Source organism: Bombina bombina, chromosome 6, assembly GCF_027579735.1.
Source record: "Bombina bombina isolate aBomBom1 chromosome 6, aBomBom1.pri, whole genome shotgun sequence".
Taxonomy (NCBI): domain Eukaryota; kingdom Metazoa; phylum Chordata; class Amphibia; order Anura; family Bombinatoridae; genus Bombina; species Bombina bombina.
Genome location: NC_069504.1, coordinates 859,240,638 through 859,384,816, shown reverse-complemented (window position 1 = coordinate 859,384,816; position 144,179 = coordinate 859,240,638). Strand labels below are relative to the sequence as shown.

The 144,179-nt window shown below is 37.0% G+C and overlaps 2 protein-coding genes and 1 long non-coding RNA gene across 3 annotated transcripts; all 3 read right to left on the bottom strand.

Moving 5' to 3' along the window:
- Positions 1-8,126: 8,126 nt before the first annotated feature.
- Positions 8,127-8,486, bottom strand: LOC128662323 (uncharacterized). Its single transcript, XR_008402750.1, has 2 exons — positions 8,315-8,486; positions 8,127-8,234 (listed from the first exon to the last, which is right to left on the bottom strand). It is a non-coding gene; the product is annotated as an uncharacterized LOC128662323 (long non-coding RNA).
- Positions 8,487-28,184: 19,698 nt separating this feature from the next.
- LOC128664688 (extracellular calcium-sensing receptor-like) lies at positions 28,185-54,367 on the bottom strand. Its single transcript, XM_053719496.1, has 6 exons — positions 54,267-54,367; positions 50,145-50,436; positions 40,204-41,022; positions 38,870-39,097; positions 38,159-38,282; positions 28,185-29,119 (listed from the first exon to the last, which is right to left on the bottom strand). The coding sequence occupies exons 1-6, from the start codon at positions 54,365-54,367 to the stop codon at positions 28,185-28,187; spliced, it is 2,499 nt and encodes an 832-aa protein (XP_053575471.1).
- Positions 54,368-74,260: 19,893 nt separating this feature from the next.
- Positions 74,261-129,684, bottom strand: LOC128664687 (extracellular calcium-sensing receptor-like). The gene is made up of 9 exons (XM_053719495.1): positions 129,523-129,684; positions 122,843-123,655; positions 121,647-121,880; positions 105,885-106,048; positions 102,691-102,982; positions 100,655-101,488; positions 94,700-94,924; positions 86,415-86,538; positions 74,261-75,165 (listed from the first exon to the last, which is right to left on the bottom strand). Exons 1-9 carry the CDS (start codon positions 129,682-129,684, stop codon positions 74,261-74,263), a joined length of 3,753 nt encoding a protein of 1,250 aa, XP_053575470.1.
- Between the last annotated feature and the right edge of the window lie 14,495 nt (positions 129,685-144,179).

The following is a 144,179-nucleotide window of genomic DNA, read 5'->3' as shown; positions in this document are numbered from 1 at the left end:
AAAGCTAGGTAAGGATTAAAATACTGAAACAATGCTGGAAGCTTCAGTTCTGTAATCTGGCTTAATAATAATGCGACTGAGTTAAGACAAACTCTCCTATTTAACAACTATGTGATGCAGGGGAAAATTCCCATTTTAAAAGAGCACTAAGCATGTAAAGGGTACATTTCATATTGTATTGTGACTGCAGCCGTTACTAGAGCTAATAAACATTATTAGGTATGTATCTGCATTTTATATTTTAACATGGTTCGGCAATGATATACATTATCAATTCAGTTACTAGGCAGATAGCTACATCAGAAGGGGTACTACCTACACATGCCAAAATATACTGTAGGGCTGTGTCTGTTAAAAGTGTGCAATGTAGGCTACTATATCACCTATATGAATCCTATTTAACTTCAAAAAGCATTGTAGCCTTGCTTATGTCTAAGTGTTCCCATAGTATTCTGTCTTGTTTGGATTTCAAAGATATATTAGGGAGCTAGATAAAATATAGGAAGGTTAGTATGTAGTCCTGGATGATTGTACTATCCACCCTGTGGCACATCAAAAACTACAGGAGCTACAGTTACAGTATATAGATATGGTGTTTGATGGGCATTGGCAAATAGTGCAATTTCAATGTACACACACATGTCATAGCAAGGGGGAAAAAAAAGAATAATAAAAAAAAAATTATGAACCAACATTCTCAGTAGTAAGAGTAATTATAATAGTGTGTGAACAAAAACTGGGGTAGAATAGCATAATATTTCAAAACTGGTGAGCAACAAAAATCGAATCTAATATAAGCCCTGTGTCTAATATAAGACACCATGTATTGGGAAGGGCTCACAACTTCTGATGATATCAAAGCTTTAAGTCTGAACCTCTCTGTTTTCTTTATAATTACTGTTACTACCAAAGCAAGGACATGTACTGTCCTGTGAGAGATTGTCCGTAATGCATTATTCAACCAATACCCCTTCTGCGTAGCTGATCCAGTCCGGAGGAATTATATAGTGGAGTCAGAGTTCCAGTATGTAAGAGTAACTCAGCGGGTCTCAGGTATCCATAGCACCCGTCGCTGGCAAACTATGGCCAAACTTGCAGAAGACGGTCCTCTGCAATCACTTCTCCAAGGGAAGCCGGCATTCTACAAAGTCGCAAAGAGTCCGCTCTAACAGGATCACGATCAATTCTGGACTGTGGCCATTTCCTAGTTGTTGATTGTGTTCTGCTATCCAGACGTGGCAACTCTCCGACCACCACCACAGGGGCTACGTCCACAGGGCAATCTACCTCTAAAATAGCATCTGGTGAGAGGCCAATTGCGGCCTGAGCAGCCGCTGCAGAGATGTCAGAGGCTTTAGCGGGTGAGTGGTCTGGAATTGCGCAAGGAAGCGTTTTAGGAGGTATGTCCCTGAACTCCGGTGACTGTGTCTCAAGATCTGCGTGACGCTTCTTGAGGTTAGACTGGGTTATTAAGGTGTCTCGGCCGGCAATCAGATTCCTGGGTCCAGAAGTCAGTGGCTTAGATGATTCCCGAGATGGCTGTCTGCTCTGTTTCAGGCCAATTTAGGCTTGTAGCTAAAGCTGCCAACTGGGAGTTCCGCTCTAGTGTGGAAATCTCCTTCTCAGAGTGATGCTTGGGAGTTATAAGTGCTGAAGGGTTCATAGATTTTATCTCCTGTCTAAGTTCTAGGAGTTGTTCTTCCATTCTAGACTGTAGGTTCACTAAGGCCAGTATGATCGCCGCCATGCTTGTGTAAGGGAGTCCACTGTTCTTGTGGCGTAGCTGCAAGAGATGGTCCTGTAGTGTGATCCCACGGTATAGCTCTGCGTTTCAATCTATGGTCTCATAGTTGCTGTGAACACTGGCCCTTAGATCAAGTTTGATAGCCCACAATCATCACTTTATTAGCAAAATCAAATCCTAAAGCCAGGAGCTGCTAAATAATGCGTCCGGTCTCAACGGCTGCTGGCTCCGCCTCCCCTTTGTTTAATCTTTATCTTTTTCCTCCCCATTGGGGAGTCCCCAATAAAAATAAAAATAACAATAAAAATAGTTTTTTTTTTAATGTATACTTCAGATATATAATTCTTTATTCATAAAAGAAAAAAGAAAAAAAGAAAAAAACAAAAAATATTTTAGATTCTTTTTTAATATTTATCTTCGAAGGGGTTATTTAACATAACTACAGAAATATATAATACTGGATTCCATATTGAACTTTCATTTTAAATGTATTTTTCATGGTTTCAGAGATATTGGTCGAAAAATATTATATATATGTTATATTCTATTTAATCCATTTATGTATAAGTTTTTAGACAAAGAGATTTTTTAAAGAAATGGGTTTGTCTAATTCTGCATTTAGACCCCCTGGAGTTAATGAGGCAAAATTAACAATTAGTTCTGCTTCAGTATGTAAAAGTTTTTGCGTGATATTACCGCCTCTTTTTGCAGTGATCTTTTTTGCTCCCTAATATAGTAGTCCCTTTGTTTCTTGATTATGTGCTTCTTTAAAATGTAGAGACAGTAAATGATCTTTGAATCCTTTTTCTATATTGTTCAGGTGCTGCCTAATTCTATCCTTCAGGTGTTGCCCCGTTTGGCCCAAATACTGCCGCTTACATGGACATTGTATGATGTACACTACGTTGCTGTCAGTGCATTTGATGACCTCCCTTATTCTTAACTTATAATCTGAATTAGTTGATTCAATGGTTTTACACCTATTGCTAAATTTACATGCCTTGCATTTCTAGCAAGGAAAAAAAAACTTCCAGGATATTTACTTGTACATCCTTATTTATCTTATTCCCTCCTTTGTTAAATTCACTCGGGGATAAAATGGATTTCAAATTTTTTTATTTACGGTAAACAATTTTAGGTTTTGATTAGATTATTTCACTTAGATAGGGATCTTTTAGAATGTAATGCCAATGTTTGTATAATACTTTTTTGATGAACTTAAAATCTGAATTATACTGGGTGATGAATGAGGTATCATAACTTTCTTTCTTCTTATGGGAAGTATTATTCTTTTTAGATAATAGTGTATTTCTATCACACGTTTTTGCATTATTAAATGCCTCAGAAATTAATTCTTTATCATAGCCTCTTTCAGCAAATCTGTCTTTTAGTGTGTCAGCTTGTATTTGGAAATCCTCTATATCTGAACAATTTTTTCTCAATCTTAAAAACTGTTTTTTTTGGTATATTTAGTTTCCATTGATCATAATGGCAGCTGTTGGAATGTATGTAGTTATTGGAATCCATCGATTTGAAAAAGGTTTTGGTCTTAATCTCATTGTTATCTATTTCTACTGTTATATCTAAATAGTTAAGTTTTTTAGTACTATGCTCATAGGTGAAAGAAAGACCCCATTCATTTTTATTTAAATCTTCCATATATAGGTTTAATAGTTCTATACCTTCAGCCCATATAAAAAACAGATCATCTATGTATCTCTTGAAGAGTACAAGGTTTGCGCTCCAGGGGGTATCCAAAATGATGTCTTGTTCAATGAATAAATTTGCGTAACTGGGCGCAAACCTCGTACCCATCGCAGTGCCTTTTCTTTGTAGGAAGAATTCTCCATTAAAATTAAAGTAACTGTTGTTCACTATAATGTATACATTGTAAAATAAAATCTGCCTGTGGGGTTGGTAGATTCTCATCATTATGTAGGAAATATTTAATGGCATTAAGTCCTAAAGTATGTTGTATGTTAGTGTAAAGTGAACTTACATCACATGTAACTAGTATAAGATTTTTGTTCCAAACTATGTCTTTTATGTTATTTAGGAACTCCGTTGAATCTTTTAAATATGTGGGTAGTTCCCTAACAAATGGTTGTAGAAACCTATCAACGTACTGAGAAAGGTTCGATGTGAGAGAGTTGATTCCAGAGATTATTGGTCTACCTGGTGGTTTGGTTAGGGATTTATGGATTTTAGGTAGGTAATAGAAAATAGGTGTTTGTCACACTGGTTTAGGAAATCTAAAATAAAGACACAGTATTTTGAACAGGTCAGGTGAATCACAACTGCTGAGATGGAAGGTGGCAACAATAGAGAGTGTATGTAGCAAGAAGATACTAAAAACCACAATAGTCACAGGATGTGTGAAGGCGGCTTTCCTGTATCAGCAGGCTGTAATTAATGTAAAGGAGGAGATTCGCTATGTTAACCCTATTGCAGGCTGAAAAGAGTGGCTACACTCTAGTCTGCAGTGAAAACATGAAACACAGTTCCTCCGGTAAGATGTTAAATCAGAATACCCAAATTTATAAGACATAAATGGTCAGAATGAACGATGAGTAATGATATGAAGTTTCACCAGGCTTTTGTAAGTAAAACATGGAGAATAACATATGAGAGTAGATATATGCGAAGGTTGGAACTATGTTAATAAACAAAAGAACACTGACAAGAAGACATATGCATTTTGAGGATATTATAATGGTAAGCGTTATAGTGCTGGCAGATATCAAGGCTGAGAGTCAGAAGTAGTAACACTTACAGCGTAGTCGGAAGAGCAGGCTAGAGCTGAGTAGTGAGAGAGAGAGCAGCTGGCGTGTGACGTCACCGCGGTAGTTGCGGAGCTCCGTGGAAGTGCTGAGACAGGAGACAGGAGCGTCCAAGGTAATTGTAAGAAAACAATTCAAGTGGAGGTTAGTAAATCACAGGAGTTTCAGAGGAAACTGAAGGTTGCAAGTAAAAAGCAACAGTAGCAAAGTTCGTGACAAAACTTGAATCCAAAGAAAAAAGTTGCTGGTAGCAAATTAGAGTGAGCAGAGTTCAGACAAAACTGGCTAGGCAATTGAAGTGTATATCAATACTAAGCAAAGAATGATTGAAACAGGTGTGCCTTAAATAGGGTGGAGACAGGTATGAGAAGCAGTGATCCTTAAAGGAACAGTACAACCAAGGATAGTGTATATGGCAGAGATGTATATCCTGACAGGATCCCCCCTTCTAAGAGCGACTCCGGAGCTCAGGGTCCAGGAGAGTCGGGATGCCGTTGATGAAAACGAGACACCAACCTGGGTGCGGAGATGTTAACAGAGGGTTCCCAGGAATCCTCATCAGGTGGGTAACCCTTCCAGCTTACGAGGTACTGTAAAACCCCATTCATCATGCGGGAATCTTTGATGGAGTGAACCTCATATTCGATATCAGGGTCGACAGAAACCAGAGGAAGAGAAGAAGATGAGGCGGAACCCCTTACTGCCCGGTAAGGTTTCAGAAGGGAGACATGAAATGTCGGGTGGATTTTCATAGTAGGAGGTAGGGTGAGACGAACAGCATTGGCATTGACGATATGAGCTATGGGATAAGGACCAACAAAGAGTGGAGATAACTTCCTGCATGGAGTGTTCATACGTAAATGTTTTGTAGAAAGCCATACCAAGTCACCTACTTCATATTTTGGAGGAGCAGTCCTGCGTCTGTCGTAGTACCGTTTATAGAGCCTTTTTGCGTTTTCAATGGAGGATTCAATACGAGTGAAATTTGAGGAAATGCTTTGGGAAAGCTCAGCGATTGAAGGAGAAGAAGAATCTTGAGTAGGATACAATTGGAATGTTGGATGAAATCCGTAATTCGAGTAGAATGGAGTTTGATTAGTGGTGGCATGTAAGGTGTTGTTATAGCAAAATTCAGCGTATGGTAGTAAGCCCGCCCAAAGATGTTGTTCAGAGGAACAAAAAGACCTTAGGAATTGTTCCAGCCATTGGTTACAGCGTTCGGTCTGTCCATTTGACTGGGGATGGTATGAGGTTGTAAACCGCCTGTCAATATGGAAGAGTTTGCAGAACTCTGACCAGAGTTTACTGGAGAATTGAGTGCCTCTGTCACTTAAAATGGTCTTTGGGAGGCCATGCAGCTTGATGACATTAGAAATAAGAAGCTGAACAGTTTCTATTGAGGTAGGTAGTTTATGGTACGGGATAAAATGACACATTTTTGTGAAAAGATCCACTACAACCATGATGGTGTTGTTCCTTGAGGAAAGAGGTAGGTCGACTATAAAATCGAGAGCAATTTCGGACCACGGTGTCTTAGGAGTAGGTAAAGGCAGTAAAAGTCCATATGGTGGTTGTTTATTCCTTTTTGATATGGTACAAATGCTGCAGGAGTGGACATGTTGGAATACATCGGCAGTCATATTTGGCCACCAATAACTCCTTTTCGCTAATTCCAGGGTCTTTTTTATACCAGGGTGACCAGCGAGTGGAGAGTCATGTAATGATTCCAGCAGAGGTAGACGGAGTATGGGAGGAATGTATAAACGGGAGCCATGATAATAACATCCATCGGACTTCAACTGCAGTTCCTGTAGTGGTTTTAAAGAATCCTTCTGTTGTTCGATATGAATAATAGGCCTGGTGTCGTATGTGAAACAGAGGAAATTTTCCGAAGGAATTATACTTTGTTGAGATGGTTGTGAGATGGACTCAGGTGGTATGCGAGAAAGTGCATCAGCTTTCTGATTTTTTGTTGAAGGTCGATAGGTAATAAGGAAATTAAAACGTGAGAAAAACAAATTCCATCTAACTTGACGGGAGGTGAGTGTTCGGGAGGTTTTTAAATATTGAAGGTTACGGTGATCAGTATAGATGAGAGTAGGGTAGGTAGTACCCTCTAAAAGATGTCGCCAATGTTCCAGGGATAGTTTAATTGCAAGTAGTTCTTTATCCCCGATAGGATAGTTTTGTTCAGAGATGTTTAAGGTCCTGGAATAAAAACCGACAGGATGGAGAGGTTTATCTAGATTCTCCCGTTGTGATAGTACTGCTCCAATTGCGAAGTTGGATGCATCAACCTCTAAAATGAACTGAAGTTTTGGGTCAGGAAAACGTAGAATGGGTGCACTGGTGAATTTCTGTTTGAGTGTATCAAAAGCTGATTGACAGTCTTGAGTCCACTTGAATGGAATCTTGACTTTTGTGAGTGTGGTTAGAGGAGTTGCCAGTTTAGAAAAATCTTTGATAAACTTACGGTAGAAGTTTGCGAATCCCATAAAGGATTGAACCTGGCGTCTGGTCTTTGGGGTAGGCCAGTTCAGTACTGCTTCAATTTTTTTATTCTCCATAAAAATTCCTGAAGGGGATATTTCATATCCAAGGAAAGATATGGTCTGGGAATTGAAAACACATTTTTCAGCTTTTGCATAGAGGAAATTGCTTCTAAGCCGGGAAAGAACTTGCCTCACATGTAGAATGTGCTGTTCTAAAGTTTTTGAGTAGATGAGAATATCATCTAGGTATATGACTATGTTGACATCAAGGAGGTCTCTAAAAAGATCATTTATTAAGTGCTGAAAAGCAGCAGGCGCATTACACAACCCGAATGGCATGACTACGTACTCGAATAAACCATAACGGGTTCGGAACGCAGTCAGCCATTCGTCTCCTGATCTTATTCGGAGAAGGTTGTATGCACCCCTTAAATCCAATTTTGTAAAAAACTTAGCTCCCTCTAGTCTCTCAATAAGCTCTGGTATGAGGGGTAAAGGGTAGCGGTTTTTTACCGTAATTTTATTTAGCTGACGGTAATCGACTATAGGTCTAAGAGTGCCGTCTTTGTTTTTAACAAAAAATATTCCGGCCCCAGCCGGCGAGGTCGAGGGTCTGATGAACCCTTTTCTAAGGTTCTCTTCTAAATATGTCTTTAGGTGTTTTAGCTCAGTATGAGATAAGGGAAATATGTGCCCAATAGGGATCTCTGACCCAGGGAGTATGTCTATGGGGCAGTCGTATTTTCTATGCGGAGGCAGACTCTCTGCCTCCTTTTTGCTAAAAACATCAGAAAAATCGCTATAAACCTCTGGTATGGGTGGTATGTCCGGAGTGTCAGAAATTTGTAATACTGTACTGGGGAGACAAGTACTTTGGCAGTATGATGAATTGTAATTAAGTGTGGAATTGGACCAGTCTATCTGTGGGTTGTGTGTATGCAACCATTGCATCCCCAAAACCACCTGAGAGACCGGGCAATTTATTACATCGAAAGAGACATATTCTCTATGCTGATCATGAGAGACCACAAGTAGGGGTATGGTATGAAATTCAACAGGCCCAGAAGAAATATTTTTTCCATCTATCCCTCTCAAATAAACAGGAGACTGTTTCTGCATCAGTGGTATTTTATTTACAGTGCAAAATTCCTTATCTATATAGGAAGCCGTGGCACCAGAATCAATTATCGCTGTGGCGTGAAGACGAAGTTGTTCCCACTGTAACAGAAGAGGAATTTTTATGTAAGTAACTGAACACTGTTGAGTAGTACAACAATAAAAGTCTGTTAAGGTCTTACCCTTGTTTTGTTTTAGGAGGGAAGGGCAGTCTTTCACAGTGTGTTCGTCAGAGGCACAGTACAGGCATAGATTATTGGAACGACGTCTGAGCTTCTCTTGAGGAGATAAAGGTCCTTTGATGAAGGCAATGTCCATGGGTTCAGGAGTGTTTTTGTGTAGGGAAGAGGCATGTGTGGGGTAGGAAGTTTTCCTAGGGTTAGAGTCATGCCCAGTCTTCTCTTGGTACCTTTCCCTGAGGCGCCTATCTATTGTAATACTAAGTGACATGAGCTCTTCTAAGGTATCTGGGATATCTGTGCGAGACAATTCGTCTTTTATTCCCTCAGAGAGGCCGAGTCTGAACTGGTTCCTAAGGGACAGATTGTTCCATTGAGAGTCCTTTGCCCATTTTTTAAATTCTGTGATGTAGTCTTCGACTACCCTCTTCTTTTGTTTAAGGCCACGCATGGCATTTTCAGCTGTAAGCTGTTTGTATGGATCCTCATACAATTGATCCATTGAGACAAAAAAATTATCCAAAGAATTCAATATCTCTTCATTATTCTCAAAGTAAGTGTTTGCCCATGTACGGGGTTCACCTCTAAGGTAAGATATGGTCGTGAGTACTCTAATCCTATCATTTGGGTAGGTATGAGGTCTTAAAGCAAACAATAACAGGCATGCATTTTTAAACTCTCTGTAGAGAGTCCTGTCTCCATGGAAACAATCTGGAGGACTAACCTGGGGTTCATATATAGGTGTTCTTTTGTCTACTACATCCCTAATGTATGCTTTAAGGTTATCATTCTCCACTTTTAATGCGTTTAAACCATTTGTTAACAAATCTACTCTTTGTGTTAATGCCTGCATGTGAGTGTTAATCTCAGCTGGATCCATAGGTTTTAAAAGGCTTAGTATTCTGTCACACTGGTTTAGGAAATCTAAAATAAAGACACAGTATTTTGAACAGGTCAGGTGAATCACAACTGCTGAGATGGAAGGTGGCAACAATAGAGAGTTTATGTAGCAAGAAGATACTAAAAACCACAATAGTCACAGGATGTGTGAAGGCGGCTTTCCTGTATCAGCAGGCTGTAATTAATGTAAAGGAGGAGATTCGCTATGTTAACCCTATTGCAGGCTGAAAAGAGTGGCTACACTCTAGTCTGCAGTGAAAACATGAAACACAGTTCCTCCGGTAAGATGTTAAATCAGAATACCCAAATTTATAAGACATAAATGGTCAGAATGAACGATGAGTAATGATATGAAGTTTCAGCAGGCTTTTGTAAGTAAAACATGGAGAATAACATATGAGAGTAGATATATGCGAAGGTTGGAACTATGTTAATAAACAAAAGAACACTGACAAGAAGACATATGCATTTTGAGGATATTATAATGGTAAGCGTTATAGTGCTGGCAGATATCAAGGCTGAGAGTCAGAAGTAGTAACACTTACAGCGTAGTCGGAAGAGCAGGCTAGAGCTGAGTAGCGAGAGAGAGAGCAGCTGGCGTGTGACGTCACCGCGGTAGTTGCGGAGCTCCGTGGAAGTGCTGAGACAGGAGACAGGAGCGTCCAAGGTAATTGTAAGAAAACAATTCAAGTGGAGGTTAGTAAATCACAGGAGTTTCAGAGGAAACTGAAGGTTGCAAGTAAAAAGCAACAGTAGCAAAGTTCGTGACAAAACTTGAATCCAAAGAAAAAAGTTGCTGGTAGCAAATTAGAGTGAGCAGAGTTCAGACAAAACTGGCTAGGCAATTGAAGTGTATATCAATACTAAGCAAAGAATGATTGAAACAGGTGTGCCTTAAATAGGGTGGAGACAGGTATGAGAAGCAGTGATCCTTAAAGGAACAGTACAACCAAGGATAGTGTATATGGCAGAGATGTATATCCTGACAGTGTTACAGGGGTAGTTTGCTTAATAAATTGTAGTTCCTTCTCATTAAGTATGTTTTCTTTTTTTGCTTCAAAGATTAAATCATCTAATGTCTTTGTCATTTCTTTGATTTGATTTGTCTTTAGTCTAATGTATGTTTCTTTGTCATCAAGAAGTCTGTAGGCTTCCTATAGATAATCTTTGTTAGATTATATTTCTGTTGGGTCTTAATTTGACATTTATAAACCTCTTCTTTCACTGCCTTCTCGAACATTTCTAAATATTTACCTTTTTCTTGAGTGGGGTAGAAGTTAGATTTTGCTTTTAATTCTGTATGCATATATATTTATCTTTGCTCATTTGGTGTTCCTTTTCTAAAACTATTCTGATTTTGACGTTTGATAGGATTTTTGAGAAAGTATCTTTTTAGGGTGAGCTTCCTCACATATTGGTTAATATTAATGAGAGTATTAAATTTATTAATTCTACTTGTGGGAGCGAAGGAAAGACCCTTGCTTAATACTGTTTCCTGTTCTTTATTTAAAGTGATTTTGCTCAAATTGAATATTCCTCCTGTATTGATCATTTCCACCTTTTTTGTCTCTTGTTTGTTTTCCTCTCCCTCTTTTACCTCTAGCCTTCTTTTGCCTTTTTGATAAAACTCTTAACTAAAGTGCTAAAAAGTACACTAACACCCATAAACTACCTATTAACCCCTAAACCAAGCCCCCCCCACATCGCAAACACTTAAATAAAAATTTTAACCCCTAATCTGCCGACCGGACATCGCCGCCACTGTAATAAATATATTAACCCCTAAACCACTGCACTCCCGCCTCGCAAACACTAGTTACATTTTATTAACCCCTAATCTGTCGTCCCTAACATCGCCGACACCTACCTGCATTTATTAATTTCTAATCTGCCGCCCCCAACGTCGCCGCTGCTATATTAAATGTATTAACCCCTAAACCTAAGTCTAACCCTAACCCTAACACCCCCTAACTTAAATCTAATTTAAAATAATCTAAATAAAATGACAACAATTAACTAAATTATTCCTATTTAAAACTAAATACTTACCTATAAAATAAACCCTAAGATAGCTACAATATAACTAATAGTTACATTGTATCTAGCTTAGGGTTTATTTTTATTTTACAGGCAACTTTGTATTTATTTTAACTAGGTAGAATAGTTATTAAATAGTTATTAACTATTTAATAGCTACCTACTTAAAATAAATACAAATTTACCTGTAAAATAAAAACTTACCTAAGTTACAATTACACCTAACACTACACTATAATTAAATTAATTCCCTAAACTAACTACAATTAAATACAATTTAAATAAATTATCTAAATTACGGAAAAGAAAACACACTAAATTACAGAAAATAATAAAATAATTACAATTACAATTTTTTTAAACTAATTACACCTAATCTAATCCCCCTAATAAAATAAAAAAGCCCCCCAAAATAATAAAAATCCCTACCCTATACTAAATTACAAATAGCCCTTAAAAGGGCTTTTTGCGGGGCATTGCCCCAAAGTAATCAGCTCTTTTACCTGTAAAAAAAAATACAATACCCCCCAACATTAAAACCCACCACCCACACACCCAACCCTACTCTAAAACCCACCCAATACCCCCTTAATAAAACCTAACACTAACCCCTTGAAGATCACCATACCTTGAGACGTCTTCACCCAACTGGGCAGAAGTTGCCAATCAGCCAATAGGATTTTTTCTACCTTAATTCCAATTGGCTGATAGAATTCTATCAGCCAATCGGAATTGAAGGGACGCCATCTTGGATGACGTCACTTAAAGGTACCGTCATTTAGTCATCGGCCGTCGGATGAAGAGGATGCTCCACGTCGGATGTCTTGAAGATGGACCCGCTCCGCTCCGGATGATTGAAAATTGAAGATGCCGCCTGGATGAAGACGTCTGCCCGTCTGGAGGTCCTCTTCTGCCCGGATAGGATGAAGACTTCTGCCCGTCTGGAGGACCACTTCTGCCCGGTTGGGTGAAGACGTCTCAAGGTAGGGTGATCTTCAAGGGGTTAGTGTTAGGTTTTATTAAGGGGGTATTGGGTGGGTTTTAGAGTAGGGTTGGGTGTGTGGGTGGTGGGTTTTAATGTTGGGGGGTATTGTATTTTTTACAGGTAAAAGAGCTGATAACTTTAGGGCAATGCCCCGCAAAAAGCCATTTTAAGGGCTATTTGTAATTTAGTATAGGGTAGGGCTTTTTATTATTTTTGGGGGCTTTTTTATTTTAATAGGGGGATTAGATTAGGTGTAATTAGTTTAAAAAAATTGCAATAATTTTATTATTTTCTGTAATTTGGAGGGGGGTTTCCCGTAATTTAGATAATTGTATTTAATTGTATTTAATTGTAGTTAGTTTAGGGAATTAATTTAATTATAGTGTAGTGTTAGGTGTAATTGTAACTTAGGTTAGGGTTTATTGTACAGGTAAATTTGTCTTTATTTTAGCAAGGTAGTTATTAAATAGTTAATAACTATTTAATAACTATTGTACCTAGTTAAAAATAAATACAAAGTTGCCTGTAAAATAAAAATAAACTCTAAGCTAGATACAATGTAACTATTAGTTATATTGTAGCTAGCTTAGGGTTTATTTTACAGGTAAGTATTTATATTTAAATAGGAATAATTTAATTAATTGTAGTAATTTTATTTAGATTATTTTAAATTATATTTAAGTTAGGGGGGTGTTAGGGTTAGGGGTAGTGATGTCGCGAACTTAAAATTACCGGACTCGAACTTCCGGTATTGTTCGCGAACCCGCGAACCGCGCGAACCGCCATTGAATTCAATAGGCAGGCGAACTTTAAAACCTACAAGGACTCTTTTTGGCCACAATAGTGATGGAAAAGTTGTTTCAAGGTTACTAACACCTGGACTGTGGCATGCTGGAGGGGGATCCCTGGCAAAACTCCCATGTAAAATTACATAGTTTATGCAGAGTCTGCTTTTAACCCATAAAGGGCCTAAATCACCTAACATTCCCAAATTGTTTGCAATACCGTGCTTTAAAACATCAGTAATGATGTCGTATCTATCAGGTAGTGTAAGGGTTATGGCCGCATCACAGTGACAGAGCAAACTCCAAGTGTAACGCACCGCAATCAACCGCAAACAGTCCACTTGCAGAACCACGAGATAGGTAGATTTGATAGATAGATACATAGATTACATAGCTCAATCGATGCAATATACATACGATCGATACACTGTACATAGCTCAATAGATGCAATATACATTTGATAGATACGAATTACATTGATCAATAGATGCAATATACATTTGATAGATACGAATGTTATCGAATCAAAGATGCAATATACATTTTATAGATACGAATGACATCAACCAAAATATGTAATATACATTTTATAGATACGAATTACATCGATCAAAAGATGCAATGTACATTTGATCGATACGTTTGTTAGTTCGATCGATTTGATATATAAATAAATGGATTTGAAATATATATAATTTCCCTGACAGAGTATAACAATAAGACATGTGGTCTGTGACCTGTGGTGTGTAAAGTAGTACTATTCTTAACATTTTACTACAACCTGTTACTCCCCCAATCGGTTGAGGTCTATATGGCCTTCATTTTTGGAACCGGGAGATGGAAGAAGATGATTGTTCTGTCCTCCTACTTCAAATTTGTCAGAAACACAAGTGGCTGTCTCCAAACAGTCCAGACAGAAGATAGATAGATAGATAGATAGATAGATAGATAGATATACATAGATTGATAGTTAGATAGAATCGACAGAAGAAAAATAGATCGATTTTTTAGATATATAATTATAATTTTTCAAGTAGGCCTGGCACACAGGCTGGCAGGCAGGAGAAAAGTGCAATTCAATGGCATGAGCAAACTGAGGATTAAGATCAACAATCAAAATTTTTTTAATTTTAATTAGTAACAATACTGTGACAACAATTATGATTGGTGTAAATAGTTGGCAAGACGACCTGGCACAAAAGGCTGGCAGGCAGGAGGTAAATGCAATTCAAGGACACTAGGAGACTGAATACTGACAGTCAAAACAGTGATGATTAACAATTTTTGCAATACTGTTAAAAGAAATATGATTGCTGGGAATAATTGGCTAGGTGGCCCTGGCACACAGGCTGCAAGGAAGGAGGAAAGTGCAATTCAATGGCACGAGCAAACTGAGGATTCAGAACAACAATTACCAAAAATTTTAATTTTTAATTATTAAGAATACTGTGACAACAAATATGATTGGTGTAAATATTTTTCAAGTAGGCATGGCACACAGGCTGGCAGGCAGGAGAAAAGTGCAATTCAATGGCACGAGCAAACTGAGGATTAAGATCAACAATCAAAATTTTTTGAATTTTAATTAGTAATAATACTGTGACAACAATTATGATAGGTGTAAATAGTTGGCAAGACGGCCTGGCACAAAAGGCTGGCAGGCAGGAGGTAAATGCAATTCAAGGACACTAGGAGACTGAATACTGACAGTCAAAACAGTGATGATTGACAATTTTTGCAATACTGTTAAAAGAAATATGATTGCTGGAAATAATTGGCTAGGTGGCCCTGGCACACAGGCTGCAAGGAAGGAGGAAAGTGCAATTCAATGGCACGAGCAAACTGAGGATTCAGAACAACAATTACCAAAAATTTTAATTTTTAATTATTAAGAATACTGTGACAACAAATATGATTGGTGTAAATATTTTTCAAGTAGGCCTGGCACACAGGCTGCCAGGCAGGAGTAAAATGCAATTCAATGGCACTAGGAGACTGAATATTTGCAGTCCAAAAAATTATGATTTTTATTTTTTTATATACTGTTACAAGAATTATGATTGGTTCCACTAATTGGCTAGTTGGGCCTGGAAAACACGCTGGCAGGCAGGAGGAAAGTGCAATTCAATGGCACGAGCAAACTGATGAATCACAAGAGATCAATTTGGAATTTTAAAGATTAACAATACATTTACAACAACTAGGATTGGTGGCACTAATTGGCTAGTTTGTGCCTGGCACACAGGCTGCCAGACAGGAGGAAACTGCAATTCAATGGCACTAGTAGACTGAATATTTGCAGTCCAAAAAATTATGATTTTTAATTTTTTTGATACTGTAACAAGAATTATGATTGGTGCCACTAATTGGCTAGTTGGGCCTGGAACACAGGCTGGCAGATATGAGTCGTGGATGGTAGGTAGGGCAGCAATTTAACACAGTATGCTGTGTAAGTGACAAAAACACAGGCCTGATAGAAAATTAAGTTAGATTACACTAGCAAAATATTTTAAAATTTTAGATTTTAATATTAAAATTATGTTAAGAAGTGCAATGCACATATGAGTGGTCACACTGGCTGGCTGCTACGTAGGGCAGCAATTAACAACAGTATGCTGTGTAAGTCAGATAGACAGTTAGACACAGGCCTGATAGAAAATAAAATTAGATTACACTAGCATAATGATTTAAAGACTTTTTTGGGGGAATTTAAAGAAAAAGGTTAAGCACATACATATGAGTCGTGGCTGATAGCCTTGGAAGGGCAGCTATTAAAAACAGTAGACTCTGTAAGTCACATACACACACGCCTGATAGAAAATACTATTAGATAGATTACACTAGAAAAATGATTTAAATTATTTTTTTGTAGGGGAAAATAAAAAAAGGTTAAACACATATGAGTCGTGGCTCATAGACTAGGGAGGGCAGCAAGTAAACACAGTAGGCTCTGTATGTCAGCAAAACACACAGGCCTGATAGAAAATTATATTAGATTACACTATCAAAAAATTTTAAACTTTTTTTTTTTTATATTTAAATTAAGGTGAAAATATGAGTGGTGGCTGCCTGGCACAGACCAATTAACCAAAAGACTGAAAAAAATGAGGTATATTAATGCTGAGTGAGCCTGGCAGACACAGGCCTGATAGAAAATGTAATTAGATTACACTAGCAAAATTATTATTATTTTTTTTTTTTAAATTTAAAATTATGTTATAAACGGATATTAACACTGGTGGCTGGCACAGAGCAATGAACCATATGCTGTGTGACACAGGCCTGATAGAAAATGAAAAAAAATTACACTAGCAAAATAATTAAAATTTTTGGTTAGTTAAATTTAAACTAATGTTGTTAGGGAGATATCAGTGGTGGCAGAAATCACAGCATATGCTGTGAGCCTTAAACACACAGGCTGAAAGCCAGGCAAATGCTAATAAAAATACAGGAAAAAAATAAATAAACGGCACGAAATATAGCCCTAAAAAGGGCTTTTTGGGGTGCTGTCCTTGCAGCAGAGATGAGTGGAGTCCTTCTGGACTGTAGTGGACACTAAATACACTAGCCTAGCCATGTATTTCCTATTAATGTCAGGAGCAAAAACACAACACGTCCTCTCATTAAGAAAGCAAGATCGTTATGAGTCTAAAATGGCGGATTCCGAGTAGCTGGGAGGGTCTGTGAGGGAGTGTCTGATGTTGATTGGCTCTAATGTGTCAGACGGCTGTGACATACAAGGTCAAATTTTCCTCAATGATGACACATAGGGGCGGATCGAACATCGCCATGTGTTCGCCCGCAGCAGCGAACGCAAACAAGCTATGTTCGCTGGGAACCGTTCGCGGGCGAACAGTTCGGGACATCACTAGTTAGGGGTTAATATATTTATTATAGTGGCGGTGACGTTGGCGGCTGCAGATTAGGGGTTAATAAGAGGAGCCAAAAAAGGGGCTACTACACGAAATATCAGTAATAAATAATGTTATTAACATCTCTGATTACACCTTAACTGACCTTGAAATCAAGGTCTTAAATAAAGGCCTTAGTTTTGTCCCCACGTCCAATTTCAACTTGTTTGCAACCCTTTTAGATGTAAACAAGTTGATTAGAAATCTGACATTAAGAAAATTTTATAAACAGATTGATGAAATTGATAGAGTCCCAAATGGGACAGCTATGACAACCACTACACCACATTTCACATTTGAGGAAGATTGTGACCTAATAGCCTTAGAAGAACTGCACTCTTTGGGAGCTGTGGGATCTACAGACACCTCAAGTTTACCTAAATTTAAAGGAAATTCCTCCTTTTACCCCATTCAGAGCAGGGGCCAAATTTTGGAAATTTTCCAAAAAAGGGTGGAAAATTATCTCACTGCTCTCTCAAATAATTGCAGTTCAAATTCTAACAGATCCAATATTTCCATGAAAGAAAAGGAAGCCCTCACAAGGCTCCAAAACAATGATAATTTAGTGATCAGAGCCGCGGATAAAGGCGGCTCTATAGTGGTCATGAGTAGGGACCAATTCCAAACTGAAGCAAGGCGACAGCTAATGGACGCTGAACAATATTTCTTGTTGAGCAAAGACCCCACTGACATTTTTGAGTCTGAACTTTTAGACTTATTAGATGAAGGAAGGGAGATAGGAATGTTTGATGAAGAAACGTACAAATACTTACAAGTTGAATTTCCAGTCAGACCAATCTTTAACCACTTGCCCAAGATACACAAACCAGGGACAGAAATCCATGGGAGACCCATTATTAGCGGCATTGGCTCTCTGACTGAGAGACTTTCACAATGGTTGGACGCAATATTGCAGCCTTATGCGCTAGCTTTACCAAGCCACCTATCTGACACAAAACATCTATTGGGTCTCTTAAGGGAAGTGTGTTGGAAAACAACAAACACTTGGGTTACAATTGACGTAAAAGCGCTCTATTCGTAAAGGCCATTAGACATTTCCTAATAAATTCAGGACAATTTGAGGATGAACAGTGCAGTTTTATTTTGCGGGTAACAAATTTCTTACTAACACATAACTATTTTTGTTTTGACAACAATTTCTATCTCCAGAGATGTGGGACTGCCATGGGGGCTAAATTTGCCCCCTCTTACGCCAACCTCTACATGGGTTGGTGGGAGCAGTCCCACATCTATGGAGATAGAAATGAATACAAACAACCCATCACATTTTACAAGAGGTTCATAGACAACCTCATTATAATTTGGCAAGGAGAAACAAATTTGATCCCCAGATTCATTCAAAGTCTAAACAATAACAACATAGGCCTCAGTTTTACTTTTGAAACTAACTCTAATACAATTAACTATTTGGATGTAAATTTAAGAGGCAATATCTCAGAAACTAAAGGTTTTATATCTACGAGTGTATTTCGCAAACCTACAGCAAAAAACACAATCTTACACGCCAAGAGCAATCATCCCAACAGAGTTTTTAAGGCCATTGCTAAAGGCCAATATGTCAGAACTCTTAGAAATTGCTCAGATAAACACACGTTCGAAACACAGGCTGATGAACTAACAAATAGATTAGTTTCTAGAGGCTATCCCAAGAAAATGTTATTAGGGATCAAGAAAGAAGTAAGCAAAAAGGATAGAAATGACTTACTTGATAAAAACAAAGATGATAAGTTAATTCAAAATCAATCGAAAGATAATTTAACTTTTTTGACTACATACAGTGACCAATACACGGATATCTGCAACATAATTTCCAAGCACTTTCCCTTGCTCTCAGCAGATGAGGTCCTAGCCGAGTTGTCCAGGAAAGGCTGTCGCTTTGCTTTCAGGAGATGAATTACCATAGGCAATAGGGTGGCACCGACAATGCTCAAAACCAAAACTGGTGACATATCCAGCTCCTGGTTAGCTACCAAAGGAGTCTACAGATGTCATTACACAGACTGTATAGCGTGTAACCATCTTGCTGTAGGAAATGGTTTTAGGAGCACAGTAACAGGTGAATCCTTTGAACATGAAAGATGTTTTAACTGCAGGGCCACTTATGTTATTTACCTTTTAACATGCTCAGTTTGCAATTTGCAATATGTAGGTATGACCTCAAGAGAGGTCAGAGCTAGAGTGCGTGAGCATGCAAATAACATAAAATTGGGCACCCTTACTACTCCTTTGATTACACACTTTTTGTGGTTTCACAACAAAAGTCCAGTAACATTGAACTGGACAATCATAAAATATGTCCCACGGCCCCTAAGGGGAGGAAATAGAGATCTTTTGTTGGCCAGAGAGGAGGTCTTCTGGATTCTAAAACTAAAGACCAGAAGACCATTGGGTCTTAACAGTGAATTTGACCTAATTAATTTCTGGCATTAACCAATGGTGGAAGATTAGGTTAATCACCACCCATTGGTATATGTACCTCTGTGTTTGAAAAATGTATATATATATAAAAATGGTTTATATGCTTGCATGTACATCTTAAGAATGCACATATATAATCATATTGCATTTATTCTTGGGGTTAATAATATAATGTAGGTGTCGGCGATGTCGGGGGCAGCAGATTAGGGGTTAATAAGTGTAAGATTAGGGTTGTTTAGACTCGGGGTTCATGTTAGGGTGTTAGGTGTAGACATAAAATGTATTTCCCCATACGAATCAATGGGGCTGCGTTAGGAGCTGAACGCTGCTTTTTTTTTTCCAGCCGATTCTGCCCCATTGATTCCTGTGGTGAAATCGTGCATGAGAATGTTCAGCCAGCTCACTGCTACCGTAAGCAGCACTGGTATTGAGGTGAGATGTGGAGCTAAATTTTGCTCTCCACTTACTTTTGGAGGTGAGCGGTGAGCATAAACTGAGCGTTAGCACCGCAAGCCTTACTGACAAAAACTCATAATCTAGCCGTATTTTATTAGCATATTTTCCTCAAATTATATATGCAGTGTAATTTGTCTGTGTTTATTGAGTGATTGTATGATATATACTTTATTTTTCACATTTTGTCCATGAGATAAAAAAAATACTTCTTAGAATTTTTTGGGATATGACCAAATGTTAAGAAGATAAAATAGAGAAAAAACGTTCCAATGCATATTTTGTATTTTATTCTTACCACAGAATTCTGGTTCAACAATAATAAAGCCGCCCTAACATATTCAAAATGGCTGCTGCCTCTGTAAGGCAGCAGCCATTTTGAATCACATGATTTTGATGCCCTAAGGTGGCTGTCTGAGCAACCTTAAGGAAGAGCTGGCCCTGCTGGAATGCACAGCTTTAAATGGAAGAAGTGTAATTTCTTTCAGCAATCACACTCCTGTCATGCTCAGCCAGCCTGTAAATGCTGGGATAGTGAGATCCCAGCATCTACAGGGCTATTACTGAATGTCTCTGTATAGTGGTGTTTAGTAATACCAGTAGCTGGCTGTGCAGGGCTTATAATGGCTTTGATAACAATTCACAGCCATTATAAACCCTGAGTGATAGCTGATCCCAGTGCACGTTAAACTGGGACATCCAGTAATAACCACAGATCAGGTAGTGATTATGACTAAATGCCATAATCACTACCTGATATGAATGGCAAGTCAATGTTAAAATACACTGGCTGTGCCAAATCCCATTCTCTCCCTGTCAGCACTAGCTGACAGAGAGAAAAGTTCAAATATAAAAAAAAAATGAAATAAATAAAAAAAAATACATACATTTACTAAAAAAATTAACCCCTTACAGTAAATATTTGCAACCCTAAGGGTTTATTTATTTTTTTGGGTGGGAGACGGCAAAACTCAGAGGCGACATACGAGTTAAGGAGCAGCAGTCTTAAAGGGACTCTGAACCCATATTTTTTCTTTAATGATTCCGATACAGCATGCAATTTTAAGCAACTTTCTAATTTACTCCTATTATCAATTTTTCATCATTTAAAAAGCAGGAATGTGATGCATAGGAGCCAGCCCATTTTTGGTTGAGACCCTGGGTTATGCTTGCTTATTCGTGGGTAAATGTTAGCCTCAAATAACCAAGCACTATCGTGGTGCTGACCCGGAAAATGGGCTGGCTGCTAAGATTTACATTCATGATTTTCAAATAAAGATAGCAAGAGAATGATGAAAAATTGATAATAGCAGTAAATTAGTAAGTTGCTTAAAATTGCATGCTCTAGCTAAATCATGAACGAAAAAAATTTGGGTTCAGTGTCCCTTTAAGACCACTGCTTATTAACTCCTGTTTCCAGAGAGCTTGAAGGCTTGCGCAGAAACAGATGTTTTTGGCCCAATTCGGGCAATGATAAGTCGGCCCCTATATCTTGCCATATATTATTGCAATTATTCACAAACCTTACTATAGTATCTGATTCCTTTTCTTTATTTTGGTATAGCAAATCATACCTGTTTGCTGCTTTTTACCTTTTGTAAGCCTTTTTTTAGGCACCCATTCGAGTATCCTCTTTCTTTAAATCTTGTATATAACTCAGTAACCTCTTTTTAAAAAAATAAATTTGAAGTGCAATTTCTTTTATGTCTAAGGTTGTCATATATTGACTCTCTCATGCCTGTACCTTTAATTGATTACTTAGCTCCCTTTATAAGGAGCCTTTGTTCAATCTCTCATTGCTTGTAATTGAGATTCACCTATTCTGTTTTGGGATTCTTACATGCCTCCTCCTTGTGGTCGTTACTGAATTCTGCAACCTGTCAGCTTACGCTGACACCTGACCGCACTACCTCAGCACCGCCTTCTTCTCAGAACGGACTTCGCGCTCAAACACACTAGTGCCGCAGCTGCAGCCTGAGGCTCCTCTCCCTCTCTCTCCTGCGAGTAAGTACTTACCGCTTTGGATATTTGAACTTACCATCTGATCTTGCTAAGACTTTCCTCGTATCATTATATATTTTTTTTTTCTCTAAAAGCATTTGGAGTTATTTCATACCGGATCATTTCTGGAGTCTGTAATATTTTTCATCTTGTCACTTGCTGTATCGTTTTTAACATACTACGATAATATTATCATATGGAAAGTTTCTATCAACCAGGAGTGTATTTAAAATCTGTTGCGTTGCATAACTATACACCTCTCAAATATAACATATATCTTAATAACATAACTAATATACCAATTTAGGTATATTAGTAAACCACATAGTAGTTGTGTGATTGTTAAAGATAAACATCATACAACTACAAGGTGGTAAATTAAATCCTAGATAAATCATAAGCCTAAACAGAATTTTAGAATAATGATTTATTCAGGTACAAACACTTTATTTTCTGAAAAAAGTATGATACACATAAATACTAAACTGCATATTTGATCCTTTTATTAAGCAGATTCAGGTTGAACTGTGACAGAATTACAAGCCATAAAAAATGGATCAAGCAGAATTACCTTCACATGTCTATAATTTATCCCAGAGGGTTGAACAGCTCTCACAAGGGTTAAGACAACTTCAATTAGAGAATCAGACTTTAAAAGACATTCTTAAAGATACAGTAACTCCTAAACAGCTTACTGTGGATTCTACTAATGAACCAAATGTATCACCACCAGAAAAATTCTTTGGTGACAGAAGTCAATTTAGAGACTTTAAGAACTCATGCTTATTGCTTTTCACTCTAAAACCTAAGACTTATACCACAGACAAACAGAGAGTTCTAACAGTAATATCATATCTAAGAGGAGAACCCAGAACATGGGCAAACTCCTATTTTGAGCTAAATGACCCCTTACTGGATAGTTTAGAGGAATTTTTTCAAGCCATGGCACTTCTTTATGATGATCCATGCAAACAGATAACATCTGAAAATGCTATGAGAGCTCTTAGACAAGGCAAAAGGCCCGTGGAGGATTACATAGCAGAATTTAAGAGAGTGTCTAAGGACTCACAATGGAACAATATTTCTTTGCGCAATCAATTCAGACTTGGGTTGTCAGATGCATTGAAGGATGAACTCTCACGAGTTGATATACCAGAAACTTTAGATAATCTTATGTCCCTATCCATCAATATTGATAGAAGGTTAAGGGAGAGAAAGAGAGAAAGGTTTAATCAGGAAACAGTATCAAAGAGAATAAGTAACCCTATTAGTTCTCAACAGTACAAAACACCAGATGAACCTATGGAAATAGGTGTGATTAGGGGTCCTCTATCCATGGATGAGAAAAGGAGAATGACAAGTAAATCATTATCATTTTCCTATTTTTTGGAAGATACAAAAATAACAGCTATAACAGGTTGGCCAAGACCAACCACAGTGAAGGAATTACAGAGTTTTTTGGGATTTTCAAACTTTTACCGAAAATTTATTAAAAAATTTTCACATATTGTCAAACCATTGACAAGACTTACAAGTAAACATATTCCTTTTAATTGGAGTACTGAAGCACAACAAGCATTTGATACTTTGAAACGTAGTTTTACTACGGCACCCATACTCCAATTTCCAGATCCTAATAAGCAGTTTATACTTGAGGTGGATGCCTCAGACTCTGCTCTAGGGGCTATTTTGTCTCAAAGGAAGAGTTTGTTAGATCCAATGCATCCTGTTGCATATTTTTCAAGATCTCTGTCTCCAGCAGAAATTAATTATCCTATTGGAGAAAAAGAGCTCTTATCCATAAAATCTGCTTTTGACAATTGGAGACATTTACTAGAAGGAACTGAGACACCAATTTTAGTTATTACTGACCATAAAAACTTGGAATATTTACAAACTAATCGCACTTTGTCGTCTAGACAGCTGAGATGGAGTTTGTTTTTTACCAGGTTCAATTTTCATATCCAATACCGACCTGGTTCAAGGAATGGTAAAGCAGACGCTTTATCAAGACAGAAGGTGGTACATAACAAAGAAACTTCACCAAGTACTATTTTACCACTAGGACATTTCATATCTTGTACTTTGACATCTGAACAAGAGAAAGAATATTCACAAGGAGGTAATTGCAACCCAGAAAGATACAACCTTACGAAAGGTTCAGATGGGTTGTATTACTTCGGGAAATTATTGTATATACCTCCATCGTTACAAGGAAGTATTTTAAAACAGAATCATGATTCGATTCTCAATGGTCACCCGGGTATCCAAAATACCTATCATTTATTAAAGAGGAAATACTGGTGGCCCAAAATGTGGAAATCAGTTGAGGACTATGTGAACACCTGTACAACTTGTATTCAACATAAAAAGGAACATAAAAGGCCATATGGTTATTTGATGTCTTTACCCATCCCGGAACGACCATGGAAGGAAGTCGCAATGGACTTCATTGTTGAATTACCAACATCAAATAGTTTCACTACAATTTTAGTGGTAATTGACCTTTTTACTAAAATGGCACATTTTCTACCTATACAAGCATTACCTACTGCCTCACAAACAGCTGAGTTATTTCTGAACCATATAGTGAGACTACACGGTCTTCCAACAAGTGTTTTAACTGACCGTGGTAGTCAATTTACTTCTAAATTCTGGCATTCACTATGCCAAAGGTTGAATATCACAAGAAAATTAACCACTTCTTATCATCCACAAACAAATGGACAGTGCGAACGTACCAATCAGGCATTAGAACAATATTTAAGAATTCATTGTTCTCAACAACAAGAGAAGTGGGCAGATTTTCTAGCAACTGCAGAATTTGCTTATAACAATACTAAGAATACCTCCACTCAGTTAACTCCATTTTACGCAAATTACGGATTCAATCCGGAATATGAATTTCATCAAAACATTCATGTGCCATCTCCTGTAGTAAACGACTTGGTCAACTCTATTGCACAAACCTTTAATCTTTTAAAAGAAAATATTCAAAAAGCTCAAACCCAACAACAACATTATTACAATTTACGACGGCGACCAGCACCTAACTATAAAGTTGGTGACTTAGTATGGTTGTCCACCCGTCATTTGAAAATTCCGACCACTAAGGCAAAATTTAACCAATTATATGTTGGTCCATTTCCAATTACTAAGATTATTAATTCTAATGCAGTAACTTTACAGTTGCCTGAGAAATTCCGTATTCATCCTTCATTTCACGTCTCACTGTTGAAACCTTACACACCTGTTCGGTCCCAACCGGCTCCTTTGACTGTGCCACCTGATACTTCATCATCAGAGGTAGATTATGAAGTCTCTGACATACTGGACTCAAGAGTATTTCGTGGGGATTTACAATATCTTATCCGCTGGTCGGGTTATTCACCTGATGAGGACTCTTGGGAATCTGCTTCACGGGTTTCTGCCCCCCGCTTGGTGAGACTTTTCCATAGACGATATCCGGATAGACCCTCTTTTTGAAAACCTGGAGGTTTTCTTTGGGTGGGGGACCTGTCATATATTGACTCTCTCATGCCTGTACCTTTAATTGATTACTTAGCTCCCTTTATAAGGAGCCTTTGTTCAATCTCTCATTGCTTGTAATTGAGATTCACCTATTCTGTTTTGGGATTCTTACATGCCTCCTCCTTGTGGTCGTTACTGAATTCTGCAACCTGTCAGCTTACGCTGACACCTGACCGCACTACCTCAGCACCGCCTTCTTCTCAGAACGGACTTCGCGCTCAAACACACTAGTGCCGCAGCTGCAGCCTGAGGCTCCTCTCCCTCTCTCTCCTGCGAGTAAGTACTTACCGCTTTGGATATTTGAACTTACCATCTGATCTTGCTAAGACTTTCCTCGTATCATTATATATTTTTTTTTTCTCTAAAAGCATTTGGAGTTATTTCATACCGGATCATTTCTGGAGTCTGTAATATTTTTCATCTTGTCACTTGCTGTATCGTTTTTAACATACTACGATAATATTATCATATGGAAAGTTTCTATCAACCAGGAGTGTATTTAAAATCTGTTGCGTTGCATAACTATACACCTCTCAAATATAACATATATCTTAATAACATAACTAATATACCAATTTAGGTATATTAGTAAACCACATAGTAGTTGTGTGATTGTTAAAGATAAACATCATACAACTACAAGGTGGTAAATTAAATCCTAGATAAATCATAAGCCTAAACAGAATTTTAGAATAATGATTTATTCAGGTACAAACACTTTATTTTCTGAAAAAAGTATGATACACATAAATACTAAACTGCATATTTGATCCTTTTATTAAGCAGATTCAGGTTGAACTGTGACAAAGGTATTGTCCTTGTGGTATATTGTGTATCAATTTCTGTTGATGATGGCTATCAGCTCTTAAAATAACATTTCCAGCTGTTGTTTTTCTATAAGTAGCCGGGCACCGTTTATTATTTTCTTTAATTATTCTTAGATCTACAAAGGCAATCTCCTTTTCACTCCATGTGTATGTAAAGTTTAGATTACTAGCATTATCATTTAATTTATTTATAGTTTTTTTATTTTTTTAAAAACGTTCCTCTGAGACATCCCATTAAGTAAGATGTCGTCAATAAATCTTAACCAGAGGGTAACTGACCCCTCAAATTCATTATCCATGCCTATAATATTATCTGCTTCCCACTTCCACAGGTATAAACAAGCATATGTAGGTGTACAGCATGTGCCCATTGCTGTTCTGAGTAATTGTTGGTAAAATTTACCATCAAATATAAAGTAGTTATGATTTAAAGTAAAAGAAAGCAAATCAATTACTAATTTAGTGTGTTCCTTATATTCTATACCTCTTTGGTTGAGAAAAAAATGACATGCTTCCAAACCAAGGTGGTGGGGAATAGAGTAATACAATGATTCCACATCTATTGTTACAAGTTTTGTAGTTTCATTAATGTGAATGCCATCAATTTTTTTAAGCACATCAAGAGAGTCTTTTACATAATATGGGAGTGTGATTAAAAACCGTCTTAAACAATAATCAATGTATTCCAATATTTTTTCTTTAAGGAAACCTATCCCTGCTATAATTGGTCTTTCCGGAGGAGGAATGCATTCCTTATGTAATTTTTGTAATGTATAAAAAGTTGCAATGTGAGCATGTTTTACCATCATAAATTCAAACTCTGATTTATTTATCAGGCCATTATAATGAGCATTTTATAGTAGACTGTAATTTATCAATATTTTCCAAAGTAGGATTAAACCTTAACACTCCTTATTGAGCTTTATCCCCAACTGTCGATTACATTCATCTATATATTCACTCTTGTCTAATACTACTACATTCCTGCACTTATCAGATGGGTTTATTATAATGGTAACATCATTCTGTAATTCTTTTAATGCCTTCCTTTCATATCCTTTTAGGATAAATATATGCCAGCATTATCAACAGTGCCTGTTGTCCATAATTATGTGAGACTTGTTGAAAAAGATATTGCTAATTTGGACAGTGATACAGGCTTTGAGCATAACCTAAAAGGATATGAAAAGGAAGGTATTAAAAGAATTACAGAATGACATAAGTGGTAATATGCATTTATAGAGCAGTCAGCAAAGTGTAGGTGAGCCACAAGGAAATGAATAGAACTGAATTTTGTCAGAATAATTGCAAAGCCACAACCCTAAGTGACGTCACCAGTAGACAGTAAAAAGAATGGCATGTAAGTTTGAGAACGATGCCAAGTCTTTTGGCTGAGGGAATATCCCTAGGTGTGCTCTGATATTGTTTACCTCATAATAGAGACAAATGTGGATATTCAATATAGACTGTTTATGGAACGGTATTGTATCATACTGTAAGCTACTATTGTGGTTTTATTTTTTTATGTTATTATTAAATAATGTTTTGTGCAATAGTTTATACAGTCTGTTTTACATATAACATCTAAGAACCCTAGTTGGCACTCAAAGATTAGTAACCCACACATTCACTTTTAATTCCTATAGGTATGCTCTAAAAATATTGAATAGGGGGAAAGTGGATTGTCTATAGGTGGCACAATACAAAAAAAATGAACTAATTATATAGTTTAGTAATGTTTTTATTTGTTGTTTATTGTTTTTATTTTGTTTTTATTTTATTTTTTTGCCAAACTGGAAACCAGTTAGAGACACATAAGTAATTTAAAAAAAAAAAAAAGAAAGAAAGAAAGAAAGAAAGAGAAAAATAAAGAAAGAAGGAATGAAAGAAAGAAAAAAATGTTTTGTTGTATGAAATATGTCAAACTCTGATACAATAATGGCCAATTACACACACCTCAACTAAATCAACCCATATTTATTTATTATACACATGGCTGGAAATTATATATAAATTATTTTGGTATTGACAGTCACAGTTCTAATTTTCCTCATTAGATGGCCTCTTGTGTTCATGTTGGGTCTGAGCAATATGACAAAACACTTTGGTGCAAACATGCAAATTAATAGGGCCCAGCTAGAAAATAAAATGGCAAAGACCTCCATTACCACTGTGTTCTTCCCACTCGAGCTAAGATAGGCTGCTATAAAAGACATCCAAACACAAAGAAAGGCAAACATACTAAAGGTGATACATTTGGCTTCATTAAAACTATCAGGAAGTTTTCTTGCAAAAAATGCAACAATAAAGCTTCCAGTGGCCAGAACACCTAGGTACCCCAACATGCTCCAGAAGGCTTCTGGTGATCCCTCATTGCATTGAATGATAATAAGTCTGGAAAAGGATTCGATTTTCAGCTCAGGGAATGAAGGGGAGAAAAATACCCAAGATACACAAATAATGAATTGTAAAAGGGAGCAAATAAAGATAACCATGTAGGACACAAAAGGACTAGCGCATTTCCTAAGGTTGCTCGCAGGTTTACTGGCCATGAAAGCAAGAACCACCATAATGGTTTTGGCCAAGATACAAGAGATACAGAGTGCAAAGACCATGCCAAATCCTATTTGGCGTAGTAGACAATTTTGTTTTTGGGGGTACCCAATAAAACTAAGGGTGCAGAGAAAACAGAGAGATATAGATACTAAGAGAAGACAGCTTAAATAGTAGTTGTTTGCTTTCACTATAGGGCTGGTTTTATACTGGATAAAAAGTCTCAAGATGATAACAGGAACCAAGGAAGATATAATGCTAGTTGAAGCTAATGTTGCTCCTAATGGATCATCAAAGGACAAGTACTCAATGGTCTTTGGAAGACATTCAGATTTTTGAAGATTTGGCCACTTGTCTGCAGGACATTTGATGCAGCCAAGAGCATCTGAAAGACATGAATATAAATGTTAACAATATCTATTATATAAATATAGATTATAATATTGATATAAATACATTTAAAATCTGAAACTATGTTTAGGAACAATCCTCAGTACATCACAAGCAGAAAACAGACAGACAAACATAAAGATAGATAGATAGATAGATAGACAGGAATATAGATAGATGATAGATAAATCATTTAAATGGATTACATTTTGTATGTTCATTAGCACATCTCAATATTTTTGTACATATTAATCAACTTTATATACAGTTTAAAGAGTTTTTTAAAAACATTTTCTAAATACATATTTTAGAATATGCACATGGCTAACAACAGTAATACAGTACACACGGCAGTACCATTTGTAAACTAATGAAGGTAGATTACTAAACACCTAGGGGCATATTTATCAAGCTCCGAATACGATCGGGTTGATTGACACCCCCTGCTAGTGGCCGATTGGCCGCGAATCTGCAGGTGGCAGCATTGCACAAGCAGTTCACAAGATGGGGAATATTTTACGACGAGAGAGGAAATATAGTTGGGAGTTAGACTGTTGAGTGCTTTGTAAGCTAGGGTTAATTCTTTAAATTGTATTCTGGAGATTATGGGGAGCCAGTGTAGAGACTGGAAGAGCGGAGCAGCTGATGAAGATCAGCGACTTAGGTGGATGAGTCTAGCAGAAGCATTCATAATAGATTGGAGGGAGGAGAGGCAGTGTTTTGGAAGGCCATTTAGAAGTAGATTGCAATTAACAATGCATGACAAAATGAGGGAATGAATAAGTATTTTTGTAGTTTTTTGACTAAGGAAGGGACTTATTCTGGAAATGTTGCGTAGGTATGAACGGCAGAATTTGGTAAGTGCTTCTATATGTGGGTTGAATGTGAGTTCTGAGTCAAATGTAACCCCAAGACAGCAGACCTGGGGGTGGTGTTGAGAATTGAGTCTCCAACTGTCAGAGAAATGTCAGGTATTGGATGTCTCGAAGAGGGGGGAATAAGAAGCAGCTCAGTTTTGGACAGATTCAGTTGGAGGTAGTGTGAAGACATCCAAGAGGAAATTGCGGAGAGGCAGTTGGAAATCTGGTTGAGTAAAGAAGGAGAGATATCAGGAGAGGAAAGGTAGATTTGGGTATCATCAGCATATAAGTGGTACTGGAATCCAAAGGAGGCTATACGTTTTACAAGGGAGGATGTATAGAGAGAGAAAAGCAAGGGACCCAAGACAGAGCCTTGCGGTACTCCTACTGAGAGGCGCATAGGATCACAATATATTTTGTTAAAGTAAACTGAAAACGCGTTTTGAGAGATATGAGGCAAACCAGGAGAGGGTTGTGTCTCGGATGCCAAATGAATGTAGTATTTTTGGGAGGAGAGGATGGTCAACTGTGTCAAAGGCAGTGAACAGGTCAATAAGAATTAGTAAGGAGTAGTGGCCTTTTGCTTTAGCTGATAACAGGTCATTTGTTACTTTAGTAAGAGCGGTTTCTGTTGAGTGTTTAGGACAGAAACCAGATTGTAGTGGATCAAGTAAGGAGTTAGTTGTGAGAAATTGAGTTAGCCAATTATAGACCAGTCGTTCCAATCATTTTAAAGCAAAGGGAAGTAAGGGGACCGGTCAATAGTTAGAAGGGGTGGAGGGGTCAACAAGGGCTTTTCTAGGATTGGTATGATTTATGCATGCTTGAATGTATCAGGAAATGTGCCAGCAATGAGAGATTGGTTAAAGAGATGAGTTAGGGTAGGGGTTAGTAAAGCAGAGAGAGAGGGAAGAAGTTGTGAAGGTATAGGGTCAAGTGGGCAGGTTGTGAGATGAGCCAAGGATAGGAGTACAGAAACTTCTTCCACTGTTACAGGAGGGAAATAGCATAACGTTTTGTTAATGGAAGGGGTGGGTAAGATTGCTGGGTTTGAGGGGTGTGAGGTACAGATATCTTTTCTAATGGTGTCAATTTTATTTTTTAAGTAATCAGCAATAATCTGAGCATTGAGGTTGGTAGTGGGCGGGGGTGCAGGCAGACGTAGAAGGGAGTTAAAGGTTGAGAACAGCTTTCTGGGGTTGGATGCATGAGATGATACAAGGGAGGAAAAACAGACTTGTTTGGCCAAGCTGAGCGCAGAGTTGTAGGACTTAAGGATGAATTTATAATGCCGGAAATCAGCACAGGTGCGTTATTTCCTCCACTGCCATTCAGCAGCCGTGAACATCGCTGAAGATATTTGGTCTGTTTGGTGTGCCACGGTTGCCATCGAGGGATTGATGTACGTCGAAGAATGGAGGGTGCAGCTTTGTCAAGTGTTGATTTTAGTGCTGAATTATACTGTAAAGTCACAAGGTTTGGACAAGAGAGGGAAGAAATGTCGGAGAGCAGAGGATTCAGTTGAGTGGAAAAGTCTGTGAGATCCAAGTCATTTAAATTCCTGCAAGGTAGCAGTTTTTTGGGGGCTTGCAAAGATGTTGTAGCTAGAGTAAGAGAGAAAGTTAGTAGCTGGTGGTCAGAGAGAGGAAAGGGGAAGTTAAGGAAGTTGGAAATGGCACAGAGATTAGTGAAGACTAGGTCTATGGAGTTGCCTTCGCAGTGGGTTGGAGATGGTGTCCACTGGGACAGGCCAAAAGAGGTGGTAAGGGAAAGAAGTTTAGAGGCAGCAGGCTTGTTAGGATTATCAACGGGTATGTTGAAGTCCCCTAAGATGAGAGAAGGAACGTTACAAGAGAGAAAATGTGGAACTACCCCCCTTTATTAGTGAAAATCAAATCAGATTTGATGAATTGGGCTAATATACCTTTGACGATTACTGCAAGAATTAATTTAATCAAGATGATTGTGTTACCTAAACTGTTGTATTTAATGCAAAATATTCCTATCCTTATAACAAACCCAGATCTCAAGTTTCTTGATAACTGTATTAGGACATTTATCTGTGGTTCTGGTAGAAATCGCATAGGTTTATATAAACTAGCTCAATTAAGACAATTTGGAGGTTTAGCACTTCCCATATTTTCTGTCTATAATAGAATTTGTCTTGCGAAGGTTGCTATGGATTGTCTCACTGGTGGGAATCATGTGGCTTTTTTAGAAGTGGAACAAAAGTTAGTCTATCCTTTTTCCTTAAGTGCCTTATTACACTACCCAAATAAATCTATTCCGAATAAGATAAAGAAAAAATACACTGTATTTCATATCATTAAAGCTTGGCAGTCTATTCAGTCTACCTTAAAATGTAATCTCTTCATTTCTGATTTACTACCCATTACTGGGAATCCTTGCTTTATACCTGGCCTCAATAATAAATTATTTAATAGATGGGTCTCTTTGGGTCTGTCTTACCTAATTCAATTTAAGGAGCCTGAAAACTTTAAGAAGATCTTAGAAAACGTTTTCAACTTAAAAACACAGACTTTTATGTATATTTACAAGTATGGCATTGGTATTTTGAAATAACCAAAGATTGCAATATGGAATGGATACATTTAGGCATAAACATGGGCCTATAACTCTATAAATTGGGTAAGCATTCTATTAGCTACTGGTACAAGATGGTTCTATAAGAATCGGGTGAGCTTAATGTGCTTGACATTTGTTCAAAATGGCGTGTAGCCCTTCCAATGCTTGATGTTCATAAAGTGAAACACAGTATAATAGCTGTTGAAAATGCTATCTGCATTGTGGCGGGAATCTCACTTTAAAATTTTAAATAGAGTATATATTTCTACTGCCAGAATTAATAAATTGTATCCCATTTCTCAAAATTTATGTCCCAGGTGTAGTTTTCCTGAGGCTGACCTGGTCCACATGTTTTGGAGCTGTCCGAAAATCCAACAATCTTGGAAATGTATACAATTTTGGCGAAACAAGGTGCTTACCTCTCATACCGTGTTGCAACTACAACACATTCTTTTCTTAATGGATGTAAGGGATAAGGCATATAATGTTGACTTTTTTAATACAACGATTTTAGGAACAATATTATCTTGAAGAATTGGAAGAGTAATAGGGAACCAACTATTAACAACATAGCTTTTCTATTACAATCTCAACTTATAATAGAACAGTTTGACAGTGTTAATAATTTAGAAACACAGCAAAATAGATTTGCCCTAAAATGGCTAGACTTTATTAAATTGTATAAAAGTAACGTACAAAGGCAGCTTCTGTCCCCTCTACAAAAATTAGAAATAAATGAATAGATGATAAGCTGAATAGGACCATCTGGGTTGTGTTTTTTTGTTTTTTTTGTTTTTTTGTCTTTCTCCCCTCGACTCGCTGGGATCTTTTATCCTTATTAAGAAGCAACCATTCGCCATCAGAGGTTTTTCTGTTTCCCTCCGATAAAACTTAAGGTCAAGCAAATTACAATTTACTATAATACAAATGTAATTGAAGCTAATATGTTTAAGTTTCTTTTTGTTTTGTTTACTATAGTAGAATATATTGGTTGTAATAGGTTCTATAGGTGGTATAAATTTCTCCTCTTACCCATGTAATATAGACACCTAACACTATCGGAGAACGCTGATGAAGGTGTATATCATTTGGCTTAGTTATTGTTACTCAACGATGATATTGTATATGTTCTTATTTATGTATCTCTTGCTCAACCTTAATAATAAAATCATAAATACTTCTAGAAAATGTGGAAGCCAGGCTTCAAAGTGGTCCAGAAATTGTGATGCTGGGTCAGGGGGCCTCTTTAACTAGGTCTCATTCCTGTGTTTATTGTAAGATTAAGGTGCTGAAGATCGCCAATTCTTTCATATGCGATGCCAATATGCAAATTATTCGCCTGAACGCTAAGGTGTCAGGTTTTTCCATTTTAGCTTGCGGGGCTCTGTGGCTAAAGTCTTGGTGTTGTCCCTGCCTTTTCAAGGAAAGATTCTGTTCGGTCCAGGTTTGGATTTGATCATATCCACAGTTATGGGAGGCAAGGGAGCTTTCCTACCGCAGGATAAGAATGCTAAGCTTAAAGGATCTACTTTTTGGCCCTTTCGTGTGGACAAGGACCAGCACCATCAGCCCGTCGCAAAAGCCGACCAGTCAAAGGGAACTTGGAAACCAGCTCATTCTTGGAACAAGTCTAAACAGAGCAAGAAGCCCGCCGAGACAAAATCAGCATGAAGGGGCGGCCCCCGCCCGGTCTCTGGACCAACTAGGGGGCAGATTATCTCTCTTCTCAGAAGTCTGGTTGCAGGACGTTCGGGATCCTTAGGTTCTGGATGTTGTCGCCCAAAGCTACAGGAAAGGGTTTAGATCCCATCCGCCCAGGGGCAGATTCCTCCTCAAACCTGTATTCAAGACCGGAAAAGAGAGAAGCCTTTCTAGAATGTGTGAGAGATCTCTCCTCTCTAGGTGTCATCGTTCCAGTACCCGAAACAGAAAGGGATCTAGGGTACTATTCAAATCTTTTTGTGGTTCCAAAGAAGGAGGGCACATTCTGCCTGATTCTGGACCTAAAGTGTTTAAACAAGTTTCTAAGTGCTCCATCGTTCAAAATGGAAATGCTCAGATCTATTCTGCCCCTAGTTCAAGAGGGACAGTTCATGACAACCATAGACTTGAAGGACGCCTACACAGGGACCACTTCAAGTTCCTGAGATTTGCATTTGTGGACCAACACTTCCAGTTTGTGGCCCTTCCTTTTGGTCTAGCGACGGCCCCAATAGTCTTCACAAAGGTTCTAGGGGTGCTACTTGCTTTGTCCAGAGCCAGAGGCATTGGTGTGGCACCCTATCTGGACGACATCCTAGTCCAGGCGCCGTCGCTCAGTCTCTCAGAGGATCATTTGAGGGCTCTTCTTCTTTTGCTCCAATCTCACAGTTGGATGATCAACTCAGGAAAGAGTTCCCTTGTTCCCAGCAACAGGGTGGAGCTCCTGGGTACAATAATAGACTCTATGTTCATAAAAATATTTCTAACAGACCATCGACACAGGAAGATAGCATCCTCTTGTCTTGCCCTTCAGTCCTCCTCATAGCCCCTCGGTGGCTTAGTGTATAGAGGTGATCAGACTCATGGTTTCCAGCATAGACGTCATTCCATTCGCCAGGTTCCATCTCAGACCTTTTCAATTGTGCATGGTAAGACAGTGGAACGGCAATCATTCAGATCTATCACAGCAGATATCCATGGATGCTTGGACTCGGATCTCCCTCTCTTGGTGGATCCGTCTGGAGCAACTTTCCATGGGGACATCCTTCTTGAGACCATCCTGGGAGATTGTTACCACGGACGCAAGTCTGACAGGATGGGGAGCTGTATGGGGGCCAGGATGGCACAAGGAAAATGGTCCTGCAAGGAGTATTTCCTTCTGATAAATATTCTGGAACTCCGAGCAGTCTATAATGCTCTGAAGGCATGGCCTCTTCTGGGGTCGTTCAGCTTTATCAGATTCCAGACCTACAACATTACCTTGGTGGCTTACATCAACCACCAGGGGGTACGAGGAGCTCCCTAGCTATGAGGGCGGTGTCTCGGATCTTGGAGTGGGCGGTGTCCCACAGCTGCTCACTCTCAGCAATTCACATTCCAGGTGTGGACAACTGGGAAGCAGACTTTCTCAGCAGGGAATCCTTCCATCCGGGGGAATGGTCTCTTCACCCCGAAGTGTTTGCGGAGAATTGTCTTATGGCATTCAGACTCAATTGCATGCTACCCCGATACGGGTCAAGGTCCAGGGATCCCCAGGCAGAGCTAATAGATGCCTTAGCAGTGCTTTGGGGGTTCAGCCTAGCTTACATTTTTTCCACCGTTACCACTTCTACCTCATGTAGTGGCACGCATCAAACAGGAGCAAGCTTCGACCATTCTGATTGCTCCAGCGTGGCCGCATAGGACGTGGTTTCTGGATCTGGTGGGGATGTCATCTTCTCCGCCGTGAAGGTTACCCTGTCACAGGGATCTCGATTCTCTGATGCTGACTGCGTGGAGATTAAAAGTCTAGTCTTGGCCAAGACAGGCTTTTCGGAAAGTGGGATTGATACTCTCATTCAGGCAAGGAAGCCAGTCACTAGTCACATCTACCATAAGGTGTGGAGGACTTACTTGTCCTGGTGTGAGAAACATGGATATCCTTGGCATAAGATGAAGGTATCCAGGATTCTATCCTTACACCAAGACGGCTTGGAGAAGGGTCTTGCCGCTAGTTCCTTAAAGGGACAGATTTCAGCATTGTCAGTCTTGTTGCATAAGAGACTCGCTGAGCTCCCTGTCATCCGATCCTTTGTTCAGGCTCTGTCTAGAATCAGGCCTGTCTTTAGACAGTCTGCTCCCCCATGGAGCTTAAACTTGGTCCTTAAAGTTTTGCAGAGGGTTCTGTTTGAGCCTATGCATTCCATTGACATTAAGATTCTGTCCTGGAAGGTTCTCTTCCTGTTGGCCATTGCGTGGGCATTCAGAGTATCTGAACTGGCTGCCTTGCAATGTGAGCTGCCTTATCTGGTTTTCATGCGGACAAGGCTGTGCTTCGCACTGGTTTGGGGTTTCTCCCCAAGGTGGTGTCTAGCTGGAACATCAGTCAGGAGATAGTGGTTTCTTCTTTGTGTCCTAAAACTTCTTCTTCTAAGGAGAGGTTACTTCATAATCTGGATGTGGTTCGGGCCCTGAAGTTCTATCTTCAGGCTACAAAGGATTTCAGGCAGTCTACATCTCTTTTTGTGGTGTATTCTTGGAAGCGCAAGGGGCAGAGAGCCTCTTCTACTTCTTTGTCCTTTTGGTTAAGGAGCTTGATTTGCTTGGCCTATGAGTCTGCGGGACATAAGCCTCCTCAGAGGATTGCGGCTCATTCAACTAGAGCTGTGGCTTCTTCTTGGGCCTTCAAGAATGAGGCCTCTATGGAGCAAATTTTTAAGGCGGCTACCTCCTTACACACTTTTACAAAATTTTACAAATTTGACGATGTTACTTCTGTGCAAGCTGTTTTTGGGAGAAAGGTTTTGCAGGCTGTGGTGCCCTCAGATTAGGGTTCGCCTTTTCCCTCCCGGTTTTATTCAGTGTAAACAGTAATGAATGAAGCCGTGGACTCTCCTCCCCTTTAGATGGAAAACATAAATTATGCTTACCTGATCATTTCAATTCCATCGAGGGGAGGAGAGTCCACAGCTCCCGCCCGTATCTACGATGGGCGGACCTATATTTCATTTATCTTCTGGCACCATTTATACCCTGATATTTCTCCTACTTTTTCCTTGTTCCCTCAGCAGAATGACAGGGGAATGAGGGACATGGGGGAGGTATTTAAGCCTTTGGCTGGGGTGTCTTTGCCTCCTCCTGGTGGCCAGGTTCTTAATTCCCAACAGTAATGAAAATGAAATTATCAGGTAAGCATAATTTATGTTTTTTTTTAATCTTTTAGATGTAAAATAAAGAAGGACACCAATTGGAAGATAAATAACAAATATGGCTATTCTAATATCTAATATGTCGCGTTAATTAGTTATAAATTTACTCTTTAAACTAGATAGCATGCTATAACTTAAAACAAACTCACAACTATTTAAACTACTATGATTACTTTTAATTTCCCACCTGTGCTTATTTAAATAGTCTGTGAGATAATAAACAAGTTTTCCCTATCCATCTTCAGCCATATTTTGAATTTGCATTTTTTAATATTATTCTTTGAAATATTCTATTAAGCAAAGGACCCTATTTATAATAGTCCGGACAGACAAGGTTCACGTCCATGAACCTTGTCCACCCGGTAACTGTTAACATTGCTTGTGCAGCCACACTTTCTGCTCTTGGGCAGCAAATTGCATGAGAGCAGGGCTTGTCAATCATCCTGATCAGATCTAATTGGGATGATTTAACTTTGCAACCTTCAGGTAGTGGAGAGGCTAAGCAGCAGTGCTTTTAAGACTGCAGCTACTTAACTAGAACTTCAGTCCCAATTGCACGAGCCTCAAATGCTCGAGCCCCAAAGCCCGAAGATTTCATAGGCCTAAAGTGCTTCCTCATTCACACATCCTCTTAATTTCTGTAGCTTTTGTTCTTGCGTGTTTTACAACTGATATACCAGAGTGACTCCAGAAGTGTACCTGTATGGTTTGAAATCTCACCCTGAGGACAGGGGACACAACGGAAACAGCAGACAAGTTCTCCTCTTAAAACAACTTTTCTGAAACCTGGTGGACAGTTTGGACTGCAAATGGACAAAGGGACCTGAAAAAAAAAATGATTTCTTATTTTCGATTTTCGACAAAATAAACCCCTGGTCCTTACTTAACTCATATGACTGCCACTATGTTCCAGTTTTTATTTTTTGATTATGTATTTTAAAATTTAGAATAAATGATGCATGATTTCCTTGCACCTGTTTAACATTTGCCATTTGGAAGACATACTTCACAAGAACTGACATTTTATTTAAAATCATAAACATTTTACATGAATATACAGTTCTGAGTTGTATATATGTAAGATGAGCTGTATATGTGTACAATGCTTTAAACCATTCCCCTAATAACATATTTGTTTTTAATCACAATAAAAAAAGTAATTAGTAATGTGAAATAGTATTTAAAGAAAATGGGTAAACAAAACAAACTGCAAGACTGTTAATCAATAAGTTTATATTGATTGATTCCAAGCCATCACCATTAACTAAATTGCATTCTAAAATAAGAATAATTTTATAGTAGTAAACACTATTTAATCAGTTTAATTAATAGTTGCATTGTAATAGTAACATTGTTTTCTGAAATTAGTGTCCAAGTAGCATGTCCCACATAACTTTATGATGAAGGCACCTTTTGGTCTTCAGTAGCCCACCACAGGGCACTGGTGTTGATAATGAAGTGTTGTCCTGGTAGAGCTGCGGTGTCATAACTGCCCACCTTGGCATGCTTCATTATACCACTTGAGCTCAGCTGCCAATTTACAATGTCATACATTGCTGGCGGATCCCCATTTTCATCAAACGAAATCTCCTTTCCACTGGTCAGCAGAACCTTCACATTTTTTACGTAGTGCAAGAGCTATAGAAAAGAAAGATAAGGAAGATAACTTGTCCTGATCATTTAGATGGATTCTGTCAGACCTGATTTAGCCACCAGAATCTCTCCAAAATTTACACCTGGAAACTTACTCAATTAAATGCAATTAAATGATCTCATATCCAATACTGATGACTACCAATAAAGTCAGAGGGGACGATTTAACAAAGTGCGAGCGGACATGATCTGCTGTAGTGGATCATGTCTGCCGCACATTGATAAATGCCGACAGCATATGCTGTTGGCATTTATCATTGCACAAGCATTTCACTAGCAGGGGGTGTCAATCAACCCGATCATATGCGATTGGACGGATTGCTGTCCGCCGCCTCAGAGGTAGTGGACGAGAAAAGAAGCAGTGGTCTTAAGACCACTGCTTCTTAACTCCTGTTTCACGCAGAAACAGCTGCATAAGGCACAATACAGGCCTTAATAAATTGGCCCCATAGTCTCTTACTCATGAGACAATACCTTTTATTTGTGCCCCATGAGTCTGACCTCTTCGACACCCACCATCTTATGCTTCAATTTGCAAACTCCTTATTACAAACCCTCCTACATTATACTGTCATAATCCCCCATAGGTCCCAACTAATAACAATCATTGTTCCCCCCCTCCTTTCATTTGTACTTACTCATTTTTTTTTCATCCTGTACCTTCCTATTACTTGAGTCAGTAAAACCATTGTATTTACTTATTTATATCCAAGACCATTTCAACTCCATAAACATGCAACGTGCTCTTGATTTGAATATACACCCCTTTGTCATAGTTTGTAATATGCTGTATACATATTTTGCACCTTGAGTTGCCCTGTGTAATATAGTGATGCTTTGTATAGAGGTAGGTACATGCAGTATATGATTTTTCCTGATTATGTTTAGTTGAGTGGCTGACTTCATCTGAAAATATATCTGTATGTCTCAACAGTTTGCTTTTAACCCATGAATAAAATAGAATCAAACTTATGGTTAATTAGATTTAATTAAGAATTTCCAGTGGGTCTTCACTCTCCAGTATATTTTAAAATATTTAAATCCATATTAAAAATATTACTACAGGAAAACAAAAAAATAATATTAATTACCTGCCATGGTTTAAAATTCAGAACATCTGGGCACTTTCCCATAGTGTTTTCTTTAATGCATTTTTGTAAACTGTCCATAGCTTTACCTACAACATGTACAGCAGTGTAGACATAGTAAGAAACTCTTAAGCTTAATATATCATAAATCTTCTGGATATTTTCTAGATTTTCTATCCCAGTACATTGTTTGATTTGATCATTCAATGAGTCTGTAATGTTTTGCTGATCTGAGAATTTGCATCTAAAGATTTTCTCCCAGAGTCCTCGCATCCAGTTTCCTCCATGAGACATAGATGGATGGATTCTTCCCAAAAACTCTTCGAAACCTGTAATTATTCCACTGTAAAGAGCTAATCCAACAGTGCCTGAAAGAAGACTTGAATATTTCCTCTCTAAGAAAAGATCAGACGTAGACCAAGCTTCACTAGCAATCAATGTTTTTCCAGTTACATTCTGTACCAGCATCTCATCAAAAATAGGAATCAAGTCAACAGCAGATGAAAAGATGACAATAGCTTTGACATTTGACTCCTTCATGATTTTTACAATATATGGAGCATTACGATTTGGTTGACTAATAAGAATGTTCTCAGTAAAGGCCACACATGCACCAGCCTTGATTATTTCTTGTTTGACCAGCTGTATTCCCTGCTGACCATAGTCATTATCTATAGCCAATAGCCCCAGCCAAGTCCAACCAAAGTGTATCACCAGTTTAGCAAGTCCTATAGTCTGGAATGAATCACTTGGGACAGTCCTAAAGAAGGAAGGAAATTGTCTTCGGTCACTAAGGAGGGGACTGGTTGAAAAATGACTTATCTGTAAGATAAACAAAACAGTCTGTTTTCTATAGTACATTAAACATATTTCAGCACTCAGACCTATAAAGACATTGCAAGCATTTAGTTGTCTTCTTCTATTTCATAAATAAAAATAATTTCTGGAATTACTGTTTTCCAATCTTATCAAATTTTCTGTATAAAAACCACCTAATTATCAGCTATTTGTTATCTTTCTACCAGCAGCAATCTAATCTTTTAATGGAACAAAAAAAAAACACATTCTAATTACAACACTTTTCTGTTGTCTTACATAAAGTAATTACCAGCTGAGTGTGAAAGCTTTCCATATGCATTACCATCTTGTTTGCTGAAGTTGTTTTTCAATGGCCATATTCCCCCACCACTTGTCTTACTTGAAAAAGACAATCTGGATGTGTTACTGGAGTAGACAAGGCTTTTTACTGCCAATTTTTTCCAATATTTTCTTAATTTTTCTGCTGAGGCCCATAAGATATATATACTGTATATATATACCGTATATATATATATATATATATATATATATATATATGTGTATATATATATATATATATATATATATATATATATATATATATATATGTATATATATATATAAAGTCCCACAGGGAATTGCACACCGTATCAACAACTAGACATCAGCCAGGGTGCAAATGTCAGAGCAAATATCCAGAATTTCCAAAGAATGACAGCACTCACTGGTCTTGAAAAAATAAAAATGAACTTTTAATCATTAAGGGGTTAAATAATTAATGGTTAAATAATCCCTTATTTTAACCATTTAATGATTAAAAGTTAATTTTTATTTTTATTTTTTCAAGACCAGTGAGTGCTGTCTTTCTTTGGAAATTATATATATATGTAGCAGGGTTAGGCTTGTGAAGTCTATAGTGTGTACTTCCAGTTTTCAGCATTATTATATGAAAAGGATGTGGGTAAATAAATGTACATTACAAAGTCTTATTTTTACCACACATAATTAAACATATTGGGCCAGATTACAAGTTGAATGCTATTTAATGCTCCGGCTCCAGTGTTTACTGCGCTAGAAGTAAGTTTTTTGTGCACATTGGGTTGCGCTTGTATTATGAGTTGACAGTAAACTGTTGCCACTCGCACGCTTACCTGACACGTGCAAAAAGCCGAACTTAGAATATCGAGTGCACGTTTACGTATTCCCCTATAGAAGTCAATATAGCAAAAAAGAGGAAAAAACATCCTACTCGCATGCAAACCTGATTGTATATTCTCATGTGCGCTGCTAACCAGACATGAAAATATGAATATTTCACATTCCAGTGTTCTCCACATAGGGAAATATGTTCTATTTATTCATAAATACATATTTCTACATATATCTGATGGTATTGTGGTACAATATATACCTATCCTATTATATAAAAGGCCAAGTGTGTTTGTCCGAAGCTGTCATGCGCAGTAGAGACAGCACGAGGACAAACACACCTGGCCTTTGAGTCCTACTCCCTAGCTGATCTCATCTGCGGCAGAATTGGGCGTGGCCGGGCGTGAGCGGGGGCGTGGCCGCCGTGAAGGGGGCGTGTCCGGACGTGAATGGCCGTAAAAGGGGCTTGGTCGGCCGTGAAGGGGGCGTGATCAGGCAGGTCACGAAATAGAGAGGGTAGACTGAGAGACAGAGAGGAGGGGAGAGAGAGGAGGGGAGATGAGAGAGAGGAGAGGGGGAGAGAGAGAGAGGAGAGGGGGGGAGAGAGGAGAGGGGGGGAGAGAGGAGAGGGGGGAGAGATAGAGGAGAGGGAGAGAGGAGAGTGAGAGAGGAGAGGGAGAGAGAGAGGAGAGGGGGGAGAGAGGAGGGGGGGAGAGGGGGAGAGAGAGAGAGGAGGGGAGAGAGAGGAGGGGAGATGAGAGAGAGTAGAGGAGGAGAGAGAGAGAGGAGAGGGGGGAGAGAGAGAGAGGAGAGGGGGGAGAGAGAGAGAAGAGAGGGGGGGAGAGAGGAGAGGGGGGAGAGATAGAGGAGAGGGAGAGAGGAGAGTGAGAGAGGAGAGGGAGAGAAAGAGGAGAGGGGGGAGAGAGGAGGGGGGGGAGAGGGGGAGAGAGAGAGAGGAGGGGAGAGAGAGAGGGGGGAGAGAGCACAAAAGAGATGGGGGAGAGAGAGCAAAAGAGAGGGGGGGGGGAGAGAGCGCAAAAGAGAAGGGGGAGACAGAGAGCGCAAAAGAGAAGGGGGGAGAGAGAGAGCGCAAAAGAGAGGGGGATAAAGACAGCTCAAAAGAGAGGGGGGGAGAGAGAGAGAGCTCAAAAGAGAGGGGGAGAGAGAGAGCAAAAGAGAGGGGGTAGAGAGAGAGAGCAAAAGAGAGGGGGAGGGAGAGAGCGCAAGGGGTGGGACCTCTGTACTGCAAAAAATGGCCCGTGTGAATGGGCTTTAGGACTAGTATATATATACATGATTATATATAGGTATAGATATACTGTATACAGATATGTATATAGGAATATCTATTTAGAAATACATAGAACATATTCCCCAGTGTGCAGAACATTGGAATGTGAAATATTTACAATCAATGCATACTATAACACTTTATTAAATATGAATATTGCAGAAATATGCTTTTACATGTTTTCCTCTACTTAAAGGGACAGTCTACACAAGAAGTTAAATTTTTTTTAACAAATAGATAATCCCTTTATCACCCATTCCCCAGTTGTGCATAACCAACACAGTTATATTAAAATACTTTTTACTTCTGTAATTACCTTGTATCTAATCATCTTCTGACAGCCCCCTAATAACATGACTTTTTAGTTATTATCTATTGATTTACATTTTAGCCAAATATTGCAGTGTCTGCCATAAGCCACGGGCGTTATCACAATGTTATCTATATGCATCACATGAACTAGCACTCCCCTGTTGTGAAAATTTAAATAAAAAGCATGTGATAAGAGGTTGCCTTTAGTGACTTAGAAACAGGCAGAAATGTAGAGATTTAGGGCGCGATCCAATATACGGCGCAGGTTTCGGCGCAAGCGTGGAAACCTGCGCCGCCTGTAGTTTCAGCTCGCACATCGAGCTATCCCATATACGGCGCCGGCATTTGCTAAAGTGCCGTAAGTCTGAAAAACTAGCGATGTCCAGAAATCTGCGTAAGTACAAATTTCTGGAGTCGCCAGTGACTTACGCACTTTAGAAACTGCCGCCACCTAAAAACGGACTAAAATATTAAATCTCCCGTTACTGTCTAACACGCCTCCCAAACATAGCCCGACACGTATACCCCTCTATCCGCAATCCCCCCTCTCACTCCTAACAATAAATATATTAACCAATAAACCACCGCTCCCGGACCCCGCCGCCAGCTACATTAACTATATTACCCCTAATATGATCCCCCTACACCGCCGCCACCTATTTTAACTATATTACCCCCTAATGTGAGCCCCCTACCCTGCCGCCAGCTACATTAACTATATTACCCCCTAATATGATCCCCCTACACCGCCGCCACCTATTTTAACTATATTAACCCCTAATGTGAGCCCCCTACCCCGCCGCCAGCTACATTAACTATATTACCCCCTAATATGATCCCCCTATACCGCCGCCACCTATTTTAACTATATTAACCCCTAATGTGAGCCCCCTACCCCGCCGCCACCTACATTATATGTACTACCCCCTAATCTGACCCCCTTACACCGCCGCCACCTATTTTAAGATTATTAACCGATAATCTAATCCCCCTACACCGCCGCCACCTATAATAAATGTATTACCCCCTAAAATACTAAAGTGTCCCTACACTGCATTGCCCCAAAGTAATCAGCTCTATTACCAGCCCTTAAGAGGGCCTTTTGCAGGGCATTACCCCAAAGTAATCAGCTCTTTTACCTGTAATCTGACCCCCCTACACCGCCGCCACCTATATTAAATATATTAACCCCTAATCTAATCCCCCTACACCGCCGCCACCTATATTAACTATATTAACCCTAATTATATTAGGGTTAATATAGTTAATATAGTTATTATATTATATATATTAACTATATTAACCCTATCTAACCCTAACACCCGTAACTTAATTATTATTGCAATAAATCTAAATAATATTAATATTATTAACTAAAATATTCCTATTTAAAACGAAATACTTACCTATAAAATAAACCCTAAGATAGCTACAATATAATTAATAATTACATTGTAGCTATTTTAGGGTTTATATTTATTTTACAGGTAACTTGGTATTTATTTTAACTAGGTACAATAGCTATTAAATAGTTAATAACTATTTAATAGCTACCTAGTTAAAATAATTACCAATTTACTTGTAAAATAAATCCTAACCTAAGTTACAAATACACCTACACTATCAATAAATGAATTAAATAAACTACAATTATCTAAACTAAAATATAATTAAATACACTAAACTAAATTACAAAAAACAAACAAACACTAAATTACAAAAAATAAAAAAAGATTACAAGAATTTTAAGCTAATTACACCTAATCTAAGCCCCCTAATAAAATAACAAAGCCCCTCAAAATAAAAAAATGTCCCTACCCTAAACTAAATTACAAAAAGTAATCAGCTCTATTACCAGCCCTTAGAAGGGCCTTTTGTGGGGCATTGCTCCAAAGTAATCAGCTCTTTTACCTGTGGAAAAAAAGAACACCCCCCCCCATTACAACCCACCACCCACACACCCCTACTCTAAAACCCACCCTATCCCCCCTTAAAAAAACCTAAGTCTAATCCCCAAGTGGTCCTTACCTGTCCTGCAGACCGGCGGAGAAGACCTCTTCTTCTTCCAGGAACCAGCCGGCGCGGAGCGGAGGAGATGAAGACCGATGACCGCGCAGCTGAAGACCGTCCGGCGATGCAGGAACTGAAGATCGGCGACGCTGGAACTGAAGACCGGAGACATGGAGCGTGATCGCCACCGTACACTGAATAGGAATTCAAGGTACGCGATTAAAAATGGCGTCCCTTGAATTCCTATTGGCTGATTTGAACCTTCAAATTCAAATCAGCCAATCGGATGAGAACTACTTTAATTCTATTGGCTGATTTGAATAGCCAATAGAATAAGAGCTACTGTAATTCTATTGGCTGATTAGGTGTTTTATTTTGCAGGTAGTTTAGGGAGTTACGGGGCTCCAATACTCAGCGTAAGGCTTACTACGCCTGCAATTTGTGGCGAGGTGAAAACGGAGTAAGATTTCTCCATTTTCGCCACGTAAGTCCTTACGCTGTATATTGGATACCAAACTGCGCGGGTTTGGTATACCTGTCTATGGGCCAAAAAACTATGGCCGAAGGCAGAAATATACGAGCGTAACTTCTAGGTTATGCCGTATATGTGATACCAAACCAGCGCAAAATTTGGCGTCGCCAGCTTTTGCGGGCGACGCTGCATATCGGATCGGGCCCTTAAATGTTATATAGTATATTAATATAAAAATGTTGGTATTGCAAAGCTGGGGAATGGGTAGTAAAGGGATTATCTATATTTTTAAACAATATCAATTTTAGTGTTGACTGTCCCTTTAACTGCAAAGGGCTCCAATGCACATTTTTATGAATATATATGTGTACATATGTTTTTGTGTATATTTATGTCTGTAAATACATAAATACACATATAAATACATATATAGACATATATAGACACATATATATATATATATTTATATATATATATATATACACACAGTACATATACATCTTTAGATATGTATATACTGTATATGTATGTCTATGTTAAAGCCCTTTGCCTGCCTTTTTTTTCTAACACCTGAGACCTCATATCTTTGAGCCCTTATAACCAGAGCTCTGAGGATATAGTAATCCTTCTAGCGTAAATTGTGATTGCACTTAAGCTGTCGCGTTTACTTTCAACTTGTACTACCAGTGGTAAACCCAACATGCCCAAACACCCGCGATAAACCCCTTATCGCTTGCACGTTACTGTTAGTGCTCCACCCGTAATATGGCCCATTATGGGCTAGATTATACGTTAGAGCTCAACTAAATAATACCAGCGTATGCTTATGTGCGCTGGTATTACAAGTGAGGTGCAATGCGAATGCAACCTCGGGTTCGCATTGCATGGAAGCATTGTTCTCACAAGAGAGCGCTTCCTTAGGCTCCAATGGGAGCCTCATTCTCATGCTGTGAGACACGGCATGATATCTAGCACAGAGAAAGGGGTAAGTCGTGCAGCAATGGGCAACAAATTTAAATAAATATGTATATGTTTATATACATATATATTTATGTGTTAATATGTGTATATACAGATATTTACTGGGAACACACAGTTCCCATAGACCACAATGTAAAGTCACTTTTCAGTGTCTTTTTTTTTTCTTACACCCCATTCCCGCCAACTTTAGCCCACAAAAACTGCCTAGTGCAGTCACTTTTTTAAATAAAAATTGCTTTTATTTTTTATTTTAAAAAAGCACTATACACTGTATTTTGGGGGCAATTGGAGCATGTTTAAAAAAATAAACCAGAGGTATGACCTCTGGTTAATTATTTGAGTGTTAATTGCTACCGTGAGCTCGCTTGTAATGACTGGTAATTTATTGCACGCCTGCGAACGGAAGAATTTGCCCGTTTGCGGGCGCGTAATAAATTAGATCTGCACTTGTAATCTAGGCCTACATCTTGAGTTGTTTTATGTCCATTTAAAACAATGTCTGTGTGAATTTTTTTAGTCAAGAGTTATATTTGTCTGTTTGACACTATTCAAGGACATCTTGATTTCCTACAGTCAGAGCTTTTTTTTTTTATTTTATCTTTTTTGAGGATCAACAAGGAAGTAAAATGAATGAGCCAATGGGAAAGAAGAATGTAATGCACAACCATTACTGTTGATGACTATATTGTGTGTTTTCAGTTTGTTAGAATCTCTTAACAAGTTCAGTTCAAGCATGTGCAATTTATTGTTTACCTCTTTTTGTCATTTTGATTTTTAAATTGTTTATTACCATTTCTATATTGTACAATTATGAAAGTCCTAAAGATCATTTATCAAAATGTCTCATAGTGCAATTTGCTCATTATTTTAACCATATTAGAAACATGTGAGTGAGTGAAATGTTAAGCTATACCATTAGAAAATGGCCAAAATGGATACCACATGGACATTTGTACAAAAGATTGTAAAACCATTGGTATAGGTTCTCATGCAAAGTAGCTGAAAAGTTTACACAGCCGCAATTCATTTAAAAAAACTGTTGATTGGAATGACTGTAAATTTAAATGTTAACTGGGAACCACCACCTTGAAAACCATTTTTGAAGATGCGTAAGCAACTTCCTGGCTGTTTCAGACCAGACTCGGTCATGCAAATCTGCAACTGAAAGTTAAGAAGCGCTGATTATTCAAATGCTGATTCTTAACATATCCACAACCTTGGAGGTTGCTGGTGTTAGACAATCTGGACTTGTTGATCCGCTATTACTGACATACCCTGCGCTCTCATGCCATTAGGTGAAACAAACCTCTGGAAATTATACCCATGGAGGTAGATTTAACAAGCAGCGGATGCTGCAATCTACCCCCAAAGTTTCAGGTCCGCCTGAAACTTAAGTTAAGAAGCAGGGGTCGTAAGACCACTGCTCCTTAACTTGTCCACAACCTTTTAGGTGGAAGACTGCAATCATCGCAATCTGATCGGGATGAGTGACACTCCCTGCTAGCGGATGATTGGCCGCGAATATGCAGGGGGCGGCATAAATTTCAAAAGAATCATGTCCGCCTGGGACTTGATAAATTGGCCACATGGACTGAGATCTTCTTAAGTGCACTTTAAATTGTTATGCCAGCTAGTATTATATTCTCTTTGCGAGTGGAGTATATTAACCACTGATTTGTTTTTATTGCATATTTTTATAAAATGTATATTTTTCTACTTTAATAAATGCTAATAGTGCAAACAGTTCCAGTTTCCAACTCTTTAGTGTCCTCTAATTTTAATAGAAGTGTGCAGTATTCCAGACGTTCTGAATGCTCTGATTTTAAGCATTCATTTTCATTTAACATTATAGGTAGGGATGGGCGAATGTTTCTAAACATTCGAAATTTAAAAAATAATTTTGATACATTTGTTCATTCAAATCGAATTTTGAAAGTTTTATAACATTCTAACATTCCTTTTTCGAGATTTCGTTTTTGAATTTTTCAATAAAATTTGAAAATATTTGTTCGAATAATAGAATGTTTAGCTATGTATTCATTCAATTTCGAAATATAATATTCAAATTCAAATGTGACATTTGAATTCGAATGTAACATTCGAATTCGAAATAGTATTTCTAGTCTACAACTGTGTTTAATAAATCTAATATTTGAATGCTACATTCGAATTCGAAATAGTATTTCTAGTGTAATACTGTGTATTTTAAATGTAATATTTGAATTTGAATGTAACATTCAAATTTGAAATAGTATTTCTAGTCTACAACTGTGTTTAATAAATGTAATATTCGAATTCGAATGCTACATTTGAATTTGAATGTAACAATCAAATTCGACATAGTATTTCTAGTCTACAACTATGTTTAATAAATGTAATATTCAAATTCAAATGTGACATTCGAATTTGAAATAGTATTTCTAGTCTACAACTCTGTTTTATAAATGTAATATTCGAATTCGAATATGACATTCGAATTCAAACGTGACATTAAAATTTGAATGTGACATTCGAATTTGAATGTGACTTTCAAATGTGACATTCGAAAACTGTAAATAACATTCAATAATAGAATTTTTAAGAATATTCGTTCTTATCAACATTCTATTATGTAAATCAAATTTCTACAATAACATTTGTTCTAACATTCAAATTTGAATATAAACACATTCAACCATCCCTAATTAAAGGCTCACATACCTGTTATTCATTAACAAAATTATATTGCCAGTGTCTCTTATTACTATACAATAAAGACTTTTTTTTTTTTACCCTGAAGCTCAATTTAGTACATTTATTTCGATTGGTTTCTTATTTTGAGGTCTTGAGGTTGATGAAGTTAAACTGCAGTTAGTATTTTCAGATTTTGGGTACATTGTTCTCATCAACTACATAGCGAACAATGTTACCAATAACTGAGAGAATATTTACCTGTGGATATCTGTAGAGCCCCAAAATATGAGCCAGGAGAATTGAGTGTGTAGAAATAGAGTGACCAATGATAGCAGTGAGAGGAACATCATGTAGACATCGGTAATTGGGGATGGCCCAGTTCCATCCAGTCAGCACTTGCAGAGTCCCTTTCAGGTCTTGCTGGAGAACACCACAAGAGTCATAAATTTGGAATCCCAAAGTGATGTTGGGGAGAATATTGGAATTATTGTTGATCTCTTCCACAGCAAATATCAGAGCTTGGAGCTGCTGAAAGCTCTCAAAGTTAAACCTTGATGAGAAGCAGTAAAACAGAATATTATTATTTATATTTGTGAAAATGCATACATTGTCAATTTGTGACAGATGCTTTTAAAACCTTTTAATAGCTTTAATGCTTATGTTTATTTTTTAAGTTTATAACTTTATGACTTTTTATCAACAAGAAAATCTTAATTTTTATTATGCATTTCAAAGGGCATGTATTAGTTTTTATATAATGGCCCTGGTATTAAAAGTGAAAAAGTAAATGGTAATAAAGATTTACTAGAGAATGTTAGTTGGGCCAACATTTTTTAACACGCCCTATAATTTCAATGGGTAGCACAGCCAATCGCATAGATTACAAGTGTTAAGTTATAGATAAAGTCAATGTTAGGATCAGCACTCCTGGGTCATCCCCTCCAAACGTAACACTGTAAGATTTGCAGAGAGTAGGTGCTCAAACCTTCACAGACCCCCCTACCAAGGTCTGAGGAAATACTTAGAACAAAAAATGAAGGTAGCACTCTTGCAGCAGGAAACACCTTTTATTAGAGCAACGTTTCGAGGCTACTTGCCTCTTTCTCAAGCTTACATACACTGAATTGTGAACAAGACTTTATTCACAAGGCAATTAGTGGAGGGCCAATTTTTTTTTTGTTCTAAGTGTTAAGTTATAGCACTAAACAACTTAGTTAAAAGTATATAAAAACTTGTTAAACATATTACAATGAAATATTTCATTTGTATTTTTATGTTAAAAGTAAAATAAATGCGTATTATTAAAGTAAATGTTATTTCAGTGACATAAAGGGATATGGTATATGAAAAGGTGTTTGACTGCAAAGGGCTCAAAGGTGCATATGTATATGTGTGGTATTTGTATGAGTGTAGATATATATATATATGTGTGTGTATGCATGTACATGTGTGTATGTGTACAGCTGTATGTGTGTACATATATACGTGCACACATACATACATAAGTATATATATATATATATATATATATATATATACTGTATACAGTGTATATATTGTATATAAATTTATATAAATATATATATATTTAACACAATTTAATAATTAATATATATGTATACATACATATATATATTAACTCATTTTGATAATATATATATAGCCTTGTAATCTAGGCCAAAATGTTTTTGTTTCAAAGATAGCTGGTCTAACTTATAGTATGGTGTGAGGTGTTAGGGAGCATAAAAAGTATCCTTCAGATAACTGAAGGTTTTTTTTTGTTTTTTAACCTTTTTCTTCTTTTGTATATATTGTAAGGCTGATTTATCTTGTTATACAGTATGTTTAAATTTTAAAGGGACAGTATACACTCATTTTCATATAACTGCATGTAATAGACACTACTATAAAGAATAAGATTCACAGATACTGATATAAAAATCCAGTATAAAACTGTTTAAAAACAGACTTAGAAGCTGTCAGTTTGGCTCTGTTGAAAAGGTAGCTGGAAAGCCCACTGCAAGTGGGAAATAAGACACCCCCCCCACACTCCCCCTTCTTTTACATATGAAAAGACCCTTTACACAAACAGGAGCAAGCTGGAGAAGGTAGCTGACAGTATTCACATAAAACTTTGGGGCTTGGTTAGGAGTCTGAAAATCAGAGCAATGTTATTTAAAAATAAGCAAAACTATACATTTATTTAAAAAAAAAAACTTTATGGGCTATATAAATAGATCATCTACAAAACATTTATGCAAAGAAAAAATGAGTGTATAATGTCCCTTTAAAACTTTATGAACAAAAATCCTGAACATATTAATATCAGTGGAACAACCATGATTATTATTAGCCCCCACTTCACTTCAGTTAAATGGGTAGTTTATATTTTGCAGCCAAGCAAGACGTGTTACAGCATTACACTGTAAATTGTGTAGATGAGTTAATCAATGGTTACATAGATGTGCATGTGACGAAATACTATAAGCACAACTGAAGGATTAACGTTTATTTGCCATCCACAACTATTTTCATTGTTTGAAACTTACCATTAATTTATTGAAACTAAACATCTGACATCACTTTTGCTTTGAACTCTTTGTATTAAAGGGGCAGTAAACAATTTGAGATTTCTATATAAAATGTTTATTTATGTGCAGTATCACAACTTTAAAAAACTTTCATTATTAATTTAGTGCACTTTTCGTGTAATTTAGATCTGAAAATTCTCAAAACATGAAAAGCATCCTGTTGACTCTTTAAGACTAACCTTACTACATATTTTTTTTATTAATTTAACTAACAACTGCAAAACAGAGTACATTATACTAACTTTATGACCCTGCTTAGCCTTGCTGTCTGCATACTAAAGGTCAGATTGGCGTCTCCAAATAAGTGAAATGGTAAGTGGTGTTTGGCTATTGAAAAAGAATGTTAATTTGTTTAAAAAACATTAAAACTTGGCTGATGTTATTCTATAGCAACTCGAGGTTTGCAGCTGTGAAAAATTTGGTTTGGCTGAATTTTTTTAAATTATTTTCGGGGAAATTAGTTTCCCCAAAAGTTCGTTGGGTGCACTATTCAGTATTCTTTGATTTTAAACAAAGCAAATACGGTATAGTCTTAAAATATTTACATTTGTTAAACAAATGTAAATGTTCCCTTAAGGTTTAATGCTTGGTAGGGAGGGTAATAAAAAGAATTGGTGTTGGTATGTGTGTGAGGGGTATTGGTAGCAGGTTGGGCCCCCAGATGTTTTGGAACTACATTTCCCATGATGCTCAGACACTCTTTAGGCTTTATGAGCATCATGGGAAATGTAGTTCCAAAACATCTAAAGGCCCAAGGTTGCTGACCCCTGGGTTAGTGGGTGCAGGAAGCTTTTAGTCCTCCTTCTGCTTCCTGCTGGAGATTTACCAGAAAATCTTAACATCAACATTTTAAGTTATGTGTAAAGCTGAAAAATGAGTGCGTCTGGAAACCTGAAGTAAGCTTTTCAACAAAAGATACCAAGAGTACAAATTAAGGGCTAGATTACAAGTGTAGCACTATTTAGCGCTTTCGCTTGCACGCCTGCTGCATTAGATGTAAGCTTTTACACAGGACGGGGGAAAAGTTATTGCTCGTGCGCTAACCCAATGTGTACAAAAAGCTGAAGTTAGGAATCGGATATCATGCTCGCGATAACATATTCCCCATAGAAGTCAATGGACCAAAAAAAGATGGAAAAAAAGATTTACCATCCCACTCGCGCTCTAACCCAATCATATATTCTCAAGTGCGGTAACCCGAAATAAAAATATGAATATTTCACAGTCCAATGTTCTTCACATAGCAGAATATGTTCTATTTATTTATTTATATCTAATTCTACATATATCTGATGGTATTTTGGTACTATTGGATACGAACGGGTTGATTAACAACCCCTGCTAGCGGCGATTGGTCACAAGTGTGCAGGGGGGCGGTATTGCACAAGCATTTCACACAAAATGCTCGTGCAATGATAAATGACGACAGCGTATGCTGTCGGCATTTATCGATGTAGGGTGCACATGATCCGCTACAGCGGATCATGTCTGCCCTAACATGATAAATCGGCCCCTTTATGTTCCATATATTTATTGTAAAGTTATACACTTTATAGATTATTGTATGTAGAGCTTTAATTTTTTTTTTTTACTTTTAAATATATTTTATTCTAGCCAATGGTTTAACCAATAACTCGCTTCCACATCACTGCTTTTGAGGGTGGCTGTACGTACCCCCAATTTATTTACTGTATTTTTACTGCCAAATAAATTGACTTTATCTATGTATCTGTCCTGTGTATATAAACTTTTCTTCGTGAGTATTAACTATTAACATTTTTTTTATTACCCCAATACTCTACGTGTTCCTTTTTTAAAATTTCTTACACATTTCTCTGGAAGAGGATTGAAGCACATTTCAATTGAGTTGATTTTATGATGAGTTTTCATTTACTCTTAAAATATGAGAGCATGAGAAGAATTCTTTTCATTTTCTTTGTAATACAATATTATTTTTTTAATATTTAATTACTTATGATATTTTTTTTTCTCCTTTTTGTTTTGAGCTCCTGATGCATTTTCTTGAAAAACAATTTTAGTTGCAGCTTAAAGGGACAGTTAACACTAGAATTTTTGTTGTTTAAAAAGATAGATAATCCCTTAATTACCAATTCCCCAGTTTTGCATAACCAACACTGTTATAATTATACACGATTTACCTCTGTAATTACCTTGTATCTAAGTCTCAGCAGACTACCCCCTTATTTCAGTTCTTTTGACAGACTTGCAGTTTAGCCAATCAGAGCTGTCTCCATGGTAAATTCACGTGCATGAGCTCAATGTTATCTATATGAAACACATGAACTAATGCCCTCTAGTGGTGAAAAACGATCAAAATGCATTTAGGTTAGAGGTGGCCTTCAAGGTCTAAGAAATTAGCATATTAACCTCCTAGGTTTAGCTTTCAACTAAGAATACCAAAAGCAAAATTGATGATAAAAGTAAATTGGAAAGTTGTTTAAAATGACATGCCCTATTTAAATCATGAAAGTTCTTTTTGGATTTGACTGTCCCTTTAAGAAAATTATATTTATTCATTATTTGTCGGAAATATTTTTTTTTGCCCTGAGTTACAGCTATTTTGTGCTTCTGCTTACATTTTCTGTCCAATATTATTCATCATATAATTACAAAATACCATTATACGTTTTACAGGCGATCCTTGGTGGTCTCTCATTGAAGGATACATCCTGGTATATGTTGTCAAGGTGAATCTGTAGCATACCCCCTATCAGTATATCTCCAGGCTGAAAAATGCCCTCCATGTCTGAGAGGTGGAGTTTGCACTGTTGGCCTTTGGAATAAAAAGCTCCAATGACGTTGGGTAAAATCAGGTGCCAAATTTGTATATATAAACCAACCACCATAATTTAAAAAAAGAGGAAAATATCTGCAAAGAAAACATTTATATATGAATTTAATTTGTTTTAATTATCTTTTTATTTCTTTAAGGATTCAGAGAGAGAGTACAATTTTTAAATAACTTTTCAATTCACTTCTATTATCAAATTTACATTGTTTGCTTTATATCCTTTGTTGAATAGCAGTTAGGATGGTGTAGGAGCGTTAACATGACTGGACTAATATATGGCAGAAGTTTTATAACATTTGCAAGAAAAGTAGATGACAGCAGTGTTTACTGTCATGCACTGATCCAGAAATGTGCACGCTACCTATCTAGATATCTTTTCAACCAAGAATACCATGAGAGAAAAGGTAAATTTGATAAAAGAACTAAAAACATTTTTAAAATTGTATGCTCTGTCTGAATTACGTAATAACAATTTTGAGTTTCATGTCCCTTTAACAGTAGCAAAGATCTACTAAGTATTTGAGGAACTTACCAGTGAGACATATCTTTCCACAATTTATGGTACAGAACCAATACGATTTGGAACTTCCTTATACTTTTGTGAATAAGCTTTGTTAGCTAATATGTGGAATGGAGACATTTCAAGATTTTCAAATTTAAAGGGGCAGTCTATTCAAAATTAAACTTTGATGATTCAGATAGGGCATGCAATTTTAAACAACTTTCCAATTTACTAGTATCATCAATATCTCTTTGTTCTCTTGCTTTCTTTGTTGAAAGCTAAACCTATGTAGGCTCATATGTTAATTTCTAAGCCCTTGAAGGCCGCCTCTTATCTCAGTGCATGCTGACAGTTTTTCACAGCTAGACAGCACTTGTTCGTGTGTGCCATATAGATAACATTGTGCTCACTCCTGTGGAGTTATTTAGGAGTCAGCACTGACTGGCTAAAATGCAAATCTGTCAAAAGAACTGAAATAAGGGGTCAGTCTGCAGAGGGTTAGATACAAGATAATCACAGAAGTAAAAAGCATATTAATATAACCTTGTTGGCTATTCAAAACTGGGGAATGGGTTATAACAGGATTATCTATCTTTTTAAACAATACAAATTTTTGAGTAGATGTCCCTTTAAGTAAACAATACTAAATATATAGGACATGGAGTGGATTAAAATTGTGTTATCAAAAACAAATAATACATACATTTATTGAGATAATAGTAAAAAAATATGCGAGTGTGATACACAGGGTTGCATCTACACTTACACCAGGGATCCAAGTCTTCTAACAAAATGTTTCTCAACTGCACATAGTTCCTGTTTTCAAATCTTGAGGGATTTATTTGATTTTTTATTTTAAATCCAATATATATTTTAACAATTAAAGCCTGAGATGGTATATGACATGGTTTCATAAGAAAAATAATTTATTAAGTGCTGCAACTCTACACCACTGGTTTCCAAACCTGTCCTCGGGCCTCCCTAACAGGCCATATTTTGAGGATATCTGAAATGGAACACAGGTGAAATAATCATGGTTATTTTACCTGCTCTCAACTAAGGTAATCCTGCAAACCTGGCCTGTTGGGGAGCCTCTATGACAGGTTTGAAAACCAGTATTCTAGACCATTACAAAAATTGAGGCTTGGGTGATTTGGAAGATTTGGAGGATGAAGGGACAGCATTCCAAATAATTATACAGAATGAGATAAGGTAGCAATTACAAAGTTTTACTTGGGTATGGATGTTAAATTACAGTAGAACTTATGCGCTCTAAAAGTAGATTGAAAGATTGTTTTCTTTTTTGTGATAGTATCAGCCCAAGTAATGATAGTATCAACCAGTAGTAATAGTATCAGCCAGTAGTGATAGTATCATCTCAAGTAGTGATAGTATCAGCCAGTAGTGATAGTATCATCTCAAGTAGTAATAGTATCAGCCAGTAGTGATAGTATCATCTCAAGTAGTGATAGTATCAGCCAGTAGTGATAGTATCAGCCAGTAGTGATAGTATCAGCTCAAGTAGTGTGATAGTATCAGTCAGTAGTAATAGTATCAGCTCAAGTAGTGATAGTATCAGCTCAAGTAGTGATAGTATCAGCCAGTAGTGATAGTATCAGCTCAAGTAGTGATAGTATCAGCCAGTAGTGATAGTATCAGCCAGTAGTGATAGTATCAGCTCAAGTAGGGATAGTATCAGCTCAAGTAGTGATAGTATCAGCCAGTAGTGATAGTATCAGCTCAAGTAGTGATAGTATCAGCCAGTAGTGATAGTATCAGTCAGTAGTGATAGTATCAGCCAGTAGTGATAGTATCAGTCAGTAGTGATAGTATCAGCCAGTAGTAATAGTATCAGCTCAAGTAGTGATAGTATCAGTCAGTAGTGACGGTATCAGCCAGTAGTGATAGTATCAGCCAGTAGTGATAGTATCAGCTCAAGTAGTGATAGTATCAGTCAGTAGTGATGGTATCAGTCAGTAGTGATAGTATCAGCCAGTAGTGATAGTATCAGCCAGTAGTAATAGTATCAGCTCAAGTAGTGATAGTATTAGTCAGTATTGATGGTATCAGTCAGTAGTGATAGTATCAGCTCAAGTAGTGATAGTATCAGCCAGTAGTGATAGTTTCAGCCAGTAGTAATAGTATCAGCTCAAGTAGTGATAGTATCAGTCAGTAGTGATGGTATCAGTCAGTAGTGATAGTATCAGCCAGTAGTGATAGTATCAGCCAGTAGTGATAATATCAGCTCAAGTAGTGATAGTATCAGCCAGTAGTGATAGTATCAGTCAGTATTGATAGTATCAGCCAGTAGTGATAGTATCAGTCAGTAGTGATGGTATCTGCCAGTAGTGATAGTATCAGCTCATGTAGTGATAGTAGTGATAGTATCAGCTCATGTAGTGATAGTAGTGATAGTATCAGCCAGTAGTGATAGTAACTATAAGCTTAAGTTAAAAGAAATGTAAAAGGTAAAATGTGTTTTGCACAAGAATATAAACCACTGCCACTGTGGCCCTCACAAGAATACAAGCCCCTTTGTTAACCACAGATTTGTTTTGCATGCAAGCAAAGGTTTTGTATGTACAAAAAAAAGCACATACACAGTCACAAACTTCATAAAAAAGTAGACCGTTATCTAACTAGAGCATTTGGAAACCCCTGCTGTAAAACTATTCTGCAGGACAGGGAGGTAATGTAGTGACAGAAATGTGTGGACTACAGAGACAGTTTATTGTCCCTTTAAAAATAAGTGCAGGTGGTTTTAGGAGAACACTAACAGAATGCTGCAGTTGGCACAAATATAACATAGAAAAACACCAGGACCAAACAGAGGAAGTTATACTTTCACATTATTTAAAAAAAAAAGAAGAAACTTCTCTTGTAAATAAAATGTACTAATGTGAATGTATAGATTTCTAGCCAGATTGTGTAATTGCAATGAAATACTTGTGTGTGTGTGTGTGTACGTGTAGTGTTCTGTTGAAGCAGGGGAATGCAGGTTAGCAGAGACTTCATGAATAGATATAGAATAACAGAGCTGTGCGTTTCTTCTGTACATACCTGTTTCTGTTTCTTAACTGTTATGTATTAAATTCCTTCAAACATATATATATATATCTCAAGGCAAATTTGGAAAAGGAATGCAGCATTAACCCTTTAAGTTATGTAACATTACAAAGCAGTAGATTGTTTAAACCCTTAAGTACTTTTTACTTCTACAGGGTTAAAAAGAAAATCCTTAGAAATATTTATATAGAATTCCGCTGAGAACAATCTCACTCTGGGATGTAAATTAAGTTAATTATTGTGCAGTTGGAACCATTTAACAGATAACCATATAACAATTATTCTGTATTCCAGTGCATCAATAATTGTACACATATTTTACTGACCAAATGCGTTTCCAACCCAATATTAAAAATGCATTAAGTATAACTATTATCTAATATTTTATTAGGTTGGAAATATGCTATCACTGCTATTAGTGTCTGTTGTTGTCTGTTGTTGTCTGTACTGTGCAAAGCATTTTGTAAAAGCTGTGTAAATTTTTATTTAAAGTCATACATCAGTGTGCATTTTCTACTATTAATAAGAGAATTTGTAGCATTTTTGCTATCACTCCATTTAAACAGAAATAGAGCCTTGTTTTTTTTATTTACCTCTCAAAACTATACACTCGTTAGTGTTAGAAGGTCTCAGGTGTGAATGGGGAGCAGGTGTGTTAAATTTGGTGTTATCGCTCTCACTCTCTCTCATACTGGTCACTGGAAGTTCAACATGGCACCTCATGGCAAAGAACTCTCTGAGGATCTGAAAAAAAGAATTGTTGCTCTACATAAAGATGGCCTAGGCTATAAGAAGATTGCCAAGACCCTGAAACTGAGCTGCAGCACGGTGGACAAGACCATACAGTGGTTTCACAGGACAGGTTCCACTCAGAACAGGCCTCACCATGGTCGACCAAAGGAGTTGAGTGCACATTCTCAGCGTCATATCCAGAGGTTGTCTTTGGGAAATAGACGTATGAGTGCTGCCAGCATTGCTCAAGAGGTTGAAGGGGTGGGGGGTCAGCCTGTCAGGGCTCAGACCATACGCAGCACACTGCATCAAATTGGTCTGCATGGCTGTCTTCCAAGAAGGAAGCCTCTTCTAAAGATGATGCACAAGAAAGTCCACAAGCAGTTTGCTAAAGACATGCAGACTAAGGACATGAATTACTGGACCATGTCCTGTGGTCCGATGAGACCAAGATAAACTTATTTGATTCAGATGGTGTCAAGCGTGTGTGGCAGCAACTAGGTGAGGAGTACAAAGACAAGTGTGTCTTGCCTACAGTCAAGCATGGTGGTGGGAGTGTCATGGTCTGGGCCTGCATGAAGGCTGCCGGCACTGGGGAGCTACAGTTTATTGAGGGAACCATGAATGCCAACATGTACTGTGACATACTGAAGCAGAGCATGATCCCCTCCCTTTGGAGACTGGGTCGCAGGGCAGTATTCAGACATGATAACAAACTCAAACACACCTCCAAGATGACCACTGCCTTGCTAAAGAAGCTGAGGGTAAAGGTGATGGACTGGCTAAGCATGTCTCCAGACCTAAACCCTATTGAGCATCTGTGGGGCATCCTCAAATGGAAGGTGGGGGAGCGCAAGGTCTCTAACATCCACCAGCTCTGTGATGTTGTCATGGAGGAGTGAAAGAGGACTCCAGTGGCAACCTGTGAATCTCTGGTGAACTTCATGCCCAAGAGGGTTAAGGCAGTGCTGGAAAATAATGGTTGCCACACAAAATATTGACACTTTGGGCCCAATTTGGACATTTCCACTTAGGGGTGTACTCACTTTTGTTGCCAACGGTTTAGACATTAATGGCTGTGTGTTGAGTTATTTTGAGGGGACAGCAAATTTACACTGTTATACAGGCTGTACACTAACTACTTTACATTGCAGCAAAGTGTCCTTTCTTCAGTGTTGTCACATGAAAAAATATAATAAAATATTTACAAAAATATGAGAGGTGTACTCACTTTTGTGGGATACTGTATATATATTTAAATATTTAAGTAGACAACCCAAGGTATAGATCTAGGCCCATTTTGGTATATTTCATGCCAACATTTCATTGTTAACTTTTTCACAAACTTTGGGTTTCTCACTGAAATTATTTACATAGTGCTTTTGCAGTCATGGGACAAATGGTTGTAAAAGCTTCTCTTGAATCCCCTTTGTTCAGAAATAGCACACATATATAGCTTTGCCATTGCTTTTTGGTAATTACAAGACAGTTAATTGCAGCTGCGCATCACACTTCTCTTATTCCAGGCAGTGAAGGGGTTAATTAGGTAGCTTGCAAGGTTAATTTTATCCCACCTGACACTTCCCTCTTATCGCTCCCTGATCCCTCCCAAACAGCTCTCTTCCCTCCCTCACCTCCACGGGTCACCCCAATCTTAGGTACTGGCAGACAGTCTGCCAGTATGAAAATTTAAGGCATTCTTTTTAATTTAATTTTAGATTTTTAGATTTTCTGCAGGGTAGGATCCCCCCTTACCCTCCAAATTCTCCGGTCCCCCCAAACAGCTCTCTAACCCTCCCCTCTAACTATTAACCGCCTTTTAAAGTACTGGCAGCTATCTGCGAGGACCTATAAAGCACTTTTTTTATTTTTTTATTATATATATATAGTGTGGTTCCCCCCACCTCCCTCCTCCCGCATTCATTAGTTAGGGTCCCCAACACATCCACACCCACCTGTTTTCTGTAGTGTAGTGCCCCTTCCCTCCCTCTTCCTTTATTTTTTATAATTGTAGGGCCCTCAACTTCCGCTGCCTCCCTCCTCCCTCTCCCCTCCACTGGCCACTTGCCTGCTGGATTCCCTCCCACATCTCCCACTGGCACAAGCCAAAGATCGTTACAGTCAGTGACACACACAATGTCACCGTCTGCAACGATCTGGCAGTTGCCCTCATATGGAACCGGAGCACCGATTGCGCTCCAGTTCCATATGCGGGCAGATTCCTGGAGCTCAGGAACTCCAGCTCTTAGCTATAACTTAACAGCCGAGACTGCTGGAGCTTCCTGAAGCGTAGTCATAGATACGTTGTGCCGTACGATAGGCAAAGTACTGCACAACGTATATATAGGTCTATTTGGGTGAAGGGCTAAATTGGATGATGACTTTGTCTGTGTTTATTAGGTTTGGACACAAAAATGTTTATTTTCTGTGTTTGATAGCACACATTTTTTTATTTTTTTTTAGATAAACAGCAATAGGAATATTTTTGTGTAAAAAGGTATAAATAACTGTACCTATTTTATCTCTGTGTTAGGAACAAACATATACAGTATTTTTATGTATTATGATCAGGTAACATTGTTTTATATGTGTATGTGTAGTGTGGGTAAAAATATATTATTTTGGGTTTATTTATTTTGGCTGTTTGCATGTGTGTGGGGTGGGGGGTTGGCCTGGGTGTTAGAGAATTTCTGCATACCTGAAGAGTAAGGCATTGCAGGTATGGCATTATGGAGAACACCCCAGGCTAGCAATCACAGGGACACCGCCAGAAGATAACTTTTAATCCATCTGGGTTAGTGTGCGTATTACAAGTTGAAAGTAAAATGCCTGTAGACGAGCAAAAGCCACACTAACTTCAAGACTTTGGATAATGCAACATTATTAACTTTTTCTCTCCATAGACTTCAAAGGAGGGTGCAAACTGAAAAAAAATCTTGCACGCTAACCTGACACAGCATTACTGTGCCAAAAGTAGTTAAGAATATTTTACATTCCAATGTTCTTCACATGAAGAAAATATACTATTTATTTTTAAATAGATATTTTGATATGTACCGTACTATGCAAAAGTCTTAGGCCACCATTAGATTTGTTGTTTTAGCAATGGTATAATGACCATATATAATTATTTCTCAGTCTCTTTATTAGAATACAACCAGAAAATATTTGTATGCAGTATTAAAAAAGTGAAAAAACAAACCAACAGACTCTATAGGCTAAAGTGGCAAGTATTAAGTGTGACCTCCCCTTACACTTGAGCAATAGCAAGAACCTGGCTCTTGTAAACCTAAATGGAATGGAACCCTAATTAATGTCATTGCTAACACCTGTATGTGTCCTACTATTTCATGTCAAATTGACTTCTGTAAAAAAAAGGTCTATTAAACCAGGTTAGCGCAAGACATGATTGAGCATTACATACACATATGGTATGAGTTTGATTCATCGGTAGCTTGCTAATTAGACTGGCTTTCAATCACATCATTCCATTCAAAATGTCAAAGATCACAGAATTTGACAGACATAAAATCATTCTTTTGCATCAGCAAGGCCAATCTCTAAGGGAAATCAGCAAACAAACTGGATACTCAATATGTGGTATTCAAGCTGTTATAAAGAAGTTTAAAGAACCAGGAGAGGTCAAGGACATAAATAATGGCTGGAAGGCCAAGAAAACTATCAAAATCTAATGAGAAGTATCTTCTTTGAGAAAAGAAGTCCAGCAAGGACCTGGCTCAGCATCTGGCAGTTTGACCCTTCGAAGCTTGATCAGGAATTGTCTTTATGGAATGGTAGCAGCCAAGAAACCACTTTTTCAGAAGAGTACAGGGTGAAAAGGATAAGATATGCTAAAGCTCACAAAGACTGGAATGAAGATCAGTGCAAAAGAGAATTATGGAGTGACAAATCCACTTTGAAATTTTTAGTCCAATCGTCGACAATATGTGAGAAGAAGAGGTGGAGAGAGATGGGAGAATGAGTGCTTGCAGCCTTTAGTGAAACATGGTGGAGGGTTTATCCTGGTTTGGGGCTGCATTTCTGCTAGTGGTGTTTGCGATATTGTCCGAATTAATGGGATCATGAATGCTGAAAAGTACAGACAAGTTTTAATTCATCATGCCATTCCTTCTGGACACTGGGAATGGTTTTATTTTTCAGCATGATAACGATCCCAAGCACACTGCTAATGCAGTGAAATCATATTTGGAGAGAAAAACAGCTGATAAAACACTGACAGTCATGGACTGGCCTGAATATTATAGAGGCAGTATGGGATCACCTGGACAGAGAAAGAAATAAAAGACAAACTTAATCTAAAGAACTCTGGGAAGTGCTGAAAGAAGCCTGGTATAATATACCAGAAGAATATGTCAGAAAACATCAGGACAATCTCCCCAAAAGAGTTCAAGATGTGCTTAGTGCCAAGGGAGGTCACAATAAATACAGAAGAAGCCATTTTTTTTGCCTGAAGAAGCCATTTTGTTCTGAAACTTGTGTTTTTTTTTATATTTTGTGTACATATTTCTTGTATTTTCTGTTTGACTTAAAAAAAAATATATTGATGGTCATTAAAACTTTGCTAAAACGACAAATCTAAAGGTGACCTAAGACTTTTGCACAGTACTGTATATATCTGATGTATTTTTTGTAATATTGTAATATATATATATATAAATATATGTATATAAACAGTACAGTGCAGAAATCTTCGGCCACCATTAGATTTGTTGTTTTAGCAAATTTTGAATAACCATCCATATTTTTTTTCAGTCTCTTTATTAAGATACAAACAGAAAATAGAGGAACTATGTGCACAAAATATAAAAAACACAAGTCTCAGAACAAAATGGCTTCTTCAGGCAAAAGTCAGTATTTAGTGGGGCCTTCCTTGGTACCAAGCACATATTGAACAATTTTGGGGAGACTATCCTGACGTTTTCTGAAGTAATCTTCTGGTATATTATACCAGCCTTCTTTAAGCAACACGCAGAGTTCTTCTTTAGATTTAGGTTGTCTTTTATTTATTTCTCTGCCCAGGTGATCCATACTGCCTCTATAAAATGCAGGTCTGGACTCTGTGGAGACCAATCCATGACTGTCAGTGTATTATGACATGACTGTCAGCTGTTTTTCTCTACAAATATGATTGCTTGGGATTGTTATCATGCTGAAAAATAAAACCATTCCCAATCAGGCTCTTTCCAGAAGGAATAGAATTATTAAACTTGCTGCACTTTTCAGCATTCATGATCCCATCAATTCGGACAATGTCGCCAACACCACTAGCAGAAATGCAGTCCCAAACCAGGACAGACCCTCCACCATGTTTCACTGAAGGCTGCAAGCACTCATTCTTCCATTTTTCTCCAACTCATCTTCTCACATATTGTCAACAATTGGACCCAAAAATGTCACGTGGATTTGTCACTCCATAATACTCTTTTCCACTGATCTTCATTTTAATTTTTGTGAGCTTTAGCATATCATAGCCTTCTCACCCTGTTCCCCTTTCAAAAAAGTTTTTTTTTTTTGGCTGCTACCCTTCCACAAAGACCATTCTTGATCAAGCGTCTAGGACTGTAGAAGGGTCGACTTGGCATTTCGATGAAGCTGCCAGATGCTGGGCCAAGTCCTTGCTGAACGGGACTCTGAGAAACTTCTCATCAAATTGTAAAAGTTTTCTTGGCCTTCCAATCCTTTTTGTCTTGACCTCTCCTGATTCTTCAAATTTATTTATAACAGCTTGAATACCACATCTTGAGTATCTAGTTTGCTGATTTCCCTTTGAGAGTGGCCTTGCTGATGCTAAAGTATGATTTTTTTTGTCTGTCAAATTCTGTGATCTTTGGCATTTTGAATGAAATGATGTGATTGAAAGTTGGTCTTATTAACAATCTTCCAATGAATCAAACTCATACTACATATTGATGTAATGCTCAAGCATGTCTTGCACAAACCTGATGCAATAGACAATTTTCACAGCGGTCATTTTGACATGAAATAGTAGGACAAATGCAGGTATTAGCAATTTCATTAATTAGTGTTCCATTCCATTTAGATTTACGAGATCCAGGTTTCTGCCTTTGTTCAAGTGTAAGGGGAGGTCACACTAAATACTTGCCACTTTAGTCTATAGATTATATGATTATTTTCTGTTTTTAATACTGCATACAAATAGTCATTATTGTTTGGTTGTATTCTAATAAAGAGACTGAGAAATAATGCTATATGTTCATAATACCATTGCTAAAGCAACAAATCTAATGGTGGGCTATGACTTTTGCACAGTACTATATATATGAATATCTATTTAAAAATACATAGAACACTAGAATGTAAAATGTTTACATTACCTACACAGTAAAACACATTATTAGATATTAAAATGTATTAAAAAATATGTTTCATGTTTTCAGGTATTTGAGTGGAAAGGGCTCCAAAGTATATATACATATGGTTATATGTGTATACATGTGTTTAAATGTGTGTGTAAGTACATGCATACATATATACACATATAAACATAAAGACACAGGTTTACACATGTATACAGATGTATACATACATTCATACACATATTTAGACATGTATTTGTATGTATATATACATTATAGCCCTTTCCATTCAAATACCTTGTCATATACCATATAACTTTTAACCCTTATAACTATTTTAATATACATATGAGTATTTTTTATTAGATAGTGTATATATCAGTGTAGCTGTTTATTTTAATGTTTTTATGTTGTGTTTAGTGCAAATTTCTATTTAGCCCTAACCCCATACATGAGGACTTCAGTTGCACTAAGCTGATAAGCACAAAATTAGTTTGCGCTTGTGTGATCACATTTACTTTCAACTTATAATAAGTACACAAGTTAATGCAGGTGTAGTATTTCAATATTGTGCATGCTAATGTTAACGTGCCACATGTAATCTAACCCAAAGTGTTAAAATACCTCTAGGTAAATACCCTGGGTTGTCTAAATTCTACAAATATATATATATAGTTTTATGTAGAGATTTTGGATTGAGAGACGGCTATTAAAGGGACATTAAACCCAACATTTTTCTTTCATGATTCTTGTAGAGTATACAATTTTAAACAACATTCCAATGTACTTATTATCTAATTAGCTTTATTCTTTAGATATCCTTTGTTGAAGAAATAGCAATGGACATGTGTGAGCCAATCACATGAGGCATCTATGTGCAGCCACCAATCAGCAGCTACTAGATATGCTTTCCAGCAAAGAATATCAAGAGAATGAAGCAAATTAGATAAGTAAATTAGAAAGTTGTAAAATTGCATCCTTTTTCTAAATCATGAAAGAAAAAATGTGGATTTCATGTCCCTTTAAGCTTACAGTCCAAGCATAGAAAATTTTAGCATAAAACCAATAATTCCATCTTTGACCTATATTTACTATAAATTATTTGAAAACCTAGAATCTGCAGAAAAAGTCCATGTAAGCACTTCAGTATAAAAGCAAACATTTTATTGTAAATCCGTTAAAAACGAGTAGCAAAAATCACAGTGAATCTATCTGGAGGTATTTTCATTTAGCTACACTAGTTTTATCACTATTTTTCAGTTGTAAATTCCTATGTATTGTTATTTTTTGCATTCATATTGGGTATCACAAGAAACCCCTGTTTGTCTGTTAAAAACAGAGCATATTATGTATGGGTGCACTTAACAAGGGAGCGGATAATTATAGTGAAATCAATACCGATCAAAAATGCCAAGACTACCTGTGTTATTTAAGCATGGAAAGTGTGAATACATCAGTCCTTAAGGGGTTAAATAAACTAAATGTGCTTCAGACTTGTGAGTTCTTGATCTTCTATTGCTTATTTGTACTTATAGAACCAACAGTATTTATTTATTGACCCTGTAGTCTTGTCTTCCATTTAAAATAAATCTGCCTTGTGCTGTGTGCTTTGCATGAATGTCTGTGGGAATCAGACATCAGGCATTTGTTAGTCTTATGTATATATTTGTTTGCATATTGTGGTATCTCAGTTCCCTGCACTTCACATAACAAGCAGAATAAAATAAAAAAATATATCTAATTTGGTGAACTAGAATCTGTGAATCTCCTATGATTTAACATCAGAACACATAAGAAAAATTGAATTTACCAACACGTAAGAAACACAAAGGGCCATATTACAAACTAAAGGGACATAATACTCATGTGCTAAATCACTTGAAACTGATGCAGTATAACTGTAAAAAGCTGACAGGAAAATATCACCTGAGCATCTCTATGTAAAAAAGGAAGATATTTTACCTCACAATCTCCTCAGCTCAGTAGAGTTAGTTCTGTGTAAAAAGTTATACTCAGCTGCTCCCAGCTGCAGGTAAAAAAATTAAAAAAATGAAGAAATGAACAGCAGCCAATCAGCATCAGCAGTGCTGAGGTCATGAACTCCTACTGTGATCTCATGAGATTTGACTTAACTCTCATGAGATTTCATAGTAAGCTTCCTTTACCTGATTGGTGAAATAATATGAGAGTTCACGATGCTCATCCCTTCAGTTGTCCCGGGACAGACACACTAATATGCTGCTTAGAAATCCTTTACAATGGGAGGTGGCTACTGAGGATTTTTTGAGGTAAAATATCTTTCTTTTTTACATAGAGATGTTCAGGTGATATTTTCTAGTCAGCTTTTTACAGCTATGCTGCATCACTTTCAAGTGTTTAAACATTTGGGTATTATGGCCCTTAAGCTTATTTGCTTTCAAATTACAATTACAATATATAACGTTTATCGGGAACATATTAGTATATAGCATGTAAGTTATTCATGTTACAGAATAATGGATTTTTATTATGTTTGTGCTAAAATTATTGATTTCAAATCAGGTTAATGATGAACACCTTTCTAGTGTGCTCCTTAAGCCATTCTAGGGCACTACTTCCACTCAAGAAAATTATTTTTTTGCTTTATTTCGTAGCTATACATTTTTCATTTTATGTTATGTGTACTAACATATACATTAGGATTACACACATAGGGGCCTATCTATCAAGCTCCGAATGGAGCTTGATGTCCCGTGTTTCTGGCGAGCCTGCAGGCTCGCCAAAAACAGCAGTTATGAAGCAGCGGTTGCAAAGACCGCTGCTCCATAACCTGTCCGCCTGCTCTGAACAGGCGGACAGACATCGCCGGAAATCAACTCGATCGAGTACGATCGGGTTGATTGACACCCCCCTGCTGGTGGCCCATTGGCCGCGAGTCTGCAGGGGGCGGCGTTGCACCAGCAGCTCTTGTGAGCTGCTGGTGCAATGCTGAATACGGCAAGCGCATTGCTCGCCGTATTCAGCGAGGTCTGGCGGACCTGATCCGCACTGTCGGATCAGGTCCGCCAGACTTTCTTAAATAGGGGCCACAGGATTAGGGCACACACACACACAGCATTAACCCTTTACCTTCCCATACCCTCTTTGTCATATATCTTATTCCAATACTCCTTTCCTTACACCTCAACCTTTTTTTCTCATTTTAATACTTTATTTCTTATTTTTATCCCTTTAAATAAATAGTTTATTGCTTCATTTCTGTATCATTGCCAGGTATATAAGAATTTGCAACAGTAAGCCCTAATAGCCAATACCAGCTTTTCAAAAGCGTTAAAAGAGAAAGTTGTATTTTTCATGTAAAATGCATCTAGAAATCGCCTGGAAAAACAGTTTAACTGACAAATCGAGTGTTACTAATTGTAAAGCAACAAGCTATACACATTTTGTAGCAGTCAACTTGGCAACTGGTCCACCAATCTTCATGGCGATCAGGCAGCAGGCACTGTACCCCCAGTTCCCACATATACTACTAAACAAGGATTGCCTTTTTAACGCTATCCCCTGCTCTCACACAATTGGGCCTGCCAATCGCTCCAAGTGGATTTATCCCTGCCCCCTCAGAGGTGTAAGAGAGGTGTTGTATGAGCGAGCCTGCACAGCAAAGGCTCCAAAGCAGCATTGCTTACTTGGGGCATGAACACCATAATGTTTACTGTGATCATAAAACAGCTTGAGAGATTGGGGTATATTTATGTAAGTGCGAGCGGACATGATACAATGTCGCGTTTCATGTCCGCTGCCCATTTATCATTGCACCAGCAGTTCTTGTGAACTGCTGGTGCAGTGCCCCCCCCTGCAGATTCGCGGCCAATCGGACGCTAGCAGGGGGTGTCAATCAATTGATTTCTGTCTCATAGGAGGCAGACAAGTTATGGAGCAGCGGTCTTTCAGGCTTGCCGGAAACAAGGGGCATCAAACTCCATACGGAGCACGATAAATTGACCCCATTATCTTTATAAAACCTGTCTAAAATTATCAGAATGTTTGATGCATTTGCCTTATCTATGCCATTATGCACATCCAAAGTTATAAATTAGTACATTAACGAATTAACTCATGTTTTCTGACTATTGCATCTAACAACTTTTTATTATAAATACCCATTATACTGAATGTAATACTCTGATTCCTATACACTCAACATATTATAATTGTTTTTATTTATTTCTCTAGATATCACTATATTGTGTTCTTAGTATTTGATTTATAAATTATTATTATTATTTATTTTATATGTAATATAATTGATGTGGATATATTTGTTACTGTAGTTCATTTTATGGATTCTCACCATATCTTTAGCCATTTGACTGTTGTTTGTACGGTAGAAGGTCATGACTGAGCATATCTGAGTGGAGAATGAGTATGCAAATGGCATAAAGTCTTATTGGTGGCTCTGTGTATAAGAAATGTTTTCAGGTTTGTAATTTTGGAAGCTGTGTGTATACTGCAGAAAAAAATAGTTTTATGCAATTTGAATACTCCAATTGATAACAACTTCACTGTGCATTATAACTAACTACATATTTATTTTTCTTCTTCAGGTTTGAGATTTTGTTTCTTTATATTTTTTAAGTATCACTTATACCTTTTGCTATCATTATAATTACTAAGGGCAAGATTACTAGTCGTGCGGCATGGGTTTTCCCGCACGTGATATAGTCTTTTCACAATAAATTTTTATTGCGCAGCTGTTACATGTCTTGAAAAATCGTGATTGCACGCATGCAATCGCCTTTTACGCAACAAACCTTTCCGTGCTGTAGTTAACAGTTTTCCGCAACATAAAAGTTTCACAAAACACTTCCAAAATACATTACAAAGTACAGTTACACTCATATTAACACTGTCTAATAAAAATTATTAAAAAAAATATATTGCACACAAAAGTTATAAGGACTCAAAGATAGGAGATCTCGGTGTTAGAAGAAAAAAAAGCAGACGCAGGGATTTTACATTGACATACATACACATACATAGAGAAATGTGTTTATATGTATAGAGATATGTTTAACTATAGAGATAATGAAAATATTTCACATTACAATTTTATGCACATTAAACAATATCTCAGAGGGATTTTAAAGAGATATTCTCATATAGATCTCGAGATATCTAGACATACAGTACATATAATTACATACATATCTCGCTATAAATAGATATATCTGTACAAAAATCATTAAATATATAGAGAAATATTTATTTATCAATAAATAGAACATATTCCGTTACGAAATTTTTTTCGCAATATGAAATATTCGCATTTTTATGTACACTTTTTGAGTATTACAAGTTATTTGGCAACTTGTAATAGCTGCGCAACCGCAAATGCAAAAAAGCCATAACGCCCGCAGGTTTTCGCAACTGATTTGCCGCACGACTTGTAATCTTGCCCATAGGCAATACAATTATTTCAGTTTTGGATAAACAATTTCATATTTTTTCCTGTGATGTTGCTTAAACTGACCAGCATCCATGTTGACCACGTAAAATAGACTCCTTGGGCTTATATGCTCCACACAAGTGAAATTACAAACACTGTTCCCTCTAAGACCAGTTTTTTGTGCGGCCCAGCAGTGAAACAGTTAATCAAGTAACCACACCCAGCAATTAGCAAACATTGCACAATGCAGACTGGAAGGTATGGTTCTCTTATTAACTGTTTCACTGCTGGGCCACACACAAAACTGGCCTTAGAGGGAACACTGATTACAAACACTAGAAAATTCTTTATATATTTGTCAAATTTACAAACAACTCTTGGTTTAAAATTGGGGTCCAAACTTTTCAATTAATGTTTTCATTTATTGGGCTTAAAATTGAATGTTTCTCAATAGTTTAAAGGGACATGAAACCCCAACATTTTCTTTCATATAGAGCATGCGATTTATTTTAAAATTTCCAATTTACTTCCATTATCAAATTTTCTTTGCTCTTTTATTATATTTTGTTGAGATGTAAGCTCAGGAGTATGCACTGAAGTTGTATCACTATATGGCAGCAGTTTTGCAAGAATGTTATCCCTTTGCAAGAACACTAGATGGCAGCACTATTTTATGTTATGTAGTGCTCCAGACACCTACCTAGGTATCTCTTCAACAAATAATACCATGGGAATGTAGCAAATTTGATAACAGAAGTAAATTGGAAATAATTTGGGGGTTCATATCCATTTAAACTTAAAGGGACACTGAACCCAATTTTTTTCTTTCGTGATTTGGATAGAGCATGCAACTTTAAGCAACTTTCTAATTTACTCCTATTATCAATTTTTCTTCGTTCACTTGTTATCTTTAATTGAAAAAGAAGGCATCTAAACTTCTTTTTTGGTTCAGTACTCTGGACAGAACTTTTTTTATTGGTGGATGAATTTATCCACCAATCAGCAAGACTAACCCAGGTTATTCACCAAAAATGGGCCGGCATCTAAACTTACATTCTTGCAAATTAAATTCTTCAAATAAAGATACCAAGAGAATGAAAAAAATTTGATAATAGGAGTAAATTAGAAAGTTGCTTAAAATTGCATGCTCTTTCTGAATCATGAAAGAAAAAATTTGGGTTCAGTGTCCCTTTAAAATATTTTCTTTCATGATTCAGATTGAGCATGAAATTTTAAATACCTTTCCAATTTATGTCTATTACCTATTTTGTTTTGTTCTCTTTGTATCTTTTTTTGAAAAGTATACCTAGGTAGGCTCAGGAGTTGCTGATTGGTGGCTGCATGTTTATGGCTCTTGTCATTGGCTTTCAACTAGCTTCCAGTAGTGCCTTACTGCTCCTTCAATAAAAGATACCAAGAGAATTAAAGGGACATGAAACCCCAAAAAAATCTTTCCAATTTACTTCTATTATTTAATGTGCTTCTTTCTCTTGTTATCCTTTGCTGAAATGTTTATCTAGGCAAGTTCATGTGCAGCAGAGAACCTAGGTTCTAGCGGTTGATTGGTGGCTGCATATATAAACTAATTGTCACTGGCTCACCCATGTGTTCAGTTAGAAACCAGTAGTGCATTGCTGCTCCTTCAACAAATGATACCAAGAGAATAAAACAGATCAGATAATAGAAGTAAAATAGAAAGTTGTTTAAAATTGTATTCTCTATCTGAATCATGAAAGAAAATGTTTGGGTTTCATGTCCCTTTAAGCAAATTAGATAAAAGAAGTAAATTGGAAAGTTGTTTAAAATTGTATGATCTATCTAAATCATAAAATAAATGTTTTGGGTTTTTTGTCCCTTTAATAAAATCACCAATCAAGCGAAAAGGCTAAATTATTTAGCATTTTGAGAAAGCTTGGTGAGTGCACTTCACTTGTATTAAATTGGTATTGCATAGAAGAACTGGATTAAAACTACACCTGCTTTTTTTACTGATACTTGGTGCATTTCAAATCTGAGCTGTATGTCTATTTAATATATTATATTAGTATCAGATTCAGCACGTTTGTTACATCGTAAACAGCTTTTTTAAAGGGACAGTTTACTCAAAAATGTTCTCCCCTTTCATTTGTTCTCAATAATCCACTTTACATACTGTAGTATATTAAATTGTTTACAAATATTTCCATTACCCTTATATTGGCATTTGATATAGTTTATTTAGCCTGTGGTATCCCCACCCATCCTGAAAGTTTTTGGCCTCAAGGTCAAACTGTGTAAACACTGCCAGTAGAAGAAATTACACTCCCAGTGGTTTATAAAAGAGATAAGGTAATACAATGTTAATTTTCCATTGTTCTCTCCAAGAATTGGTGATTGGTTTATGGACAGATATAAAATAAAGAAGCAGGTATATGTACACAATGTGATAAAGTAATGAGATCTGATTATACCTACAAGCTTAACCCATTTTATTAGGTGGTGGCTTCAAAACACAAAATCAGCTAATTCAAATATACAAATAAGCCTTAAAAAAGCAAATCTCATACATTTCATACTCTGCAGCTGGTAAAAAAGGTAATTGGAAACACATTTTATAGTATACTGTCCCTTAAATATAAGCCATCAGAACTTTGAAGAAAATTGCAGGAGTGCAGAGTAGAGTAGCAACTGATTAAAGGTGGAAGTTCAGATTCAATAGAATTTACGTCCTGTTTTGCGTGTCCATAAACTTTACAGAACAGTAAATAATGTATATTTCTTAGCATTTTTAATCTGCTTCCTTGCTGTTTGTAACTGATTGTAGATAATGACTTAAACATATTAAATACTTTATTTGTATACAAAAATGTAACAAAAAAAAATGTGTAGGATATATTTGAGGCACAAAATTATTTTTATTTTAATTGGACTAAAGTCTGTATTTTCTTATGAGATTTTCTTTAGCATTCATGTCTGGTCTACACAATATAATAAAGCATTTTGGCACAAACATGAAGATTACCAGAGCCCAGCTGGACGATACAATAGCGAAGATCTCCATGGCTGCAGTATATTTACCACGAGCACTGAGAGAGGCTGGGATGTAGGACACCCACACAGTGAGAAATGCAAGCATGCTGAAGGTGATAAACCTGGCCTCATTGAAGCTATCAGGGAGTCTCCTGGCCAGGAAGGCAACAATGAAGCTGACTGTGGCCAGGAGGCTGAGATATCCCAGCATACACCAGAAGGCAAAGGGAGAACCTTCATTACACTCAACAACGATTACTTCTGACTTTGTCCTTGTGTTTTGCTCTGGGAATGGAGGAGAGAACGATATCCACATAACACATATAAATGTTTGAAAAAGAATACACAGCAAAACAATGAGGTATGAAACACGAGGGCTAGACCATTTTCTTAGGCTGCTTCCAGGTTTGGTGGCCTTGAAGGCAATTACAACCATGATAGTTTTTGCCAAAATGCAAGAGACACACAGGGAAAACACAATACCAAAGGCCACTTGGCGCAGAAGGCATTTCTCACGCTGAGGGTAACCAATAAAAGCCAAAGAACACAGGAAACAAAGCGACAAGGATAATAGGATAATACAACTTAGAATGTAGTTATTGGCTCTTACAATAGGAGTTGTTTTGTAATAGAGGAAAAGTCCAAAAACTGCAACTGGGACTAAAGAGGATGTGAAACTTGTAGCAGCCAAAGTAACACCTAAAGGATCATCATAAGAAAGGTATTCTCTGAACTTTGGGAGGCAACAATCTAGTTTAATGTTGGGCCACATATCCCATGGACATTTGAAGCAATCTACAGAGTCTAAAGACAAAAAGCAATATGTTTAAATCATTACTATTGTTTTATAATAGATATATTTTAAAATAAAGCGCCAACAAAACTTATCAAAGCTGAAAAGTGGAAAAGTACATATAATAAATACACATCAGACACACATACACATGTACACACACTTATATATATGCAACCTTGCATTTACAAGGCCCCTCAACAATCTCACAAGTGTTTATAAGTCTAGGCCAATGTTTGTTTTTCTACATTTCTAGTGGGTCATGCTGTCACATTTACTGTGCAAAATATAAAGTACTGGGCACCCAATGCAATTATAGATTTTAGTGGAAGAAAAACCCACTAATTAACAGGGCCGGACTGGGAATAAAAATCTGCCCTGGAAAAATATGAAGATTAGCCCTATTTTCTGTTGAGTTAGTAGAATGATCACGCCCTATTTTTCTCAAAGGGGGTTACTGGGATACCCCTTACCCCAATATTTTTTTCAGAATTGTCAGGGTATAAGAATATCATAAAATAATATACACATGTATACTTATAAATAATAATATGTCTATGTACACCAAATAATTCATTTTGTTTATGGGACCCAAAAAGGGAAAATGTATGTAAACCAGCCCCCTCTCTCACTCATCAAATAAATTACTTGCAGAACAAAGAAATGTTTTCAAAGTAATCTTAGAGGAGACATTTGGTCTATTTAAACAGTCATTTCAAAGAAAGTGACAAAAGTTTAAACTGTTGAGATAGGATAGGACCATTGAGTCATTTCAAAGAAGGACAAATTGTCTCAAAAGATAATATTAGCTATATGCTCAGTATACGACATCAGATAGGAGACACTTTTTCCTGATTAACATAGCTTTTGAAGCTCACAGCCCTGCTGTGTATGGAAAACCTGCAAAAACATGTTTACAACGTAGCCTAGTTGTCTGGCGTAGGTGACATATTTTGTGGAAAAGAAACCATTCACAGTTCAATGCAAATTATTGCTTGCTGTGTCAAGTATACAAACACTGAACCATGAACTTAAAGATAAAAACATTTTTTTTTTTATTATTTTCTCTGTTTTCCAGAAATCTAATGAAAATTATAGGAACAACTGATGTAATGGGATATCTGGGTGAATATCTGTAAAATGAATGTATAAAGACTGGGTTTCATATCAATATGATATTTGTGAACCTAAAAAGCAATGATTAATAGGAACATTTTAAATAAATGCTGCAAATAGATTTATACATATTTGACAATTTTTCCCTTTTATTTTTTTTCAGGAAAACAAGATATCTTTAGCCATAAAAACAGACATATGGATATTTTATATTTTAACATAAAAATTAATAACCCTATTATTTTATTTCAGATCTGCATAGACAAGATTCATGCATTCAAGATTTATTAAAAATATGGAAAATATTATATTCATGTTGGGATACAGTGCAGTACTGAATATAAAACATGCTGTATTTGTATGAATATATATATCAGGATTTTAAATGCTATTAATTTTGGAATAGTTAGCAATATAAATTACTTTAATTTAATATGATATTAAAAAGAATTTGATGTTTCATATTAAAATAATCAAGAAATTGACATGATGCTACCCTGTCTGGAATTTAGGTTGTAAGTGATTGATGCAAAAAGTTATGGTCTGATAAATGATCACTTTATAAAAATTTATTAAATTGTTAAAAATGTTAGAAATGGTTAAATGGTTAAATGGTTAAATGAATCCTCAATCCTAAAATAGTGGCTGAAACTAGGGTGTCACCTAGCCCCCTCAATTTGGAGTCTAAAAAAAAACCTACGCGGAGGTGGCCAGAGGAAACAGGCCATCTCCACAGAGTTTTAAATCTACCCCTCCCCCAACACGGGCTGAGGCGCAGAGAGACTATAACCAAAGTGGGGGACATACTCAGGTAAATAATTACTCCCAAAAAGAATACCCACAAAATAATTGGTATCCCCGCAAAGGTAGATACAATAAGTGGCGAAGATATTCTCAGGGTAACCAGACACCCCAAGTATATAGTGCTCCCCAAAATACTAACGCTGAACAAGTTGAACCCCAGGGACAACCACGCCAGGATAGAAGCAGCGGCCCTGATTCTGAGGGGACCCAAGGGCCCAGGAATCACTACTATGGGGCATCAAGGGATAGGCCCAGGGGTAGAAGTAACTTGTACGATCAAGTAGATCAACTTAGTACCCAGCTAATTCGGTTGAGCGAACAAGTCGCTAATATGAGTCAAGCATTTACGGCTCAGCAACCGAACAATACTTTTTTAGGGGTACAGCCAGTGATCAGCAGTGGGCCACAGGCACAGTCATAAATAATGCAGTATCACCTGAAAGGGAGGGGAGAGATATACAAAATATAATGATAAATGTTAATAATGGTACTAATCATAGTCTCTCCCCACAGACCGGAAACGGGCGATTTAGCTGTGATGACGAGCAACCTTGGCCAGAAAGCATTATCAAATACCTTCCTTTGCAGCGTTCTCTTAACCTTGTTTCCACAGATGCAGTACACAAGAACCCAGTCGACCCTGTCATAGAGGGAACCGGTAAGAGGGAAGTCTCTTCTGCATCAGGTAATGCGGCGGATTCAGGTAACACGTGGCGAAGCCCACAAGTGTGCAATCATGCCAATTGTATGTGTGAAATGGTAGAAACTGCAGGGAGATATTATGTATTAGCTGAGCTGCAGGATTCAGTCTCTAACCCTATCATGGGATTAATTGATACTGGGTCTCAGGCAACTATTTTATCCCACAGGTACTACACAAAGCTAAATGAGCTAACACCCCACAAACCTAAAATAAAAGAATTTGATGGTTCACTAATAGGTATTGGGGGCGACTCTCTAAAAGTCCACGGTACTGCATGGTTAAAATTTAAACTGGGGAACAGGGTCATAAGACACCCTGTCATTATAGTGGATCTGCCAACTGATCATTTAATTAATGGTAGTGATCTCCTGAAGCGATTAAGCACCATAATTGATTTAATAAATAATGTAATTTGGTCACAATTCAAAAGGCCTATTAATTATGAGAAATCTGGTACATCTCGCCCCCGACATAACTGTCACGTGGTAGAAGAGAAACCAGATGCTGTGGAGATTCATTTCAGGAATAACGCTGTACCTGAAATCACTATTTTACAAATAGATGATCAGACTCCTTTAAGTGGCTCTGATGGTAATACTTTTAAAATTTCGCCTGGAAAGGTAGCGAATATTTCCTTAGACGGGGATGTATTAATCATTTCGCTCCACAAGGGGGATGCTAAAACCCCTAAAGGGGAAAGCCACGCTCAATACCTCGCAGGGATTGAGAGCGTTAAAGAGGATCTATTTATCCCTATACAAGTGCATGACCTTGGTACAACAAAGTATGCCAAATTGAACTTAAAACAGGAAGCTAGCTATATAAGTGAAGGCTTATTAGCGCAGATAGCTGAACCTAAAGTGATTAAATATCTTTCTCCCCAAGACCACTGTGTCCACAGCCTGGATGACAGGTTTGAAAGCTATAACATCACAGCTAAGTGCTTATTATCTGTCTCTATAGGTAATAAGTCAGTAAAACACCTGTTTTTAGTTCTAAATACTCCCCATAATCAAATATACATTGGCAATGATCTCTTACATAGATATGCCATACAAATAGATTTGATTAACTCTTGCCTCTGGAGCAGGTTAAAGGGGGACCCTGAAGTATTTCAGGATGAAAATGCAGCCCTGAAATCAAACCAGCAATTGCCATATGCTTTGAATATGCAGGTGTCTAATGATGTTATAATTCCTGCTGGGGCTGATAAATTTCTTTTACCCTTACAGGTAAAGAGAGATCAGAAATTAAAAACTTCTGAAACACTAATTTGCCTCTTCCATAGAATACAAAATCTGGGTATAACAATGGCCCACACTCCTTTGGTAAATATTGGAACTATTCCAATACATGTAATTGTGCATAACATGACTCCACAGGATATAACATTATCCAAGGGAAGTACCATAGGATATGCGCTGGAATCAAGTTATTACACTTTTGGATTCCAGAATAATGTAATTGGGCTAATACCTGAAGGATACTTAACTGAAGAACAATTAATAGAACAATCCTTTGCCTCTATGCCAGAGGGTCTATTTACTATTCAGTCTATTTATCCCTTCAGCTCAGAGGAAGGCATCTGTAAAATTGAAGAAGCCTCTCTAGTGTTTGATCAGCCGATCAAACAGCAAGATTACCCCAATACCCAGAGTCATGGGGGCAACATAAATTATAATCAACGGGATCTCACCTCTAGATTGGAAGAAGCCTATGAAATAGGACAGCCTGAAATCTTTCCAGGATTTCAGCAAATAGTTGAAGAGCAAATATCCTTAGCTAATTGCTGTTCCAGCGATGATGAACGCCAACTGCTGCGAGAACTCCTGATGGAGTACAAGGATAGTTTTGCTAGGGATTTTTATGACTGTGGTACTACAGACTTACACATTGCAAGAATACAAACAGATCCCAATGCACCACCTGTCTTTGTTAAACAATACAGACTTTCTTTAGCCTCATATGATTCTCTTGCAGAAATCATAAGGAACCTGGAAGAAAGGGATATTATACGACAGGTACACAGCTCTTATAACAATCCTATTCTAGGTGTTCTCAAGCCCAATGGACAATGGCGTTTGTGTGCTGACTTAAGACAGCTAAACAAACAAGTGTACATGTCTGGTTGGCCTGTGCCATATATTGACCAGTGCCTAGCGCAGATGCAGGGATCCAGAATATTCACTGCTATTGATTGTGCACAAGGATATTGGACCATAAAGGTACATGAGGAGGACCAGTATAAGCTGGCATTCTCATTCCAAAAGGTCCAGTATGCATTTCAGAGACTTCCTTTTGGATACATAAATTCTGGACATGAATTTTCTGTATTCATGAATAAGGCTATGCCTGATGCACTGGAAAGGGGGACCTGATCTTATGTTGATGATGTTTTAATCAAAAGCACAGACTTTGAAAAACACATCGCAGAGCATAAACACGTCCTCAGCCAACTAAAAAGGGCAGATGTCAAATTATCCCTACAAAAAGCTCAATGGTGCCGCACTCGTGTAAACTTCTTGGGACATGAAGTTACTTCTGAAGGACTAAATCCTCAGAAGAAAAAGGTGGAAGCTATAGTCAATTCTAAAATCCCAACTAACTTAAAGGAATTGAGATCATTCCTGGGTATGATGAATTATTCTCGCAAATTCATTGATAATTATGCAGAATTAGCTAAACAACTACTACTCCTTCTAAAGAAGGATGTGAAATGGCACTGGAGTGAGTCTCAAGAGACAGCCATAAGAGAGCTGAAGAGAAAACTCACTCAAGCAACTTGCTTAGCGTACCCTGAAGGTGGTAAACCTTTCTTCTTAGAGACAGGTTACACAGATATAAGCATGAGTGCTGTTTTATACCAAAAGCATGATAATTTAAGCAAAGCCATTGCTTATGCGAGCAAAACTCTATCCCCAGTAGAAATAAAATTTAGCGATTGCGAAAAAGCCCTCTTATCTACTGTATGGGCTCTACAAAATTTCCGCAGCTATATACAGGGCGAGAAAATTATTGTTGAAACGGCCCACCAGCCTTTGCTATATTTGCAAAGTGAGAGAATAAGAGATGGGAATTTATCTAATAGCCGCATAACAGCGTGGACTCTTTCCTTACAAAGCTGGCCTTTAGAAATTCTCTATAAGCAGAATAAAAAGAATCCAGTCCCATAGGGGCTTGCTGAGCTCCATGACTGTACTGCTAGAGATCCTGGGGAAGAATTATCAGAAGATAATTTCCTGGAGGAAGAATTACTTTCCCCATATAAAATGTATAATGAGGGCCAGTGTCAAACATTACCTTGGGTATATGTTGATGGTTGTTCTTACCATGCCACTATTGATAATGAGCTCAGATTAGTCGCTGGTATTGGTATAACCTGGGCAAATGGATTCCCAAATATATCTATAGGTTTCAACATTGGACCAAGATCCAGTCAAGTTGCAGAACTCACTACTGTTCTAAAAAACATTGAAATGGCTATTGAACATGGTATTCATGAATTTGTGATCATAACTGACTCAAATTACATGCGTGACAGTTTTGTTGAATACCTGCCAACTTGGAAAAGAAATGGCATGCAGAAAAACAATAACAAACCAGTCAAGCATGGCAAGCTGTTCTGCAAGAATCATAATCTGGTGGCATCCAATGATTTAACCATACACTGGAAAAAGACCAAGGGTCATTCCAAGTTTCTAGGTCCTGATAAGGAAGGCAATGACCTTGCGGATTTATTAGCCAAACAAGGAGCCATAACTGGAGAACTCCTTAATATTGACCACTTAATGGGTGCAATTCAGGTAGAAGCCATTACCAGAAACCAGGCTAAACAACAGAGTGAGCCTAACTTGGTACAATGGAGTCAGGATTCTTCTAGTGAGGACCTGATCACTAGTCAAAAAGAAGACCCCATTGTAGGCATCTTTTGTAAACACATAGAAGATCCTGAAAGCAACCCCATCTCAAAAGATGATTGTATTGGCAAAGAAGATCTTAGAATCTTAAAGAAATCCAGAACACAATTCAATTTACAAGATGGTTTGTTAATTAGAACCTCCAAAACTGGCATCCAACAATGGGTAGTACCCACCAAGTTCAGAGGTCTAATGCTTCAACATGCCCATGACGCTCCCACATCTGGTCATCGTGGTGCCAAACTCACGTATGAAATATTGCGTGATTATGCCTTTTGGCCACAAATGTTGAAAGATGTTCAAACTTACTGTCAAGAGTGTTTAATCTGTCCACAATTCCAACCCACTGCGCCAACGCATAGAGCGCCATTGCAGAAAAGGGAGATGGTAATGCCATGGTCAGATATACAGATTGATTTTATTGGTCCAGTAACTAGGTCATCACGAGGTAACAAATACATGTTAACAGTGACATGCCTGTTCACTAAATGGATAGAGTGCATCAGTGCACCTAACAATAGTGCTGAAACATGTGCAGCATTGCTCATCAACCACGTATTCTCCAGATTTGGTTTGCACCAAAGAATCGAATCAGATCGGGGAACCCACTTCAGTAACGAAGTGATGACCAAAATGTGGAAAATACTAGGGATTAAAAGAAAGCTCCATATTGCATATAGAGCTGCCTCAAGTGGTGGTGTAGAGTGTTACAACCAGTCCATTGTGAAAATCCTCAAAAAGTTTGTGAGTGAAACAAGTAAAGACTGGGATGTAAAACTACCTCTAGTCTTAACGGCATTAAGAGCAACTCCAAGTAGTGCTACCAAGATGTCACCTTTTGAACTGATGACTGGTAGAAAAATGGTTCTACCTCAGCATCTACTGTACCGTACATCAGACCAGAACTTGATAAACGCTGCCAATACACATCAATATGTGTAGAACCTAAGAAAGCACCTGCAATATGCCTTCGCATTTGCTCAGAGGAACTTAGAGAACACTAAAATCTATTATGATCTCAAAACGTCCAAAAAGGAATATGAAATAAATGATAAAGTTTATCTTTATAACTTTGGAAGAGATCAGGTTAATGAGAAGAAATTTCTTCCATCGTGGAAAGGTCCTTTTGTCATTACTGACAAAATATCTCCAGTGGCATATAAAATAAGGATCCCCAAAAGTTATAGTTTCATAGATAAATGGGTCCATATCAATCATTTGCGAGCATGTCATCCTAGGTCCCAACTACAAGTCATAGAGAGAGAATGAAGTGTCATATCCCCAAATGCACTAAAGACATACTGTAGTTTAAAGATGCCTAGCTGATAAGCATGAAGGCTCAAAAATGACGGACTCTCTACATAGAAGACTGTCTATGATGCATACCGTCATCACACTCACCAGATACCGCTGACTTTAAGCCAATTCAAACACATGTGTCCTACATCTATTTGAATTGGAAGGGGGAATTATGTCAGGGTATAAGAATATCATAAAATAATATACACATGTATACTTATAAATAATAATATGTCTGTGTACACCAAATAATTCATTTTGTTTATGGGACCCAAAAAGGGAAAATTTATGTAAACCAGCCCCCTCTCTCACTCATTAAATAAATTACTTGCAGAACAAAGAAATGTTTTCAAAGTAATCTTAGAGGAGACATTTGGTCTATTTAAACAGTAATTTCAAAGAAAATGACAATAGTTTAAACTGTTGAGATCGGACAATTGAGTCATTTCAAAGAAGGACAAATTGTCTCAAAAGATAATATTAGCTATATGCTCAGTATACAACATCAGATAGGACACACTTTTTCCTGAATAACATAGCTTTTGAAGCTCACATCCCTGCTGTGTATGGAAATAATAAAAATTTGACCAGCAAATAGGAACATTTTAGATAAATGCTGCAAATAGATTTATACATATTTGACAATTTTTCCCTTTTATTTTTTTTTCCAGGAAAACAAGATATCTTTAGCCATAAAACCAGACATATGGATATTTTATATTTTAACATAAAAATTAATAACCCTATTATTTTATTTCAGATCTGCATAGACAAGATTCATGCATTCAAGATTTATTAAAAATATGGAAAATATAATATTCATGTTGGGATACAGTGCAGTACTGAATATAAAACATGCTGTATTTGTATGAATATATATATCAGGATTTTAAATGCTATTAATTTTGGAATAGTTAGCAATATAAATTACTTTAATGTAATATGATATTAAAAAGAATTTGATGTTTCATATTAAAATAATCAAGAAATTGACATGATGCTAACCTGTCTGGAATTTAGGTTGTAAGTGATTGATGCAAAAAGTTATGGTCTGATAAATGATCACTTTATAAAAATGTATTAAATTGTTAAAAATGTTAGAAATGGTTAAATGAATCTGTTTGTTTGTCTGCTGCCCCCGATGGCCAAGGTCTGGTATTACAGCCAAAAAACTTGACTGTTAAAAGATACTTCTCAGATGAACCAATCCATGTTCAGATTCAAAAAACCAATAAGAAGGGACAAGGTTTTCAAGGGCATCCCATTTTTCACACCTATGATTAGACTGTATAAGTTGTAGGCAGGATAGGGGAAGGGACTGGCTGCTGATGATTTTGCTAACTTGACTGAAAACTGTTGCGTGGGACACAGTCAAACTATAAGAAAAGTGGGTCATACTTTTTCTTATCAATTGCAATTACACTTATCTTTATATGAGGTGGGACAAACAAGTTTTGAAGCTGACTTATCGATTTGGTTTTCATTTTGGTAAAGTATTAAAAGATTGCTAAACATATAGGTAAACATTTAAGATAAGCATTCCTTGTTGCTGTAGTAAATACATTTTAAAGAGCATATGTGTATTTTAAAACTCGTGTTTCATTGTCCTGTATAGTGTTAAACTTGCCTTTTATATGTTAAGTTGTTTATCTTTGCAATATAGATATATATCTTAGAACTGGTTTTAATTATAAGTAACTAAGAATTTGTTCCAGTTTAAATAAATGGATATTTAAAGTAACTGTTTACATTAAGAATATATGTATTTTTAGTGTCCTAATTAGAATTATATTAGAACCAATTGTAGCTATATAGCTGATTGTACTGTTGAATGCTAGTAGCTAATATCTTGGAATCTCATTGTGTTAATTGAATGAAAGGCTATTTTGAATAAGGCTAGCTTTAAAGGTAAACTTTTATGAACTTTGCATAGCATATTTTAATAGTTATAAACGTGTATAATATTGACTCATACTCTGGTTTCTACAAATATATTTCAATGTGTTTATAGATATCAACTAATAAAAAAGAATTCAGGAATTTATATTAATTTTATGGTTTTTGGTATATGCATATTTTTGGGTTTAGCTTAAAGGATAATTATTAAATATATATTGTGTTATAACCCGGCCATATACTGACAGAATTAAACTATTTTACTTTGTATTAAATAAAAGTGCCAGATTGTTGATATATAGGGGCATATCTATCAAGCTCCGTATGGAGCTTGAGGGCCCGTGTTTTTGGCGAGCCTTCAGGCTCACCAGAAACACCAGTTATAAAGCAGCGGTCTAAAGACTGCTGCTCCATAACCTGTCCGCCTGCTCTGAGGAGGCGGACAGAGTTCGCCGCAATTCAACACAATCGAATACGATCGGGTTGATTGACACCCCCGAGCTAGCGGCCGATTCACAAGAGCTGCTGGTGCGTATTGCTCTCCTCATTCAGCGAGGTCTGTCGGACATGATCCGCAATGTCGGATCATGTCCGACAGGCCTTTCATAAATAGGCCCCATAGGCACCATATAACCCAATAACATCCATTAGTCACCCCTTTAAATTGTAGCTTTCCATTCCCAGCTTCTGCAGCTCACCAGGAAATCTCCTGGTAGGCAAATCTGGCCTTGCTAATGAAACCATGGAAAGACAAGTGAAGCAATGTCCAAAGACTTTCTAACATGATCCTGCCTTTAAGAGGCCTCTCACCAACATCATGAGTGTCAGTGAATCTAGGCCAATGAATGGAACTGCACAGAGGGGAAATAGTTAATAAACAAGTAAGAAATAAAATGTAGGCAGTACACTTGAGGAGGGATTACAGAATGGAAGTTGGTTTAGGGGGATTCCATTAGGAAAAAGATGACATTTTTAATGTAGTACATAAGAGAATGACTAATAATATAATTAATTGCTAAGTAATAGAAATATTCTAGCTATAACGGCACTGCTAACAGCTATAGTTAGGACATTAATAAGAAGGGCGACATTTAAAGGGACAGTAAAGTCAAAATTAAACTTAAATGGATTGGAAAGAGCTTGCAATTTTAAACTACTTCCCAATTTGTTTCTAGTAAAAATGTTTCCATAGTATTCTTGGTATCCTTTGTTAAGCAGTGTAAAAATGTTTATAGTGATGTTATACATAGTTACAAACACTGCTGCCATAGAAAACTAAAGATACGTGAACGCTCTTAAGCTCATATCAGCCTACCTAGCTTTATGCTTCAACAAAGGATACCATGGGAATAAAGCAAATTATAGAACAGTAGTAAATAAGAAAGAAAGACTGTAGCGATGTTTAATAGATTACAAATGCAATTTAAAATAGAACAAACAATGGTTAACCATCATGCTGTATTAAGAGTAAATCATCTCATCCTCAGTCACCGTTTTGTTTGCTCTTTGCTATTTTTGTTTTTACCTGTCTGGTTGGAGATCTCTCCATGGGGACAGGGTACACACTGGAAGCAGCAGACTGGATGTCCCCTTATAGCAGCCTTCCTGAATCCTGGGACACAGCTCTCACTGCAAACCGAGAGCGGAACCTTAAAGTAGAAAATATAACTAAACATAAGTAGATATCTATGGATTGTTAGATTGATAGAAGTTAGATTGCACACATCCAATAGGCAATAAAATGAATCTATTTTTTATAATAGATTAATGGTGATATGCTTCACTGATAATTTATACTAATTATATTTAAATGATGATAAAAAAAATCATTTTACCAAATTGTTTTAAAGCTTGTATTATTTTTCTTTGAGAATGTTAGATACAATTGACAATTGGATATGTACGAATTTAGTTTTTAATTCCAAAAAATGTACAACTGACATGAGGTTGCATGCAATTAATATACATATTCTTAACAGTAAGGGCATTGAGGTGATGGCAGCAATTACTTTAAAGGGACAGTCTAGTCAAAAATACACTTTCATGATTCAGATGGGGCAAGTCATTTTAAACAACTTTCCAATTTACTTTTATCATCAATTTTTCTTTGTTTTCTTGGTATTCTTAGTTGAAAGCTAAACCTAGGTGAGTTGTATGCTAATTTCTTAGCCCTTGAAGGCTGCCTCTTATCTGACTGCATTTTGACATTTTTTCACAATTAGAGGGCATTAGTTTATGTGTGCCACATAGATAACATTGAGCTCATGCACGTGGAGTTACCTAGGAGTCAGCACTGATTGGCTAAAATGCAAGTCTGTCAAAATAACTAAAATGAAGGGTAGTTTGCAGAGGCTTAGATACAAGGGGCGCGATCCGATATCGATCGCAGTTTGCGGCGCAAGCGAGGGAACCGGCGTCGCCCGCAGTTTCAGCTCGCAACTCGAGCCATCCCATATAAGTCGCCGTCAGATGCTAACGTGCCGTAAGTCTCACAAACCAGCGATGTCCAGAAATCTGCGTAAGTACAAATTTCTGGCGTCGCCAGTGACTTGCGGCACGTTAGAATCTGCCGGCGCCTATAAAACCTGACTAAAGTCTAAAACACCCGCACTGTCTAACACGCCTCCCTAACATAGCCCGCACTGTCTAACACGCCTCCCTAACATAGCCCGCACTGTCTAACCCTCTATCCGCTATCCCCCTCACTATCCTAACAATAAAAAAGCTATTAACCCCTAAACCGCCGCTCCTTTACCCCGCCGCAACCTAATAAAGTTATTAACCCCTAAACCGCCGCTCCCGTACCCCGCCGCCAGCTATATTATATCTATAACCCCCTAAAGTGAGCCCCTAACACCGCCGCCATCTATATTAAAATTATTAACCCCTAATGTAAGCCCCTTACACCGCCGCCATCTCTATTAAAATGATTAACCCCTAATTTAATCTACCTACCCTGCCGCCAGCTATATTATCTATATTAACCCTAAGTATATTATAGTTAATATAGGTATTACATTATATATATTAACTATATTAACCCTAATTATATTAGGGTTAATATAGTTACTATAGTATTTATATTAACTATATTAACTCTATCTAACCCTAACACCCTAACTAAATTTATATTAAATTAATCTAATTCATTTATAAACTAAAATATTCCTATTTAAATCTAAATACTTACCTATAAAATAAACCCTAAGATAGCTAAAATATAATTAATAATTACATTGTAGCTATGTTAGGGTTAATATTTATTTTACAGGTAAATTGTTAATTATTTTAACTAGGTATAATAGATATTAAATAGTTATTAACTATTTAATATCTACCTAGTTAAAATAATTACCCAATTACCTGTGAAATAAATCCTAACCTAAGTTACAAATACACCTACACTATCAATAAATTTAATAAACTACAAACATCTATCTAAAAATACAATTAAATTAACTAAACTAAATTACAAAAAAAACAAACACTAAATTACAAAAAATAAAAAAAAGATTACAAGATTTTTAAGCTAATTACACCTATTCTAAGCCCCCTAATAAAATAATAAACCCCCAAAATAAAAAAAATTCCCTGCCCTATTCTAAATTAAACAAATTTCAAAGCTCTTTACCTTACCAGCCCTTAAAAGGGCCTTTTGTGGGGCATGCCCCAAAGAATTCAGCTCTTTTGCATTCAACAAATACAATCCCCCCCCCCCCATTACAACCCACCACCCACATACCCCTATTCTAAACCCACCCAAACCCCCCTTAAAAAAGCCTAACACTACCCCCCTGAAGATCTCCCTACCTTGTCTTCACCACACCGGGCCGAACTCCTGATCCGATCCGGGCGATGTCGTCCTCCAAGCGGCAAAGAAGAATTCTTCCTCCGGCGATGTCATCCTCCAAGCGGCAAAGAAGAATTCTTCCTCCGGCGACGTCTTCCTCCAAGCGGCAGCAAAGTCTTCATTCTTCCGGCGGCATCTTCAATCTTCTTTCTTTGCTCCGCCACCACGGAGCATCCATCCCGGCCGACTGCTGAACTTGGAATGAGGTACCTTTAAATGACGTCATCCAAGATGGCGTCCGCCGAATTCCGATTGGCTGATAGGATTCTATCAGCCAATCGGAATTAAGTTAAAAAAATCTGATTGGCTGATTGAATCCTATCAGCCAATCGGAATTCGGCGGACGCCATCTTGGATGACGTCATTTAAAGGTACCTCATTCCAAGTTCAGCAGTCGGCCGGGATGGATGCTCCGCGGCGGCGGAGCGAAGAAAGAAGATTGAAGATGCCGCCGGAAGAATGAAGACTTTGCTGCCGCTTGGAGGAAGACGTCGCCGGAGGAAGAATTCTTCTTTGCCGCTTGGAGGATGACATCGCCGGAGGAAGAATTCTTCTTTGCCGCTTGGAGGACGACATCGCCCGGATCGGATCAGGAGTTTGGCCCGGTGTGGTGAAGACAAGGTAGGGAGATCTTCAGGGGGGTAGTGTTAGGCTTTTTTAAGGGGGGTTTGGGTGGGTTTAGAATAGGGGTATGTGGGTGGTGGGTTGTAATGGGGGGGGGGGGGGGATTGTATTTGTTGAATGCAAAAGAGCTGAATTCTTTGGGGCATGCCCCACAAAAGGCCCTTTTAAGGGCTGGTAAGGTAAAGAGCTTTGAAATTTGTTTAATTTAGAATAGGGCAGGGAATTTATTTTATTTTGGGGGTTTATTATTTTATTAGGGGGCTTAGAATAGGTGTAATTAGCTTAAAAATCTTGTAATCTTTTTTTTATTTTTTGTAATTTAGTGTTTGTTTTTTTTTGTAATTTAGTTTAGTTAATTTAATTGTATTTTTAGATAGATGTTTGTAGTTTATTAAATTTATTGATAGTGTAGGTGTATTTATAACTTAGGTTAGGATTTATTTTACAGGTAATTGGGTAATTATTTTAACTAGGTAGATATTAAATAGTTAATAACTATTTAATATCTATTATACCTAGTTAAAATAATTAACAATTTACCTGTAAAATAAATATTAACCCTAACATAGCTACAATGTAATTATTAATTATATTGTAGCTATCTTAGGGTTTATTTTATAGGTAAGTATTTAGATTTAAATAGGAATATTTTAGTTTATAAATTAATTAGATTAATTTAATATAAATATAGTTAGGGGTGTTAGGGTTATATAGAGTTAATATAGTTAATATAAATACTATAGTAACTATATTAACCCTAATATAATTAGGGTTAATATAGTTAATATATATAATGTAATAACTATATTAACTATAATATACTTAGGGTTAATATAGATAATATAGCTGGCGGCGGGGTAGGTAGATTAAATTAGGGGTTAATCATTTTAATAGAGATGGCGGCGGTGTAAGGGGCTTACATTAGGGGTTAATAATATTAATATAGCTGGCGGCGGTATAGGGGGATTAGATTAGGGGTTAATAATTTTTATATAGGTGGCGGCGGTGTAAGGGGTCAGATTAGGGGATAGATAAGGTAGATGGCGGCGGTTTTAGAGGCTCACAGTAGGGGGTTAGTTTATGTAGATGGCAGCGGGGTCCGGGAGCGGCGGTTTAGGGGGTAATAACTTTATTAGGGATTTCGGGGGGGGGGGATCGCGGTTGACAGGGAGATAGACATTGCGCATGCGTTAGGTGTTAGGTTTATTTTAGCAGATCGCGGTTGACAGGGAGATAGACATTGCGCATGCGTTAGGTGTTAGGTTTATTTTCTAGTTAGTTTAGGGAGTTACGGGGCTCCAATAGTCAGCGTAAGGCTTCTTACGGCTGCTTTTTGTGGCGAGGTGAAAATGGAGTAAGTTTTCTCCATTTTCGCCACGTAAGTCCTTACGCTGCATATTGGATACCAAACTGTGCGGGTTTGGTATACCTGCCTATGGCCCAAAAAACTGCGGGCGACGGCAAAAATATACGCGCGTAACTTCTAGCTTACGCCGTATATAGGATACCAAATCCGCGCAATTATTGGCGTCGCCGGCTTTTGCGGGCGCCGATTTTTATCAGATCGACCCCAAGGTAAGCACAGAGGTTAAAAGTATATTAATGTAACTGTGTTGGTTGTGCGAAACTGTGGAAAGGGTAATAAAGGGATTATCTATCCTTTTAAACAATAACAATTTGTGGTGTAGACTGTCCCTTTAAAATAAAGAAATTAGAATGTCTTGTAAAATTGATTGCAAATAGTGAACGTTAGCCATATTTGATTGTTCTAAACAAATTTTAAATGTTTGATGAATAGCTGACATTTGCTTTTTAAAATAACGATAATCTTAATCACATTAATGTTTTTACAAGTATCATACACAAATATTATAATATCAGTTCAGCAGTGTTAGTTTATGGAAAACAATATTCAAATGTAACATTCAAATGATACATTAAGATATTTGAATATTACATTTGATTTGTAATGATTTATTCTGTTTAAATGTTAGACATGAAACTTAACATGAAATGTTTCTGATTCAAAAGAGCATGTGTTTTTTAAAAGCATTGCAATTTTGATCCATTATCAAGTTCACTTTGTTTTCTTGGTATCGCTTGTTGAAGAGCATTTCTAATTAGGCTATGGAGTGTGCATGTGTCTTGAGCACTTTATGGCAGCAATGTTATATAGTTTTGCAAATACTGCTGTCAACAAGAGTTAATAACTGTATAATTGTTAAATATATTGTTACAAATGGGGCCTATATTAAATGCTCAAGACACATGCACACCCCTGGGAATATCTGGATATGCGCTTCAACAAGAGATACCAAGAGAATAAAGTTAATTAGAAAACTTTTTTTTCTTTATTTGCATGCTCTATTTGATTCAGTAAAGTTTGATTTTGAGTTTCACGTCCCTTTAACGTTAGCTCGATAGAAATGTTTGAATGGCAGAATAATTTGTTCTACAATTTGAATGCCAAAATATCCCATCCTTACTACAAAAAATCTATAAATCTGTCTCGTTAGATGGATACTTATATTTTGGAAGCATAAACACAAAGGAGTTTTATTGTACTGAATATAATTTTGCAGATTAATACACGTGGTTAACCCTTTTTTATAAAAGGGTTCTGTTTCCTTTTAAAATTGGTTTATATAACAGTCAAACTGACAATTTTTCATTTTCTTTTGTGCTCTTGCTATTAAATTGTAACATGTATACACTAGACTTGTGCACAGGAGAATTGTTTGGTTCGTCCAAATGTTTTGTAGTTCCCTGAGTATTTGGCATTGACATTTGATGACCACCACAGAGCAGGGAGGGCATAAACAGGAATGACGACAGCAGGCAGCAGAGTTACTGAACTAGGTAGATAGGACTGACCGTAAATAAATCTCAAAAATATACCTCCAAGGGAAGTTGATGGCAAACACGTGCCTAGAGGCCCTTGGGCACAGTGGCCAGTAGATCACTGAGGATTTGTCATTGACATTTGATGACCACCACAGAGCAGAGAGAGATCTACTTTGAAAATGATGGGTTGGTGAAGGGAGGGAACTTCGGAAAGATGCACAATGGTATGGAATGTGCATCAGTACTGCAGCAACCACTGTGTTGTCAGTTTCTTTTTCCTAACTTGTGTGCACTCCACATATTGACAAACATCTTATCTGACTTCCGGCCTCTAGCATGATGTTGTCATCTGGAATTAGTGCCTTTAGGACATAGGTATGGCCTGAAACAAATGGAAGAATCCAAGACCAAGAAAACAAAGAGATGTGCTGATACTCTGTTGCACACTGTGCTCTTAGCTGTTCCCCAAGGATTTGTCATTGGCTGATGGCAACCACAGAGCTGATACTATTGGTGGTTGTGGCAGTGACAGCAACCCAAAATATAGTTCACTCTGACAGACTAAAAATTTTCCGATAGAATAATATAATTATATAAGAATTTTTTTGGTTGGTGCCCCCACTGCAATAACACTTATGGTTTCAATTAGATGAGGTTTACAAGGTCCTACAATATATGTAGCACTAATAATACACTAGTGACAGTATAGGCAACAGATGTCCACGTTGTGCAATATAGCCATCCATAGAGAAATGATTATTATATTAAATAGTGATGCTGTTATATTTTAAACCCAATATAAAATGTTTGGTGGATAACTACTATGGTACTGTAGAGGGCCTGCAGCAAGCTGTCAGGTAGCCACAGTGCCCGCACTAGAATTGCAATTATGGTTTCAATTAGATGTGGGGTCATGGTATTTATTTGCTAATTATTACAGAGAACTAAAAAATAAAAATATGCAGTAATGTGCACTAACTACAAGAAAAAAGATAATTCTGCACACAAGGGGTTCTGGTTAAAAAAAATCCCCTCAAAAAATGCAACAGACCTACATATCAGTCACAGCTATGCCCCACTGATATATACACCTGCAGTTTCACTAGCTGCAAGAAAACAAAGAAAAGATTATGCATGCATAAACGTGAATTAAACTTTTTTAACCCCCCTCCCAAAAAAGGCAGCAGGCCTACCTATCAATCACAGGCTATACCCCCACAGCAATATAATAATTAATAAACTAAACATGCAGTTAAAAAAAAAAAAATCTGCACAAAAGGGTCAAACTTTAGGCCTACCTATGTCCCAAGTTATGCCCCCACAGGGTTAAAGTATAATGAAAACTTTTTTTTTTACCACCCAAAAGCCAGCAGGAGTACCTATATAAGTCACAGGCTATGCCTCCACATCAATATAATTATTAATAAACTTAATGTGCTGTTAACAGCAAGGAAATATAAATGTTTTTCTGCACACAAAGGGTTACAATGTAATTAAAATATTTTGTTAACCCCCAAAAAGCAAGAAAGACAACAGGGGCCAGATCCGATATGCAGCGTCACCCGAAAAAGCCGGCGACGCCAAATTTTGCGCTGGTTTGGTATCACATATACGGCGTACCCTAGAAATTATGCTTGTATAGGCCTCTATATATGAGAACAAAGTAAGAGAACTGGAAAGTTGTTTGGAATGGTGTGCTCTATCTTAACTGTGAAGGTTTTAATTTACTGTCCCATTAAATACAGTAGAATTGCTAATGCCACTAACCTACATAGTAACCTGCCTTAAAGGGATGCTTAAAGTGAATGTCAATTTTGATAAATTAGTGCCTGTTTTTTAATAAACCTATTAAAAACAAGGGCACTTTAATTCATCAAAATTGACATTTCACTATTTTCTTCAAAAACTTACCTTTTAATCCTGGCAACCGCTCCAGCACTTCCTCCGCCCATCGCAAGCCGTCTTCCCGGGTCCAAAATGATGAATCCGGCTTCCTCCAATCACAGCGTTGCATCAGGCCAAGATTACCCCGGGGGGGAAGCTGTGATTGGAGGAAGCCTGACTCGTCATTTCTGATGTCTGCAGAGGCTTCCGGCGGCCGGGGGAATTGCTGGAGCATCAGTCAGGATTAAAAGGTAAGTTTTTGAAGAGAACAGTGAAATGTCAATTTTGATGAATTAAAGTGCCCTTGTTTTTAATAGGTTTATTAAAAACCGGGCACTAATTCATCAAAATGGACCTTCACTTTAAAGATATGCAATAACTTTCCAAATAACTTCCATTATCGAAATGTGCACTATCTTGTTATGTGCACACTTCTTGAGGCATCAGCTCCTACTGAGCTTGTGCAAGAGTTTGAAATACATACACATTTTTTGATTGGTTGATGCCTGTCACATGATACATGGGGAGGGGAAATTGAATTAATTTACCAGAGAAAAATCTATTTGTTGCTTTGAAAAATCACACACACTGTACCTCATGCATTTTACCTGTTCTCCACCTGTACTCCATTGCACAATGCTGGCATTGATGGTAAAAGTGCTGCCATTAGCATCTGAAGTATAGCTGCCAACTTTAATCTGTTTGATTTTGCCATCTTGGCTTAGTTGCCAGTTTACAATATCATATACTGCTGGAGGATCTCCGTTTTCATTGAAGTAGAGATCACTTGCAGCACCCATTTTCACATGCACCTTTTTCATGTAGTACAGGAGCTGTGTAGAAAGGCAGACAATATACATTTAAACATTAAACCTATGAAATAGTTCAATGAAAACTGTCATTATCACTGTGTACTTTTACTATTACAATAAAATAATCTATATATTTTTTCTAATTGCTTTATAAAATATTTAAAAAAATAATCACCCAAAAAAGAGAAATCATTTTTAAATCAATAATAATAATAATAAACCAAATTATTTAAAATTTTGCAAACCACCCCTGGAGAAAATAAAATAGGTAGGATCCAATGTGCATATAAATTATTCCAATTATTCTATGAAATCTTCAGGTTAAAAGGGACAGTAAAATCAAAACTAAACTTCAATGAGATGGATAGAGCTTGACATTTTAAAACAACTTTCCAATTATCTAGTTATCAATTTTGCTTAGTTCTCATAGGCCTAGATTTGGAGTTTGGCGGTAGCCGTGAAAACCAGCGTTAGAGGCTCCTAACGCTGGTTTTAGGCTACCGCCGGTATTTGGAGTCAGTCAAAAAAGGGTCTAACGCTCACTTTTCAGCCGCGACTTTTCCATACCGCAGATCCCCTTACGTCAATTGCGTATCCTATCTTTTCAATGGGATCTTTCTAACTCCGGTATTTAGAGTCGTGGCTGAAGTGAGCGTTAGAAATCTTACGACAAAACTCCAGCCGCAGAAAAAAGTCAGTAGTTAAGAGCTTTCTGGGCTAACGCCGGTTCATAAAGCTCTTAACTACTGTGCTCTAAAGTACACTAACACCCATAAACTACCTATGTACCCCTAAACCGAGGTCCCCCCACATCGCCGCCACTCGATTAAAATTTTTTAACCCCTAATCTGCCGACCGCCACCTACGTTATACTTATGTACCCCTAATCTGCTGCCCCTAACACCGCCGACCCCTATATTATATTTATTAACCCCTAATCTGCCCCCCACAACATCGCCGCCAACTACCTACAATAATTAACCCCTAATCTGCCGACCGCAAAGCGCCGCTACTTAAGTTATACTTATGTACCCCTAATCTGCTGCCCCTAACACCGCTGACCCCTATATTATATTTATTAACCCCAAATCTGCCCCCCACAACGTCGCCTCCACCTGCCTACACTTATTAACCCCTAATCTGCCGAGCGGACCGCACCGCTACTCTATTAAATTTATTAACCTTTAAAGCTAATTCTAACCCTAACCCTAACACCCCCCTAAGTTAAATATAATTTTATTCTAACAAAATAAATTAACTCTTATTAAAGAACTTATTCCTATTTAAAGCTAAATACTTACCTGTAAAATAAACCCTAATATAGCTACAATATAACGAATAATTACATTGTAGCTATTTTAGGATTAATATTTATTTTACAGGCAACTTTGTAATTATTTTAACCAGGTACAATAGCTATTTAATAGTTAAGAACTATTTAATAGTTACCTAGTTAAAATAATTACAAAATTACCTGTAAAATAAATCCTAACCTAAGTTACAATTAAACCTAACACTATACTATCATTAAATTAATTAAATAAAATACCTACAATTACCTACAATTAAACCTAACACTACACTATCAATAAATTAATTAAATACAATATCTACAAATAACTGCAATGAAATAAACTAACTAAAGTACAAAAAATAAAAAAGAACTAAGTTACAAAAAATAAAAAAGTATTTACAAACATAAGAAAAATATTACAACAATTTTAAGCTAATTACACCTACTCTAAGCCCCCTAATAAAATAACAAAGACCCCCAAAATAAAAAAATGCCCTACCCTATTCTAAATTACTAAAGTTCAAAGCTCTTTTACCTTACCAGCCCTGAACAGGGCCCTTTGCGGGGCATGCCCCAAGAAATTCAGCTCTTTTGCCTGTAAAAAAAAACATACAATACCCCCCCCCCAACATTACAACCCACCACCCACATACCCCTAATCTAACCCAAACCCCCCTTAAATAAACCTAACACTAAGCCCCTGAAGATCTTCCTACCTTGTCTTCACCATGCCAGGTTCACCGATCCGTCCTGGCTCCAAAATCTTCATCCAAACCCAAGCGGGGGCTAGACATCCATCATCCGACGGCTGAAGAAGTCCAGAAGAGGGTCCAAAGTCTTCATCCTATCCGGGAAGAAGAGTAGATCCGGACCGGCAACCATCATCTTCCAAGCGGCATCTTCTATCTTCATCCGATGAGGACCGGCTCCATCTTGAAGACCTCCATCGCGGATCCATCCTTCTTCTCCGACGACTAGACGACGAATGACGGTTCCTTTAAATGACGTCATCCAAGATGGCGTCCCTCGAATTCCGATTGGCTGATAGGATTCTATCAGCCAATCGGAATTAAGGTAGGAATATTCTGATTGGCTGATGGAATCAGCCAATCAGTAACTTATTTTACAGGTAATTTTGTAATTATTTTAACTAGGTAACTATTAAATAGTTATTAACTATTTAATAGCTATTGTACCTGGTTAAAATAATTACAAAGTTGCCTGTAAAATAAATATTAATCCTAAAATAGCTACAATATAATTATAATTTATATTGTAGCTATATTAGGGTTTATTTTACAGGTAAGTATTTAGCTTTAAATAGGAATAAATTATTTAATAAGAGTTAATTTATTTCGTTAGATTTAAATTATATTTAATTTAGGGGGGTGTTAGGGTTAGGGTTAGAATTAGCTTTAGGGGTTAAAAAATTTATTAGAATAGCGGTGAGCTCCGGTCGGCAGATTAGGGGTTAATGTTTGAAGTTAGGTGTCGGCGATGTTAGGGAGGGCAGATTAGGGGTTAATACTATTTATTATAGGGTTAGTGAGGCGGATTAGGGGTTAATAACTTTATTATGATAGCGGTGCGGTCCGCTCGGCAGATTAGGGGTTAATAAGTGTAGGCAGGTGGAGGCGACGTTGTGGGGGGCAGATTAGGGGTTAATAAATATAATATAGGGGTCGGCGGTGTTAGGGGCAGCAGATTAGGGGTACATAAGGATAATGTAAGTAGCGGCGGTTTACGGAGCGGCAGATTAGGGGTTAAAAATAATATGCAGGGGTCAGCGATAGCGGGGGCGGCAGATTAGAGGTTAATAAGTGTAAGGTTAGGGGTGTTTAGACTCGGGGTACATGTTAGGGTGTTAGGTGCAGACGTAGGAAGTGTTTCCCCATAGCAAACAATGGGGCTGCGTTAGGAGCTGAACGCGGCTTTTTTGCAGGTGTTAGGTTTTTTTTCAGCTCAAACAGCCCCATTGTTTCCTATGGGGGAATCGTGCACGAGCACGTTTTTGAGGCTGGCCGCGTCCGTAAGCAACTCTGGTATCGAGAGTTGCAGTAGCGTTAAATATGCCTGTACGCTCCCTTTTTGGAGCCTAACGCAGCCATTCTGTGGACTCTCAATACCAGAGTTATTTTAAAGGTGCGGCCAGAAAAAAGCCAGCGTTAGCTACGCGGGTCGTTACCGACAAAACTCTAAATCTAGCCGATAGTATTCTTTGTTAAAGAGTAAGCTTATGTGAGCTTAGGAGTGTGCACGTGTTTCTAGCCATCTAGCAGTAGTGTTTATAGCAATGTTATACAGGGATACAAACACTGCTGCCATAAACTGCTAAAGACACGTGAACGCTCCTTAGCTCCTATTAGTCTAAATTTGGTAATAGAAGTAAATTGTAAAATTGTTTCAGATAAGAACTTGCCTAAAATACCAGAGAATTTTTAGAATTTTTTGCTATCACTCTATTTAAATAGAAATAGAGCCTTTTTTATTTACCTGTCAAAACTATATTTTTTTTAAGTAGACAACCCAAGGTATTGATCTGGGCCCATTTTGGTATATTTAATGCCACCATTTCGCCGCCAAATGCGATCATATAAAAAATATTTTAAAATTTTTCAGAAACTTTGGGTTTCTTACTGAAATTATTTACATACCGCGTGTGCAATCATGGCACAAATGGTTGTAAAAGCTTCTCTAGGATCTCCATTGTTCAGAAATAGCAGACATACATGGCTTTGTCATTGCTTTTAGGTAATTGAAATGCTGCTAATTATTCCAGGCAGTGAATGGGGTTAATCAGTTAGCTTGTAAGGTTAATTTTATATTTAGTGTAGCGATTACCCTCCCACATGGCACCTGCCACCCAACCATCTTAGGTCTGCCAGTATGCAGTTTATTTATTAATATTTTTATTATATTTTTTTTTCTGCAGTGTAGTGATCCTCATTAACCTTCCCACCTCCCTGCCACCTTTGGTACTGGAAGTTGTTTTTATCTATTTGATTTTTTTCCCTGTAGTGTAGTAATCCTGACACCTCCCCCTTCCAGCGATCACTAGTTAGGGCCACCCCCCCCCCCATTGCACCTTTTTTCTGTAGTGTAGCTCCCCATCCCTCATTTTTTTTATGCAGTGTAGGACCCATCCCACCCACTCCCCCCCCCCCCCCCCCCCTCCGCCGCTGGACCAGCAGTGCTCTGTGATTTGTAAGCAGTATTTCTACTGTGTATTAAACCCATTTTCTACGGTTAAACACACAGTAGTCTAAGGTCGATAGTCTTAAAAATACATGCTCTACTGGATTAGAGCATGTAGTTATATTTTTACTATAATGGCCATTTAACTGCATTTTGCAGACATGGGTCAGAAATGTACAGTCTGGTCCTTAAATTTCATTTGTTTCAGCCTATTTTGACATGTAACTCTTATGTCCTCTTTAAAGTAATAGCATGGCAAATATGTTCTTAAAGGGACAGTCTAGTATAAATTAAACTTTCATTATTCAGATAGGACTTTTAATTTTAATCAACTTTTCAATTTACTTTTATCATCAAATTAGCTTTTTTCTCTTGGTATTCTTAGTTTAAACTAAACATAGGTAGGCTCATATGCTAATTTCTAAGCCTTTGAGGGCTGCCTCTTATCACATACTTTTTAAATCTCTTTTCAACGCAAAGAGACAGAAAGTACACGTGGGCCATAGAGATAACACTGTGTTCAGGCACAGGGGGTTATTTAAGATCTAGCACAAAACAATGCTAAATTTAAGTCAATAGATAATAAACAGTCACAGTTATGTGATCAGGGGGCTGGAAGAAGGTTCCTAGATACAAGGTAATCACAGAGGTAAAAAGTATATTAATATAACTGTGATGGTTATGCAAAACTGGGGAAAGGGTAATAAAGGGATTATCTATCTTTTAAAACAACAACAATTCTATGGTAGACTGTCCCTTTAAAGGGACATGGAAATTAAAATCTAAATATCTATTCAGATAGCTTATACAATTAAACATTTTTTTACATTTTACGTCTTATTAAATTTCCTTTCCATTACTGCATACTGAAGTAGACATTTTCTATGTACACTGCCATCTAGTGAGGTATTTAGATTTAGTTTTGCCTAGGTACTGAGAAATATACTCCCCATGCCCCCCCCCCCCACAAAAATGAGCACATATTTGTTATAATTAAAGGTAGGGCCTTACATATAGTGGATGCATTCCCACTAGACACCAGGATAATTGATTTATAATATAATCAATAAATAAAACAAAGCAGTAGAAAGGTATCATGCCCATGCCATACAACTACCTCTCAAAATCTGATTTTCACGTCTAAATTCTGCTGTTCAGATTTTTCTTTTAATGGAAGCATCTATCTATCATCTATCTATCTATCATTTGTTTGCGTATCAATGTCTCTTCTATGGTTTTAGTTTTCATGTGAAGTTGTTTACCTGCCAAGGCTTAAAATTCCAAATATCTGTGCAAGTGCCATTAAGAAAAGGCCCCTTCCCATTACGGCATGTAATCATGTTATGCAAAGCTGTGGCAACGAGATAAATAGCCATGTAGACATTGTAGGATACCCGTAAACCAGATACATCATTATAACTGTTCTGAGTGCTTTCTAGATTTTCATCTCCTGTGCATTGTTTTATTGAAGATGAATCAAAAGGGTCAGTGAAATTTTCTTGTTCAGGGAACTTGCAACTGAATGCTTCTTCCCAGAATAGTTTCAACCAATCCTCACCAGGAGTTATAGAAGGATGGATCATATTCAAAAATTTTCCAAATCCTGGCATTGAGCCACTATGAAGGGCAAAGCCAATAGTGCCAGATAGAAATTTTGAAAATCTGTCCACTGATAGGAATGGAGAGGTAGCCCAAGCTTCGCTGGCAACCCATACCTTTCCTGTTACATTCTGTCTCAGCATCTCATCTAGAATGTGGACCAAGTCAATGTCAGTTGAAAAGAAAAGCACAGCCTTTGCTGTTGACTCATTTATGACGCTTACTATATGAGGAGCATTGCGATTAGTCTGATTTATCATTATGTACTCTGTGAAGGCAACACAGGCTCCAGCCTTGAGTATCTCTTTCTTAATGACTTGAATGCCCTGATGTCCATAATCATTGTCAATGGCCACTAATCCTACCCATGTCCACCCAAAATGCAACAGTAGTTGTGCTAGGCCTTGGGATTGAAAGGCATCACTGGGGACAGTTCTGAAGAAGGAAGGAAACTGTGTTCTGTCGCTGAGAAGAGAGCTGGTGGAAAAATGACTGATCTGTTGAGAAACAAATAAACCGGGTGAATATAACTTTATTTTAATAAATGACGTTCTGTTTCACGAGAATCAAGTAAAAAATTTTTTGTTGATTAATCCTATACTTTTTTTTAATAACAGCTATTTAAATTAGCAAGAATGTCAAGTTTGTGCACAACCGATATTGAGTAATACAATCTTACAAGTGTATAAGGAAAACTCTCACAGTTCTATTAGTTTAGATCACTGGTTTTCAAACCTTTCCTCAGACCTCCCCAACAGGCCACATTTTGAGGATATCTGAACTGGAGCACAGGTGAAATAATCAGCTGATTAGTAAACATGGTTATTTTACCTGCTCTCATCCATGGTAAACCTGAAAACCTGTCCTGTTGGGGAGGCTTGAGGACAGGTTTGAAAACCAGTGGTTTAGAGGGATATGGAAAAAACACTTAAAGGGACACTGAACTCAAAAATTTTCTTTCGTGATTCACACAGAGCATGCAATTTTAAGCAACTTACTAATTTACTTCTATTATTAAATTTTCTTCATTCTCTTGGTATGTTTATTTGAAAAGCAAGAATGTAAGTTTAGATGCCGGCCCATTTTTGGTCAACAACCTGGGTTGTCCTTGCTGATTGGACAGCACCAATAAACAAGTGCTGTCCATGGTCCTAAAGCAAAAATGTGCTGGCTCCTTAGCTGAGATGCCTTCTTTTTCAAATAAAGATAGCCAGAGAACAAAGAAAAATTGATAATAGAAGTAAATTAGAAAGTTGCTTAAAATTGCATGCTCTATCTGAATCATGAAAGAAAATATTTGGGTTCAGTGTCCCTTTAAGAGATCTTCTGAGAAAGCTATTGCTTTTGAAAAAAGTAGAGGCCATTATAAAAAAAAATTACAAAGACGTTGTATGAAAAGTTTGTTGAGATTTTGCTAGTTAGAGAAGAAGTAAAAAAACAGTGATCTATGGCAAAACGATATTGCATAACATACAAGTATGCAAACAAATATATGAGCTCAAACATAATAACATAAGTGCTTAGAAGATTAATTATAAACTGGAAATAAACATCATGAATTAGCTACAGATAACAAACAAGCAGTTATAAAATAAATTATAATTTGCCAGTTGGGAGCAGTTTGGACATGAGTGCTATAAATCAAATGTCAGGCAGTTAGGAGATGAATTACTGGCACAGTGTAAAAGCTTAGTTCTACCTGTGGGTATCGGTACAGTCCTAGGATATGAGCAATCAGCATGCTGTATGTAGAGATGGAGTGACCAATAAAAGCAGCCATAGGTACATGTTGGTGACACCAGTAATTAGGTACAGGTTGCACATATCCAGTCAGAAGCTGCAGGGTTCCTGCCAGCACCCTCTGTAGTACAGTACAGGAATCATAAATATGAAAGCCCAGAGTGATGTTGGGTAGAAGATTTTGACTATAATTGATCTCCTCTACTGCAAATCTTAGGGCCTGGACACGTTGATAGTTCTCAAATCTAAATCTAAAAAATTAAATCACATTAGCTCACAATATTTCAGGAAATCACATAACATTCTTATTTCTGTTTCATTCAGAAGTTATATATCATAAATATGTTATGCCCTTTATATAAGTGAGCCTATCTCTGTTGCCATTTTTTATTTTTATTTTCCCAAAAATGTTTTTATTTAAAAGATATTAAAGCAATACATTAAACAATGCATTGCAACAAAAAAAGAAAAGAATAGAAGTGTTTTTAAACTGCCATGTTAACGAAAGAGAAACACCCTTGAAGAGCATTTATCTTCTTTACTATGGCCATTTAGGGACAGACATAAATTAGTTCCTTTACATATCAAACAATCACTATGAAGCACGTAGGATCAGGGTTTAAAATTACATGGAATGCTCTCCAACCTCTCTGTAGGCATTGGAAAAAAACTAAAATCAAAGTGCATTAAAATGTATTTTCACTATGAATATTTAAACATTTTATACACTTTTGAGTTTAATGTTCTTATAACATGCAGACATCTTTATTTCATTTTGACATGCCGGCTTTCATTTTTTCCATTTATTGAAGATATTATTACATTAGGATATTACAATTGTACATATTGTACACAGGAAATGTGAATTTGCATGGGGTAAGCAGTCGCAGATCGAGAAAGGGGCTGGATAGTGATGATTAAATGTTCCTGCACATTTGTTAAAATAAATTAATGTTTTACATATTTGTTCTTTTTAAATAAAAAGTGTTCGTTCTGTTCATTGTTTTTCTTTTTTTAACTTAACATTGCATTATAGAATGTAACATTCAAAAAGATGTTGAGCTTCAAATGTTGAATCTCATAGACTTCAATATAAATCTCTTTGAATTAGTATTCAAATGCAATATTCAAATGATCCATTTGAATGTTTGAATTTTATATTTTAAATCTGAATGTTAACATTTGATATTGAGTGTTATTACTTGTTCTGTAGAAACATTTGAATGGTAGAATGGATGTCAAGAGAAACATTTTTTCCTACCATTCAAATTTAAAAACACAGACACCCCTAGTATTTACCGTACCATACCCTATTCTTAAAGGTTTAAAGGGACATTACAGTGCAAAAAATAAAAATAAAAAAAATATTTGAATGTGTTACGGGCAGATTATTATTAAACCCTACAAAAGTTTGCATGCATAGTTAAGTAATCTCCAGAGCAGTAATGAGCTAATGTATGTTCACCAGTGATTAGCATGCAAACCCTTTTCTACATATACTATGCTTAAAGGGACATTATACATTAGATTTTCCTTTGCATACATGTTTTGTAGATGATCCATTTATATAACCCATACAGTTTTTTTATTTTTTTTAAATGCATAGTTTTGCTTATTTTTAAATAACATTGCTCTGATTTTCAGACTCCTAACCAAGCCCCAACGTTTTAGGAGAATACCGAAGTATACCTACTCCAGGTTGCATCTGTTTGTGTAAAGGGTCTTTCCATTTGCAAAGGAAGGGGGAGGGGGAGTGTCTGCTATTTCCCACTTGCAGTGGGTGTTCCAGTAACCTTTTAAACAGAGCTAAACTGGAAGCTTCTAAGTAAGTTTTTAAACAGTTTTATACTGGATTTTTATATCAGTATCTGTGAATATTATTTTTTATAGTAGTGTATATTATGTGCAGTCATATGAAAATTGGTGTATACTGTCGCTTTAAGTAGTGAGGTATATGATCTGCAGCTTTTTGGAAATTTTAGCATCCCCAATTTTAAAGAGACTTCCTATCCTGAACATATCAACCAATTATGCAGCTGGTAGGAGATTCAAGGTTCTGAATTCCATACAGTTTACTTTATCCTTTCTGGTGGTATTGGAAAACTACAATTTATAGATGTAAATTACAGAAGAAAAGGTCAAAATAAATAATGAAAGTATATTGCAATGTCCACTTCTATGGAGATTATATTTTGAATTTAATGTTCATCTAAGGTCTAGAAATACCCCTGGTGTGATGAATGTCGAATAATTGCTTTATATTGTTGTTCATAATTACAGGGGACATAATGGTTTAACAATTAAAAATAACAATTTAGAACAGATTAATGTGTGTATTTGTATATGTAGCACTCACATGTATGTGTTTGTGTGTATGTGCATGAACATTTAATAACAATTCAGTATAACCCATAAAATTAATCATTATCATTTGTTGACATCCCTTTCAACATGAGATTGACTCTTAAAGGGGCATTAAAGTTTCTAAAAGTATACATTATATAAATAATGAAGTAATGAAATATTAAAATATATGTAGAGTATGTAGAGAGCATGCAATTAAAAGAAAAAAAACTTTCAAATTGTCTTTTTATGCACACACTTTTTGAGGCAGCAGCTCCTACTAAGCATATGCAAAATGTTAAAGTATATACAAATATGAGCCTGTGATTCGCTGGTGGCTATCACATGATACAGAGGACAGGTTAATGAAAGGAAACTTTGTCAGAATTCAAAGTAAGGATTGTTGCATGGTCTTCTACTAATCAATTCTTTATTATGCAGTTCTACTGTATTTATATGATCATTTAAAAACATTTAATATTTTACTTTATTGATGAATTGCAAAGCTACTTGATGCAAAAAATCTACTTGAAAACTCAGGTATGTATGCTAATCTTATCTCCCTTAATTTGGGCAAACAGTGCCAGCGATAACTTGATCCCAATGATCTAAGCAAATATTCTGTAAATATTTTACAGAAAAGCAAAGAAAAATAATAATGAATGTATTTTAATTTTTTACTGTGGATAATTAACCATTTTTTAATACAATCTCAAAGTGTTTCATGTGTCTATAACAAGCATGATAGGATGATACTTATACTGGGCAATGTTGCAATACCAAAATTACACCAACACAGAAATTTCTCACTTTTCACAGATGGCTGGAGAGGGTTTCTCTGTGAAGTTTGATTTAAACTGTATTTTGTCCACATGGATTGGAAATACACCACCAATTACAATGTCTCCAGTGACAAACATGCCACTTAGTTCAGTAGTTTTTAGTCCACAACCCTGATTATTGCAATAACCTATCTGTATTATATAGAATAAGAGAAGGTGCCACATTTTCCAAAATAAATGTGGCAGAGTCTTCTAATTTTCCAAAATAGAATGACAGTAGAATAAATCTCTGCAGCACTGCATTGGTTAAGTTCAAGCTCTGGAATAAAAAAAAAAATGTATTAAGTTATTGTTTATAAGTTTATATAAGTTATTTTTCTTCTATAACATCAATTTAAAATGGAGTACTACAAATATATACTGTATGCTGTATACAAACAATAATAAATATATACTGTGCTGTATACAAACAATAATAAATATATACCGTGCTGTATACAAACAATAATAAATATATACTGTATTCTGTATGTAAACATAAATTAATATACACATTATGCTGTATGCAAACAATAATAAATATATACAGTATGTTAAATGCAAACAATAATACATATAGACAGTATGAGTTCTTTAAAGGGATATGAAGATCATAATAAAACTTTCAGATTGAGCATACATTAATAAAAAACAAACTTTCCTATTTACATCTATTGTCAGATTTACCACTTTCTTTTGGTAGTGCAAAACTACAGGGGGTACAGAGGTCACAACTGCAACTGGCCCCCGAGCGTGGGGGCCCAGCTTAATTTTTATTTTATTTGTTTCAATAAAAAACATTGACCTGCCACTGCCTGCACTGATATCATGTGAGTGTGACATGATGCTTCACTAGTGTCTCTGTCTCTGACTACACGGGTTAGTGTTTTGATTTTACCCATTGGTGTTTATGTGTATGTGTGTATGTATGTATGTATGTGACTGTGTGTGTATTTATGCATGTATGTGTGTGTGTTTGTTTTGGAACCAGCAAATTACAGACCTTGTTACTGCAGCATGGGGGGCAGGGGGTTAACAGGGCCCCTATACAGTACCACTATATACAGTTAGGGTTGCCACCTCAGTCATGTTTTCCTGCAAACTTATGAGTTACACATGCTGCAGGGTATGCAGGGAGGAACATGTATTGTGTTTCTGGACAGCACTATTCATATTCCTCCCTGCACACCCTGCAGCATGTGTAACTTATAAGTGTTCTGTATTTTAAGGGACGGGTGGCAACCCTAATACTCAGTACGGGGGGGGTGGACCATGTCACAGACTACTGTGGTCACTTTATAAAGTACTGGGGTGGGTAGGGTCAGGCCAGCCATCTCACCGGCAGATTACAGACTGTGTCACTAACTCACTTTATACAGTACTGGTGGGTAAAACAGTGTCACTATACAGGGAGTGCAGAATTATTAGGCAAATGAGTATTTTGACCACATCATCCTCTTTATGCATGTTGTCTTACTCCAAGCTGTATAGGCTCGAAAGCCTACTACCAATTAAGCATATTAGGTGATGTGCATCTCTGTAATGAGAAGGGGTGTGGTCTAATGACATCAACACCCTATATCAGGTGTGCATAATTATTAGGAAACTTCCTTTCCTTTGGCAAAATGGGTCAAAAGAAGGACTTGACAGGCTCAGAAAAGTCAAAAATAGTGAGATATCTTGCAGAGGGATGCAGCACTCTTAAAATTGCAAAGCTTCTGAAGCGTGATCATCGAACAATCAAGCGTTTCATTCAAAATAGTCAACAGGGTCGCAAGAAGCGTGTGGAAAAACCAAGGCGCAAAATAACTGCCCATGAACTGAGAAAAGTCAAGCGTGCAGCTGCCAAGATGCCACTTGCCACCAGTTTGGCCATATTTCAGAGCTGCAACATCACTGGAGTGCCCAAAAGCACAAGGTGTGCAATAGTCAGAGACATGGCCAAGGTAAGAAAGGCTGAAAGACGACCACCACTGAACAAGACACACAAGCTGAAACGTCAAGACTGGGCCAAGAAATATCTCAAGACTGATTTTTCTAAGGTTTTATGGACTGATGAAATGAGAGTGAGTCTTGATGGGCCAGATGGATGGGCCCGTGGCTGGATTGGTAAAGGGCAGAGAGCTCCAGTCCGACTCAGACGCCAGCAAGGTGGAGGTGGAGTACTGGTTTGGGCTGGTATCATCAAAGATGAGCTTGTGGGGCCTTTTCGGGTTGAGGATGGAGTCAAGCTCAACTCCCAGTCCTACTGCCAGTTTCTGGAAGACACCTTCTTCAAGCAGTGGTACAGGAAGAAGTCTGCATCCTTCAAGAAAAAAATGATTTTCATGCAGGACAATGCTCCATCACACGCGTCCAAGTACTCCACAGCGTGGCTGGCAAGAAAGGGTATAAAAGAAGAAAATCTAATGACATGGCCTCCTTGTTCACCTGATCTGAACCCCATTGAGAACCTGTGGTCCATCATCAAATGTGAGATTTACAAGGAGGGAAAACAGTACACCTCTCTGAACAGTGTCTGGGAGGCTGTGGTTGCTGCTGCACGCAATGTTGATGGTGAACAGATCAAAACACTGACAGAATCCATGGATGGCAGGCTTTTGAGTGTCCTTGCAAAGAAAGGTGGCTATATTGGTCACTGATTTGTTTTTGTTTTGTTTTTGAATGTCAGAAATGTATATTTGTGAATGTTGAGATGTTATATTGGTTTCACTGGTAAAAATAAATAATTGAAATGGGTATATATTTGTTTTTTGTTAAGTTGCCTAATAATTATGCACAGTAATAGTCACCTGCACACACAGATATCCCCCTAAAATAGCTATAACTAAAAACAAACTAAAAACTACTTCCAAAACTATTCAGCTTTGATATTAATGAGTTTTTTGGGTTCATTGAGAACATGGTTGTTGTTCAATAATACAATTAATCCTCAAAAATACAACTTGCCTAATAATTCTGCACTCCCTGTATACAGTAATAGGGGGTCAGACCATCTCACAGACTGTGGCCACAGGATACCTCCTTTTGCAGACGTAAAAGATATGTATCAAATTCACATTTTTTTGGGGGGGGGGGGGTAGGGGAGTGGGGGGCCCTTCTTAGATTCTTGCACCTGGCCCCTGTGGTTTCTAGTTACACCTCTGCCTTTGTTAATGCTATTTTCCATGAAACACATGCATACATTTCTGCAACAAACTTCAATTAGCAAAAATGCTTCTATTAAAAGTTTTTGTCTCTGAGTTCATATGCACATATGATATGTGGGACTAGAGCTTTAGGATACAAACACCATATCTGCTCAGAGAGCTGGCAGTTGTGTGTATTGAATCAGTGAATACTTAATTTGTGTCATTCAAGCCACTGCCTACTCACTAAGAAAGTGTGGTTTTTGAATGCTGGCACACCGGTCACTCACAGGATATGTGCGTATGCCTCTGAAAAATACCAATAACTTTTACTAAAATCCTTTTTCCTGATGGAAGTATACTGCAAAAAATATTCTTTTCAAAATTCATATGCATCCATGCACATTTCAATGTTGACCTTTCTATCCCTTTAAGGGAGTTAATGTGTTAATTGATATAAACCACTGTTTTTCAAACCTGTACTCAGGCCTCCCCAATGGGCCAGATTTTCATGATTTTCATGTACCTTTAATGGGAAACTGAGCTTCATTTTGAACTAAAGGCATTTTTAACTCAAACTATAATTCACTTATTAAAAAAAAAAAAAAAAAAAATAGTTAAAAAAAGGAAGATCAGTTTCATAGAACAGCAAGAAATACAAAAGTAAAGGTAGCCTCTCTGCTAAATGATTATGTGTGCATTTACTTGTGTCATTACAGAAAAAATAGAGCTGACTGGTTCAGTTAAAGACCATTTAATACAGTAGAATTGCATATTATATTAAACACATAGTAAAAAGACAATGCTAAAGCACTTACTTTGAATTTTAATTGGGAAGTGGGTTTTTTTACTGGCAAATTTCATTTCAAAGTTCATTCCATTTCCCTCCCCCTGTATCATGTGACAGAAATCAGCCAATCACAAAACACATACATGTATACACCATGCTCAGTAGGATTTGGTGCCACAGAAAGTTTGCATAAGTAAATTAGAAAGGTTTTATATTATTTTTTTATAACTGAATGCGCTATTTGAGTCATGAAAGTTTAATTTTGGCTTTAATGTCCCTATGAGTTATATTTACTAAGATAAGATATTTGTTTTCATTTGAGAAAAACAATAACCTCTGTAAATACAGATCCAAAACCCTTTATCCAATGGTTGGGACCGGAAAAGGTTTGGATTGCAGAATAGTTTGAATTTTGGAATATTTTGTATATTTGCATTTGTAAAATGGCACCAAGTGTAAACAACAGTATCTTATGCCATTTAGGCAATATCTACATGTTATAATACAGCTTACATATGCAACTGAAAGGTAGTTTTATATCATTTTTAATACTTTTGGATACATAGTACCATAAGAAAGATAGTACAGTAATGTATTCAGAAAGGTATTATACTATAATGTGCATTTTAGAACAAACAATCTTCTCGGCCTGTGTTGTTGGTTTAGTTTCTGACTTATTGGTGGGGAAAAAATGGTAATTTTATAATACATTTTATTTAAAAAAAAATCACTAATGAAAAGTCAGGATTGCGGAACAATTCTGGATTTTGGAATTGTGGATTTGGGAATATGTACCTGTACAACTGTATTCCGTTAAGCATGTTCATTGAATTGCATTGGATTTATACATAAAAAATAATTTTGTCAATTGATTAATATAGTAATATAAATCCTTAATTTGTAAACTTGAAACTTTTGTCTTTGTAAATGTCATTCATATTTACATACCTGCTTGTTCTTGGGCAATGCTATCTTACAAGCATTAGGGAATATATTAAATATCAATACATAAAAAGTACTAAGTACTACATGGTATGGAGGAATCAGATTGACATTGCTGTGCATATAGCGATGTTTACTGCATGCATGAAAGATACAAAATACAGAATTAAATGCAGTAATTAATATACAGTATATCATATAATATATGTTTTTAGTGAGCTTGGTGAGGTAAGTTCAAGAAGTTACAACTAAGTGTAATAAATGAGTTATAGATTTAGTTATTAAAGAAAAGAGATTATCAAGCAGATGTTTGAATATCTTGGGTTGTCTCAGCTCTAAGATGAGGAAATACACAATAAAAAGACAATGTAATAGAACTTAGTCTGAACTTCAAATAAGTAGTAGATTTTTATGTATATTTCCTCTCCCCCTGTATCATGTGACAGCCATCAGCCAATCACATATGCATATATGTAGAGTCTGTGAATTCTAGCACATGCTCAGTAGGAGCTGGCGACTCAAAAAGTGTAAATTTAAAAAGACTGTGCACATTTTGTTAATGGTAGTAAATTGGAAAGTTGTTTAAAATTGCATGCTCTATCTGAATAATGAAAGTTTAATTTTGACTTGAGTGTCCCTTTAAGTGGCAAATAATAACATATTATCTTTATAAAACATTTTGAATTTTTTTAATATAAAAATTATGGGATTTAAATTTCTTTGAATTGGAAGACCACACAATAGATTTCACAATCCTAACCCACATCTGTTCCTAATTTGCCTCAGTAGATGTTATAAACTGCAAAATAATGTAGCTTTTGCTAACAAAATGAAAGTGGCAAGCCTTGCCTACTTCAGTAACAAATCCAAAAAAACAAGTGGTGTGGGGAGTTTGGCCACTAAAAAACAATTGCAGCAAACAGGATGTTAAGATATTCCTTATATTTATTACAGTCATTGAAAATACCTTAATGGAAAAACTATTTTACAGTGTACTGTCCCTTTAATCAGTGGCAGAGCTGACCATATAAGCATTCAGTGCAGCAGCAGTAGAACCGAAAATTCCAAGTTGAAAAAAAATCAAATCATTATGAATCTTGATGGTTAAACTCACCTCTCTCTTGCTTGGTTTGAAATAGTTTTGAAAGAAAATCACCTTTTTATAGTTGGGGTGGTTTTCAGTAGTGGGAATTGTAGAAACATTAGTATTTAGCCCTTAATTGGTAGAATAAATACATCAGTAGTTGTGGGATTTGAAGAAACATTATAATTTAACCCTAAAATGATGAAGGAAGCAGTTCAGTACAAGTCATGACAGCTTACTGTATACTGGAACACATACTGCTGCTTTTCTACTGACAACATTAACTACAATTAATTTTAATGTTAATGGGTTAATTGATGTGTACACTTTGGGATTGCTTGTACAGTTTGGGAATATGATACTTCCAGTTACTGGAGAGAGGCAATCAAGCTGATGTATATTAAATTATATATATATATATATATATATATATATATATATATATATATATATATATATATATATATATATATATATATATATATATACTCGCTAATTAAAAAAATTAGAAGAAGAAAGTAAATGTTGATTTTTTTTTTTTTTTTATTATTATTTTTTAATTGCATTCTCTATCTAAATCATGAAAATTAATTAATTAATTTTCCCTTTCAATTTGTAAATCTGTAAAATGAGAACAAATCTAAATAATAAAATGCAAAATAAAGAATGTTTCAAAGAGGGCAGTAATTGTGAATAGTGTATTAAGTAGACTTGTGAAATGTTTGTTTTGACCTTCTCCTTTAGTGCAGGCTCTGGGAACTACCGTGCTAAGCATCCTGTTAGTGCGGCCGGGATTCTGCCATGGAAGTGGACTGAGTTAGAGTACTCTTTAGCGAGCAAAAGGTAAGTATTAACCCCTAAAAAAATTAAAGTCAGTATTTTTTCATGTTCTTTCAATTTCATTGGTGTATTAATTTGGATTTTCACTTTGTCAAAACAAAATGAAAATCTGTTTTTGTTACAAATGTGCCTTTGTAACAAAACTAATGGACATCTCTAGTATTCAGTTCTATAGCTGAAAATTAGAAAGGAAGTGTGACCCCTTTATTTAAAAGAGGAAAATGCCCTCTTTCACTTGGGGGGCCTGTAGTAGCCCCTCACAACACCATTAGAAATCCCCGATTTTCTAGAGAGGCAAGTGGACACCATTTTGAATGGCATCTTAGGGGAACAATCACCCCTTTTTTTTGAAAGAGAGGAGTCTGCACTTACAAATGAGAGGTCACTTGTTCCTCTAAACCAAACAGAGAGGGAGATATGGGCTGTGTTAAAGCCCCCTACCTCTCAGGTTAAACATGACTTTCAGTGCTGCTGAAGGTTATCACTATTTTTACAGCAATCACCTTTGTCTTACAAGAACATGCAAACTATTATTTACGATTTGCAGACTAGAATCATCTCCTTTAAATGAATGGTCTATATTACCTGTAAGTTGTACTGGGGCTGTGACATGGGCTTTTAAATCTCCCTACCCCCAGCACCTGGCTCAAAACCTCAAATTCCCTAACAAAGCTGAGATTTCCTGATTGTTAACGACCTCAGCACTCAAGGGCGTGTATGTAATGCCTCTTGCTTCAGGTATAGGCAGCAGCACTTGAAGTTATTTGTGAATAGATCTGTAGCAGCCCTTAAGAATAGCCTACTGGAAATAAAATCACATCTACTTTGATAGGTGATCAGTGAAGTTTGGTAAATTAGAACCTAATCTCAGGGGTGGAACTACCATCGGTGCAGGAAGTGCACTGGCACCAGGGCCCAAGTGTTGGGGGGGCCCATAGCAGACAGTCTATACATAGACATATGCAGAATGTGTACAATCCTAACACAGGGGAGCCTTTTATTAGTGCAGGTTGTAGGTCCATCTTATCTTTCTATCTACTCAAAATCATTACTCATAATAGCATGTATATTATTGCTTTTGCTTACTACTGAGTTCCTTTGGGGGGGGGGGGGCAAAAATATTTGCACCAGGGCCCTCTGTGCAATAGGTCCACTACTGCCTAATCTCATTGCACACATGCTTTGTTGAATGTTTCTGACATATGACTGACTAAAAAGAAAATAAAAAGAAGTCATTATTGTTGGAAAGTTGAAGCAGATTCACGAATAAAAGCATTAGGGTTAAGGGGGTTTATCTGTTGTATGCTTTTGGATTTCTTTACTTTACTATGGCCTCTAGTGGAGAAGTATAGTATGGAAAACCAAAATGTGGGAGAAGTATCCAATTATCTTTCAATAGAAAGTTTAAATAGCTGAGCATGTCTTCTAGATTCATTAGAACTGGTCAACACAGAAATCTGGAGCCTGAAAGGTATGGTTGTATGGGGCAATAAAAGTGAGGATGTCTCTGCCAAAGGTTTATATCTTAAGTCTGTGGACCATTGCAAGGAATGGTTCTCCAAGATCAAGAGGACAGTGAACGCCAACCTGGTGAGAAAGTAAGTCCATGGCACGGAAGGTCCTCATATATACTGCAGACAGGGGCATGGTGAACCTCAGAGTTCCACAATATTGAGATTACATATAAATATAAAAACTGGAGCATTCTGTGTAGATAGTAACCCCCAAAGCAGCTCCTATATATCTGTATTATGTAACATAATTTATATGTTTTATTCTCATAAATATGTTTGAAAATTACATATGTGATGGTGGCACTGGTTATCTTTCTTCATGTATTTTCTGTACATTTTTTATTTTATAGGGAAGTCGAATCCTTTAGAGAAATGTTATGAAAGGGACAGTCTTCTCCAGAATTTTTATTGTTTAAAAAGATAATCCTTTTATTGCCCAGCTTTCCCCAGACTTGCATAACCAACAGGGTTATATAAATATACTTTTTAATCACTGTGGTTACCTTGTATCTAAGCCTCTGCACACTGCCCCCTTATTTAAGTTCTTTTGACAGACTTGCATTTTAGCCAATCAGTGCTGACTGAAAAATAACTCCACGGGGGGAGCAAAATGTTATCTATATGGCTCACATGAACTAGGTTTAGCTTTCAACAAAGAACACCACGAGAACATAGCAAATTTGCTGATAAAAGCAAATTGGAAAGTTGTTCAAAACTGCATGCCCTATCCGAATCATGAAAATTACATTTTCACTAGTTTGCATCTTTAAATGATTTATCCTCAAATATTCAAATAGGCTTTATTAGGGAATATAGTAGAACAATTATATACACTTTTACAAAGCTTTAGAATATCAGTATAATATTTATGTTTATGTTCTTTTTGTGATATATGGCTTTAGAAATATAGATGGCGCAGGTCCTCTATGGATCGCTCTGGATATGTAGGTACCTCTGATGGTAAAAGAAAATGGCTTGATATATGTGTATATGCCAAAACTATACTCACTCCATAAGATCTGTATTGTCAGCCGGTCTGGAGGAAATCCCCTCAATATATGTGATGCAGTTAAAATGGGGAAGGAATTATATACTCTGTTGATGAAATGGTAAGAATTTTTTAAAAAAACGAATCACTTACTCCTTGGAATCCATGCATCAGCAAATAGCAGTAAATACAAATAATTTTGATAAAATGATACAAAATATTTAATTGTAAGCTCAACGCGTTTCAACGTAAAAATGTATTTCTCAAGAACAATGATAAAAAATAAGTAAAAGCAGGTAAACAGTCGGCATTTATCATGTTCTTGTGAACTGCTGGTGCATTGCCGCCCCCTGCAGATTTGCGGCCAATCGGCTGCTAGCAGGGGGTGTCAATCAATCGGGTTGATTTCTGTCCGCAGCCTCAGAGCAGACAAACAAGTTATGGAGCAGCGGTTTAGACCGCTGCTTCATAATTTCTGTTTCCAGCGAGCCTGAAGGTCTTAAGACTGCTGATACTTATTTAGCATTTCAGGCTTGTGTGAGCTGGGGCCCCCAAATCTTCATTTGCAGTTTAATAAATAAGGCCCATTGCTGTTTGCACTTGTCCCATCCCCTTTTTAAGCTTTCCCATTTTGGAGATACAAATATACAAATATTCTGAAATCTAAACCTTTTCTGGTTCAATTTTGTACCTGTATTGTGTTTTCTCACAACTGCAAATCAATTATTCTAGACAAATATATACCAGGTGTAATGTTAAATGCAACAGTAATAAAAATAACAATGAAAAAAATAAAATAAAGAAACAATGAAGACCCCCCCAAAAAAAGTGTGTGTGTGGGGAATTAGTTTGAGGTAAAATTTACAGATTTTGTTATTATATATATATATATATATATATATATATATATATATATATATAATCAAGTCAGGTAATAAGCACTCGCTGGATTTAAGCACATCACACTTTATTAGGCAGTGACGTTTCGGGGCATTCACCCCTTCTTCAGACGTCTGAAGAAGGGGGGAATGCCCCGAAACATCACTGCCTAATAAAGTGTGCTGTGCTTAAATCCAGCGAGTGCTTATTACCTGACTTGATTGAATATTACTTAAGCACCCTGGTCTATGTTTATGGTTGGCAAGTGAGAGTGCACTACTTGGATCCAGTATATATATATATATATATATACACACAAAAACACACACATACACATATATATATATCCAGAGGGGAGATCCAAGCACTCACTGTTTTAGTTTATAGCCAGGGTGCTCTCAATATCAGTATAAACGTAGCTTTATGGAAATGAAAAGGCACTCTAAGGTCTTTCGTTAAATGTTATTTCTTCAACTTTTTATTTTCAGGTCAGGTCAACGTTTTGGTCCACACAAGGACCTTTTTCAAGACCAATTATTATCTTTTGAGGACATCCTTTCTCTATTCTCTATACAGTTTTATCTATATATACTGTTTACATACTGTATGGCATTAAATAGGATACTTACATATTTACTGCAGAATAAACTTTAAAAAAAAATAAGAACTTACAGAGCACAAAAGATTAAAGTAAAACTTATAAACACACTATTTAAGCCCATTAAATGCTAGAGAGAGTTGCTCATCTGCTACAGCCCTCTCAAGCAATAAATAAGTTAAACAGTGTGTTTACTCAGACTAAAGCTAAATGAGAGCAAACAATGATTTGTGGCTTCCAAGTTTACAGATCACAGGGAACGGAGGTTAGAGAACTGGCATCTCTCTTCGGCTTGTGTGTAGGGAGAACGTCATTGCACACTCCATAAACTCTTCTGGGTGATGCCCCCCCGCAGCAAATGGAGACCTGTAAATTGTAAATGGTCTTTAAAAGGAGAGGGTTGGTCCAGATCGTAGCTCCCTGTTGTAAAAAACATGAAATGCAACTGGTTGAAAAACCGGACTAGTTAAATATCAGACACCTGGCAACCCTACTGGGACCTTTAGGGATTTTTTTGAGATTTGTATTCATGTTAAAAACCCAGCATGGCTAGATAAATTGTTCTCATGCTAAAATTTGTCTTTCAAAAATTCTTTGAGGGATCTCGCAGTACTGAAGATAATTCTTGCTAGAGTGCAGAGCTTTAGATCATCTAACCCTATGTCTTACCAGTACTATCATATATATTCTCTCTTTTTTTTACTTCAACAAACTTTATTGAGACAAAAAAAGTAAAGCACAAAAACATTTAACTTACAATGTCACCAAAAAAGTCCAGTATAAGCTGGGGAATAATTTATACATCTGGGGTCAATGCCCAGAATCTTTGGAAGTTCATCAGATGATTGTAGCTTCATAAATCATGGCTTAAATGGCTACAGAAACAATGGCATAATGTCCCACCTTCCAAACTTGTTAGTTTTTTTTTTCTTTTCTTATTTATATTCCAAATCTTCTTGTTTGAATAAAGATGAACAGAATTTATCAAGCTTTCTGTTAAAGGGATAGAAAGGTCAAAAATGAAATGTGCATACTGTAGGTGCATTTTAATTTGAAGAAGAATTTTTGCAATATACTTTCATTAGCAAAACTTCTTCTAATTTAAGTTATTACTGTTTTTCTGCACATATCCTGTGAGGGCTCATGCACCAGCATTTAAAAACTATGGGACAGATTTACAAGTGAGCACTCTTTGCGCATTAATTGCGTTAGAAGTAAGCTTTTTGTGCTCGTATTACAAGTTGAAATTAAACTTTTTTCATTCTAGGGCTAAACTGACGAGCATAAAAAGCCAAAGTTAGAAACTCACGTGCGCATTCATGTATTACTCCATAGAAGTCAATGGAGAAAAAAATCAATGAACACCCCCCTAAAAACCCACCCCATTCCCGTGTGAACCCGATCGGATTTTCTCATGTGCGCTAACCCAAAAGAAAAATATGAATATTTCACATTCCAATGTTCTTCGCATAACAGAATATGTTCTATATGATTATAAATAAGTATAGATATATACAGATATATATATAGGAATATCTATTTATAAATACATAGAAATTTTCTGCTATGTGTAGAACATTGGGATGTGAAATATAGACAGTAAATACATAGTTAAAACCTTTGTTAAAAATAAATATTGCATACATATGTTTTTTCATGTTTTCTTCTACTTAACTGCAAAGGGCTCCAATGCACTTATATACACTCACTGGCCACTTTATTAGGTACACCTGTTCAATTGCTTGGTAATGTCGTATATATACCTCTCTAGTCTAAAGGCTGTCACTAAATGAGTGTTTAGCAACAGATGTATATGTATGATTCTCGCAAAAGAAGATAAAAATTAGATGCTTGTAAGAATTATTCTTATATGACTTTATATGCCTTCGTTAGACAAAACCCTAACTATAGACAAATATTTAATCTGGGTTATCTAACAGATTAAATTAATACTCATATTTATCAAATATTAGTTGACATAAACTATTTATTAATCACAGCAAGATTAATTACATACCTTGAGATCTGAAGGCAGAAGATAACAATAGCCTCATACATAGGCAAAGCTTATATACACATTTTAAGCCAATGAAATCAAAGCATACCATAAATGAAAATGCTATCTTTGTATATTTTAACTTCCTTAAAAGACTTTATAATTTTGGCTGACATATAGAAAATACTATTTTAACTTGTTCATGCGCAGTGTATTAGAGTGTTAATAATACTATGTGTCTAGCTAGCAGTATAGGTGTTTTGATTGACAACAGCAACTGAATGTAAATGTCACAGTTTTAAATACATTGTCTTTAAAACACTATTTAACCCATTACTAACTAAACTGACTAATCCTATCTAAGTTAATTTAATTTATAACTCTTCCATATTCTATATCTTAATTTATATCTAAATGTTTTATCTATGAATAACATATTTAATGTGTAATTCTTCTTTGAAATTGTATATTTTTCTAATCATGATTTTATAATTTATTCTAATCATGATTTTATAACTCCACATTCCCCCACTTTCTTTTCTTTTTGTCAGACACAATCCCAATGATTAAACACTAAGGGCCAACACAGAAGAAACTACCAGACATATACCAGACATATTTCAAACAATAGACAGTGGATTTGACGTCATACACTACTATAAAGAATGTTCCAATAATTACATAGTTCATAGGTAAAGATGTTCAAGTCTTGATTGAAGGAATCAAATCCATAGCAGCGTCATTGAAGAGAAAGTTCAGTTCATAACTACCTTAGTAGTAAGATACATTTGTTGCAGAATTGAAAGCAATAAAGTCTGTAGGAGCAGTTCCATCAAGAAATACATGTGTAATCTTCATAGTGCTTACAAACAGGAACAATAGTGAATATAACCACTGAAAAGGCCAAGGAAGAACCATAGGGTGAAACAAGTAGATGACACAGTTAGTTGCAGGTAATGATTGCAGCAACCATAGGTAAACTTGTCACAAGGCCTCAGCATGTCTAGTAGTAGTCAGGCAGATCAATTCAGAAGAGCCCAAGTGCAAATCAAAAGAATTCCATCCAGACACCAAGAAAAGAGAGAGATAGGAGTATCCTAAAAAAATTAAAAGAAAGTATAAGTATACAATATTGATATCAAATTATTCTATATGTCAGTCAAATTGGATTAGGAAGCCTAGTTGTATCAAGCGAAACTGAATAAGCAGAATATAAAGGTACATAACGTTTTTGATGTGAATTAAGATGTTCCAGGGTTGTAAGTTGTCTAACTAATTTTTTGTTTAAATGCTTTTGATAACAAACACAACCACACATAAAAATAAACATAAAAATTTGAACAATAGTTAAAACAATAACAGGGTGTAACATAATATTAAAAAATTGAGTAGCTGTACTACTATATCCAAATACAGATTCCCACCAAGATATATTTGCATCCTGTAAAATACCAGAAGTAGCTGATTTTAAAATTCCTTGTTCATGTTCAACTGTAATTTTAGTATCTACAGAAATATGTTTTAAATTTTGTAACAAGGAAGAAATTATAGTAGAATCAGTTAACCATTTCTTCATTTGTGATCCCATACCCAAAGGTAAATTATAAACAGAAAAATTAATAACATGTTCCCATGTTAAATTTAAAGTAATATTAAGAGTTTGGGGCATGGTAAAATTCCAATTAGATGATGCAATATATTTAAGTGGAATAGTATTACACCAGGTACCAGGTAATAAATGAGAACTAGCAAATACATTATCCTGTGTTTGGAATATAATAGTATCAGAATTAAATAAATAAAAACAAACTCTGTCAGATCCTAAATAAAATACCGGTCTGAGTACATTAAAATGACTTTGTAAGGTACAAGACTTTTGATTTTCCCAACATGTTTCATTGGTTGTATGGAATTGTGAAAGGGAACAGATAAACGAATTTGCATTGGAATGACACAATGATACATCAACAAGTGTCCATTTTGATTCATCAATGTTATGCGACACCCATTGATGTGACAATACTGGAAACAGTAATGAACCATTAGCAGGAAGACCAATTGTCGCTAAGCGATAAATAATAGTATCTTTACCAGACCAAGGAATTAATGTATGAATCATACAAAATTCAGTGGTGCAGTCAGATAAAATTACTTCCCACCATAAAAGATGTGTCATGGCAAAATTAGTGACTGACTTTGATGCAGCTAAACTTAAAGAAGCTGGCCACTTTCCAGACCATAAACTTTGAAGTTGAATCTTTAAGTCAGTAGATAGATCAGATTGTACTTGAGAGCATAACATAGCCCAGGCTGTCTCATGTGTAAAATTATATAATTCATTTACTAAAACATTAAATTTATTTGTAATAAAATTAGTAATATCCACCATAACATAAGTTTGATGTTGCTGGAGATTAGCAATATTATTGTTAATTCCATATTGAGTATCTAAGCCTGTAGCTGCATGAGAGGCAAGATTTGCTAATTTATATCTTAATATTTCAGAATTTATTTGTGCAGTAGAGCCAATCATACTACCATATGCTCCCAAGCCAGTCGCAAGTACATCTCTCCTAGGTCTATGATTAGATCGAAGAGAAACATTTTGCAGTAAACTTTCATGAAACCACCATTGGAATGATTTTTCTTGTACAGACACAAAGGGAGTGCAGTTTGAATATTGTGTAGAAACCATCCACCTTGACAATTGAAGATGCCAAGTAACTAAACGATATTCAACATCATAAGCAACTTGTGTCGCAGAATCTAAACGTACCTGAATAGGATCACCTTCATGAAAAGGTTTTTCTAAAGAAGTAGGAATAGGTTTAGACAAAGGAAGTGAAGTAGTAGTATGTATAAATAAACTAATATGAACAGAAAATTGTGAAATACCATGGTCCATACATTGCCATAATCCTACAGAATCAAAAGGATTCAAATGATTAATTAATAAAGTAGCAGGCATATAAGAAACATTAAATAAATCTACTGTGCTACTTGTATCACAAGATAAAATATTATCTGACATAACCAAAGGAACTTGTTTATCATCATGTAGAATTCCTGCAGGAGAAGAAAGTAAATCAATACTGCATAGGAGACAGATGTTCACTCCTGTATGGGGTATGCCACCAAATCCTGGAATAATAAGATGAGAAGCATTAATATACCATTCTTGTAAATAATCAAACTTTTTCACACTAGCAACAAAAAGTGCAACAAACTGAGGAGAAATAGAAGGATGGGAAATATGATAAATAGGTCTTGAAGGTGAAAGGACAAGACGATTAAAATTTGATAACATCAGAGTTATTAAACTAGTATCAGCTGTGGAGTGAGATTTAAGAAACATAGGCTGATAATCAGATTGTTTAGTAGAATTATCATTCTGTGGTATACTCCTTACTTTATTATGAATTATTTGGGAAACAAATACATTAGAATAGCAAAAACAGATAAGCATTATAGTCAAAAAACAACATGCACATGCTTTTAAAGAAAACATATTAAATGGTTAGAATAAACTATGTGGCAATAATATAATAAAAATATAATATGGCTTAAATATGTCAGGCAACCTTATAGTCCAAGAAAATATATTAACAACTAAAATAAAATATATATGTATTTTCTTAGACAACTTAACAATTTATATGAAAACTATAAGCATAAATATAACAGGCATAATATGAGGTAGTCTTAGAGTGTAGGAATTGTTCAAACAAATAACAAACTGTTCCAAGACTGGTTCTTTTGATCCTTTTATAGCAGTGTCATTCACAGTATAGTTGTTCAAATCCTATCACAGTTAAAGGCAGAATCTTGAACAGACTAAGGATTCACAAGTTTATAAATAAATATACCTGAAAAATAAACCATTTCTCTTTTTTTTTTTTCCAAAAGAAACTATATGTTGTTTCTCAGTATTCATGCTGTCTTAGTTTTCACACAACTTATATTGCATAGCATGCTTATTTACATATATACAAACCACTTGAAGTCTTAAGAAAAAAGATGTTAAAATCCCTTTGTTGTTCCTGAAATAGACTACAAAAAATCATTTAGGAAGAGAATCCATGTAAAAGATTCATTTTGTAACTTAAAACCCTATGTCACTCCAAACTGCTTTTTACAGCATCTATCAATCAACTGTGAAAAGGGAACTAAGAGCAGCTGTTCCTTTACAAATCTGTCAGTATTTCCTATTTCAGCATTAGAAACATTTCTTAGGTTAGAAAACTCAGTTTTATAGTTTTCATTTACAGATTTAACAAAATATAGTCCTAGAGATAAATAATTTAATTTACTATCTAAGTCTGATTTAGCATTAATTTCCTGACCTAGAGACCCTTTTGTCTTATGCAAAGCAATCTCCATATCATCAAAATCTTTAGATATTTTATCATAATGGGCCAGTAGAGATTGTAACTTTTCAGCTGAGATTACCTCATTTTCTGATAAAACAGGAGGGCGTGAGAGAGGAAATACTGGAATAGTCTCAGAACTTTGAAAGTCTGAATAAGTTTTTTTATACAAGGGAGGAGCAGATGGTGTAACACATGCATCTGAATTGTCTAAAAACACATTCTCATTTTGTTTCAGACTATGGGGAAGGTCAGTATTTAAAGTACCAATTTGAATAAAACCATTTTGTTTAGTACAATACATAAAAATACCACTGCCATATGTACTATCAGAGAATTTAACATTTGCAGAGGTTTGTCGCAAATTTTGCAAAAATTCAACAACTTCTTTAAACAAAGTATTATTATTTTCTAATATAGAAAGTTTATCATTCAGAAGACCACATGTATGTGCAGATAACATACTATATTTCCTACTGTCTTCTAACTGTATCTCTAAGGAATCTAAAAGAGATGCCTGCAGATTATAATTAATATGTAATTGCTCATTTAAACTTAAGGATTTCAATAAGGTTCCTAATAGTCCTTCTAACATTTTATCCTTTTTAACCACAATGTTAGCAATTACACAATCCTGAAACACATAAGGGAGATTATACAATACAGGGTGGATCTCTAATCTATGTCAATTAAGTCAAAATTTATGGTGTGCACAGCCATAATTCAACTCTATTTGATAAAAAAGAATAAGTACTTACTCAGCATCAATAGACACACACACAGTGTTCAAAGTCCAGCTTAAGAATGCACTATGGTCCAAGGGTTTCGAATTTCAACAGGACGATGCCCCCAATGTGTCGTATATACCTCTCTAGTCTAAGGGCTGTCACTAAATGAGTGTTTAGCAACAGATGTATATGTATGATTCTCGCAAAAGAAGATAAAAATTAGATGCTTGTAAGAATTATTCTTATATGACTTTATATGCCTTCGTTAGACAAAACCCTAACTATAGACAAATATTTAATCTGGGTTATCTAACAGATTAAATTAATACTCATATTTATCAAATATTAGTTGACATAAACTATTTATTAATCACAGCAAGATTAATTACATACCTTGAGATCTGAAGGCAGAAGATAACAATAGCCTCATACATAGGCAAAGCTTATATACACATTTTAAGCCAATGAAATCAAAGCATACCATAAATGAAAATGCTATCTTTGTATATTTTAACTTCCTTAAAAGACTTTATAATTTTGGCTGACATATAGAAAATACTATTTTAACTTGTTCATGCGCAGTGTATTAGAGTGTTAATAATACTATGTGTCTAGCTAGCAGTATAGGTGTTTTGATTGACAACAGCAACTGAATGTAAATGTCACAGTTTTAAATACATTGTCTTTAAAACACTATTTAACCCATTACTAACTAAACTGACTAATCCTATCTAAGTTAATTTAATTTATAACTCTTCCATATTCTATATCTTAATTTATATCTAAATGTTTTATCTATGAATAACATATTTAATGTGTAATTCTTCTTTGAAATTGTATATTTTTCTAATCATGATTTTATAATTTATTCTAATTATGATTTTATAACTCCACAGGTAACACAAATTGCTAATCAGCCAATCACATGGCAGCAGCTTAATGCATTTAGGCATCTAGACGTGGTGAAGACGACTTGCTGAAGTTCAACCGGAGCATTAGAATGGAGAAGAAAGGGGATTTAAGTGGCTTTGAATGTGGCATGGTTGTTGGTGCCAGACGGGCTGGTCTGAGTATTTCAAAAACTGCTGATCTACTGGGATTTTCACATACAACCATCTCTAGGGTTTACAGAGAATGATCTAAAAAAGAGAAAATATTCAGTGAGCGGCAGATGTGTGGACGAAAATGCCTTGTTAATGCCAGAGGTCAGAGGAGAATGGGCAGACTGGTTCAAGATGATAGAAAAGCAACAGTAACTCAAATAAGATCAGCAGAAGACCACGCCGGGTGCCACTTCTGTCAGCTAAGAACAGGAAACTAAGGCTAAGTTTGCACAGGCTCAACAAAATTAGACAATAGAAGATTGGAAAAGCTTTGCCTGGTCTGATGAGTCTCAATTACAGCTGCGACATTCAGATGGTAGGGTCAGAACTTGACGTAAAGAACATGAAAGCATGGGTCCATCCTGCCTTGTATCAACGGTTCAGGCTGGTGGTGGTGGTGTAATGGTGTGGGGTATATTTTCTTGGCACACTTTGGGCCCCTTAGTACCAATTGAGCATTGTTTAAATGCCATGTCCTACTTGAATATTGTTGCTGACCATGTCCATCCCTTTATGACTACAGTGTAGCCATCTTCTTATGGCTACTTCCAGCAGGATAATGCACCATGTCACAAAAGCTCAAATCATCTCAAACTAGTTTCTTGAACATGACAATGAGTTCACTGTACTCCAATGGACTCAACAGTCACCAGATCTCAATCCAATAGAGCACCTTACGGATGTGGTGGAACAGGAGATTTGCATCATGGATGTGCAGCCGAAAAATCTGCAGCAACTGCGTGAAGCTATCATGTCAATATGGACCAAATGTCTGAGAAATGTTTCCAACACCTTGTTGAATCTATGCCACAAAGAATTAAGGCAGTTCTGAAAGCAAAAGGTGTTCAACCTGGCACTAGCAAGGTCTACCTAATAAAGTGGCCGGTGAGTGAATATGTCTATATATGTATACATATGTATTTATGTGTTTATATGTGTATGTATGTGCAACAAAAACCACACACAAATAGTGATAATAATACAGACCAATATGCAGGAATATAAAGAAAGTAAAAAGAGCCTTTAATGGAAACAGTCCCACAAATACAAATAGTTCCAACGATGTTCTACAAAAGGAAGAGTAAGAAACACATCATAGCATAATACTGTGTAAATCTTCACTCCCCAGAAGGAAACCAGACACAGAATACTCACATTAGTTAGAGCTTCAACAGCTCAAGATAATTAGCTCTATAGTGCACACTTCAGGCAGACTGGATAAAGTCAATGACAAATGCTTAAAGCAAATGTACAATTTATTAAAAACAAAAGCCAAAGTTATTTTAGATCACTAAGGGAACCAGGTACAAACATATAAGGATACTATACATGTGATAGTCTGTTGTTACAGACCGCATGTAGCTCCACACTGTATCTGTAGTCTTTCTGTACCGGACAAGTACCCCTTTTTGTGTCCAATTTGAACAATGCTTAAATGACTCCAACTATCGTTTCTCCAACTGCTGTTAGCTTTTTCAAACATGTTTTTCTAACATGTTTAATAGGGTAAATTTAGGGAATGATTAGAAATATGAAAGTACATGTTTATAAGTTGTCCACTCCTTTGTCTAACTCAATGTATAACTCAATACACTTATGAACCACCGACTTAGTGAACTACAGACATGCTGCAACTCCCTTTAAAAGCTAGGAGTATCAAATTTATGGGTAATAGTTATCACATGGTCATAATTAGCATATGTCATATATTAAAACAGGAAAACAAAAGGCCTAAGCAAACAATGGAGATGGCACCTTCATATCATAAGTGGAAAACAGACACAGGAAAATTTTTAAGGTAATAGAAGATTTTAGAAAGAACAAAGCAGTTACTCTGGGTTGAAGCAGCGAGAGAGACAGACATAGGGTTAATGCTGTATGGTTCTATAGTTGGTATATACACTGGGTTAAAGCAGAAAGAGAAACACGATTATGAGTTCTAATCAGCATGGTTTTATGAGAAATAGATCATGTCAAACTAATCTAATTTGATTCTATGAGGAAGTCAGTAAAAATATAGATAAAGGGGAATCAGTTGATGTGATATACTTAGATTTTGCAAAGGCTTTTGATACAGTGCCACATGAAAGATTAATGCACAAAATTAAGGGACTGGGAATAGCTGAAAATGTTAGTTTGTGGATAAATAACTGGATAAAAGATAGGGAGCAGCGAGTAGTAGTAAATGGATCATACTCAGATTGGACAAAGGTAATCAGTGGAGTACCCCAGGGATCAGTGCTGGGCCCTATTCTTTTTAGTATTTTTATAAATGACTTGGAGCTAGGATTAAATAGCAACATCTCTATTTTTGCAGATGATACTAAGTTAAGTAAGGTCATTAGGTCAGAGCAGGATGAACTTTCGTTACAAAGGGACCTGCAAAAATTAGAAGTATGTGCAGGTAAATGGAAAATAAGATTTAATACGGGAAAATGCAAGGTTCTACATTTTTTTAAATAAAAATAAGCAGGCAACGTATTATTTAAATGGGACAAGACTTAGCCAAACACAGGAGGAAAGAGATTTGGGGGTAGTAATAGATAACAAGCTAAATATGGGTGCACAATGCAGGGCAGCAGCTTCAAAGGCTAATAAGATACTAGCATGTATTATAAGAGGCATTGACTCAAGGGAGGAAAGCATAATTCTGTCACTATATAAAGCCCTGGTAAGACCTCACCTTGAGTATGGAGTGCAGTTCTTGGGACCAATCGCAAAAAAAGATATTGCAGAACTAGAAAAAGTTCAGAGAAGGGCCACAAAGCTAATAAGGGGATTGGAAAATTTAACCTATGAGGAGAGGCTAGCCAAACTGGGTCTGTTTTCTTTAGAAAAAAGGCGCTTAAGAGGTGACATGATTACTTTATATAAATATATTCAAGGCCCATATACAGAGATGGCAGAAGCTCTGTTTATTCCAAGAAAATTGTTTGTGACCAGAGGTCACAATTTAAGGTTGGAGGAAAGGAGATTTAATCTCCTGCAACGGAAATGTTTTTTCACTGTAAGAGCAATAAAATTGTGGAACTCATTACCAAAGGAGGTAGTGAATGCCAATGCCCTAGATACATTTAAAAATTATTTGGATACATTTCTGTCTATAAACAAAATTCATGGATATGATTGCTAGTATAAATGGGTCACCTTTTAGTGGGATTATTTAAGCTTAACTGGAGCTTTTTGTATATATTTTAGATTTGTATAGGTTGAACTCGATGGACTTTGGTCTTTTTTCAACCTCATCTACTATGTTACTTTGTTACTATGTTACTATGTTAAACACAGGGTGAATGCTGTATGGTTTTGTAGTCAGTACATGCAACATAAGCCAAGTTAATGACCCCCACTTTAAACCAAAAATTTAACTGGGGGGAAAAAAGGGGGCAGGTAAAATGTGTGAGAAGAAAAGAGTGGTAGAGAGAAAGTCATAAAGAGGGCTAAAGATAAGTTTAAAGATAAGATAAAGATATGTTTGTTGAAGTCTCCAGGTTGAACTTATTGGTCTGTCTGCTTTTCCACAACTGCAACATAATTTCATGGATTTCTAATTTACCTATGTAGATGTAGGGTTGTCTTTCTAATTATAAGATATTTGTAACGCCTGCTTCCTATTCCAATTTTGTGAGGGATATCTCAGTTTTCTAGTCATATAAGGGGTATATTAACCCCTTTGCACTTGGCAACATGAGTAACAAAAGGGACGGTCACATTTTCGGGATCACGTGGAATAGAATTGTACTAGGGTCTCACCCAATCTCCCCTCCCAACACCTTGCTCATGTCAAAATAAAGACATCCCCTTAGCCATTCCTTAAGTGTTAAAGTCATCCCTACTTTCTTATACCAGTTGTTCACAAAAGTTTTGAAGTAAATCATCACTAAGGGTCAGAAGCAATCTATAAATTAAAGAGGTGGTATTGCTGGCGGGTAGGTTTAGTGTGCATAATTTCTCAAATGGTGTAGTTACCCTAATAAAATGATACTTGTGACAGTGTGTAGATTCAAAGTGAGTGATCTGCATATATTTGAACCATGAGGAGGAAATATTTATGTTCCAATCAGTTAGTTCATCCCAAGGTTTGATCTTCCCTTGATCTACAATGCTTTGTACCATGCCTTGTCTTAGATTATACTTGGACCCAACAGTCTTAGAATGGAAGATCTGTGCGTTTTCTATAATTGTCATCAAGGGAAAATAAAGAGATGAGAGATGTGTGTGCTTGTGTGAATAGTTTTATCCCATTCCCTAAAGAATTCCGACAATAGGGAATATTGGAAAAGTACTTGAGGTCAACATCAAGCTTGACCAAATCTTTAGAGCAGAGTTGTGACTTCAAACTACAAGTCTTTGTAGTAATGTAGCCTGTCTATATAAGTGGAGATTAGGTAAATGTAAATCTCCTCTGTCCCATAGCAAGTTTTTTTTTTTTTTTTTTAAACAAATTCTAGTTTTGATACACTTACATAGTCATATCAATACATAATGAAGATAAAGACATTTCATGGGAGTAGCTTACAATGAGAAGACTTTGCCGAAATGTTTGAATGGTCTAATTAAAACATGACAGCAAGGGGGGCGGAGCCAACTGTTGAATGGAGCAGATGCAAGTTTCAGGAGCTCCTGTCCTAATAACTTAACAAAGTTCACCAAAGGTCCCTAAAACTAACATGTTGCTTGTCAAAACAAATGTGTGAACAACTGATAGCATATTCAGCGATCCCAAGCCGCATATGTTCAGCAATTGCAGGAGTGAGACCTGGTAGATTCGCAGCAGGGTGCCGGACCTCATCTAGATCACTTTTTGCCTGACTACATCGCATTGTAGGCATGATCACATTGCATAGCTATATTTGTCAAGTACTATGTGACCCGGCTTTATGTAGCAGCACCTGAGAATAATCTAGAGAAAGGCGCGAACGCCGCCATTTCAGCACCAATGTCATAGACATAGTGATTCCTCCGTAGTCAAGATACATCAACTAATGAAGTAAGTTCTGGTGGTTATTTCTTAAGATTGCCCTCGGCTTATACTTCTCTGTGGAACCGCATAGTAAGAGGGGCTTATAGTACTCTCCATATCCTGTCTGACGAAATGGGAGACTTTATCACAACAGTAAAACAACTACTGACCGAGATAGCTCACAAGATGGATGACAATTATGAGATCTTGTTGCAGATAATTAGACCTATAGCGACACAAACCGCTTTCCAGGAAGCGGAGGCATTTTGTGAGATGACAATTTTACAACAGAACTCTATCAACCTTGGTCATGAAATGGATCAAGCGGATATCTTGCTGGGTCCCTCTCAGGAGTTAAGACCTTCAGATATGCTGCCGTTTTCTGATACTGGAGAGCGGGTCCCGATTTTGAGGTCTGGAGGCTGTGCGGATCGGCTGTGGTTAGTAACCCTCCACACCACAACTAAATTTCCACAACAACTAACTGAACTACTACACAAAACATCCTCGCAACAGGCTGGGACAAGCCAACTACTAGCGGTCACGTACTGGACATCGTTTTTGCTAAACTATTCAGAGCTCCTGCCTGGCAATGCTCTCTTTACGGGCTACATTAGAAAGGCAATAATGACCTTCCTGCAGGCCCTTCAACCATCTGCAGGATTTTATTAGGTAGGGAATGATGTTGGATATATTTGTTACACCCCTACATCTGTGATCAAGCATTTAGGGATCGGATAATAAAATCGTCGCTCCCACATATGGCCCCTTTGGGCAGGACTGTGTAGAATATATATGCCCCATTTATACCTCCTGATGACAACTCTCTAGTCTGAAGTGTATGTGTTTTGGGGAACTAATAAACCTGCATAGTCAGTATGTGGTAAAGCCTCATACAAGACATTAGTGAGCCTACTAGCTTTTCCTTCAGCTACATACTTTTGATGTCTGTTATGCCTCTAACGTTAAAGCTCATGTTTGATATGCAACTATACCGGACCTTATTTCATGATATACTTACTCAAAATACCTTGCTTGTTACGTTATATGGGATGTGCCTGTTCTCATAGATTCTGATTTTGTTTTAAAGTGTCTGTACCATCTTCAACCTATCAATTAAGCTGTTGCTCTCTACCATCTCAGACCGCCACAATAAAGTCAGGATAGGATGCAGAACTTCAACATACAGAACTGGAGTACATCTCTAAGACCCTAGCTTGCGGCATAGGGTGAATGACCGGTATACTTCATTAACATACAGTGGGGAAAAAAAGTATTTAGTCAGCCACCAATTGTGCAAGTTCTCCCACTTAAGAAGATGAGAGAGGCCTGTAATTTTCATCATAGGTATACCTCAACTATGAGAGACAACATGTGGAAACAAATCCAGACAATCACATTGTCTGATTTGGAAAGAATTTATTTGCAAATGGTGGAAAATAAGTATTTGGTCACCTACAAACAAGCAAGATTTCTGGCTCTCACAGACCTGTATCTTCTTATTTAAGAGGCTCCGCTGTCCTCCACTCATTACCTGTATTAATGGCACCTGTTTGAACTTGTTATCAGTATAAAAGACACCTGTCCACAACCTCAAACAGTCACACTCCAAACTCCACTATGGTGAAGACCAAAGAGCTGTCGAAGGACACCAGAAATGGAACTGGTTCTACAATTTTCAAATACTATATGGGCTTGTAGATTAGATGAGTTAAGTGTATATTGAATGTACAGTCAGTTAGGGATAAGTGAGAGGAACCGTTGCTATATTTTTCATGAGCTATATGCCTGCTATATATGTTTCACTTCTTAGTTGCAATGGCAGGATGTATGTACTTGTAGGTAGGTAATAATAATGTCTGCATTTACCCTCTCTTACTATACCTGCACTGATATGCAGCCTTTACAGCAGTGTTTTCTTTAGGCTATCTTATTTAGCTTAGAATATTCAGAGTCTACATAGTTAATGATCCTAGTGTATTCCCTTAGTCTCATATTTCGTATTACCCTTACTATAGATCTACAGCTGTTATTATGGGACCCTTCTAGTCATCAACCTATACATACAGCCTTAACCCCAGACGGCATACCCTCTTTCCTGTCCGCATATATTTCAAGATGTTAAATGTCATATGATTCACACCGTCATTATATCCTACAACTAACTCTGTGATAACAAGCTTAGAGATCTCGCCATGTTCCTTAATTTGCCTTTATATGTATGACTCTGCCCCTCCACCCTTTACCTAATTTACATAGCGGTGCTTACCTGCTGAAATCCCCCCCCCCTTATTATACACTCATTTCTTCTCTTCTTGAAGCTCCTAAAGAGCTACCCACCTGATCATCAGCTATTTTTTTTTATATTTCTGCTCCATTTGGCCTAAAACTGTGTTTCCAACTGGTCAGTCATTTATGCTATTTTATTGCAAAATCGAGGTTCCATTAGCCTACCAACAATGTATTCTATAACTACTGAAATGTTTTGCTCAATTTTGTTTGTATCTTTTTCTGTCATCAAAAGGTGTATTATGTTTTATGTTTGTTACACAAAACCTCAATAAAAAATATTTAAAAAAAAAAAAAAAAAAAAAAAAAAAATATGACAGCAAAATAAAACTTCTTCACAGACACGTATCTTTGCAACACTTTTATTAGACACTTTTCATCAACTATACAAATTTAAAATCATAGCTTTATTTAGCAATAGAAACTTTGACATATAGGTGTGAATTTAACAAAAGTCGGCAGACATGATTCACTGTAGCTAGATATGTACTTTACATGAACAGTATCAGATATATATAGAAATATATATTTAATAATAAAAATTACATTATTTTCAATGTAAAGAACATAGGAATGTACAATATGCGTTTTGGGCATCGTGTTTCTCAACCTAGATCTCAACATAGTTGGGTTAGCACACATGAAAACTTTTCTTAAGGTGCAGTATTGAAATATTACATTTACAATACTACAAAAAATTAATACAAATTATTACAAAATTCAAACTATATTATAAAATATATAGATATCTTATATGAATTGAAAAAAGGGAAGGGAAGTTACCAATGGCACTACCTAATAACAAATGAAATTATCCCCTATATTCACTAGTAACTCATGTGAGTTCATACACATTAATGAGTTTGAGGAAATTGGTGCTATGTAGTGGGAGAATGTATAAACAAAACTGTCAGATAGGCTGGGTAAGCCTAATCTGAAAAAGACTACATATATAGCACTCTGGGGAATTCTCAGTGGAATCTGATTGGGTAACAGAGAAAATCATGCAAGATTGTGCAAAGAACAAAGACAAAACTGTCTGGTTGAACTAGTCTAAATTTAAAAATTAACTTTTATTAGAGGCAAATTAAAATTGGAAAACACACACTTAAAAACACTCTTAGGAGCCAGGAAATTCTAAATAAAAAGACTTATAATTGAGGGTGTAGCGGATATGTAATAACTTCAATAAATTGAATATATGGTGTAGGAGCTAACAGCATACACTCTCATTAAATCTACCCCCGTTAGAGGAGACTCAAATGTAGTGAGTTAGTGTGATGCTGCTGGTGAATTTGTACTCGTATTCACCTATATGTACTAATCGTAATAATAGGGACTTTATGTAGAGTCCCCTTTAAGATTGATATTGTAGGTGAATATCAAAATAGGTATACATATACAGCTGTGTTTAAACCTGTTGAGGGGCTAGAGTAGCAAATTGTAACGTGATTTAATTATAAGCACACTTAGAATCAGTATGTCTAAAGGGTTAGAATGACATATCACTGAGTCATATCATGCCAGTGTAAGTAGCGTTACTAGATGCACTTAATCACTAAGGTTAAAGTAGCATGCCAGTGTGAGTAGCGTTGCTGGATATACTAAATCACTACATAGCATATTGTTGCAACATTTTGTATATCGAAAAGTAAGTGTAAGCTTTGAGCCAAGCAATGATATTATCATCGATGTTAGAAAAACAGAGCCTGGCAGGCAAATACACTGTGTCACAAGATACCAGTGTAATCGATGGTCGCAATGTTCAACAATATTACTACTGAAGGTCTAATGTTCTGGCTGTTTACAATGGTAAACAGCCTATCTGACAGTTTTGTTTATCTTCTATGAATTATTAAAAATATTTTAATGTATGTTTAATATTTTATAAAAAAATTTTTTTAATATTTTATATGTAATATTTCAATAATAAGTTTTCATGTGCTCTAACCCGACCATGTTAAGATCTAAATCAAGAAACATGATGCGCAAAATGCATATTTTACATTCCTATGTTTTTCACATAGAAAATAATGCACTTTATTTTATTATATACAGTTGTGCTCATAAGTTTACATACCCTGGCAGAATTTACGATTTCTTGGCCATTTTTCAGAGAATATAAATGATAACACAAAAACTTTTCTTTCACTCATGGTTACTGTTTGGCTAAAGCCATTTATTATCAATCAACTGTGTTTACTCTTTTTAAATCATAATGACAACAGAAACTACCCAAATGACCCTGATCAAAAGTTTACATACCCTGGTGATTTTGGCCTGATAACATGCACACAAGTTGACACAAATGGGTTTGAATGGCTACTAAAGGTAACTATCCTCACCTGTGATCTGTTTGCTTGTAATTAGTGTGTGTGTATAAAAGGTCAATGAGTTTCTATACTCCTGACAGACCCTTGCATCTTTCATCCAGTGCTGCACTGATGTTTCTGGATTCTGAGTCGTGGGGAAAGAAAAGAATTGTCAAAGGATCTGTGGGAAAAAGGTAGTTGAACTGTATAAAACAGGAAAGCGATATAAAGAGATATCCAAGGAATTGAGAATGCATATTAGCAGTGTTAAAACTCTAATCAAGAAGTGGAAAATGATGTGTTCTGTTTGATAACATACTGCATTCATCTTGCCATCAATTCTGATCAAATTTCCTGTGCCTTTGTAGCTCACACATCCCCAAAATATCAGCGATCCATCTCCGTGTTTCACAGTAGGAATGGTGTACCTTTCATCATAGGCCTTGTTGACTCCTCTACAAATGTAGCATTTATGTTTGTGGCCAAAAAGCTCAATTTTGGTCTCATCACTCTAAATGACTTTGTGCCAGAAGGTTTGAGGCTTGTCTCTGTGCTGTTTGGCGTATTGTAAGCGGGATACTTTGTGGCATTTACATAGTAATGGCTTTCTTCTGGTGACTCGACCATGCAGCCCATGTTTATTCAAGTGCCTCCTTATTGTGCATCTTGAAACAGCCACACCACATGTCCTGTAATTCACCTGAAGTTTGTGTGGGTTTGTCTTTGCATCCCGAACAATTTTCCTGGCAGATGTGGCTGAAATTTTAGTTGGTCTACCTGACCGTGGTTTGGTTTTAACAGAACCCCTTATTTTCCACTTCTTTATTCGAGTTTGAACTTTGCTGATTTGCATTCTCAATTCCTTGGATATCTTTTTATATCCCTTTCCTGTTTTATACAGTTCAACTACCTTTTCCCGCAGATCCTTTGACAATTATTTTGCTTTCCCCATGACTCAGAATCCAGAATCGTCAGTGCAGCACTGGATGAAAGATGCAAGGGTCTGTCAGAAGTCCAGAAACTCATTGACCTTTTATACACACACACTAATTGCAAGAAAACAGATTACAGGTGAGGATGGTTACCTTTAATAGCTATTCAAACTCCTTTGTGTCAACTTGTGTGCATGTTATCAGGCCAAAATCACCAGGGTATGTAAACTTTTGATCAGGGTCGCTAACCATGAATGAAAGAAAAGTTGTTGTGTTATCATTAATATTCTCTGAAAAATGGCCAAGAAATCATAAATCCTGCCAGGGTATGTAAACTTATGAGCACAACTATATATATATATATATATATATATATATATATATATATATATATATATATATATATATATATATATATATAAATAAATAAATAAATAAATAAATATATATATATATATATATATATATATATACAGTGGGGCAAAAAAGTATTTAGTCAGCCACCAATTGTGCAAGTTCTCCAACTTAAGAAGATGAGAGAGGCCTGTAATTTTCATCATAGGTATACCTCAACTATGAGAGACAAAATGTGGAAACAAATCCAGACAATCACATTGTCTGATTTGGAAAGAATTTATTTGCATATTATGGTGGAAAATAAGTATTTGGTCACCTACAAACAAGCTAGATTTCTGGCTCTCACAGACCTATATCTTCTTCTTTAAGTGGCTCCTCTGTCCTCCACTCCTTACCTGTATTAATGGTACCTGTTTGAACTTGTTATCAGTATAAAAGACACCTGTCCACAACCTCAAACAGTCACACTCAAAACTCCACTATGGTGAAGACCAAAGAGCTGTCAAAGGACACCAGAAATGAAATTGTAGACCTGCACCAGGCTGGGAAGACTGAATCTGCAATAGGCAAGCAGCTTGGTGTGAAGAAATCAACTGTGGGAGCAATAATTAGAAAATGGAAGACATACAAGACCACTAATAATCTCCCTCGATCTGGAGCTCCACGCAAGATCTCACCCCGTGAGGTCAAAATGATTACAAGAAAGGTGAGCAAACATCCCAGAACCATACGGGGGGACCTAGTGAATGACCTGCAGAGAGCTGGGGCCAACGTAACAAAGGCTACCATCAGTAACACACTACGCCGCCAGGGACTCAGATCCTGCAGTGTCAGACATGTCCCCCTGCTTAAGCCAGTACATGTCCGGGCCCATCTGAAGTATGCTAGAGAGCATTTGGATGATCCAGAAGCGGATAGGGAGAATGTCATATGGTCAGATGAAACCAAAGTAGAACTGTTTGATAGAAACACAACTCGTCATGTTTGGAAGAGAGAGAATGCTGAGTTGCAACCAAAGAACACCATACCTACTGTGAAGCATCATGCTTTCAGGCTATTTCTCTGCAAAGGTAACAGGACGACTGATCCATGTACATGAAAGAATGAATGGGGCCATGTATCGTGAGATTTGGAGTGCAAACCTCCTTCCATCAGCAAGGGCATTGAAGATGAAACGTGGCTGGGTCTTTCAGCATGACAATGATCCCAAACACACCACCCGGGAAATGAAGGAAAGGCTTCGTAAGAAGCATGTCAAGGTCCTGGAGTGGCCTAGCCAGTCTTCAGATCTCAAACCCATAGAAAACCTTTGGAGGGAGTTGAAAGACCGTGTTGCCCAGCGACAGCCCCTAAACATCACTGCTCTAGAGGAGATCTGCATGCAGGAATGGGCCAACATACCAGCAACAGTGTGTGACAACCTTGTGAAGACTTACAGAAAACGTTTGACCTCTGTCATTGCCAACAAAGGATATATAACAAAGTATTGAGATGAACTTTTGATATTGACCAAATACTTATTTTCCACCATAATTTGCAAATAAATTCTTTCCAAATTAGACAATGTGATTGTCTGGATTTGTTTCCACATTTTGTCTCTCATAGTTGAGGTATACCTATGATGAAAATTACAGGCCTCTCTCTTCTTCTTAAGTGGGAGAACTTGCACAATTGGTGGCTGACTAAATACTTTTTTGCCCCACTGTATCTGTATATATCTATACCTATCTATAATCATATATATATATACTGTATATATATATATATATATATATATATATATATATATATATATATATATATATATATATATATATATATATATATACTGTATATATATATATATATATATATATATATACTTATATACACACAGAGGGAAGCACACTCACAGGAGCGAATAACTGGCTCAATACCATTGTTAACCTGTTCTTTTGTGATTTACCACCTGGGTGCAGCTTCTTTTAGCCCAGTAATGCTTTTCACAGAGTAGAACTTTCTTGCAGTATATCAGTCTGATCCCGCCTATTACGGTCAGTCCAGCACCGAAATAACAGGCAATTCCTCTCTGAACAAAGAACAAAGCAACCCCAGACGATCGTTTTGGCCTTCATTGGGCCTCGTCAGTGAGGTATAGCCATATTCCTTTAAGCACACTGAGCAAGGAATCCACATCTGGATTCCCCTTTTTTTACCCGTAGGGAGACTACATACACACAGAGAGAAGCACACTCACAGGAACAAACAACTGGCTCAATACCATTGTTAACTTGTTTTTTGGCGATTTACCACCTGGGTGCAGCTTCTTTTAGCCCAATAATGCTTTTCACAGAGTAGAACTTTCCTGTAGTATATCAGTCTGATCTATTCCGGTCAGTCCAGCACTAAAATACCAGCTAATTCCTCTCTGAACAAGGAACACAGCAATCTAAGATGATCATTTCGGCCTTCATTGGGCCTCGTCAGTGAGGTGTAGCCATATTCCTCTAAACACACTGAGCAATAAATCCACGTCTGGATTTCCCCTTTTTCCCCATATAAATAAATATATATATATATATATATATATATATATATATATATATATATATATATAGATAGGTAAAGTTATATATTGTACCAAAATCCCATCATATATATATATATATATATATATATATATATATATATATATATATATATATATATATATATATATATATATATGTATTTATGAATAAATATAAAATATTCTGCTATGTGAAGAACATTGGAATTAATATTTTCAGGTTAGCGCACTTGAGAAAATCCAATGAGGTTTCTGTGCGAGTAGGGTGTTAGGTGTTTTTTCCACTTTTCGTGCTCCATTGAACTCTGTGGGAGAATACGTTAACGTGGTTGCGATATTGTAACTTCTGCTTTTTGCACTCGTTGGGTTAGTGTTTGAGCAAAATCTTTTTTACTTCAACTTGTAATACACATGGTATCAGACGTGTGCACAAAACCAAAGTTGAGCACAGCTAGCATGCTAGTGGGATCGATAATTAGCACTCCACATAGAAGGATAGATAAATAGCACACACCCATAGCTGGATCTGCCCCATGTAATTTTGCTAGGCTGGTGGAACTACTGCACAGGTAAACAATGTAAATTTGGGGTATAAAATGCTCTTTCTCTTGTGATTGTACTGATTTGTACACACTGCCTATCCAAATATCTCTATGGTAACAAATCAGCACAATCCAGAGAGAAAGAGCATGACTTATCAAGTACAGTAAGCAGTCACAAGGCTTTTCCCAACCTACTAATAGTTTATAGCGAGATACACTAGTTGAAGCCTGCAGCTGTGATTAGTGATGTCGCGAATAGTTCGCCGGCAAATAGTTCCCGGCGAACATAGCATGTTCGTGTTCGCCTCGGCGGGCTAACATATGTGATGTTTGATCCGCCCCCTATTCGTCATCATTGAGTAAACTTTGACCCTGTATCTCACAGTCTGCAGACACATTCCAGCCAATCAGCAGCAGACCCTCCCTCCCTCCCTCCCAGACCCTCCCAGCTCCTGAACAGCAGCCATTTTAGATTCATTCGGAAGCTGCATTGTTAGTGAGAGGAGGGACAGTGTAGCTGCTGGTGATTTAATAGGGAAATTGATAGCTAGGCTAGTGCATTCAGTGTCTACTACAGTCCTGAAGGACTCATCTGATCTCTGTGTAATCTAATTGCAGTTGCCTGCCTGCCAAGCCACTTGCCCAGTGCCACCACTCATATCTGGTGTAACAGTAGTGTAAATTTAAAAAAAAAACTTTTTTGACTGTGAAACATCAGTCTGCTAGTGTAATCTAATTGCAGTTGCCTGCCTGCCAGCGTGTGTGCCAGGCCCACTTGCCCAGTGCCACACCACTCATATCTGGTGTAACAGTAGTGTAAATTTAAAAAAAAAAAAGTTTTTGACTGTGAAACATCAGTCTGCTAGTGTAATCTAATTGCAGTTGCCTGCCTGCCAACGTGTGTGCCAGGCCCACTTGCCCAGTGCCCCCACTCATATCTGGTGTAACAGTAGTGTAAATTTAAAAAAAACAACTTTTCTCTTGTTAAGTGTATCCAGTCCACGGATCATCCATTACTTATGGGATATTCTCCTTCCCAACAGGAAGTTGCAAGAGGATCACCCACAGCAGAGCTGCTATATAGCTCCTCCCCTAACTGCCATATCCAGTCATTCTCTTGCAAGCCTCAACCAAGATGGAGGTCGTAAGAGGAGTGTGGTGTTTTATACTTAGTTTATTTCTTCAATCAAAAGTTTGTTATTTTTAAATGGTACCGGAGTGTGCTGTTTATCTCAGGCAGTATTTAGAAGAAGAATCTGCCTGCATTTTCTATGATCTTAGCAGAAGTAACTAAGATCCATGGCTGTTCTCACATATTCTGAGGAGTGAGGTAACTTCAGAGAGGGAATGGCGTGCAGGTTTTCCTGCAACAAGGTATGTGCAGTTAATATTTTTCTAGGGATGGAATTTGCTAGAAAATGCTGCTTATACCGGAATAATGTAAGTAAAGCCTTAAATGCAGTGATAGCTACTGGTATCAGGCTTATTAATAGAGATGCATACTCTTTTATAAAATGTAATATAAAACATTTGCTGGCATGTTAATCGTTTTTATATATGTTTGGTGACAAAACTTATTGGGGCCTAGTTTTTTTCCACATGGCTGGTTTGATTTCTGCCTAGAGACAGTTTCCTGAAGCTTTCCACTGTTGCAATATGAGTGGGAAGGGCCTATTTTAGTGCTTTTCTGTGCAGCTAAAAATACTGACAGAGACATTCAGCTTCCCTCTGCATGATACAGGACATCTCTGAAGGGCTCAAAAGGCTTCAAAGTCGTGTTTGAGGAGGGTAAAAATCACAGTAGACTGGCAGTTGTTGTGACTGTGTTTAAAAAACGTTTTTGTCATTTATTATTCTGTTTTTGTTATTAAGGGGTTAATCATCCATTTGCAAGTGGGTGCAATGCTCTGCTGACTTGTTACATACACTGTAAAAATTTTGTTAGTGTAACTGCCTTTTTTCACTGTTATTTCAAATTTTGTCAAAATTTGTTTCTCTTAAAGGCACAGTAACGTTTATTATATTGCTTGTTAACTTGCTTTAAAGTGTTTTCCAAGCTTGCTAGTCTCATTGCTAGTCTGTACAAACATGTCTGAATACTTGTTCATTATGTTTAAAAGCCATGGTGGAGCCCCATAGGAGAATGTGTACTAAATGTATTGATTTCACCTTAAACAGTAAAGATCAGTCTTTATCTATAAAAGAATTGTCACCAGAGGGGGTCTGTCGAGGGGGAAGTTATGCCGACTAACTCTCCCCACGTGTCGGACCCTTCGCCTCCCGCTCAAGGGACGCACGCTAATATGGCGCCAAGTACATCAGGGACGCCCATAGCGATTACTTTGCAGGACATGGCTGCAATCATGAATAATACCCTGTCAGAGGTATTATCCAGATTGCCTGAATTGAGAGGCAAGCGCGATAGCTCTGGGGTTAGATGAGATACAGAGCGCGTAGATGCTGTAAGAGCCATGTCTGATACTGCGTCACAATATGCAGAACCTGAGGACGGAGAGCTTCAGTCTGTGGGTGACGTCTCTGATTCGGGGAGACCTGATTCAGAGATTTCTAATTTTAAATTTAAGCTTGAGAACCTGTGTTTATTGCTTGGGGAGGTATTAGCTGCTCTGAATGACTGTGACACAATTGCAGTGCCAGAGAAATTGTGTAGGCTGGATAAATACTATGCAGTGCCGGTGAGTACTGATGTTTTTCCAATACCTAAAAGGCTTACAGAAATTATTAGTAAGGAGTGGGATAGGCCCGGTGTGCCCTTTTCCCCACCTCCTATATTTAGAAACATGTTTCCAATAGATGCCACTACACGGGACTTATGGCAGACTGTCCCTAAGGTGGAGGGTGCAGTTTCTACTTTAGCAAAGCGCACCACTATCCCGGTTGAGGACAGTTGTGCTTTTTCAGATCCAATGGATAAAAAATTAGAGGGTTACCTTAAGAAAATGTTTATTCAACAAGGTTTTATTTTACAGCCCCTTGCATGCATTGCGCCTGTCACTGCTGCGGCGGCATTCTGGTTTGAGGCCCTGGAAGAGGCCATCCATACAACTCCATTGACTGAAATTGTTGACAAGCTTAGAACTCTTAAGCTAGCTAACTCATTAGTTTAGTCAAATGAACAATGGCATCAGAAACAAACGGCTAAGAATTCCGGATTCGCCATCCAGGCGCGTAGGGCGCTATGGCTCAAATCCTGGTCAGCTGATGTGACTTCAAAGTCTAAATTACTCAACATTCCTTTCAAGGGGCAGACCTTATTCGGGCCTGGTTTGAAAGAAATTATTGCTGACATTACTGGAAGTAAGGGTCATACCCTTCCTCAGGACAGGGCCAAATCAAAGGCCAAACAGTCTAATTTTCAAGCCTTTCGAAATTCCAAGGCAGGTGCAGCATCAACTTCCTCCGCTTCAAGACAAGAGGGAACTTTTGCTCAATCTAAGCAGGCCTGGAAACCTAACCAGTCCTGGAACAAAGGCAAGCAGGCCAGAAAGCCTGCTGCTGCCTCTAAGACAGCATGAAGGAACGGCCCCCTATCCGGCGACGGATCTAGTAGGGGGCAGACTTTTTCTCTTCGCCCAGGCGTGGGCAAGAGATGTTCAGGATCCCTGGGCGTTGGAGATCATATCTCAGGGATATCTTCTGGACTTCAAAGCTTCCCCTCCACAAGGGAGATTTCATCTTTCAAGGTTATCTGCAAATCAGATAAAGAAAGAGGTATTCCTACGCTGTGTGCAAGACCTCCTAGTAATGGGAGTGATCCATCCAGTTCCGCGGACGGAACAAGGACAGGGTTTTTATTCAAATCTGTTTGTGGTTCCCAAAAAAGAGGGAACCTTCAGACCAATTTTGGATCTAAAGATCTTAAACAAATTCCTCAGAGTTCCATCTTTCAAAATAGAAACTATTCGGACCATCCTACCCATGATCCAAGAGGGTCAGTACATGACCACAGTGGACTTAAAGGATGCCTACCTTCACATACCGATTCACAAAAATCATCATCGGTTCCTAAGGTTTGCCTTTCTAGACAGGCATTACCAATTTGTAGCTCTTCCCTTCGGGTTGGCTACAGCCCCGAGAATCTTTACGAAGGTCCTGGGCTCACTTCTGGTGGTTCTAAGACCGCGAGGCATAGCGGTGGCTCCGTATCTAGACGACATCTTGATACAGGCGTCAAGCTTTCAAATTGACAAGTCTCATACAGAGATAGTTCTGGCATTTCTGAGATCGCACGGGTGGAAAGTGAACGAGGAAAAGAGTTCTCTATCCCCACTCACAAGAGTCTCCTTCTTAGGGACTCTTATAGATTCTGTAGAGATGAAAATTTACCTGACGGAGTCCAGGTTATCAAAGCTTCTAAATGCTTGCCGTATTCTTCATTCCATTCCACGCCCTTCGGTGGCTCAGTGTATGGAGGTGATCAGCTTAATGGTAGCGGCAATGGACATAGTGCCATTTGCGCGCCTACATCTCAGACCGCTGCAATTATGCATGCTAAGTCAGTGGAATGGGGATTACACAGATTTGTCCCCTCTGCTAAATCTGGATCAAGAGACCAGATATTCTCTTCTCTGGTGGTTGTCTCGGGTCCACCTGTCCGAGGGTATGACCTTTCGCAGGCCAGATTGGACAATTGTAACAACAGATGCCAGCCTTCTAGGTTGGGGTGCAGTCTGGAACTTCCTGAAGGCACAGGGATCGTGGACTCAGGAGGAGAAACTCCTTCCGATAAATATTCTGGAGTTAAGAGCAATATTCAATGCTCTTCTGGCTTGGCCTCAGTTAGCAACACTGAGGTTCATCAGATTTCAGTCGGACAATATTACGACTTTGGCTTACATCAACCATCAAGGGGGAACCAGGAGTTCCCTAGCGATGTTAGAAGTCTCAAAAATAATTCGCTGGACAGAGACTCACTCTTGCCACCTGTCAGCAATCCATATCCCAGGCGTGGAGAACTGGGAGGCGGATTTTCTAAGTCGTCAGACTTTTCACCCGGGGGAGTGGGAACTCCATCCGGAGGTGTTTGCTCAGTTGATTCATCGTTGGGGCAAACCAGAGTTGGATCTCATGGCGTCTCGCCAGAACGCCAAGCTTCCTTGTTACGAATCCAGGTCCAGGGACCCAGAAGCGACGCTGATAGATGCTCTAGCAGCGCCTTGGTTTTTCAACCTGGCTTAGGTGTTTCCACCGTTTCCTCTGCTCCCTCGACTGATTGCCAAAATCAAACAGGAGAGAGCATCAGTGATTCTAATAGCGCCTGCGTGGCCACGCAGGACCTGGTATGCAGACCTAGTGGACATGTCATCCTTTCCACCATGGACTCTGCCTCTAAGACAGGACCTTCTAATACAAGGTCCTTTCAA

What these genes read in the sequence shown, in the direction of transcription:
- LOC128664688 (XM_053719496.1), bottom strand. Translation starts at nt 54,367, where the DNA reads ATGAAAACTCATCATAAAATCAACTCAATTGAAATGTGCTTCAATCCT. An exon ending in GGCTCTACAGATATCCACAG is followed by an intron (nt 41,023 to 50,144) that starts GTAAATATTCTC and finishes TTTATCTTACAG; the next exon opens with ATAAGTCATTTTTCAACCAG. An exon ending in TGAATTTTAAACCATGGCAG is followed by an intron (nt 39,098 to 40,203) that starts GTAATTAATATT and finishes TCTTTTCTATAG; the next exon opens with CTCTTGCACTACGTAAAAAA.
- LOC128664687 (XM_053719495.1), bottom strand. Translation starts at nt 129,684, where the DNA reads ATGCCTACAATGCGATGTAGTCAGGCAAAAAGTGATCTAGATGAGGTC. An exon ending in GGAGTACAGGTGGAGAACAG is followed by an intron (nt 86,539 to 94,699) that starts GTAAAATGCATG and finishes TTCTACTTTAAG; the next exon opens with GTTCCGCTCTCGGTTTGCAG. An exon ending in AGAGATCTCCAACCAGACAG is followed by an intron (nt 75,166 to 86,414) that starts GTAAAAACAAAA and finishes TTTTGTCTTTAG; the next exon opens with ACTCTGTAGATTGCTTCAAA.